We start from the raw sequence: 132,506 nt of genomic DNA, 5'->3' as shown, positions 1-132,506 counted from the left end.
ATCTGAATACAAGTCTTCCTGACTCTAGGCCTAGAACTCTATGCACTCTACTAGACAACTCCATATGAGAAGATATTTAAAATTAGAGGAGAAATAAACTGAAGACAAGAACCCTATGGAAATGATAAATAAAATTAAAAACTACTACCTTGAAAAGATTAACAAAATCAATAAAACTTCAGTCAATCTGATTAAAAATAAGAGGACAGAAAATCAAATCAGCAAAATATCAAATGAACAAGGTGAAATAATAAAACCAGAAGAAAAATTTTTTTAAAAATCAGAACTTATTATACACAATAATATACTAATAAAACCAAGAACACAAAAGAAAGGAATACCTTAAAAATACCCAAACAAAAAAAAAACCCCAAAAGAAGACCAAATAGAGATTGTAAATAACCCAATCTCAGAAATAGAAATAGAACTAGCTGCAAAGTTACAACCAAGGGAGAAAAAAAATTAGGTCCTGATGTATTTATTAGGAGAATTCTAACAAACTTTTATAGAACCATTAGTACCCACACTACACAAATTATCACAAAAATTGAGAAAGAAAACACCTTTTCAGAATCCTCTTATTTAAAAAAAAACAACCCTCTATAGACCTAATATCTAAACCAGGAAAGGAAAAAACAGAACTATCAACCAACAACATTAACGAAAATCAACTAAAAGTTTTTGAATAAAAAAATTCTGTCAAACTATAGCACTTTATCCAATAAATAATTCATTATGATCAAGTGGGATTTATATCAGGGATTCAAGAAAGGTTCAACATTAGAAAAATAATCAATATCATTAATCATATTAAAAGCAAAAACATCACAAAGCACATGATTATCTTAGTAGATGAGGAAAAAGCCTTTGAAAGAGTATAATACTCATTTATATTAAAAGCCTTTTCAAAGAATAGGCATAGAAAGACATTTTTATTATCATAAGCAGTATCTATACAAAAAGTAAGCATCATATGCAATGGAGATACACTAGAATGTTTTCCAATAATACAGGAGTAAAGCAATGATAGACATTCTCCCCACTATTATTAGTTCTGGAAATGCTAGTGACAGAAATAAGACAAGAAAAAAAATTAAGGGCATAAAAGATAAAGACAAGATAAAGCCACCCCATTTGCTAATGGTTTACTTGGAAAATCCTGGGGAATCAGCACAGTTATTAATTGAGATAATAAATAGTTTCAGCAAAATTACAGGCTACAAAACGAACTCTCAAAAATAAATATCATATATAATAATATCAAAGTCCAAAAGGCAATAATAGAAAGGGATATCCTTTTTCAAATAAGTACAAAATGCATAAAGTATTTGGGAATCAATCAATACCTGTAACATAGTAAATGCTATGTAAATAATAACTATTATTATTATCATGTAAGGGGTTAAAATTCTAGCTATTGTGAGATTTAAAATTGGATACTAGAGCATTAACCTCCTCTTTAAACTGTTTCCTTTATTTATCTCCCAGACTAGTAAATGGAAGAAGCTTCTGATCTCTAGTTAGAGCTTTTATTGTTTGGAAATTACAAGGTGATGTTGATTAGAGGGATAGGAAAGTAGAAATACAAAACAAATAGTCTTAAGTCTAAGCTTAGTCTATATTCCGTATAAAACTCACCAAAAACCCAAGGCCACCTTTGAGGGGGAGAACCACGTCAAGCACATGCTGTTACGGCAAGCCGGGCTGAGTCCAACCTCCGTCAGCCTCTGTGTGTGCAGCGCAGCCAGAGGACCAGGAGAGCAGGAAAGAGATCCCACTTCTGTTCTCTCCTTGCCTTTTAAGCTCGCACCCCAGAAGTGGAGTGCTTAGCAGCCGGACTGGCATGCGTAGCCCATGCACAGCTGTCGGTTTCCTCCCTGAAAGGGTGGTCCTTCAAAAACTGGCATACTTTTTACCACATTCCCCCCTTTGATTCCTCAAGAAACGGAATGTTTCCTTGATGGAACAGTAAAAAGAATATAATAACTATTGCTAACTAATAATATGTGAACAACAATAGAGAAAAGGAAGAGAGGAAAGTTTTGTCCAGAGGGGCAGTTTTTTTTGTCCTCATGAACCGACGCTTTGACATTAGTCTTGCAAAGGGAGGACCTTTGCAGAAAGTACATGTTACAGATGGTGTATATTATAACAAAAAGGAGATAGTAAAAACTAACAAAACAAAAAAGTTCATATAAAGTCTCTGAGTTCTCTTGTCTTCTTGAAGGGGTAAGATGTCATCAGGAGGAAACCGGATTCTGGTCTGGAAAACTGGATTCTGGTCTGGAAAAACTGGATTCTGGACTCTGGTCTGGAAAGCTGGATTCTCTTCTTTAACTGTTTGAATTGCTGCATTTTTACTAAACCTTAGCATAGCATTGTCAATGATCAAATTAATAAATTCCATTACACTATAGTATCTAAAATCTAATGAGTAGTCGCCAATAAATTATAAGCTTTAGCAAGAGTATTTAAGTATTTATTAAAGAGCATTAGGATCAGAGAGAAAGGGGAAAATCTAACTATTTCTAAGAGACCCCATCATCTGACCAGCCATGGCAAGGTCAGGAACCAAAAGAGGAAAAAGCCCTCTGCCAGCATCCACCTCCTACTTCGTGTCATCCTCCCAGAAATGGGAGGCTCCTCAAGTTGATTGGCTGGTAGTCTTGATAGATAGTACCCACGAGCAAACATCACTTCCTGACACCAAGGACCTTGACCACATGGCTTGCCCTCAGATGCCTTCTCCTCATGGTGGAGCTTTCCTACAGTAGCTCTCCAGCAGGTGGCATCATTCCAATTGTTCCAATCATCATCAATCTATGAAATCACACAAAATATAGATTCGATTACAAAATGCTTTATTTCTTTGAGATATAAAGAATAGCTTAAATAATAAGGAATATTCAGTATTCATGGCTGGGCCCTGACAATATAATAAAAATTATAATATTGTTGTGTAAAAGGTTTATTTTTTTCTGGTCCCACTGACCACACCCCTCTCCTTTTAGTTGGAATAGTAAGTTCATAAGCATCCAGAATAAAGTAATGATAGCAGGAAGTAAGATTGCAAAGGGGAACCTAGAAGCCACTTACAGACTATCCTAAGGATCAAAGGAGCATAATTTACAAAGTGAATCATATATTACCTAAAAACCTCATCCGAAGACTATGTGTTATCAGGGCCTTTCGGTCCTATGATATGTAAATCTCAAATAAACTTCAGACATCTGAAATAAGACTAGCAGAATACCAAATGTTGCTGTTAAGCTTGAGATGATGTAAACTAACCCCAAGGTGATGTAGGTAAGAATTATATATACCTCACCAAAATCCTATGAGACCCCAAACTCCTTCCCCGTGAACACTCTTCCATTGTCATCTGAGTCTGAACTGCCTAGTACTCCCAATTCTAATCTGTAATTATGTAAGTTACTCTCTGTGCCTCTACCACTTTCCATTCTCTTTCTCATCCTGCATCCCTTACTTCACCACCTTATCCCTGTCTCCATGCCCTCTGCCTCTGTATTTTCCTCTTTTTGCACTGTTTGCCTCTGTACTTTCTGTGCCATTTGTCCCTGTGCCCTATGTGCCTTATTTTTTTCAGGACAATGAGGGTTAAGTGACTTGCCCAGTGTCACACAGCTAGTAAGTGTCAAGTGTCTGAGGTCAGATTTGAACTCAGGTCCTCCTGAATCCAGGGCCGGGTCTTTATCCACTACACCACCTAGTTGCCCCCAACCTCTGTACTTTATTAAAGTGTTATTGAGGCTGAAGAAATTAAATTGATTCTATTCTTTAATTGATCTTATTCTGTATTACTACCCCATTTTGTATTGCTCAAACCACATTTCTTTGTTTCTTTGCCTATGAACTAAGTTTAGAAGTTCAGTTCTCCTGCTAATTGCCCTTCTGTTCTTGCCTCAAGGAAAACCTGTTATCCTTGAAGGATGCAGGTGGAAACCAGGGAGTCTGGTCCACTATCTATAACTTTGCAGGTGGACTCAAACAACGAACATTTCTTAGTCACAGGAGTTTAGCTTAGAGGGAACTCTGAGTTAGTTAAAAAAAAAACCCACAACTTGGGGCAGCTAGGTGGCACAGTGGATGGAGCACCGGCCCTGGAGTCAGGAGGACCTGAGTTCAAATTTGACCTCAGACACTTGACACTTACCAGCTGTGTGACCCTGGGCAAGTCACTTAACCCCCATTGTCCTGAAAAAAAAATAAGGCACATAGGGCACAGAGGCAAATAGCACAGAAAGTGCAAATGGTGCAAAAAGAAGAAAATACAGAGGCAGAAGGCATGGAGACAGGGATAAGGTAGTGAAGTAAGGGATGCAGGATGAGGAAGAGAATGGAAAGTGGTAGAGGCACAGAGAGTAACTTACATAATTACAGATTGGAATTGGGAGTACTAGGCAGCACAGTTTCCTCATGTATAAAATGAACTGGAAAAGGAAATGGCAAACCACTCCAGTATTTTTGCCAAGAAAACCCCAAATGGGGTCACAAAGAATTGGACATGATTAAAACAACTGAACAACAACAACAAAATGGGGATAATAATAGCAGCTATTTTGCAGGATTGTTGTGGGGATCAAATGAGATAACACATCTAATGGCTATATCAATGTGAACTGCTATTATCATTGTGATCTCAGGAAGCAGGCAGTATGGTATAGAGCAGTGGTTCTCAATCTTTTTTTTAATTTCATTTTTTTAATATAATTTTATTTTCCAAAATATGTGTAAAAACAAAATTTTAACATCAATTTTTAAAAAACTTTGTGTTCCAACTTCTCTTCCCCCCTCCATTCCCACTCCCCACCCACAAGAACTCAAGCAATTCAAAATAAGTTATACATGAGTAGTCATGGAAAAATTCCCATATTAGCTTGTTGTGAGAGTACCCCCAAACTTCACATAAAAACTGAGCAATTATTGCCCATTAAGAGCCAGAGGAAGAAAAGATGAATTGTAGTGATTGGTGACTCCATGTTAAGGAGTAACAAATGTTGACCTCATAATGGTAGAGATGTCACTTGTTTTCTGATGGCTTGTGTCCAAGATATGATAGAGAATCTCCTAAGAGAATTTCAAACCAAATGACTGCTATCCAATTCTGGTGATTCAGACAAAGCTGGCTCCAGCATATCCCTCTAAATATCCTTTTATAAAAACCCCAAAACTGATTTAATTATCTCCTTTAAACATGTTCCTTCCCTCTAACCCCCTTTTCTTTTTCTTTTTTTTTTTTTAGTGAGGCAATTGGGGTTAAGTGACTTGCCCAGGGTCACACAGCTAGTAAGTGTTAAGTGTCTGATGCTGGATTTGAACTCAGGTACTCTTGTCTCCAGGGCTGATGCTCTATCCACTGCACCGCCTAGCTGCCCCACCACATTACAATATTGCTGTTGTCATATAAATTTTTCTCCTAGTTCTGATCACTTCACTTTGAATCAGTTCATATAACTCTTCCCAGGCTTTTCTGAAGCTATCCCCATCATCATTTCATATAATATGGTAGTTTTCCATTATATAGATATACCATAAATTGTTCAGATGTTCCCCAATTTATGGCACCCCTTCAGTTTCCAGTTCTTTGCTACTACTTAAAGAATGGCTATGAATATTTTTCTATATATTTATCCTCTTCATTTTTTCTTTGATCTCTTTGGAGTAAAGACCTAGTAGCAGTATCACTGGGTCAAAGGCACACTTAATAGCTTTTGGGGCATAGTTCCAACCTACATAAATGGTGAATGTGGATGAGACTTTTTAATATAATAAATGTCACGACACAGTGCAAATATACTGACATTCAAATTTATTTAACATTTATTAAATGTCTTCTATATGCTAAATTCTGGGGGAACAAAAATAGATTTGACACTGACTCTTCCCAAGGAGTTTAAGTAAGGAGGAAGGAGAACAAATATGCAAATAAATGATAATACAAGAGAGAAGGAAATGTATGTGTGTGCAAAGGAGATGTCCAAGTACAAGAAATTTGAGGAAAAGCTCACTTTCACCTGGGAGGCGGTCCAAGAAAGCTTCATAATAGAGGCAGCATTTTAGTAGCATTGTAAAGGATGGAGAGGAGAGGTATCAACATAGAGAGGACAAAAGATCAAGTTCATTCCAGACATAGGGAATGATGTGAACAAAGGTTTAAAGAAGAGAGCCCAGGGAAACATAGGGGATGGAGAGTAGTTCAGTTTGGGTAGAACATAGCATACATGAAAGGGAATAGTATTTGATGAGTTTAGCAGTCCAGTGGGTCTAGCATAGGGGGCAAAGGCCTAAGAGGTTTGTCTGTAACTCTGTTTTGTGACATTGAGTTTTTTGTATGACTAGTTGTATTTTGTGTCTTTCTATGTTTAATATTTTGTAGCTACTCAGTGCAGGAGCTCTATTACCTGATTCTCCTATGGTCAATCCTTAAAGTTTCCCTATACTGTAGTGCTTGGGCTCCATCATAGGATTTCCTGGTGGTATGAACTGACTGGTATATTTGTAGGCCTTGGTGTTAGGATAATCCCCAATGCTAGTTCTGTGCTAGGATAGGAAATAAAAAAATATTTTGCTAAACAATTGATAAAGGATCAATTACATCTGCATAAACAGCCCCCAAAACTCTGCCTAATTCAGGATCTTATTCACAGAAGCAATTCAGTGTTGGCTTCTCTGAGCTAGTGTTACCTTAGAAACAAGCTGCTTGGTACTAATGATTTGAAAGATTAACTGCTTTTTATTAGACCTGATTTAATGAGAAAACAAATAACGTAAAAATCAGACATTCAAACTCAGAGGGTACTTAGCTGATTTATTCTGATGAGTGTTTCAATTATTTAGTTATTTTGAATTTATATCATTTTAATTATTTATGACAATATCATGTAGTGCATTAGTAAATGTCTTGGAGCATATTTTGTAAATGTAGAAGCATCTGAGTAATAAGATCAGTATAACCATACCATTTAATTTTTGCTGACAAGTGGGATGAGATGGGAGGGGTTGGGGGAGGAGGGTATTTGTGAGAATCATTAAGAAACAGTTTTCATGCAATAAGCTTAAATTGATACAGGTCGGTTCTGTATTTGCATTTTTTACACTTTGCTCTATTATGGTTTTTCAATACTTTTCAAAGCTGTCAGCAGTTTTATGATATTACTGGGCTAAAATATCATTTCTATGTGCACTCAATTCTGCATGCCCAAAATTCTCAAGTGCTTATCTCTTTACTTTTTGATAAGAGCACTTTTTAAAGATGCTTCTTTACATGTCCAAACCTCTTTCCTTTGTATTTCAACTTGGCGAAGTTTCAAAAGTACTCCAATGTTCCAGCATTAACGTTATATACTTGCTATGCCTATAAAATAATAAGACTGATTTCCTTAGATCATACAGGAAAATTAATATCATGATTTATTACTTCCACTTTTCATATATTATTGAATTTGCTCTCTTCCCTTTATTTCATTTTTTTTCCTTTGACATTAACAGCAGGACACTTTATTATTCCTCAGTGAGGTGATGTGCTATTATTAGAATCCTACTCTGGCCTCCTACATTTATTAGCTGGGTAACCCTGGACAAGTCATTTAACCTCTGTATGCCTCAGTTTCCTCAACTGTAAAATGGTATTAATAATAGCACCTACCTCCCAGGGTTGTGATGAAGATCAAATGAGATATTTTTAAAGCATTCAGTACAGTGACTGGCACAAAGTAGCTATTTAATTAATGCTTGTTTCCTTCCTCCCTCCTTTCTTTTCTTCCTTTTATCTCCTCTTCTTCCTTCCTTCCCTCCCTCCTTCTTCCCTTTCCTCCTTCTGATCTTTTATTGTAGCATGGAAATGAATCTTTGTTCTCAAATATTAAAACAAAATTAAAAAAAACTAGAAAAGAAAAAAATGTAAGCTATCTGATATTAAAAATAGCTCATCTGGAAAACATATCAAGAAATAAGAATTGTTTCCTGAACTTCCTGAAAACCATGAAAGTATGATGATACAAAGCTGAAATCTGTAGATGTCCCTGCTTCTAACGGCCACAGTTGCCCTGCTGATTTTTGTGTATGTATGAAGAACCCCACCATTTCCCTTTTCTGTTCTTCTTGCCTTCTCCTCCTTCTCAAGAAATCCATAAAACTGCTGCTATTTGGGGGGAAAACCCCATCTTCCTTTTCTTGTCTCTTATGAGCTTCCTCTCTTGCCAAGCTGAAAAGAAATACAAATCTCCTGCTCTTTGTGGTCAGCACAAGCCTTAATAAAGGTTGTTACAAAAGCACAGATGGGGGCAGCTACGTGGCACAGTGGATAAAGCAGCAGCCCTAGAGTCAGGAGTACCTGAGTTCAAATCCGGTCTCAGATACTTGACACTCATTAGCTGTGTGACCCTGGGCAAGTCACTTAACCCCAATTGCTTCACCCCCCCCCCCAAAAAAGCACAGACAAACAGGTCAGTTTTTAAAATAACATGTGAAATTTATTACATACCTTTTTTAAAAAGCAAATCATATAGGGGGCAACTAGGTGGCACAGTAGATAAAGCATCAGCCCTGGATTCAGGAGGACCTGAATTCAAATTTAGCCTCAGACACTTGACACTTACTAGCTGTGTGATCCTGGGCATCATTTAACCCTCATTGCCCAGCCACCCCCCCCCAAAAAAAAAGAGATAAAACATCAGATCTTTAAAAGCAAATGATATGAAATGATTCATTCATTTAATATACATGTGCTGGAATAGTGTGTTCTGCTCTGTATATAGAAATACTCTCTTTTTGGTATTTAAATTTATAATGAGAAAAAAAAAACCCAAAGGAAAAAAATTAAAAGAATTAACAGCTGTTAGATATATTGGGGAAGTAAGAGAAAGGAATCAAGCATGAAACTGAGGTGGTAACTGGAAGTATGGTGGCCTCCTCAACAGCATTAGGGAAGTTCAGGAGAGGGGAAAGGTTTTTTGGGAAAAAAATAATGACTCATCTATGTCACCAGACTGGAGTTCAATGGAGAATTTAGGATTTGATATATAGATCTAGGAATCAATTGCATAGAGATGATAGTTCAATTGAACAAGTTGATGAGTTCTCAGAGAGTCTAAGAAGGAGAGTCAAAGGAAGAGCTTTGAGGGCACTGACAGGGGGCAGGCTATGGGTGATGATCTAGCAAAGGAAACTGAAAAGGAGCAGTGAGACATGGAGAAAACTGAGAGAAAGCAGTGTGTCATGAAATTTTTGTTTTGTTAGTTTAGTTTAGTTTTTTGTTTGTTTGTTTGTTTTTGTGGGGCAATGAGGGTTAAGTGACTTGCCCACGGTCACACAGCTAGTAAGTGTCAAGTGTCTGAGGCTGGATTTGAACTCAGGTCCTTCTGAATCCAGGGCTAATGCGCTATCCACTGTGCCACTTAGCTGCCCCCTGTGTCATGAAAAATCAAAGAGGAGAGAGTACTCAGGAAGAGAGGGTGGTCAATAGTGTCAAATGCTATAGAGAGGTCAAAAACGATGAAGATTTGAGAAAAGGTTATTAGATTGGGCAAGTAAGTGATCATTGGTAAGTTAAACAGTTAACTAACACAGACATATAACAACAATATCCATTCCCCAAAGTATAAGGAATCAATGAACTACTGTAATGATTGGAATGACGCTACCTGCTGGAGACTTACTGTAGAAAAGCTCTGCCATGAGGTGAAGGTCTCTGACCAAGACGATGTGTCTTTTCTTTGGCGTCAGGAAGTGACATTTGCTTGTGGGAGGAAGAAGGGGGAGCCTGGCACTCTGACTCGCTCTCTTTTTATGTGGACTCTGGCGGAGAGCAGAGCTAGAAACATACTCTCCCTTTGATAGATAGAGGAATCTAGGCCTTTCCTTCTCTCTTTACCAAATTCTTATTCTCCTTAATAAATGCTTAAAAGTCTAACTCTTGCTAAAGCTTATAATTTTTTGGCAACCATTCATGAGATATTTTAGACAGTATAGCTAGAATTTTAGTCCTCACACATACATTTTCAAGAGAATTGTAAACTATTAAAAATCACATTAAAGATTCCTCTAAATTATTAATAATGAGAAAAATATAAATCAAAATAACTTGGAGTTTTGTTTCAAACCTCCCAGGCCATCTTCCCTGCACTACCTACTCTCTCCTCTTCTCCCCATCTTGACCAATTCAACTCTACACTGTCCTCTGTTGAATCCTTCCGCCTTAGATCACTCCCACCATTTGTCACCTTCACTCCAACATACGTGCTGCTTAGTGAAGGTGAAGAAAATCATGCAACCATTTTGACTGGGTCCACTATAAATTTATGTTACATAATCTCAATTGGGCCCTCACTTAATGCTAGGTAATCCTACTATACCTCCCATTTTGATTCACTCTCCCACTCTCCACCATGTCTCTTCCAAGCCTTTTTATCCCTCTTCAAACTTTTCATGGTTCCCCCTCCTCTTATTCTCTCAATCAAGAAACTTGCCTCATATTTTACAGAAAAAAAGAAGCCATTTTCTATGAACTCCCTCTTTTCCCTTCTTCCTCATCTCCTATAACTCAGATGCTTTTTGCCACTTTTCCCTCCTTCACCCATGCCTCACATGATAAAATGGCCTTACTCCTTACCAAGGCTAGCTTAACCCTCCACTTTTCCAAGTAATCCTATTCAATCTCCCTTCATCCTTGCTTTTACTTGTTTTCAAGTTCTTGCTTTCTACTGACTCATTTCCTATGGTTTACAAACATGTCTGTGTCTCTCTCCCCTATCTGGGAAAAAAACCTCCTCACTTTATCCTTCCATCACTGACTGTCACTCATCCCTGAAATGTTGTCCAATCTCATCTCTGTCTCCTGGATTCCCTGGCTTCTTTCATGACATTTAAAATCTTATCTTCTTCAAGATGCTTTTCCTGGTCCCTTTCACTTTCCTCTGAAATTACTTTTAATTTATACTTTATATATTTTATATAGTTGTTAGCATTTTTGTCTCCTCCATTAGAATGACAGCTTCTTGAGGGTAAGGACCGTTAAACAATCTTTCTTGATATCCCTAGCATTTAGTACAGAGTATGGCATGTAGAAAGTGTTTAATACATTCATGTTGATTGACTAATTTACATGAAATGATGCAGAATGACATAAGCAGAACCAGGAAAAACAATATACAAAATGACTACAATAATGTATAATAAAGAACAATAACAATAATAAAGAAAACCCTAATTTAATGTTGTATTAAATGACAGAACTTAGCCTCAGAAAAGAGATGATAATTTTTTCCCTTTGAAGAGGTGGGTAACTTTGGTTCTGGAATGTGTATTGTCAGACTTGGTCAATATTTTGGCTAGTTTTACTTGATCTGTCTTTTTTTCTCCATTTCATGTTTATTTTTTAAAAAGGATTAGCTCATTGGGTGGGGGAGGAATATATTCAGAAATGATGAGCTAAAAACAAAATATATGTTTTAAAAATTGATAACCAGAGAGTTAAATTCTGAGTCTTGAAGCCAAATTTACAAGGGGTCAAGAATTGACTGGGGAGAAGTAGAAGCTATGAGTGTAGACAGCTTTTTCTAAGATAGCTTTTGCTATAATGAACAGGAGGAAAGTTATAGGCCTCAGACACTTACTAGTTGTGTGACTCTGGATAAGTCACTTAACCCTGTTTGCCTCAGTTCCTCATCTGTAAATTGAGCCAGAGAAGGAAATAGCAAACCATTCCTTTATTTTTGCCAAGATAAGCTCAAAATGTGTAAATGATTTAGACATAAAAGGTGATATCTTAAGCAAATGAGTAGAGCAGAGAAGAAACTATCTGTTAGATCTGTGGATAGGGGAAAAGTTCTTGACCTCTTTGTTTACTTCTCTATTAGGAGACAGCCTGTTTTCCAGAGCTAAGGCCTAGCAAGCAAGCTGTGCCCTGAGCTTGGCATAACAACAATCCTTTGTGCTCACCCTCTGGATAAACTCAGCCACAGCAAAATCCTAGAATTGTTTCACACCAGCACCAGGTGTACTCTAAGCTCACACAAGCATCTGCAGTACCTATGTTCTGGTCATGAAGCCCTGCTATGAATCAAACTTTTCTGTTTTTTGTTACCCCTCATTGTCAAGGCTACAGTTCACTGCATAGCCACAAGTATATGTATTGAAATTTGCCCACCCTGAAGCAAGTCCTTCACTGGGGGCCCTTGGGACACGTTCCTAGTTTTTCTCTTTTCTTAGGAAGGAGGACTCCACTTGCAAGCTGTTTCCCTCACAAAAACAAACAAACAAACAAAAAATTGAACTTCTGTTTTATTTCTGATTCTCCTGTCTCTTGCCTGCTCTGCTCTGTTCAGCTCTGGCCATCCACAGGTTAGAGATCAGTTTGGTCTGGCTGACACCCTGATCACAACAATGGCCTACCACAGTTCCAAAGAACTCATGGTAAAACATGCTATCAACCTCCAGATGGAGAACTGATGTAGAATGAAGCATATTTTCTCCATTTCATTTCATTTCATTTCTTTTTTTTCTTTCCATGCCCATCCCTTCCCCTCCCCTCCCTTCCCTTCCCCTCCTCTCCTCTCCTCCTCTCATATCTCTTCTTCCCTTTCCTCTCCTCTCCTCCCCTCCCCTCTGCTCTTCTCTTCTCTCTTTCTCTTGTTCTTTCTTTCTTTTTGGAACTTGCCATCAAACTTGTATCATTTTACTTCTATTTGTCATCCTCATTCCAGTTTCATTTTACTATTGCAAATCCTTGTTTTAAATGACCCTGATTTTATCTTTAGGATTTGGTTTAAATGTTTCTTTCTAAGACATCCTACATCCTCTCTTGAATCTCAAGGCTATTATATTGCTCCAGGAATTGAAGCATCAAGGCATCAAAATCTTTGCAACTTCTCTTTAATGTAGTGTAATGATACTTTGTGCCAAATTTAGGCACAAGTGAAATATCTGAGTGTTTCACATTAGGAGGATTCTTTCCACATGACAGAGATAAGTAGCAAGATTTATAATGAAAGAAATAACTCTTGCCCTAAATGTTGATGATCTGCCTAATGGTCATGTGTTCCTATGCAATCAAAACCTTTAATTTTATGGATGTATATTTGGTTTTGTTCAGTCCTTTCAGTCATGCCCAACTCTTTGTAATCCCATTTGGGGTTTTCTTGGCAGAGATAGCATAGTGGTTTGCCATTTTCTTCTCTAGCTCATTTTATAGATGAGGAACATGAGGCAAACAGGGTTATGTAACTTACCTAGAGTCACACAGTTAATAAATATCTGAGGCCAGATTTGAACTCATAAAAATGAATCTTCAGACTCCAAGCTGGTGCTCTATCCACTGTGCCACCTAACTGCCTTAATGTATGTTAATTAATAAATAACAATTATGCAAACAGGCATTTTTTGGGAAAAGATAAATGTTTTATTTAAATGATTAATTGGATTCTTACATATATATAATTTCAATTCAATAAAAATGTATCAAGTGCCTACTGTGTGCCAGGTACTGTGCTAAATTCTGGGGATACAAATAAGAAAAAAAAAAAGCTAATCCCTGCTTTCAAGGAATTTACAATCTAATGAGAGAAGACAATACATAAAAGGAAAATGGAAAGTGGGGTGGGAGGGTTGGAAAAAAGGTGGTGGTGGGGGACCCTGTGTGTGTTCCTTGGAGTTCAAACCAGGCAGAGCAGCAGATGGAAAGTCCTTTATAGATAAAGGAAATCTTTGGGAGGAATTTAGTGTTCCACCCTTCAGCCTTGCAATTAGAGGGGAGAGAAGGCTGAGGAAGTCCTGAAGGTATTGAGTTATCTTGTTTTTTGGAGTTCAAACCAAATAAAACCACAGAAAGCTATCCTTTCTGTTAGAATGTGATATACTTTGTTCTTTTTCATACTATAAGTCTCTAAATCTTGATGTAGCTAAGGGCAGTAACATTTATTTTTTAATCAAATAGAATATCTGGTATAATGTCTTTTACATGAGGCACCCAGGTGGCACCGAGTCAGGAAGACCTGAGTTCAAATGTGGCCTCAGACACTTATTAGCAGTGTTTTCTTGGGCAAGTCACTTAACCTCTGTTTGCCTCAATCCACTGGAGAAGGAAATGGCAAACCACTCTAATATCTTTGCCAGGATGCATGGTCCATGGGGTTATGCAGAAATGGTAACTGACAACTGACAGCAGAAGTCTTTTCTCTTAGAAGGGACTTTTTTTTTTTGCACGAATGTGTTATTTTTTCCTTCATTTTTGAAGAAGACTAATGATGTCATGTAATGGTCAATGTCTCGATTCATGTATGAACTGGATTTAAGTGAGGCAGAGTTGCAAAAAGTCATCAGCCTCACTATCTCTTCCAGAGTCATTGAAGTCCAGTGGAAGGATAATAGTCAGGACAATTGGTGATGGTCCAGGATGCAGTGGATGACCTTGGCATCTTCAGTGTCTAACCAAGCTCTGAGCTCTCCAAAATGCCTGCATCAGTTGTCTTCATGGCTGTTCTCATCTGCCCATTTTGCCAGGAGAAGTTTTCATATGTGCTTGGGGTTGACACTTCACCCCCCCCTCCCCCTCCCCCAACTCACCAACAGGTTTGAGGTCTGTTGGTTACCCTCAACCAGGTTTAGTCTGTTTACCAAGATGGTTTATTGGGGGCATTGCTGCTGGGCATGCTACAGCTTTTTGGAGCCACAGGTTAGAGTTGAGTGCCAGGTAGACACCTAAGGAAGATAAGCAGCCCTTAAAAAGGCTTAGCAAGCCCTCCTACCCAAGGTGCTAGACCTCCTTGAACACTCCATAAATGTATATCTGGTATACTTTACAGCATTTAGTACTATACTTTTATGGCACATATTTATGCTCAATAAATGGTTGGTTGATTGATTAGCTTATGTTATAACTTACCTTTCCCATAGTGAGAAATTTTTAAGGATCTGATTTTATCATTGTGAGGTTTGTTCCTCTAGTTGGTACAGATTACAATCTCTTCATTGCATTCTTATCTTGTTTGATTTTCGTCCATGTTTTTCCTCCACCAAAGCCCTGGAAGACTTCTACTAATCTAAAGGATTTGTAATATCATCCTTGTTCCTTCAATGATCCAATTTATTCATGCCCTCTCAGCCTGTGAAGATTTTGTCTATGTCTTTCTATAAATTATTCCACAGGGGTCCACCCAAAGTGCTGGGGGACTTTCTCTATATCTCTTTACAATGGATGTTGGTTGTGGTTGTAAGCTGTTTACTAGTTATGCCTGATTCTTACTGCATGACCAGCCCACCTTCTTTTTTGATGGTTCATTTCTATGATGTAACGATTGGAGTGACACCACCTGCTGGAGAGTTACTGTAGGAAAGCTCCACCATGAGGAGAAGGTGTCTGAGAGCAAGCCATGTGGTTTTTCCTTGGCGTCAGGAAGTGATGTTTGCTCATGGGTACTATCAAAGCTACCAGCCAATTAGCTTGGAGCTGTGAGTGCCTGTGGATGGGATGTTCCCAGTTTCACAGGAAGCTTGTGGGAGGAAGAAGGGGGCGAGGCTGGCTCTTTCTCTCTCTTTCATCAGGACTCTTGTGGAGAGCAGAGCAGGAGATGCTAGCTCCCCGAGATAGACAGCTGAATTTAGGCTGTTCTCTCTTCACCAAATTCTTATTCTCCTTAATAAATGTTTAAAAGTCTAAACTCTTGCTAAAGCTTCTAATTTAATGGTGACCACTCATTAGATATTTTATACAGTATAGCTAGAATTTTAGCCCCTTACAATGATGACACCCTTTATGCCAATTTTCATACACAATTCTTGGCAATAGGATGCAGCTTAGATGTGTCCACCACATGCCTCTCATTACCCTTTCAGTGACCCTCAACTTTAATGCTTTAGAGATTGTGACATGACTTGCAGCCATGTAGCATCATCAGAAAGATTTTTTTTTTTCAGGAAGAATTGTAAGGGTCATTAAAATGTCAATAGTCATTATGTGAATTTTGTCTGTAGAGGGTTCCCATAACCATCAATATTTCATACCACTTATTATTTAGTAGATGAATACAAGCTAGCTGCAGGTAGCTCAGAGGACTTAAGTGACTTTCCTTGGCTAACACAGCTAATAAATGTCAGAGGAAGAATTTGAACCCAGATCTTCCTAGTTTCACTTAATTAGATTATACATTTTTATTTCTCTTCAGTCAACAAAAGGGAAGCAGCTTTCCAAAGACAATCTAACTCACTCTCCAATTCAATTCTAGGAGCAGTTTGTCATGGGGAAATTGGGGTAGGGGGTTCGGGGTTTGGGATAGGGATAGGGGTAGGGGTTTGGGGTCCTTAGGAATTCCTCTTTAAAGAATTACACCCTCTTGCACACAAAAGCAATTAGACTAAGATGGTAGTTTATTTAGAGGAAGGGGAAGGGAAACCATGAAAGTCCTTGGACTGCTCATGGGGAGAAGGCATGGCACAGAGAGAGTGGCTCTGAGATACCAATTTCCTTGAGCAGGAGATAGGCAGATACTTTTGTTTTTAATTTTTAATTTTTTTTTTGTGGGGCAATGGGGGTTAAGTGACTTGCCCAGGGTCACACAGCCAGTAGGTGTCAATTGTCTGAGGCCGCATTCGAACTCAGGTACTCCTGACTCCAGGACTGGTGCTCTATCCACTGCGCCATCTAGCCGCCCCCTAGGCAGATACTTTTATAGAGGACTGATGGGGGTGACCATCTGACTGTGGAAAGTTCCTTTAGTGAGGGAGGGCCATCCCCCACTGGTGGTGGCTGGAGGAATTGGGTGAGAGGTGGCTGCAGATCTCTCAAACCATCTCCTCAGGACACAAAGGAAGCAGCCACACCTAATCTTGTCGCCCCAGGGATGAGGGGTGGAGGTCCCAGAGCTAGCTCACCCAATCTGGTTCCACTTATCTCTTTAGGTGTGTCTGTCCTTTGGATTAGTTTCTCAGAAGGTTCTTTGATGTACCCCAGAGAACTTCTGGGGTGCTCTAGGCCCATAACAAGTTCATTGTCCACTTGCTGTGTCTATCCAAGATATATTTATTGATGGGCAAGCTCTATGGTGTATCCATCCAATAATATAGCATGACTTGGAAAATAGGCATTCCCCTAATGAAAGAACTAATCAAATGAATTTTTCCAAGCAAAAATGCTACACAAGCACATAATAATATCGATTTGTTCTGCTTTTTGGTCATTTGCTTCACGTTCCTGAAAGCCTTAAATAATCCTGTCTTTTTTATTTTTATTTTTTGGGTCTTTTTGTTTGATTGGTACCTTATACACTTAAGGCAGTTGAGATGAAAAAAACCACAACACCACCACCACACAACAGGTTGATTCTGAGTAGGATTCTTCGAACACTTTTGTAAAAAGCAAGTACTGAAAACACAGCTGTAATGAGACATCTATGAATCATGGTGAGCCTCTAGTGGTAACAGGTATTTTTACCAGAATGATAGCAACAGAAAATTTTTTTAACATAGACTTTAAGTAGTCACTTAAAGAAAATCAACCAAAGTATACATTACACTTTAATAGTTCAAATACAAAATGTCTATCATGATAGCTATAGTTTAATTAGCTTAAACAGTAATCACTGGATAAAGAAGTTAAGAATACTTATACCTATAGCTTCTCTTATTCCCCCCATATCAGTTTTCTCCCTTTTCCACATTTAATTTCTTTTAAATTAAAAAGGATACAATTTAGTTAATGTATTCTTATCATGGTGTTCAGATATGACTCACATAGCAATCATAAAACTTCCAACTTATCAAAATTATACATTGTTAAAATTATAACCTTGAATTTCTCAATTAGTGCCTTGAAAAAGCATAATGTATCCTTAATGTATGCATGTACCTTTTATCATTCCATGTTATATCAGAGATAGAGATTTATGCTTCTTATTAATAGCTGTAATTCTAGCTCTTTCTTACCCTCTTTTAAAAATCTGTTACAATGAATATGAACATAACACACACAAAGCCTTGTTATATCAGTTGACTCTGATAAAGCTTTTCTTTTTATACTATTAAAGCCTAAATTATTTTTGCAGCATCTTTTCTTTCGATTAAAGATCATGGATAGATGCCCAGAAACCCACTTAAAGTATTTTAATCCTGATACTAAAATAATGCAAGCCAATCAATATTCATCTGTAGGGGATGACCTCATTTTGGAGTAATGCTGGGGCAGTGTTAAAGTTACTTCCAGGGGCAGCTAGATGGTGCAGTGGATAGAGCATCAGCCCTGGAGTCAGGAGTACCTGCGATCAAATCCGGCCTCAGACACCTAAGATTTATTAGCTGTGTGACCCCGGGCAAGTCACTTAACCCCAACTGCCTCACTAAAAAAACCAAAACAAAAACTTGATGGGTTGATCATGTCTGCCCATTGCACACCTGTGCTCTACCACAGAAGAGGGAAACATATTTCATTATCGATAAGGAGTGTTTCTTTTCAAGGCTTCGTTAAAATATAATTTCTTACTGGAAGTCTCTTTGGAGTTGCCAACCCCTTTATTTCTTGGCAAACTTCTTTGAATTCATCAAAGCTTGGGTCATGGGCAGGAGATGGAGGGGGTTGGGGAAGAGAAATAGTAAAGAAAAAATAAACAAACAAACACCAGGTCAGGTTTTTGTCTTCCAAGTGCTTTTCCTATCAGAGAAGCAGGAAGCAGAGGGAGGTCATGCTTCCTTCTCAGGGTTACACAATGCTTTGAAACAGTAACATGAAAGAAATGGGTTGATCCAGAAGCTCCAGGCACTAGTTCCAAGAGGTCTGATAATGCTTTCAATTTCTCCTCAGCACATGGGTTCAGCTAATGGAGTGGCACAGGGACAGGGCATCCCAGAATTAGTGCCAACCAGCAGAGCTGGCAAACTTTGTTTTTATGCTGTCACAGCTCTGAATAATAAAGGGCCAGCTAGAACAGGTCCAAGAAGGAAGGAAATACACCATGCTTCACACAACAGAGATATGTTCTCGCTTTCCTTTCATACTATCAACAGCATTTTGAAAGGAAAATAAACACAGTACCAAAGGTAGTTTAGTTCTTTACTGAGAAAAATGCCTTCTGCAAATAAGTCAGAGGGAAAGAGCTTGGGCGATACTGGGGAGGGGCAGAATCTTTTAAAAAATGTTTAGGTATCTGCTGGTTCTTTTCCTATAATCTGCTGAAAAGAACCTGGGAATAAAAAAAATCATATCATCTCATTTATTGACATCAAATAGGAGTCATAAAAACATGAAATGCACATAAGTTCTCAGAACCGACAGCCCACGAAAGCAAGTTCCCCTCTCCCGCCTTCTGTGTTCTTTGCACCCCATCGATGCTAGTGTTATAATTTGCAAATGGATTGTCTGGCTCTCCTCTCTCGACTGTTAATGATTTGCTGCAGAAGGAGCAAGGCAGAGTAGAGAGCCAGAAAGAGGAGGATTCCGCGGGTGGAGAAAAGTCTGATCTAGCTGCACACAAGCACCGCCTCCTCCCTTCTCGGGCCAGCAGGCACATTTTGGTGGAAATCCCACAGTGCTAGACAAGACCGAGGCAGACGCAGATCCTGCACATGGAGGCGGCTAGTCCTCAAGCTCCGTGCTCCTCGGAAGCACCGGGACTTCTTAGTAATTTCATGAACGTCCTGCTCAGGGTTAAAGAAAAACTCTTCACCTGGTGAGTACAAAGAGCGGAGGGTGCAGCTGTTCCGGGAGGAGGCGGGGAGGGACGAAGAAGGCGAAATGCCTTGGTAGGCAAGCTGTTCAGCTACTAGAGGAGTCACCCACGTGTCCCCAAAGCTATCACCTCGGCCGAGCTGAATTTCTGGTAGGGGGGAAGGGGATGCAAAAGCTAGAGCTTCGAGGGACCCGAAACCTATTTTTGGCGGTCCAGCCCAAAATGGATGTTACACGTCACCAGGCTTTTTGAGATGAGTGGTGTGTGTGTGTGTGTGTGTGTGTGTGTGTGTGTGTGTGTGTGTGTGTGTGTGTGTGTGTGTGTGTGTGAGAGTTGGGGGAGACATTTTGGAAATCTCCTCCACCTCCCCCCCCCCCACTCTCCATCCCTCCACTCCGTGTCTGTCCGTGTCTTTTTCTGTCTTTTTATTTTTTTTCTCTCTTTATATTTTCTCTGTCTCCCACACGGACGCACACCTTAAAAAGTGTATATATGTACTGGGGATGATCCATCCTGTTGAAGCTCATTAGACTGGTCCCTCTGTGATTTCTTGTGGAGGAGAAAGACTGTAAGTTCTTTGAGAGCAGGGACTAACATATAATACTTTGTAATTTTGACACACTGAAGTGGAAGTAACAGGTCTTGAACCTAGGTCCCCTGACCTCTAGTTTAGGCTTCTTTCCACTACAGCGGGCAGTCTCTCAAATGTGAAATTTACTCTACTAGGCGCTTAATAACTACTTGTTGATGGTTTGCTTAATTGGAGGCCGGGGCTGCAGAAAGAAGAGGGAACTTGAGTCAAGCCGAAGGAGGGCTGATGGGGTTAAGGGAGGTGAGCTTGGTAGGTGGGACAGATTCCTGCTTGCGGCTGAATGCTACTGAATACTACTGAATACTGAATACTGCTTGCTTCCTTGACTGTCAGGTAGGAAGACAATTGGCGAGTTCACGAGAGAAATCTGCCTTTAGCTAGCTCACCGGGAGCGGAAACCATCTTTGAGAATGTGAGTGGGCACGAAGGGAAGGGCGGTCCCCTAAATCAACTCAGGCAAGAACAGGACTCCAGTCTTCTTTCTTTTGTGTCTCCTAGCACAGTGCCCTGATTCAGTGAATGGGTTGACTGGCGGGGCGGGCTTGTGGACTTTAGAAAGTAGAAGGTGTTTTCCGTGGCTTCTGATATTTGAAAGAGGTACGGACAGGGACCTCGGGCAGGACAAGCAACCGATGTGACAATATGTTGTATTGATTAGCCTAATAAAATGCACTTAAAAGGGGAAAAACAGGCAAAATGGTTGCTAGGTCTTATAGGTGTGAATGTCCTGAATTATTTAGCCCCTGGTTATCAAATCTTGATTTGGTCACTGAGGATAGTTGGCATTTCACCAGGAGGATTTTAAAGCTCCTGAGCAAAAGGGTAGAGTACTTTTCGAAGACAGACCATGATTTTGAAATGAAAAAAAAAATTCTAAATTTCAAAATGTCCGAGTTTTAGAGTATGAGGTATTACCTCCCTCCATCCCTATTTCTGGACAAATCATTTTACTGGGCCTCAGTTTCTTTATCTGTAAAATGAGTTTGAATTGGATGGCCTCTGATAGCCCTTCCATCTCTAGCACTATGATCCTAATATCATGTGGTATAAGGAACATAAGCAACTCAACTGTAATTTATATTCTCAGTTATCTAGAGTACTAAAGAGATTAATTAGACTTGCTTCTGATTATACCACCAGTATGTGGCAGAGGCAGTACCTGAACTCCGGTTCTCAACCCAAGGCTGAATCCAAGTCTGGAGCTATGTAACTCATAATGCCACTCCATGCTTCCTCTGATCATACATATTTTTTTTGTACAGTTGTGTCAGATTTATTGTGACCCCATTTGTAGTTTTCATGGCAAAGATAGTGGAGTGGGTTGCCATATCCTTCTCCAAATAATTTTACAACTGAGGGACTAAGATAAACAGGGATAAGTGACTTGCCCAGGGTCACACAGCCAGTAAGTGTCTGAGACTGGATTTGAGGTAAGAAAGATGTCTTTCGGGGCAGCTAGAAGGCGCAGTGGATAGAGCACCAGCCCTGGAGTCAGGAGGACCTGAGTTCAAATCTGTACTCAGACACTTAACACTTACTAGCTGTGTGACCTTGGGCAAGTCACTTAACCTCAATTGCCTTACCAAAAAAAAAAAGAAAGAAAGAAAGAAAAAAAAATGATGCCTCACTAAACTATTAAAAAAGAAAAAGAAAAAAAGAAAGATGTCTTTCTGACTCCAGGCTCAGCACTCTCTACTCACTGTGTCACCTAGCCACTGCCATCATATGTATATAATGACATAAATTGATATGGGAAAATACAGGGGATGAAACTGGGGCTCGAGCTGAGACCCCCAAAATGAAAGTAGAACATACTGTTTGTTCCTCTGAAGTCTGTGGTTTAGTACCAACTTCCTGACATATGCCTCTGTTTACTGAAATATGCCTTCCTGTCTGCCAAGTAAGCTTACCACAATGTACCTGTGAAAACCTGCATGCATTTTCGCACTTAAGAGATATAAAAACTGCAGCTTGGGGGGCGGCTAGGTGGCGCAGTGGATAAAGCACGGGCCCTGGATTCAGGAGTACCTGAGTTCAAATCCGGCCTCAGACACTTGACACTTACCAGCTGTGTGACCCTAGGCAAGTCACTTAACCCCCATTGCCCCGCAACCCCCCCCCAAAAAAAAACCCCAAAAAACTGCAGCTTGGACACTTGGGGGCTGCCCAGAGTATCAGACGCTACTCTGCTTTGGGCTGGTGCTTCAATAAACTGCTCTTCCTTATTCCTGAGTGCCGTTTGGGTTTCTCCGTCAGAATTTCCCACAACAAAATGAGTTCCCTTTCCCCTAGCTGAAAGTGATTCCTTCCTCCCTGGGCACTCATAGTACTTTGCCCCTACAACTCTTATAGAACTTATCACATACTGCCCTGTATTACAGTAATTTGTATTTCCATCTTATCGTTTCCACTAGATTGTAAATTCCTTGAGGGAAAGAATGATTCATCTTAGATTTTCCAATAGCACCTGGTCTGAATTTCTCCTTTGCCTCATACTTATTTGGATATTCTGGCACTCTCCTTCCTTTACCCCCATGTTGTATAATACTTGAAGGTAGGAACTATAATTTTTCATCTTTGTGTCTCCAATACCTAGAGCAGTGCTCAATAAATAAATAAATGTTGAATGAATAAAGGGTTGAGACTATTGAGAATGATCTGTAAGGTCAACTAGGGCTAGAACTGTTTCTCAACTCTTCATCTTCCTCCATAAATTGCTGGGTATTATGAATTCCATCTTTGCATCTACCTTCAATTTACATGACTATTCTCTTAATTCAGGTCCTAACCACTTCATGGAACTATTTCAATTGGCTCCTTTTTTTTAGGTTATATATGTTCAATCATGTTAAGCATATTTTCACATAAGTCATGTTATGAAAGAAGAATTAGAACAAAAGAGAAAAACAGAAAAAAAAAACAACAAAAGTGAAAATAGTATGCCTTGATGCATTCAGACTCCATAGTTCTTTCTCTCAATGTGGATTCAATTGATTCTTAATTGGATTTCCCTCTTCTAATCTCTTAAATTCTTTAAAACCCCTGTCCCAAATTTGTCACTCCCCTACTTAAGAAACTTCTATGGTTCCCCTTTGCCTCCAGGATAAAACAGTAAAACCTTTCACAGTTTAGGTCTGGCCTACCTGTCCAGGTTTATTTACCCATGACTACTTTTCATGCCCTACTTTCCAGCCATGCTTGGCATGTATTCTCATAGAATCATAGAGAACTGCAAGGGCTCTGCTTCTTCAAATCCTTATATTCTTGTAGTGTTAAGCCCATCTCCTGCCTCTCTGCTGTTGTTCTAGCATTAGTTCATGCCTGGAAAGCACAACCTGTTCACCGCCACTTTACAGAATCCTTCACTTTTTTTTTTTTTTGTGGGGCAATGGGGGTTAAGTGACTTGCCCAGGGTCACACAGCTAGTAAGTATTAAGTGTCTGAGGCCGGATTTGAACTCAGGTTTTCCTGAATCCAGGGCCAGTGCTCTATCCACTGCTCCATCTAGCTGCCCCGGTATATTTTATTCTTAAGGCAGTAGGGAGTCATAGGAGTTTCTTGAGCCGGGCAATGACCTGGTAGATCTGTGCTTTAGGAATATTTTGGTATCTGTGTGGAGGATGGGTTGGAGAAGGGAAAAACTGAAGGCAGGGAGTTCAATTAGGAGGCTCTGGCAATAGTCCAGGAGAATGGTAATGAAGACTTGAACTAAGGGGGTGGTTGGGTAAGCAGAGAAGGGGACAAATGGTGACTTATTGGGATGTAAGAGATACTGAGGGAGTAGAACTAATAAGATTTGGTGGCCGATTGGATATAGGCAGTGAAGAGTAAAATGTCAAGGATGACTCCTAGGTTGTAAACCTCAGTGTTTAGAGAGATGGTTAGTGCTTTTGAAACAGAGAAGGTAGGAAGAAGCAGGATTTAGGGGAAAAGATGACAAGTTTGGATGTGTTGAATTTGAAATGCTTATGGAAGATCCACTTGGAAGTGTTCAAGACAGTTGATAAAGAGCTGGAGTGGTGATACACAATTGGCACTTAATCAAAGTTGGAATTGAAGTAAATTGAAATTGAATGATACCTTGTTTCTCCCCCTCCTTCTTAGATTCCTGTTAGGGGAAATGAGCCACCCAATGGTGCTATAAAGGACCGATAACGAGTAGAGTGTAGTGTAGCCCAAATCAGAGTAAAGAATCAGTGACCTGTATTTCCAGGGGGGTAGTCAAGACATGCCAAAGGTGGTTGCTGTCTAGCTATGTCTGATCTGTTCTTTTCAGTGATTTACAAACTGAGAATCCTGGCTTTTGTGCACTTGCTTTCCCTGAATTGATTTGACCTTTTTCTTCAATGTGATTTGGGCACACAATAAATAGCCATTGATGGACCATTGGTGTAGTCTTCGGTTGCAGGTTTGTTTATAATTTTTCCCCATTACCTCCTTCCTCCAGTCCTCCCCAACACTGCTCTCTGATAATCATATTTTTCATAGTTTCAGGACTTGTATTTAAATTCCTTACTTTTGATGTAGTCTTCTACCAGACCAACTCAGGGAACACCACGAAGTGTGTTTGAGCACACCATTATTTATACAGATATGGAAGGGAAATGGTTGTAACCATTATGAGGTTTTCCTGCCATTTTAAATCAGGAACATCATGTTTAATAGCTAAGAACTGGAGACAGAGAACCAGTTTGTTATCCACTATGATCTGGGGGAGATAGGATATGTGGTAAGTTAATTACCAAGCTTCAACAAGCTTTTATTAACCGTAGCTGTGTGCTATATTAAGCAAAGGGGATACAAAGAAAGGCAAAAGGGGGCAGCTAGGTGGTGCAATGGATGAAGCACCAGCCCTGGATTCAGGAGGACCTGAGTTCAAATCCAGCCGCAGATACTTGACACTTATTAGCTGTGTGACCCTGGACAAGTCACTTAACCCTCATTTGCCTTCACCTCTCTCCCCCTACCCCCCAAAAAAAGAGAGAGACAAAGAAAGGCAAAAATGGGCCCTGTTCTCAAGGAATTTACATTCTGATGGTGGGAATACATACATACATACACACACACACACACACATATATATATATGTTGGTACATTAACAAAGGAGATAGAAAGTAATTTCTGAGGGAAGGATAAGGGAAACAAGAAAGGTCTTCTGTAGAAGGTGGGATTTGAGCTGTGTCTTGAAAGAACTCAAGGTAGTTGGGAATCAGGCAAGGAGGAACATTCCAGGCATGAGAGACATCTAGGTCAAAGGTGGAGAGTCAGGAGATGGCAAATATGCCAGTGTAGCTGGATTATAGCTCCAGTGTATGGAAGGAAGTATAAGAGGACTAGAAACGTAGACACCCACACATTTTGCTGTGCATGTAATCTTCAGGCCATTTCCTTCTTTGATCTTAGAAATAGAGTTGAAGGTTTCTGTTATAATCATGACTTCAGCCATTTTGTCCGATCATGACATTAAATGACCAAATGCCATATTAGGAAGTCACAAACTTTCAGAAGGTAGAAGGTAAATAACAACAGGTCTGGGCATACTTTTTTCCCCAATAAAAGGTACCAAAACATCTATTTTCAAGATATTTCAAAGAGGGGAGGATTCTAAAAGAATCACAGATGGTCTTTATTACCAGTAAAAGGCAACCACAAAGACATCAGCAGTCACCAATCCTACTTTTATATTTCTAGCTCAAATCTTTGAGAATGATGTTGAAGGATATTCTTTATTAAAACATAATAAGGAGGGGGTGGCTAGGTGGCGCAGTGGATAAAAGCACTGGCCCTGGATTCAGGAGTACCTGAGTTCAAATCCGGCCTCAGACACTTGACACTTATTAGCTGTGTGACCCTAGGCAAGTCACTTAACCCTCCCATTGCCCCGCAAAAAAAACCCAAAAAACAAAAAACATAATAAGGAAACAAATAGGCTTTCATGGACAATTTTTTCTACAAAAGATCACACCTTGACCCATGATTGAGAGAGGTAAAGAATATGAGCTTCCACTTTGGCTATTTATTTATTGATTCTCTTCTTTGACCCTCACCCACCAAAAACATCGACAAAGGAAAATGCAGCTTTAAATGTAAAATCAAATAGTATCTTGCCCAGTTTGTGAAATGCAACTAGATAGTTATTGAGTTAGTTCACCGGCACATCTCTGTTGGTGAGGCAATGTAGATGGACACCAACTGAACTAGGTTCAGGATTGAATTGAAAGAGAGCAGGCTGGGGGGCAACTAAGTGGTGCAGTGGATAAAGCACCTGCCCTGCATTCAGGAGGACCTGAGTTCAAATCTGGCCTCAGACACTTGACACTTACTAGCTGTGTGACCCCAGGCAGATCACTTAACCCTCATTGCCCTGTCAAAAATAAAAAAGAGAACATGCTGGATTTCATTCATTATACTGTGCAGCACTTTCAACAATCCAAGCTGCCTATGGTTATCTTAAATGGACTGAACTGAACTGGTCTCTAATCTGTGAATGACCAGAGCTGAAGAGCAGACAAGAGATAGGTGAGTCAGGAATCAAACAGAAGTTTAATTTTTGTGTGTGAGGGAAACAGCTTGCAAGTGGAGTCCTCCTTCCTAAGAAAGGAGGGGAACTGGACACATGTGCCAGGGCCTCCCAGTGGGGGACCAGCTTTAGTGTGGGCAAATCTCAATATATCTATATCTATAGATCTATAGATATCATTGGCTATGCAGTGAGCGGTAGCTCTGACAATGAGAGGTAACAGCAACAAGTTTGGCTTGTCTGAGCTTGGAGAACGTCTGGTCCTGGCGTGAAACAATTCTGGGATTTTGCTGTGACTGAGTTCATCCAGAGGGTGAGTGCAAATGATTATTGTTATGCCAAGCTCAAGGCTCACCTTGCTTGCTGGGCCTTAGCTCTGGAAAACAAGGTGTCTCCTAATAGTATCCCGACTGTCACAGCTTCCGTGTATATGTAACAACATCACTGTTTTCCTAAGCATTGCTATTTGGCGATTGTGATGATTAAAAAATTCTGAGAGACCAAGTTTCTGGGGAAATTAAAGTCAGTTTTATTGACTACGTCTAGAAAGCAGTCAACAAAAACAGACTCATTGTCCTCTTGGTAGCCAAAGAGATGCATGACCACTTTAGATTTTTATGCCTTTTGGACAAGAGGTGGTTCATCAAACAGCAATCACATGTAATTGGTTAATGTGATAGGAGGTGGGTAATATTAAAATGAAGGTCTTGGAGTATATGACCTGTGTCACTTAAGTCTTGATCAAAGAGGCATCAATTTATATATCACCTGTCTTGATAATAGGGAGAATAAACACTTCCCCAGACCTGTCTGAGAAAACAACAATGAGCAGGAATACATCCATCAGCCAAAATGTTAGAATTTCTTTTACTGTCTTATTAGATCTTGACCTGGGGAAATCTCTAAGAGAAATTTCCCACACTGGTTGGTTTCTGGATGAGGAAAAGGAGAAAAACGTTGGTCCTAATATAATAATTAGGGGGCAGCTAGGTGGCGCAGTGGATAAAGCACTGGCCCTGGATTCAGGAGGACCTGAGTTCAAATTTGGATTCAGACACTTGACACTTACTAGCTGTGTGACCCTGGGCAAGTCACTTAACCCTCATTGCCTCACCCCCCCCCCCAAAAAAAAAGTATAGGCAAGCAAAAAAAAAGTAACTTGCTAATATAATAATTAGTTATTAAATATAAGAGAGTAATATTCATTTCTCACACAGTGAAGCATGGAACACAATGCTGTCAGAAGAATAAAAATTTTTAATGATCCAGAGGGCAAGAGAAAGACATATGGTGGATATGATTGGGCAGCAGCATATCCTTGGCAATAATGTACATAAGGAATAGCAACAAAACCACATCAAAAATATATGAATGGGAAATGAGGCTGGCCAGAGATAGAGGGTAGCTTATAAGGGCAGTTAGGTGGCACAGAAGATACAGCACAGGCCCTGGAGTCAAATTTACCCTAAAGACCCTAGTACAAATTTGGCCTCAGGCACTTACTAGCTATGTGACCTTGGGCAAGTCACTTGATCCTGTTTGCCTCAGTTTCCTCATCTATAAAATGAGTTGGAGAAGGAAATGGCAAACCATTTCAGTATCTCTCCCAAGAAATCCCCTGAATGGAGGTCACAAAGAGTTGGATATGACACTGAATAACAACAAAGAGATAGAATGAGGAGGGACCTCTTTGGTGGCTCTAGTAAACTCATCATTGGGAAATCTCATCATCTTGCAAGATGATCCAGTTAACCTTGTCAGAAGGTACCATCAGAGGGTTCTCTTTGCCCCTCTGCTTGGAGGGTGGAGTCATAAACTTCTCCATTTAAGCAGAGGAACTGGTTTGATATTTACTCAGGCATCTCATTTCCCACCTGGCTGCCCTCCTTTTTAAGTTCTTCAGCTTTTTCACCATCCCCCTGAACTGCATACTTTCCCATCCCCATCCCCTTTTCAACTTTCTTTTGTGTGTTGTGTTCCCCCATTACATTTTTTTTTTGCGGGGCAATGGGGATTAAGTGACTTGCCCAGGGTCACATAGCTAGTAAGTGTCAAGTGTCTGAGGCCAGATTTGAACTCAGGTACTCCTGAATCCAGGGCCGGTGCTTTGTCCACTGCACCACCTAGCCACCCCCCTCCCCCATTACATTTTGAGCTTGTTGAGGTCAGGGTCTGTTTTTCTTTTTTTATATTTGTATCCCTAGCACTTTCACAGTGCCTGGCACATAAAAGATGCTTAATAAATGTTTATTGACAAAGCTTTTCATACGTATTATTTCATTTGATCATTTGGGTTCAAGTATTGCTTCAGACCTAAGCTATGTGAATGACCCTGGGCTTAGTCATAGACTTTCCTTCATCATGGTTTTCAGGTAGACCAATAATTTTCAAATTATCTCTCCTGGACCTATTTTCCAGGTCAGCAGTTTTTCCCAGAAGATATTTCACATTGCCCTCTATTTTTTTATTCATTTGGATTTGCTTTATTGTGTCTTGGTTTCTCATAAAGTCACTAGCTTCCATTTGTTCAATCCTAATTCTTAGGCAATTATTTTCATCAGAGAGCTTTTGTACCTCCTTTTCCATTTGGCCAATTTGGCTTTTCAAGCTGTTGACTTTTTTCTCATGTCTTTCCTGCATCACCCTCATTTCTCTTTCCATTTTTTCCTCTACCTCTCTAACTTTATCTTCAAAGTCCTTTTTGAGCACCTCTATGGCCTGAGACCAATTTGTATTTTTCTTGGAAGCTTTAGATATAGGAGCCCTGATGTTGACATCTTCCTCTGAGGGTGCCCCTTGGTCTTCCTTGTTACTGAAGAAACTTTCTATGGTCCTCACCTTTCTCTGTCAGCTCATCTTGCCTTTCTTTTACTAGACTTTTAGCTCCTTAAAGTGGGGCACTGTTTCCAGGCTGCAGTATCCCAAGCTAAAGAAGTCCCAGGTGGTATGATTTAAGGAGAATCAGGTTCTTCCCTTACCTGGCCTGTTTCCTGGTCCTAGATGACCCCAGACCAACTTGCCATTCAACCAGCTTTGTGTGTTGTGGTTGTTAGCTCTGACGAGCCTGTGCCCCTCCCCCACCTGGGCCACTGCTACTGGAGCCTACCACCTGGTTCTCAGCAGGGGTGTAAAATCCAAGTTCTGCCTTAGCACCAGCATAGACCCCTGTAGTCTCTCCCCTGTCCAGGGCTCAGCCCACTCACCAGACTGTGAGCTTAGTTCCAGGCAACACTGGTGCTTCAGCTGATTCAGAGGCTCTGGGAGTCTGCTTCTCTGGTGAGGCCTTCCTGGGACTGGATCTGTGTCAGGGTGACTGTGGGGGTGGGCTCAACTCCTGTATCAGCACAGCAGCTCCCTCCTTCTGACCTTCCAAGCTGTTCTTGGTTAGAAGATGATTTCAGCACATTCTTCTGTGAGTTTTGCTGCTCCGGGCAGTTTCCTATGACCTTATTTGGATGTTTTTTGGAGCAATTGTGTCATGAGTTCCTGAACCTTTTTAAAAATAATTTTTAATTTTTCTCCAGTTACATGCAAAACCAATTTTTAACATTCATTTTTTGGGACAAGTTTTGAATTCCAAATCTATGAGTCCTTTGGGGTTGAGGGTTTTGTTTTTTTTTTTTTGTCCTGGATCATTGTATTGCTGAGAATAGTTAAGTCATTCACAATTTTTTATTGCACAACATTGCTGTTACTGTGTACAATGTTCTCCTGGTTCTGCTCACTTCATTCTGCATCAGTTCATGTAAGTCTTTCATTTCTTAGAGCATAGTCATATTCTATTACAATGATATATCCCATCTTGTTCATCCATTCCTCAATTGATGGGCATCTCTTCAATTTCCAATTCTTAGCCATCATAAAAATAACAGTCTGTCCACAGAATTGTTAGTTCATTGATAGGAGGGATTGTATCTTATTTATCTTTGTTTCTTGTTGACTTCGTTATGATAATAATAACAGTAATAACTAGCAGTGATAGAGAGATTGGAGTTTGCAAAGCACTTTAAATATATTATCTTATTTGATCCTCACAGCACACTTGGGAGGTAGGTGGTATTATTTAGACTGCTTTTTTAAGATGAGGAAAGAGGCTTTGGAGTCAGAGTACCTGAATTCAAATCTGCACTACCAACTATTACTGTGTGACCCTGAGCAAGTCACTTAAATTGTGAAGATGTGAGTTAAAATCCATCCCCAGATAGTTACTAGTTGTGTGACCTTGGATGAGTCTTTTAATCTGTGTTTGCCACAGTTTCTTCATCTGTAAAACAGACAGTTATAGCATCAACCTCCCAGAGATGTTGTTGAGGATTAAATGAGACAGTAGTTGTAAAGCATTTAGTACAGTGCCTGGAACATAGTTAGCACTATATACATATTAACTATTATTATTGTTGTAATATTAATATTATTATATTAATTACTTATGTTATTTTATTAATACAACATTAATATAGTAAAATAATACCATAGATCTTATTATATTACATCAATAATATTAATAAGACCTCTCTGGGCCTGTTTCTCATCTCTAAAATGAAGGGTTTAGATTTGATGGCTTCTTAGGCCCCTTTCCAGCTCTAAATCTATGGTCCTATAATTTTACTTCTCTATTGGCCCAAAGAAAGGGAACAGAAAGGAGGAAGGAATGAAGCAAAGATCCTAGGTAATCTGTAGACTAGATGATCAATTCTCTGATTCTTTTGAGAGTTGATTCTATTATGAGGATGAACAATTCAGGCTAATGAAGACTAGCAACTTGAAAGTTGCTTTTTGGCTTTTCTGGTTTGAAAGTTTAGGCCTGCTTCATGAAAAGCTGGAGGGTGTAGGATGACTCATGGGGAAATGCCAATTATGTTTCTTCATCTCACTGACATGTGCAGAATCACTTGTGAATGCTTTAGAAATGTTGTTGACTAGGGGCAGCTAGGTGGCGCAGTGGATAGAGCACTGGCCCTGGAGTCAGGAGGACCTGAGTTCAAATCTGGCCTCAAACTCTTAACACTTACTAGCTGTGTGATCCTGGGCAAGTCACTTAACCCCAACTGCCTCAAAAAACAAAAAAAAGAAATGTTGTTGACTCATTTTTCAGGCATGTTCATCTCTTTGTGATCCCATTTGGGGTTTTGGTTTTCTTGCCCCTAGAAACATAATGAGTACATTAAGTGGATGCATGACAGAAAGTCTAGTTTAGAGGATGGGAGAGGAAAGAAGTGTAAATAGTTGGTAAGAGCAAGAGTTTTTGTTGACTTTGGTACCCCAAGGGCAGGTAGATGACCTACTGGATAGAGCCATGGGCCTGGAGTCAGGAATATTCCTTTTCCTGACTTCCTCAGACACTTACAAGCTGTGTGACTCTGGGCAAGTCAACTTAATCCTGTTTACCTCAGTTTCCTCATTAGTAAAATGAGCTAGAGAAGGAAATGACAAACCACTCTAGTATCTGCCAAGAAAATAGGATCACAAAGGGTCAGTCATGACTAAAAAATGACTGAACAATATTGGTATCCCCAAAAGATTCAAGACAGTTTCAAAATCTCAGGCTCTTGTTTTGATAATCTACACAGAAAATAGTTTAGGTTTTGACAAAAAAGTTAGTTTCACAGAATTTTAACACAGTTTACTGGCTGTGCTAGAGCTGCTTCAGATTTAATGGGATGTGGCAACTTGCCTGGCCTTGAGGGATGAAAGGGGCCTGACCTGTTCTCCTACCCTCTTGAAATGCCTTTGTGAGGTCTGGGTTGATGGATAGTTCTTTTGGGAAGTAGCTTGGGGATGGTGGCCCATTCCAGGAACTTGGTTTCAATTCAGTTTCCAGTGAGGTATCTCATCACAGCAGCAGTTGTCATTGCTGTTGCTATAGGAATTCAGGAGTGTAACACACAGATTGTCAGAAGTTCCCTAAATGGAGTAAGCTGAAGAGAGGCTGGGAGGGAGAAAGGTGTTGAGTACATAGAGTCTGCCTTCATTCTTGTGAAGGGAGGGGGCAGCCCACCCCCATGGTTGGTGGGAATGGTTGAGGGTGTGGATGATACAGAGAACAATTCAACTCTTCTTTGGTCTAGGGTTTGGGGAGAAAGGCAGGGCCTGTAAGAAGATCAGGAAGACAATGAGACAAGGTGCCAGATGAAGAAGAAATGTCGGGGGATGACCACCAGGAGAAAAAAAAGGTCCTTCCTATCCCCAGGAAGAATCACTTCACAGCTATCAATGCCAGGGGATAAAGCTCTATTCTTCCCATGATAGAAATCAACCATGGACTTTGCTATGACTCTATCATGATGCCCCTTGGCAGGCAATGAATAAACACTGATTAAACACTATGCACCAGGCACTATGCTAAGTGTTGGGGATACAAAAATGGCCAATATGTGGTTCCTTGTCCTCAGGGAACTTACAGTCTAATGAGGGGGAGGGGAGAGACAACATATATACACATATTTACAAAGAAAGCAAGGTAGAAGATGAATAGACTTGAGGCAGGCAGATCCACCAGTAGGCTACAGTAATAGTCCAAGTGTGAAGTGATAAGGACTTTCACTGGGGTGGTAGCAGTGGCAGAGGAGAGAAGGCATGTATCCAAGAGATATTGCAAAGGTGAAATCAATAGACTTGGCAACAGATTGGATATGGAAGGTGAGATATGATGAGTTGAAGAGGAGCCTAAGAGACTGGGAGGATAGTGTTGTCCTCCACAGTAACATCCCTCATAGTACTTATCACCTCTTCTATGTTCCTCCAATCACCAACCAACAAAGCATTTACGAAGTTACTACTGTGTGCCAGGCACTATGCTAAGCACTGGAAAGGAAAAGACAAACCTGAAACAGTTCCTTCCTCTCAAAGAGCTTCCATTGCATCCAAATGATTGGAAGGGAGCTGCTTCCTCCTTCTGGGAAGTCTACTGCCCTTCCTCCCTACAGCAATGCCCTCCTACACCTTGCCTCATTCATTGTCTTCTTGCCCCCTCACAGGTACTGCTTTATTACCCAAACCCTAAAGGAGGCCAGAGAAGTCGGATTGCATGTATCCCACCCTGGTCCCTCCAGTTTAAATACACTTACATGGCTCTAGAAGAAGGGTTCTTTTTTTGGGTAAATTATCTTTAATAACTTCTTTCTTATTAGTAATACTTGTATGGGATAATTATGGATTTGAGTCAGATTAAACTCTGAGGATGGAGCCTGAAAGATACCTCCCCCCCCCCTCCGCCCTGTATAGTTAGTTTCTCGCTTTGCCTAAAAGTTAATTGCTTGTTAAATTCTCACTGTCTCCTTTAAGTTTTATTGATGAGATAATGGACTTGGGTCAGTTCTGTAAACTCTGGGGATGGGGTCTGGAAGATATCCCATCCCCCAGTAATTTTATTACTTGTCAGCTCTACCAATTAGTATCATTTACTTTACTTCTGCTTAGTTCCCACATGCCAGGTACACCTTAGTTTATGGCCTGTAATAAAAATCGTGTCATGATGAGTCTGCTTACTCCCCTCTCACATGTCAGAATCCCAGTCCCTGTCATGGATTAAATGTAGTCAGATAAGGGAGTGATTTCTGCCTCCCTCTTTCTTTGACATTCCTCAGACTTGTTACCCCCTTCCCTTTTCCCCTTTGTTCTTGGACATGTCTCCATACATGGATCATGAGCTAAGCATGCACCCTGGGTGAGATAGGATTGGATGTTAGATTGTGAGCTCATCACCCTAGTGCACGTGGGGACTTTCCTCCTCAAAATTACTATAAAAACTCAAGGTGTGTATTAATTATTGCAGCTTGATCTTAGGATTGAGTTTGCCCATCCTTGCAAGGATGTAATAAACCTGTCTCTGCTTGACTTGGTGGTCTCCTCGAGTTATTTGGGTAAATTGAGGCAGTTTGTCCCAAACATACTTTTATCCAAAGCTTGCCTGAATTAGTTTTTTTTAACGTTTTTATTTAAAGTTTTGACTTCCAAATTCTATCCTCCTTCCCTCCCTTCCCTCCCCCCTTCCCTCTCCTAAGGCAATAAGCAATTAGATAGAGTTTATACATGTGCAATCATGTAAAACATTGCCACATTATTTGTTTTGCACATGAAAACTTGAATAAAAGAAAAAAAATGAAAGAAAGCCAAAATAACATACTTCAATCTGTATTCAATCAATATTGGTTCGTTTAGAAGAGGGGTTCTTAACATTTGTTATGGAACCCTCTTTCTGTCTGGTGAAGCCTGTGGACCCTTTCTCCAAATACTGTTTTTAAATGCATAAAATAAAGCACACAGGATTAAAAAGGAAACCAAGTTATTAAAATCACAAAAAAATAAAAAGCTCACAGAGCCAAGGTTAAGAAATTCTGCTCTAGAGCACTGGTTTTCCAATATTATCATTCTACAATAATCTCCAAATCTTCCTCTCCCTCACTTCTCTCTGTAGTATTCCTCGACCCTTTCTTTCAATGTTCTCTAGGACTCTTCATTTCTTATGTTCACCCCTCCTTGTACCACATCAAAGATGTATTCTACACTTCACAGTTCTTTCTGTCCCTCTTGATATTGTAGAAAGTCTTGTAGAACAATCCTTTCTTTTGCAGTTACCAGTTTGTTATTGGTTTGGAGCATTGATTTTTGTTCTCCTCTTAAGAAGGCTTCATTTAGGGGCAGCTAGGTGGTGCAGTGGATAGAGCACTGGCCCTGGAGTCAGGAGTACCTGAATTCAAATCCGGCCTCAGACACTTAATACTGTGTGTGACCCTGGGGCAAGTCACTTAACACCAATTGCCTCACTAAAAAAAAAAAAAAAAAGAAGGCTTCATTTATTATTGCACATGTACAATTGTTTTTATCATTAAATTTGTGTTTATTAAAGTAAACAATTTAATTTTATACTCTTTATTTCTGATAAATCTTACATTTTTATGCTTTTTTCTTTCCCAAATCTAATATCACACCAATCCAAGTGTACACACTTCTTTCTCTATTGATATCTTATGTAGATATGATTTAGAAAAAAAAAGTCAGCTGTTATTTGCCTTTCCAACTATTGAAGTGAAAAAGAATTGAAGTTCATCACAGGATTGATGCCTTGTTCCACTGCTCCTGGGGACATACAATTGTTTTGTAACTTGTAGTCTTAGAAAATTGTCTGAGAAATTGAGGAGAGAGGACAGTTGACTTGCCTGTGGTTACACAACCAGGCTGTGTCAAAGGCTGGACTCAGCCAGATCTGTCTTAATTCTGAGGTCGGTTACTCAACCACTAAACTATACTACCTCTCAGTTTGCCACTACATCACCAAAAAGCTTCAAATTCTGTAAATGAACATAAAAGAATTTATTAACACCTATTATGTGCTAAGTACTTTTGTTAAGTGTTGAGGAAAGAGAAACAAAAGTGGAATACCCCTCCCCCCCATAAGCTATGTGGGAGGAAGCAGCAGGAAGGAGCAAGGTAGGGGGAGATTGGCAATATCCTGTGGTTCTTAGAGTAGGCAGCATCAAAGTTCATAGCCAATCCCAGAAATTCAGAGTGTGCCCTGACAAGATGGATGGCAAGACCCAGAGAACACAGTACAGGATCAAGAGAGTGAACATCATGAACGAGTCACTGCAATTGGTGATTCACTTCTCAGTGCAGTGGTTCACCATAAGCATGGACCCATTTCATTCATTGTTGTGAACAGCCACAATGGAGAGTCCCATGTTTCCTTTGGACTTAATGACTCTCATTTGGGGAAAATCTTGCTTTGTACTATGAACCTAGCCCTTTCTAAATATATATCACAAATGTATTTTATGAACACAAGTTTTTATTCCAACCAAATAAAAAATGAGAAAGGTAGTCCCCTGACATTTATTTTATGCTTACTCTGTGATTTTTCATTATACCTTTCCTAAACATTTTTTTTTAAGTGAGGCAATTGGGGTTAAGTGACTTGCCCAGGGTCTCACAGCTAATAAATGTTAAGTGTCTGAGGCTGGATTTGAACTCAGGTCTTCCTGACTTCAGGGCTGGTGCTCTATCCACTGCGCCACCTAGCTGCCCTGCTAAACATTTTTTAAAATTATGCTATGATACATCAAGAAAGTGCTCGTTTTGGGCAGCAGGATTAATTATTACACATTGTCAGATGGTCAAGCTATCTAATACCCTTATTTTGCACCTGTTTGGTCTTGTCTACAATGATATAATAGCATTACTTAAACTGATAGAATATTGGTACTAGAAGGAGGACTGGAGACCATAGTTCAAATTTACACTTGTTCTTGTTGTTGTTGAGTTGTTTCAATCTTGCTCAACTCTCTGGGACCCCGTTTGGGGTTTTCTTGGCAAAGACACTGCAGTGGTTTGCCATGTCCTTCTCCAGCTCATTTTGTAGATGAGGAAACTGAGGCAAACAGGGTGAAATAAGTTGCCCAGAGTTATACAGCTAGTAAGTATCTGAGGCTGGGTTTGAACTCAGGTCTTCCTGACTTCAAGCCCAGTGCTCTATCTACTGTGCCACCCAGCTGCCTACCTCCCAGTTTTATTGATAAGGAAACTGAGGCCCCAAAATGTTAAAGTCACACAGCAAGCTAGTAACAGAACTAGCACTAGAACTCAGGTCTACTGATTTCTAGTCCAGTTTGATCATGCCTCTTTCTTCTAACTTGGATGCCATCGCCAATCCCATTACCTTGCCCCCTTTTCATTTAATTTTAATATATTTTCTCTTCTGTTAAGGGCTAAAATTCTAGCTAAACTGTCTAAAATATCTAATGAATGGTCAACAATAAATTATAAGCTTTAGCAAGAGTTAGACTTTTAAGCATTTATTAAGGAGCATAAGAATTTGGTAAAGAGAGAGAAAGGCCTAGATTCCTATCTATTAAAGGGAGAGCACATTTCTAGCTCCGCTCTCCGCCAGAGTCCAGAGGAAAGAGAGTGAGAGCGAGCGCCAGTCTCTTCCTTCCTCCTCCCACTAGCCCGTGTCACTTCCTGACACCAAAGAAAAGACTCCTGGTCTTGCCCTCAAAGACCTTCACTTCATGGGTAGAACTCTTCTACAGTAAGTCTCCAGCAGGTGGCGTCATTCCAATCGTTACACTTCTATCTCATTATCCATGTTGAGTGAGAAAGCCTGTAAACAGCCTAAAAAATTTTGCCACATATTTTTATGTGACTAATCTCATTGTACAGGATATATTGTATATGGAAATACTCCAAAGAATTTCTGATCTCATCTCATCCCTTCTAATGATGCAGGATGCATAACTTCCCATCCTGTGCAATTCTTTTTGATATACAGGGTTTCATTGACCTGGAGAGGACATCATAAGTCATCTAGTCCAACTCCTTTATTTTAGAGATGAGGAAATTCGGGCCAAAATGATTAAGTGACTCATCTCAGTTTCCATAGGTGGGAGAGCTAGGATTTGAACCTTGGTCCTCTTGACTCCAAACCCAGCCAATTTTTCTGCGGTACTGCTTCTCCTCCTTACATGAGGCAAAAGGGAATGACTGGGAGCAAATCGTTTTCATTTTTCTTTCAATCAGTGTAACATACAACATTGACATTTTCTGCCTTGAGCTTCACCGCTTTTTTTTTCTTTGCAGCTATTGAAAAGAGTTTGATATTGTGAGTGAGATTTTCCCCATCCCTTAGTTATAAGAGATTCACCATAGTTATAAGTGATTTGATTAAGATAATAATATATTAACTAAAATTGTGATTTATTATATTTAGATATTATTATATATAGATTACATAAGGTCAAAAGGTTAAGTCTTTCCTATATTTCCTAATTTTCCAATGTCAAGCATTAGGTAATATCACAAGATCTAGTAGTCAGCAATGTTATATTTTAATAATCACAAGTGACACACTTTCCTATAAGAGTTCACGCTATTGACCAGTGGCCTAACAATGATCCACCCTATTGTTATCATAATGCTGTCATTTATAGTCATTTAGATAGTTCCTCATATTTCCTAAGAATATGATTTAATTTTAGAAGCACAACTAATGGTAAAATACTGTACAAGTTTAATGGTTTGGAAGGGTATATAAACCCATGGATTTTGTAATTCTGGGTCTTTCAGGTGCAATGCCTGGTTGACCGGCTTTATTGGGAGGCTAAAAACTCTCTCAATAAACCTATTTGCTTCAGCCTGGAAACTTCGTTGTTTTTGTTCTTCCGTCGGACTTAAAAAAATTTTCCCGACAATATAAGGTGGCATCAGCTCAGCTGAATTTACTATTGTTTCAAACTTTGTTCCCTTAATGTAGCTACCTTACTGCCAAGGTAGGTACTTCATTGAATTCAATATAAATACTGTCTAGACATTGCTGTATGAGTGAGACAACCATTATCTTAAGGTATCACTGACATTGTTGGTTCAGTAGTAGGGTTTTAAAAAAAAAAAGACTCAAAAGGAACTTATTTGAAAAACTGAGAATATTCTAAATGAGATATTAGTAATGATGTGATTTGAATAAAAATGTGAAAGCCCTGGAAATTAACTAATTGTGCACTGCCTTGCAGAATTTCTTATATGGTTATTTCCTAGTTTAGTAGTGTGTGTGTGTGTGTGTGTGTGTGTGTGTGTGTGTGTGTGTGTGAGAGAGAGAGACAGACAGACAGACAGACAGACAGAGACAGAGACGAGAGAGATCAGAGATCACAGAGAGAGTAAGACAAATAGATGCACACAGACATAGAGATAGAGCAGAGAGAGACAGAGACCAGAGAGAGAGAGACAGGGAGAGAGACAGAGACAGAGACACAGAGAAAGACAGAGACCAGAAAGACAGAGAGATAGAGACAGAGGGACCAGAGAGAGACAGAGAAACAAACAGGGAAATAGAGAAATTCAGAGAGTATTTGAATTAGAATGTGTATGGGATGATGGATTTGAGTCAGTTTAGACTCTGAGGATGGGGTCTGGAAAGTACCCAGCCCCTGCAGTATAGTCAGTTCCTTCTCTCTCTGCCTAAGTTTTATTGCTTGTCAGTTCTTTGCTCGTTAGTTCCATTTTGCCCCTGCTTAGCGTTATGGCTAGTCAGCTATGTCTTAGTTTTACTGCCTGTAATAAAAATTGTGTCTCCGGCTAGCCTGCCTGGTACCCATCTTCCCTCCTCTTACATGTCAGACCCCCAGTCCTTGTCATGGATTAATTGTGACCAGATAAAGCTATGCTTCCTGCCTCTCCCTTTTTTTGACATTCCTAAGCCTTATCAACACCTGGTTGGTACTCATTATCCCTCTCCCCCTTCCCTCGGTTTGACCTTGTTCCCCCTCCCCTTTTCCCCCTTGTTCCTGGAACATGTACACATGTCTCTATACCTTGATCACAAGCTAAGCATGAATCCTGGGTGAGAAAGGATTGGATGTTAGATTGTGAACTCACCCAGTGCACGTGGGGACTTCCTCCCGCCCCCCCCCCCCCCCAAATTCCTATAAAAATCCAAAGCATGAGCCTCCTATTGTGGACTCAATCTCAGTATTGAGGTCACCAGTTCTCATGAGAATGTAATAAATCTGTCTCTGCTTGACTGGGGGGGGGGTGTCTCCTCGAGTTATTTGGGTAAACTGAGGCAGTTTGTCCGAAACAGAATGTAAGCTCCTTGAGAACAGGGACTATGTCTAACACTTCTGTATATCCTACTCCAGGGTCTAGCATAAAACATGCTCAATAAAAGTTTGTTCATTTGATTTTTGAAGTCAAAAGAGATGATGTGGCATAGTATATAAAGAGTTGGCTTTGGACTTAAGAAGACCTAGGTTCATGACTTGAGATAACACAATTACCTAGTAGGTGACATTCAGGTGAAGCATATCTAGCAAAATATATTATTTGCTTCAACTTGTCTTTTTCTACCTATTTTATCATGTTTATCTCTAAGAGAATAGCTAATTCATGCATGGCACCAAAAAATAAATATTTGATCTGGGATCTGGTTCACTGCAATTTCCAACAAGAAGTGGGACATGGCTAAACACTAATTCTTTCACTTCCTTCCTTCTAGAAGTATATTGGGCTGGAATTATATCTAAATACCAAACATCAAATATTGTTAGTCTAGGATAATTATACTCTTTTAGGGATTCAGAATAAAAGTCCTAGGGGGAGGGTAACAATTAGCTTACTATGGACTAACTTATCTCTTTCCCAACAGTAGCTTATTACACAAAAGACAATCATGAAAAATGAGCAACATATTTATCAAAATGAATAATAAAACAGATATTAGGGGAGTTATGCAGATTAGTATAGATAATAGTATACACAAGAATAAATGATCTCTTCAACTTGGTAGCAAGATAAACTCTCAGTTTGACCAAGGAGAGAAGGATTTCACAATGGAAGTTAGCTCTTAGAGCTCCTTGAGTTGTAGGAAGTAAAAGTCAAGGGATATGTTGAGGGGAGTGGGCATTTCCCACATGTCCATGGATTCCATTAAGTGTTCAGATGTTTGTGCCTTCTCTCTCACCCTCATATCTCTCAAACTTCATTTCTCTCTCTGCTCACTGTCTACACATATGTAATGTCACAGGTGCAGAGGTCTCTCAGCCAATCAGTAGTCATGTTTCCTTCTGAATACATAGTATCCAACATCCCTTCTGGGGTGGAACTGGGATATTATAATGAAATTACAACATCCAATACTTACTGATGACACTGAATATCCCAGTGTTTCAGATAAGTGTGTTAGAATATGTCTAACACCAACCTGCATTGGTAGAGGTATTTTCCACACTGGGAATCCTGTACAATCATAATTTTTTTTTAATCAAGTTCTGATAAATGAAGAAGTTGAAAGGCCAGGTAGTGGAGATTATTATCTTCTTTTCTAAAGCTCCTTTCACTTTTTATCAAGCATTTTTTTTTTGCAGGGCAGTGTGGGTTAAGTGACTTGCCCAGGGTCACATAGCTAGTAAGTGTCAAGTGTCTGAGGCCACATTTGAACTCGGGTCCTCCTGATTCCAGGGCCGGTGCTCCATCCACTGCGCCACCTAGCTGCCCCCTCTTTCACTTTTTAATAATTAGGAAGTTTTACCAGATGTGAACCTTAAATTTGTTTCTTCGCAACTTCTACTGTTTCTACTAATGCTGAGTAGAACAAACTAATTCCTCTACCAAAAGGATGGCTCTTCACGTATTTGAACATGTACACTACCATCTTTAAGTCTTCTCTCCCAAATCCTTCAGTCAGTCCTTGTGGAGGACAGCCTCAAGACTATTCTCCCCAGCCAGATACTCTCCAGCTTATCAATGACCTTCGTAAATGGTGATGCCCAGAACTAAGCATCATGCTACAAATATGGTCTGACCAGGGCAGAGTACATCTTCCTTATCACTTTTTTATTCATGGAAGTGGTTTCTCTCATTTTAACATTTTTGTTTGTTTGTTTGTTTGTGGATTTTTGTGTTTGTTTTTTTTGGGGGGGAGGGGCTGGGCAATGAGGGTTAATAGGCCAAATGGTAAAAGAGGCACAAAATCCACTGAAGAGAAGAACTCCTTAAAAAAGTAGAATTGGCCAAATGGAAAAAGATGTACAGAAATTCACTAAAGAGAACAACTCTTTTTTTTTTTTTTTTTGTGGGGCAATGAGGGTTAAGTGATTTGTCCAGGTTCACACAGCTAGTAAGTGTCAAGTATCTGAGGTCGGATTTGAACTCAGGTCCTCCTGAATCCAGGGCTGGTGCTTTATCCACTGCGCCACCTAGCTGTCCCCAATGCTAAGTATTTTTACAAATATTATTTCTTTTGACCCTCATAACCACCCTGGAAAGGAGGTACTACTATTTTCCTCATTTTAAAGATGAGGCAGAGGTTCAATAACTTGCCCAGAGTCACACAGTCCATAAATAAGTGTCTGAGAACAGATTTGAACACAGTTCTTCCTGACTCCAGGTCTGGCTTTCTATCCACCCACCTAAAGAAAGGGGGTGGGGAACCAGGTAGATAGTAGATAAGGGGATCCCTTCTTTTAGGTCTGGGAACTCATCTGTCACTCTCTCTTTTTCACATACTGATTCTTGGTCCTTTGGAGCTTATGTAAATATTACCTCCAAATAACTAAGTGAGTCTGTGTCTCTGTTTGGTTTCTCTCCTCTGTGTACAAATTCTCCATCTCTAAGGCCTCCACTCCCACCTCTAGTGCCTGCCTTTTAAAGGGCATAATAAGACAATCATATAATGACTACTGTGAGACATCAATCATCTCTTATTTAAATGGGATCAGGATAAGTAAAGGGCAGAGGTGTGGGGGGCTTAATAGTACAACATATTAAGAAGTTTGGCAAAGGATTTGAAATTGAGGGGATGCTCATCAATTGAGGAAAGCCTGAACAAGTTGTAGTATATGATTGTGATGGAATACTATTATGCTATAAGAAACGGCAAGCAACATTGTTTCAGAAAAGTCTGGGAAAACTTATATGAACTGACGCACAGTGAAGCCAGCAAAACCAGGAGATCATCATACACAATAACAACAATATTACAAAGATAATCAACTGTTAAAGACTTAGCAACTCTGATCAAGATAATGATCCAAGATGATTCCAAAGGATCCATGATGAACAATGCTATTGATCTCCAGAGGGAGAATTGATGAGCTCTGAGTGCAGATTGGAAGTATACTTTTAAATTTTTTTCTTTATTTTTCTTGCTTTTTTTCATGTGTTTTACAACATGGCTAATGTGGAAATATGTTTCACATTACTTCGCATGTATAATCAATATCATATATCAATATCAAAATGCCTTTTCAAGGGGCAGGGGAGAGATAGGAAGAGGGAGAGAATTTGGAACTCAATATAAGAATGAATAATAAAAATTTTTTACATGTAATTGGGAAATATTTAATGAAATAAATAAAAATATTTTAAAAAAGCTATACTCATGGGGCAGCTAGGTGGCGCAGTGGATAGAGCACCGACCCTGGAATCAGGAGGACCTGAGTTCAAATCTGACCTCAGACACTTAACACTTCCTAGCTGTGTGACCCTGGGCAAGTCACTTAACCCCAATTGCCTTACTTAAAAAAAAAAAAAGCTATACTCATGTGAGAAAAATCAGTGAATCAGAATGGTGGAGCATGGTAGAGAACATTTGGATAATGATCAATAGGGGCAGGAACAAAAGCTATATTTTTTTCAGAGTATACTAAAGACCAATTGGACAGGAAGAAGATATAAACAAGAAACCTGAGAAACAAATCATAAGCCTGGCACGGTGAAATTAAAGAGGGGACTTCAATTATCCAGATACCTGTTGGAGAAGAGGAAGAGGAAAAGAAGAGAAAGAAGAAGAGGAATAAGACATAATTTTATTGTGGAAAGAAAAATTTTCATCTAGGTCAAGAATATTCAACATGACATGTTGGTAAAATATGTAGAGAGGAAAACACTATGTTAATGTAGTGATTTCATTTTCAAGGGAAATGTGAGAAACATTCAGTGTGCCTTGTAATATATATTAATAATTATTGGGAGAAAATGCTTCATCGGTTCAGCTATTAAATAAAACTGGGCTATCCTTTTGTGAGATTTAAAATTGGATATTAGATCATAAATCTCCCCTACTTAACCCTTCCCTTAATTTATCTCCCAGACTAGTAAATGGAAGAAGCTTCTGGTTTTCTAGATAGAGCCTTTATTGTATATAAGGTGTTGTTGATTAGAAGGATAGGAAAATAGAAATACAGTACAAATCGTCTTAAATCTAGGCTTAGTCTATATTCCTTATAAAAACTCACCAAACCGATTTAGGCCACCTTTGGAGTGAGTCAGACCGTCTGTCCCGCGCCGCCAGGAGTCCCGCCAAGCCGGCAAAAAAGGCTACTCCCCTTCTCTCCACCCCGGAAGTCAAAAAAAACCCCGGCAGGCAGTCTGACATGCGCAGCAGGCGGACTGTTCATCTCCTCCCCAAAAGGGTGGTCCTTGAAAAACTGGCGTCTTTCAGTTATCCTAACCGACTGTTAAAAACTTTCATATTTTACCACATTTCCCCCCTTTGCTTCCTCAAGAAATGGAATGTTTCCTTGATGGAACAGTAAAAAGAATATAATAACTTCTGCTGACTAATAATATGCGAACAACAATACAGAAAAGGAAGAGAGGAAAGTTTTGTCCAGAGGGGCGATTTTTTTTTTTTCCTCATGAACCAACGCTTTGACATTAGTCTTGCAAAGGGAGAACCTCTGCAGAGAGTACATGTTACAGATAGTATATAACAGAAAGGAGATAGTAAAAGCTAATAAAGCAAAACAGTTCATATAAAGTCTCTGAGTTCTCTTGTCTTCTTGAAGTGGTAAGATGTCATCAGGAGGAAACTGGATTCTGGTCTGGAAAACTGGATTCTGGACTCTGGACTCTGGTCTGGAAAGCTGGATTTCTTCTTTAACTGTTTGAATTGCTGTATTTTTTTTTTTTTACTAAACCTTAGCATAGCATTTTGCAATCAGTAACACTTTTTACCACCATGTGTCTGGATCAAAGTCAAATTTAGTATGTGTTCATGACACCTGAAAATGTTATGGAAAGGTTATCATACCATATCTCATGGTTCCGAGACAGCCAGTGATTGTGCTAGGCCACAGGTGAATTCAACTGAGTGAGATAAAAAGATAAGTAAGTTCAGTTAAATTAGGTTAAATTAGGAGGGAGAGAGGATGAATACTGGACTGTGCCTAGTAATTGTGCTCTACATAGTCACCATCATAAGCAAACCATGGACTTATGTATACCTGTCTCTCCTTTTGTTGCACATATATTCTCTCCAGGGCCTGCATCAGAGTTCACAGCAAGTTAGTCTCTGAAATGATAAGTTTCCATATTTCTGAAATCTCATTAATTTCACCAAAGACAATATGATGGTAAAAATGTGTGCTATGCTGCATAACTGAGAATATATTAGTGATATATACAATAATTCCAAACCATACCCAGAGTATAATGACATATAAATAATAAACGAATGTAAATAGCTGATTATATTAGACATTGTTACATAATCTTCTTTTAGACATTATTACATAATCTTCTTTTAGCAAGTAGACCACATCATCTTATACATGAATTCTCTAGTATAACAGTAGCAGATACTTAAAGTGGTGATTAATTCATCAAAAAGAAATAAGACTTCAATAAGCAAGATTCAATATTCAATAGCATATACTTAAAATGCCTTTGAAAAGTCACTTAGTTCACAAAATCGGGTTTTTAAAGAAAAGCAAAAGAAACAAAAGTAAAAAAAAAAAAACAAAGCAAAACCAAAAACCAAAAATAAAAGGCAAAAGATTCGCTAAGCACCCTTTTGTGCTCTTAAAGAATTTAAAGGTGTGGTGAATTCCAGGTCTTTTCAGTGCCTTTCAAAAGTCAAAACAAAACAAAAAGCAAAAAGGATTAAAAAAAAAATAGGTATAGGGTAGGGAAAAGGGTGGGAGAAATTGAGGTGGGCCAGAAAACTAGGCCATGTGCTTCAGTGCTTTTGCCTGTGGAAGGAAATGCTTGTTAAATTTTAAGTATTTAAGCTGCTAGAGTTTGGGGTATGCCACATTGTTTTAACTGGTTCCCCAATTCTCTGCATGCCAAAGTGGCAGGGGTTTCTGAATTGTCATTGATCTTTCTAATGCTGTCATAATGTTCTTTATGGTAGAAAATGTGGAGTTCTCTAGCATCAGTTTTGTCTGTGCCACTGATTTTCAATAAAGGCTGATTTAATTGATGAACCACAACATTCAGCTGATGCTGCTTAGCAAATGCTACAATTGTATCATTTCCTCCCCACTTTCCAAATTTCTTTAATTCATCAACATATTCTTCAAAAGGGGAGTCATTTACTATAAAAGACTCAAACTCTTGTCTATGGTTAATCATATAAGAAGCAGCTTCTTGTCTGTGTCTGAGATGATTTCTACAGTGACCTTCTAGCTGGTCTGCTAAAGCCCTAAAAAGGCAATTTCCGTCTCCTGATACTTTACGAAGACTGAGTCCCAAAGCATTTAACTGATCAGTGGGATTATTAAATGGGAACTGCCTTTTTCCTCTGAACTCTCTTTGCTCTTTAACAGTTGCTATCTTTAGGGTTTTTACCTCTTTAGCGTCTACCTCAGGTCTATCTGAAATCTCTTCACCTATGAATGGTGCAGGCTTTATATGAGAGCAATGAATCCATGAGTCTTTTTCACCAATTTTAATGGCAGTAGGAGTTGTCAATAATACCTGAAAAGGTCCTTCCCAGGCAGGTTGAGTTCCACTGGTTTTCTGAAAATTCTTTACATATATTTTATCTCCTGGGTTGAACTTATGCAATGAAAAGTCTAATGGTCCTGCCTGGACCACAGCTCCTGCCTCATGGAGTTCACGTAGCCTGGTCTGTAATTCCTGTATATAGGAAGCAACAGAAGTATCACCTCCCACCAGTGATGTATAAACTGGGGAAAAAGTTTTAGCTTGGATAGGAGGGTGACCAAAAAGCATTTCATAAGGAGATATATGAAGTTCTCCTCTTGGTCTACTTCGTAGATAGAATAATGCCAATGGTAGAACATCAGGCCATTTCAAATGGGTTTCAGTACATAATTTGCCAATCATACTCTTAAGCTCTTTATTCATACGTTCGACTTGGCCTGAACTTTGTGGATGGTAGGGCGTGTGGAATTTTGGAGTCACTCCCAAGAAAGAGTAGATTTGGGATAAAATCGAATCAGTGAAATGTGTGCCTTTGTCAGAATCGATGCGGGCTGGTGGGCCAAAACGAGGTACTATCTCTTTAAGAAGAATTTTGGCAACAAAGGCAGCTGTGGCTCGGGGGCTGGGAAAGGCCTCCACCCACCGAGTAAGCTGATCAACTATAACAAGGCAAAATTTATAATGTCCTGCTTTTGGCATAGTAATATAATCAATTTGTAAGTGCTCAAAAGGTGTATATGCTAGAGGACGCCCTCCATAAGCTTTGGCCTTAAAAGCATACTGATTATAAGACTGACATGTGGAGCAGCCCGAGCAGATTCGAGATGCTGTATTAGTCACACCTGGTGCTATCCAGGTTCTCTTAATAGAGTCTACAATGCCTTGTGTACCAAAATGGCCTTTTCTGTGAACAGAGAGGCATACCTGGTGGTAGAATTTCCGGGGAAGAAATGGCTTACCTTCCGGAGACACCCAGATGCCATTGATCTGTTTCGCCTTAAATTTCTTTTTCCACTTTTCTACTTCAGAATCGTCATAGGTTAGGTTGGAAGGAATATCCTCAGAAGGTGAAAGGTTAAATACATGTTCAGGAGCTTCTAATGCAGCAAGCTTGGCTGCAGAATCGGCTCGTGCATTTCCCTTTGAAACAGGATCACTATTCCCTGTGTGGGCAGGGCAATGTACAACGGCTAGGGAAGAAGGCAGTTTTAGGGCATCTAAGAGGTCCTTGATAAGGTCCCCATTGGCAATAGCCTTGCCGAGGATGTTAGAAAGCCTCGTTGACGCCAAATCATACCAATAAAGTGGCATATGCCAAAGCCATATTTCGAGTCAGTAAAAATGGTGGCACTCTTATCTTTAGCTATATTACAGGCCTGTGTAAGAGCCACAAGTTCAGCAGCCTGTGCACTAAAATGGGAAGGCAGAGAAGCTGCCCAGAGGGTGTCATAATCAGAAACTACAGCAGCTCCAGTAAAACGGGTTCCCTCTCTCATAAATGAGGAACCATCTGTATAGAGGACAAGATCAGGATTTCTAAAGGTGTATCAAAAAGATCGTCACGGGGTTTTTCAGCCATATCAACTAAAGAAGCACAGTCATGCAATGGTTCCCCCGAGAATGGTAAGTTAGGGAGTAGTGTTGCTGGATTAAGAACTGTGCAGCGTTTTAAAGTGATATTCTCATTACCTAACAGGGTTATTTCATACTTAGCCAGCCTTTGATCTGAAAAGGCTTGTGTCCTGTGACGTAGTAAGAGAGCCTCCACTTCGTGAGGGCATTGCACAGTAGAGGGTTACCTAGGACCAAATCAGAGGCTTTTTCTACCAAAAGCGCTGTGGCCGCCACTGCTCTAAGGCAAGGTGGCGCTCCAGCCGCTACAGGGTCCAGCTGAATTGAATAGTAGGCTATAGGACGTTGGTTAGGCCCCAGTGACTGAGTCAGGACTCCAGAAGCCACCCCCCTTTGTTCATGCACAAAGAGAGTGAAAGGCTTACTATAATCTGGCAGTCCTAGGGCAGGTGCTGATAACAAGGCCCGTTTTAATTCTTTTATGGCTGAGAGATGCTGGGGATCCAACTGTAAACTGTCTGGAACAGAACTTTTTGTAAGAGCTATGAGGGGTTTAGTAATTTCACCAAAAGAGGGTATCCATTGTCTACAGTACCCAGCTGCTCCCAGAATGGCTCTCAACTGCCTCTTAGTAGTGGGGGCAGAGAGTTGTTGAATGGCCTGGACTCTCTTAGAAGAGACAGAGCGAGTTCCAGCAGCCAAAATAAATCCTAAATATTCTACCTGGGGCAAACACCATTGTACCTTTGTCTTGGAAACCTTGTGTCCTCTCTTGTGCAGCTCCAGCAGTAAGTGACGGCTATCTTCCTGACAAATTTCAGCATTAGGAGAGGCCAAAAGTAAGTCATCTACATATTGTACTAGTATGGAGCCCTTAAAGGTAATAGAGGCCAGATCCTGCTGTAAAATTTGGGAAAATAATGTGGGACTGTCTACAAATCCCTGTGGGAGTCTAGTCCAGGTCCACTGTCTATTTTTCCAGGTAAAAGCAAATAAATATTGGAAGTCCTCATGTACTGGTATGGAGAAAAAGGCAGAGCAAAGGTCTACCACTGTGAAACATGTAGATTCATAGGGAATCGAGGAAATTATCGTAGCCGGGTTTGGAACTATGGAATGTCTAGGAATAACATAATTATTAATCGCTCTAAGATCTTGCACAAAACGATAAACAGGTTTACCATCTGGCCCAGGCTTGGGTTTTTTAACTGGCAAAATGGGAGTATTGCATGGAGAGTGATGACATGGAATAATAATACCCTGGCTTTTCAAAGCCTCAATTATAGGGGTGATCCCTTCTATTGCTTCCCTAGACAATGGATACTGTGGAATGGAGGGGGGTGGTCCCCCCTTAACTTTAAAGGTAACAGGCATGGCAGACTTAAGGAGCCCCACCTCATTAGGGGATGAGGCCCATAAAGACTCAGGAATGTCAGAGGGGATTTTGGATACCTCCCCTGCTGTTCCTTGAGCTTCTGTAAGTAAAATTGGTAATAAATGAACAGTATCCTCTGGCAATTGTAAGGAGACAGCCCCATCTGGAGCACAAGATATGGTTGCTCTAAGCTTGCAAAGGAGATCACGACCTAATAAATTTACAGGGGCATCAGGCATGAGTAAAAATGAATGTTCCACTGTTAAGGGCCCCATAGATACCATGCGAGGATTCAATTTTGCCACTCTCTGGCTCTTTCCTGAGACTCCCACTACATTCAAAAATCCTACAGGTCTACACCCAGCATCTGGTTTGCTTACTAATACTGATTTAGAGGCTCCTGTGTCTAGCAGACAATCATAATAAGTCTCCCCCACTTTTAAGGTGACATGTGGTTCATTACTCTGGGGAGGTGAATGGACTGGCACAAGTGCATTCAAAAAATCCGGATCTGGGAATATATGGCTTTCATTATCTATGTTCCATTCCTCCCCAAGACACCATCATTCCTGTGTCCTCTTCTGAGGGGGGTCTTGGTTACCATTATTCTGGTACTGCCTTTCTGTATTCCTCCAAAAAGATCTATTTCTATTTTGATTTCGCCTGTAATTAGAATTAGAATTTCTTCTCCAAGTCCTACATTCTTTCAATTCATGCCCCTCCTTACGACAGTAACAACACACCTTAGTGTCCTTGTTCCAGTGTCCACATGGCTGACTAGGAATCGCTGGTGCCAGAATGCTCTGTTTAGGGTGATCTGGATCTTCCTCACGTGAGTCAAAGACATAATTTGCAAGTTCCTTAATTCTATCTACTGAGAGATTTCTCCAGTCTGGACATTGTTTCAGAAAGTATCTGCGTATTTCTGGCAGTGAATTATAAACAAATGTGTTGAGAATGATACAGGAATCTCTTAAATCTACTGGATCCAATCTGGTGTACTGTCTAGCGGCCTCACAAAGTCTATCATAAAATCTGTTTGGTCTTTCATTAGCCTCCTGAGGTAGGCTTAAAAATTTCTGCCAGTTTTCCGGTTTTCTAGAGCAAGATTCCATTCCCTTCAGAAGTGTTTCTCTAGCATCTTTTAATCTTTGGAAATCCCTATCATCATTATAATTCCACTCTGGATCCTTTAGAGGCCATTCCACATCGGCCTTACCTTTTGCAACAAGGGCATTTCCTGCTGAGATAATATCTGTAATCTCAGTTGGGGACAGTAAAGTTTCCAAAAGGCAAGTAACATCAGCCCAACTGGGTTGATATGCATTAAATATAGTCCTTAACTGTGAAATTACAGTGTTTGGATTTTTCTCAAAACTAGGGATGATTGATTTCCATGCGCTCAAGTCACTTGGTCTAAAGGGGCTATATTTTCTGACTTGAATTGGCACTCCCTTCTTACTATATTCTATAGCTTCCTGCAGAGGGAGTAGTTTCTGCTGATCTGATTCTGAACTTGGATCATCTCTAGTAGAAACAGCCATTTTGAGGTCTCTCTCCATATGTGAGAGTTTCCCCCCACATCATAACAATGATAATAACAAAAACAATGATAATAACAAAAACAAAAAAAAAACAACAAAAAAAAATAAAATCCTTAGTCGTATGAACTATGGATGTGGTATTAAAAGGTATTTCAATTGCAGGCATAAAATTTCTACTTATATTAAACGTATTTTCCCAAAGATTCTCACGTATACTATTATACAAAAAACTTTTTGCTGCCTGAATGAGGAAAAAACCAATAATGTTATGAAGGACCATTGAGTAAACTATTCCTCTAAGTCGGGATGTTATGCTGTCCCAATACATTCCGATGAGAAAAATCAAAGGGATGGTAGAATATTCAAGCATCTTGCCCTTTAAACTGGGCTGGCTTTTCTGTTTAAAGCGAGACTTTTAGAGGCTTAAAGTCTTTAAGGGAGATTAGACAAAGGGAAAGTCCGAGGGGGGGGGGGTATTTGGAAAATCCACCGAATTAGCCGGTTTATGGCCAAACTAGGGAGGGTGGGAGGGTCCTTAAGGTCCCTTCGGGGTCGCCAAACTGTGAGATTTAAAATTGGATATTAGATCATAAATCTCCCCTACTTAACCCTTCCCTTAATTTATCTCCCAGACTAGTAAATGGAAGAAGCTTCTGGTTTTCTAGATAGAGCCTTTATTGTATATAAGGTGTTGTTGATTAGAAGGATAGGAAAATAGAAATACAGTACAAATCGTCTTAAATCTAGGCTTAGTCTATATTCCTTATAAAAACTCACCAAACCGATTTAGGCCACCTTTGGAGTGAGTCAGACCGTCTGTCCCGCGCCGCCAGGAGTCCCGCCAAGCCGGCAAAAAAGGCTACTCCCCTTCTCTCCACCCCGGAAGTCAAAAAAACCCCGGCAGGCAGTCTGACATGCGCAGCAGGCGGACTGTACCCGGCAGGCAGTCTGACATGCGCAGCAGGCGGACTGTTCATCTCCTCCCCAAAAGGGTGGTCCTTGAAAAACTGGCGCCTTTCAGTTATCCTAACCGACTGTTAAAAACTTTCATATTTTACCACACTTTGTGCATCTGAAGTAACTTTTTTATATTTGCTGCTTTTTCTTTTTTATTGCCATGAACTTGGCAAACATGAATATGTACAATTATTTCTATACACAAAGAACAGAAAAAGATGAAATTATGGAGACTTATGTTTCAATCATATTTTAAAATGCTTTCATCACAACAACCTTGTATGGTCAATTGTTCAAATATGGTAATTGCTGTGACACAGATGAGGAAAGTGTGACTTAAAGAGGCAAATTGCTATTATGTATAGCTTGTTTTTTTTTAAATGTACAATACATTTAATATTCCAGTTCTAAAACTGCCCCATCTGCTGAATATTATTATTATTATGTGGGGCAATGAGGGTTAAGTGACTTGTCCAGGATCACATAGCTAGTAAGAGTAGGTTTGTACTCAGGTTCAACTAAATCCAGGGCCAGTGCTTTATCTACTCCTTCATCTAGCTGCCCCTTTAAAAATGTTTTGTTGGTATTTTTTCTTCTCTTTTTGGGAATACCTATCACTATGTCCTTTTCCCACCATATACTGTTCTCCAAAAAGAATAAAAAGCCTACCTTACAATAAGTGTAGTTTTGCAAAACAAATTCACAAAGTCATTCTGTAGCTCTAATCAATCATATCTTTGTCGAAAAGTGCAAACCATGATTCTTCATGGATCTTTTACAGTCCTGGCTGGTCACTGTATTGATCAGAATTTTAAAGTCTTTCCTAGTTGATTTCCTTTACAGAGCTGTAGGCATTGTGTAAATTGTTCTCTTGGTTTTGCTCACTTTACCTTGTATTAGTTTGTACAAGTCTTCCTAGGATTATAAGAGTCCATCCCTTTTGTCATTTCTTACAGCTCAATAATATTCCATTGCATTCATATGCTATAATTTGTTTAGCCATTCCCTAGTTCATGGGCAGCCAATCAGTCAAAAAAAAAAAACCCACTATGTGCCAGGGATACAAATACAGATAAAAACAAAGTCCCTGCCCTCAAGAAGCTTATAATCAAAAGAGGGAAGATGACACACACACAAAGCTTAAAAGGGGTGGGGAGAATGTATCTTATTTTGGGTCATGATGGAGAATTTCAAAGATGTCCAGAAGCAGTATAGCTGGTGGGAAATGGGGAGAAAAACTGGCATGGCCCACCTCTTTAAACAGAGGCCCTGGAGCCCATGGTTCTGCACTCCAGTTAAAGGGTTCATTCAGAGGGCAGTGGGTACTGATGAGATGTGAGTACAAGGTGGATTTAATTTTGCAGCATAATAAGATTTCCCAGTGATAAATTTCCTGGGGAAGGAAGGTATAATGGGAGAGATGCAAAGAAGTCCAAGAGCAGTGTAGCTGGTGTGAAATGGGGAGAACACCCCTTTACTTCCAGGTTTTCATCTTCAGTAATCTTGATAGGAGGGCTGGCAAGGCTGGCAAGTTAGGTTTCTTGGATTCCTGTATCTTGGCTGTATCTCTTGGCTCTGAAAGTCTAGAATACCAGTGGTCAACTCTGTGATGAAAAACTGGTCCATGTAACGCAAATTCCTCCTCTTCATTTACATTATAATTGCAAGAATAATGCGCCTTAAATCTCACTGGCTGGGGCCGCCTGTATCTATGCACTGCCTTTTTGCTCACCTTCACACTCCTTAGGTTTGCCTGAGGAAGCTGCATATTGTCTGAGGAGCCACATTTGACCAACCCATACCCATTGATCTGTATGCTGATTCCTAGTTCTACTCCCTGCACATACTCATATTAACTAACAAATCACCTTCTGTTTCCACAGGCCCCTGTTTTTCACACTCAAAATTTCAGTATGCACCTTGCTATGTCACAAATACTTTCCATGTAGGGGCTAGCTTTCACATCATCTGCCATAGACTACCAGCCTCAAATTAATACCTGATGTTCATTTATAGTCTTGGGTAACATAATTCTCTATTGCAGGTAGCTCCAAGATCCCTTTTCTTTTTTAGCCCTAAGGTTGTGAGGGCTAAGTGACACTATGGTGACTGAATTTTTGTATTTTAAAATTTTAGAGATAAAAGAATATAATCAATCACATTCTTATTCATGACCTTTCTCAATAGGACAGAACTATTTTATTGTCTAGCATTTTCTGCAGCCTAATATAACATGTTTTAGGCAAGCCAGATTATTCATTTTGTGTTTTTTAAAATTTTATTTTATTTGTTATATATAATTAAATTTTATACATATATCAAACATAGATATAATATACACAATATGCCATATATAATATATATTATCCACATTATTACATTTAGATATACTTAGATATGTTTTAGTACATATAAGTTAGTATTTTAAATCCTTCCTCTTCCTTCAGATTATTCATTTTGTGCTGCTAAATGTAGACATTTTGACTAAATGAGTTTGGTTTCCATATTTCTTTCTGGTGAGGCAATTGGGATTAAGTGACTTGCCCAGGGTCACACAGCTACTAAGTGTCAAGTGTCCGAGGTCAGATTTGAACTCAGGTCCTCCTGACTCCAGGGCCAGTTCTCTATCCACTTCGCCACCTAGCTGCCCCTCCATATTTCTAAAATGGGCTAAAATGACTAATTTATCTCCAAATCACTCAATGACCTAGCAGGTGTGGTGGATTTTTAAGATCCCCTCCAAGAAATCACATTCTGTGGAAGACCATTAACAGCAGCGTTGTAATTTCCTATCATTGAACTGCAGGGGAAACCTAATAGGATAGTTTTATTGCTATATTAATTAACTTTGTGTATGTGCTTTGCACTCAAAGAATATATATTCCCAGTTAATTTGAATCTCACTTCCTAATCATATGGAAAAGATGGCCTAAATTGGGAATTCTTATGAATCAGGAATATACAAATTAGCAAGAGTCAAGGGCTCTAGAAATGAAATCTATTTCTTCATAATTGACCTTTTTTTTTAACCTTTAGCTGAAATTAGAGTTTAAAATGAAACAGAAAGTCAAGTCAACAAGCATTTATGTGCTAGGCACTCTGCTAAGTGCTGGAGATAGTTAAGCCCAAACAATATAAAACCAGTCCCTGATCTCCAATAGGAGGAGAGAACAGCAAACAAATGTGTGCTAACAAGATCTATACAAGATAAATCAGAGAGAATCTTAGAAGGAAGGCACTCAGATTAAGCAGGACTAGGAAAGGCTTCTTGCTGAAGGCAGGAGTTTCACTGAATTTTGAAGGAAGCCAACAAGGCAGCCAGGAAGCAGAGCGGAGCGAGAGACTTCAAGGAGTGGCAAATGGCCAGTGAAAATTTTAACTAGAGTTGGGAGATACAGTGTATTGTGGGAGGAAGAGCAACAAGGTTTGCATCACTGAATTACAGAGTATATGAAGGGCAGTAAGGTATAAGAAGATTGGAAAGATTGGAAAGATTGGAAGGGCTTTAAAAGTCAAACAGGATTTTGTACTTGACGTTGGAGCTAATAGGAAGCCACTGGAATTTATTGAATGAGGATTAGATCTGCATTTTAAAAAGCTCAAAGAAACTCACTGGATCACTGAGTTTGTGTTTTCCAGTCCAAACAATTTCTTTGTGGGTGTGGAATATAAGGCTAGGAAACATCTTTAGGTTGGCTTGGAAGGAAGGATAAAATAAAGTAACTTAAAAAAAATTAAAGTGTTTTCAGAATATTGGATTGATGTTCTTATGTAATAATGACAATCATAATTTCTATATGTATATGATATAAACAGTAATGCAATTAGGATTGCTTCATTTCTACCCTCCACCCAAATTCTTGGTTTCCTGACTCTTGATCTGTATGCAGGATAAAACTGACTTGCCATACCAGTTTGAGACCATATCCTGCCATTGACATTTGTCTTCAATGCAAGTTCCTTTTGAAAACCATGACAGGATATATACCCCCCAGGCAGTCCCATATTACTTATGCCAGCAACCCTGTAAGAAGAAAAGGCTGTTTATCTGATCCATACCGGTGTTTATTGAATCAAGGGGTTAAACAAACATCATGAGCTATGCTGAAATACAGGTTACCTAGGGCCCTGGCCCAAATATACTTGTAAGAAAAACTGTTTGCAACCCCTTGGTGTTTTGGTAAATCAGTCTGTCTCTTTTCCCTTTGTCCTCAGTTGCCTCCCAGTTCACAGCTTCTATATCTCTCTCTTCCATTATCAATGAGGTCATTATGACTTGAAGCCAAGAAGTATTCCTATACCTCTTCATCTAAATGCTACATTTGTGACTGTCCATACAAAAAGAGCTCAAGATTGTTACAATTAATGGCTGTTAAACAGCTTCCCCCATTGTGTTCAGAAGGACAAAATTCTGTTTTTACTGTAGGAATTTTGTGAGATTTCAGTGAGGAACAAACATTTACCCACTTGCCTTTCTCACTTATTTGGCACTTAAAATTAAAAATCCATTACTGAAAGTGATAGAATGGATTTAATAACATTACCAAACATTTTAGAAGTAGATTTGCATTTTTGAGCATCAGAATGTGACCATCCTCTTGTTGTTTATGAGAGGAAGAGGAACTAATGAGACCTTTAGTTGTAAGAATGGGACAGAAATAACGCTAAACCCATCTTCTCTCTACTACCAGGTGTTGGGAGCACTCTTGCTTAAGAGGAGGCTACCCTAATGTGGACCAAAATCTTCTCCTAAAGCAAATTTAGTCTTAGACTGTTCATGGATTTGATTCATTTTCTAAATAACTTTCTGGATTGGACTGTTCTATTAATCTCTAGGCCTGGACTCATAGCCAGGATTCATAACTCAGATCCAGCACTTTGCTTGATCAAATGGCCTGATGTATGTTAGTGTCTTTAATTTTCTGCTTCTCTGAGCTTGAAAGGGGTAACTTATCCCCATACTTGGAATGCTGTCCAACCTTACTTCCAACTCTTAGAATTCTTAGCTTCCTTCAGACCTTTCTCAGGTGCCATCTCCTTAAATTAACTAATTCACCTTTTAAAACATTTTTTAATTTCATCAAATATTTCCCAGTTACATGTAAAGAAATTTTTAACACTCATTTAAAAAAATTTTGAGTTCCAAATTCTTTGACTCCCCTGATTCCTTGAGAAAGCAAGCAATTTGCTATCAATAATACACACAAAGCTATTCAAAACTTATTAGCCATGTTGCGAAAAAACTCCCCAACAAAACAACAACATAAGCAAAATAAAACAAAAATAAAGAAAGTCTAAAAAAGTGTGCTTCAATATATATTCAGAGTTCACCAGCTCTCTCTCTCTCTCTGGAGGTCAATAGCAATTTTCATCATGAATCCTTTGAAATTGTCTTGGACCATTGTATAAATCAGACTTTCACAGTTGACCATTCTTACAATATTTCTATTACTATGTACAATGTACTCCTTGTTCTGCTCACTTCACTTGCATCAGTTCATATAAGTCTTCCCAGGCTTTTCTGAAATCATCTTGCTTGTCATTTCTTATAGCACAGTAGTATTCCATCACAATCATAGACTACAACTTGTTCAGGCATTCCTTAGTTGATAGCTATCCCCTCAATTTCTAATTATTTGCCACCACAAAAAGAGCTGCTATAAATATTTTTGTACATATATGTCCTTTTTGCCTTGATCTCTTTGGGATGCATATCTAGTAATGGTATTGCTGAGTCAAAAGGTGCACATAGTTTGATAGACCTTTGGGCTTCCAAATTGTTCATCAGAATGGTTGGATTCAGTTCACAACTTTACTAAGAGTTCTAAAAACTGCACGTTCATATCCTTTTATCATTTATCAACTGGGATATGTCTCTCATTTTTATAAATTTGGCTCAGTTCCCTATATATTTAAGAAATGAGGCCTGTATCAGAGAAACTTCCTGTAAAATTACCCCCCCCCCCAGTTTCCTGATTTCTTTCTAATTTTGGCTGCATTCATTTTGTTTGTGCAAAAGCTTTTTAATTTTATGTAATCAAAATTATCCATTTTACTTCCTGTAATCCTCTCTATTTTCTCGTTTGGTCATAAACTCTTCTTTTATCCATAGATCTGACAGATACATTTTTTTCATTCTCCCCTAACTTATGATACCACTCTTTATGTCTAACACATTTATCCATTTTGACCTTATAGGGTATGAGATGTTGGTCTATGCCTAGTTTCTCCCAGACTCTTTTCCAGTTTTCCCAGCAATTTTTGTCAAATATTGCATTCTAACTCCAAAAACTTGGATCTTTGGATTTATCAAATACTAGAGTAATTACCATGGTCATTGACTAGTGTGTATTGTATACCTGCCTAATCTCCAGTACCATCTTGTTTTGATGATTATAGCTTTGTAATATGGTTTGAAATCTGGAACTGCTAGGCCATCTTCCTTCATCAATTCACTTGATATTCTTGACCTTTTGTTCTTCCAGATTAATTTTGTTACTATTTTTCTAGCTATGTAAAATAATTCTTTGGTAGCTTGATTAGTATGGCACTCAAAAAGTAAATTAACTTAGGTGGAATTGTCATTTTTATTATATTGGCTTGGCCTATCCACGAGCAGCAAATATTTCTCCAATTATTTAGATTTGTCTTTATTTGTGTGAAAAATGTTTTGTAATTGTGTTCATATAATACCTGAGTTTATCTTGGCAGGAAGACACCCAAGTAGTTTTTATTGTCTGCAGCTATTTTAAAAAAGAATTCCTCTTTCTATCTCTTCCTGCTTCATTGGTAGTATATAGAAATACTGATAATTTCTGTAGGTTTATTTTACATCCTGCAACTTTACTGAAGTTGTTAATCATTTCAATTAGTTTTTTTAGTTGATTCTCTAGGGTTCTCTAAATATACCATCATATCATCTGCAAAGTTATAGTTTTGTCCCCTTATTGCCTATTTTTATTCATTCAATTTCGTTTTCTTGTCTTATTGCTATACCTAACATTTCTTATATAATACTGAATGAAAGTGATGATAATGGACATCCTTGCTTCACTACCATCTTATTGGGAAGGCTTCAAGTTTATCCCTGTTACAGATAATACCTGCTCTTGGTTTTAGATAGATAAATACTACATATTATTTTGGGGGTAGCTAGGTGGCACAATGGATAGAGTGCTGGGCCTGAAGTCAGGAAGACTCATCTTCCTGAGTTCAAATCTGGCCTCAAGATGCTTACTAGTTATGTGACCCAAGGTAAGTCACTTAGCCTCTTTGTCTTAATTCCTTATCTATAAAATGAGCCGGAAAAGGAAATGGCGAATCACTTCAGTATCTTTGCCAAGAAAACCTCAAATGAGGTCACAAAGAGTTGGTATTGAATGAAAAACAACAACTTATTTTAAGAAAGTCTCCATTGATTTCTATGCTTTCTAGTGTTTTTAATAGGAACGGATATTGCATTTTGTCAAAAGCTTTTTCTGCATCTATTGTTGCAATTATATAATTTTTGTTGTTATTGTTATTTATATAGTCAATTATACTGATAGTTTTCCTAATATTGAACCAGCCCTGAATTTTTGGTATAAATCCCACCTGGTCATAGTATCTTTGTGATATATTGCTATAAATTTCCTTGCTTGTATTTTATTTAAAATTTTTGCATCAATATTCCATAAGGAAATAGGTCTATGTATAGTTTTCTTTCTCTGCTTTTGCTCTCCCTTGTTTATATATCAAAACAATATTTGTGCCATAAAAGGAATTTGGTAGGATTCCATCTATTTTTTCCAAATAATTTATATAATAATGAGATTAATTGTTCCTTAAGTGTTTGGTAGAATTCACTTGTAAATCCATATGGTCCTGGGGCTTTTTTCTTTGAGAGTTCACTGATAGCTTGTTTGATTTCTTTTTCTAAAATAGGCTGCTTAAGTATTCTATTTCTTCTTCTGTTAATCTGGGCAGTTTATCTTTTTGTCATTTATTTCGTACTAATTCACATTTTATTTGCATTCACAGTATATATCCCAGAGCCTGGCATATAGTAGGTGCTTAATAAATGCTTGCTGATTGATTCATTGATAGAGAACTGGAGTTCTATGACTTATAGTGTAGAGAAATGGGGGAGGGAGAAACCAAGCATTTATTAAGTGAAGGGAAGAGGTAATGAGGAATCTTAAATATTCAATGCAAATTAGCTCAAATTCTAACTTCAAAGGGGAGTGAACAGATCAATAAAATGCATTCTGCTTCCATAGTATCTTTCTTTTCTATTTTCTCCTTTCCATTGACAATCATTACCTTAGTTCAAGTCTTCAGGATTTATAGATTAGATTGTTATAATAGTGATATGGGTGTCCATCTCTTGAACCTCCCCAATCCCTTCTACATACTGCTCATCACATTAATTCTTTTTTTTTCTTTTTTCTTTTTTTTTTAGTGAGGCAATTGGGGTTAAGTGACTTGCCTAGGGGCACACAGCTAGTAAGTATTAAGTGTCTGAGGCCAGATTTGAACTCAGGTACTCCTGACTCCAGGGCCGGTGCTCTATCCACTGCACCACCTAGCTGCCCCAATTCTATTTTTTTTTAATTTATTTTTTTGAACTTAAGTAAAATAAGCATTTCCATAGCATAGTAGAATAGAAAAAAAGATGATTGCACATGAAAGTGCAAATCTGTTATGTACAACTTGCTATTCCTTTTAAATACATAATAAAGTTATCGTGTAAATTTTTTCCCTTTTTTTCTTCTCTCTCCACCGTCCCCTGCCCTAGAAATGTCTACTATTAGACACAAATATGTATATGTGTGTATATACACAGTGTGTGTGTCAAACCATCTTAGACATACTTCTGTTTACCACTTCTTTCTCTAGATGAAGATGGCATCTTTTTTCATTGATCCTGTTTTAGTTAATTTGTGTATTTGAAACATGCCTCTGATCATATCTTTCTCCTGCTGGAGAAGCCTGGCATCAAAGTCATCATCATAACCATCACCACCACCAACATCCTCATGATGACTAGCATTTATATGGTGCTTTAGGATTTGCAAAGCATTTTATGAATATTATGTCATTTGGTCCTCATCATAACCTTGGAAAGTTGTTACTATTTTTTGTCCCCACTTTACAGGTGAGGAAACTGAGGCAAACAGCAATTAAGTGACTTCTTCAACACCTCAAGATTTATACAAAAGATTGTAATAAAGATGAGGAAGTGATAAATCCAAAGGAGTGATACCAACATTGTCCTACAAGAAATCCAAGGAGGGAAAGGTCACCTTGAACTTTGGGGGTGGAGATGTTCATGGAAAGTTTCATTGAGAAGGTAGCACTTAAGATGGGCCTTGAAGGAAATAAAGAATTTCCTCAGGTAGAGGGGACTTGTTCTAGGCATGGGGGAAATTGCAAGCAAAGGAACAGAGAAAAAAATAAGGCAGGATGAAAATGATCGAGTGAATTTTCCTGTTTGGCTAAAGTAGATTGTGTACAAAGGAAAATTATATAAGATAGCCAGAAGGGTAGGTTATGGCCAGCCCATTTAGGGTCTTAAATGCCAGACTCCCATCTCCCCATCCCTTCAACAGCTCCTCACAAGAAACTTTTTCATTTAGCCATGACCTATAGAAATTACCTTTCCAGAGCACTAAGTGTATTAAGACACAGAAAACACCTTGAATGTGTAGGACAAAGAAAATAGTGATATTGTTTTAAAATCAGGAACACCTGGGTTTGAATTTTGAAATTGGACATTTGCCAGCTCTGTGATCCCACTGGTATAATGAGAAAGGCAATGGCTTTAGAGTAAAAGTAGTCAAGTGGCAATCCAGTCTCTGTCATTTTCTACCTGTGTAACCTTCAGCAAATCATATAATCTCTTTGATCCTGCTTCCTCACATGTTACAGGATGAAACTGGACTAGGCGATGTCTAAGGTCCTTTCTAACTCTAAATCTATGATCCTTTAAAACCCTCCATAAAGTTTAGTTTTGTCATTTGTAAAATGGGGAGAATAAAAGCTCACATTGTTGTGATGAGGCTGAAATGAAATGAAATATTGGACTCTGCAGACCTTTTAAAGTGCTGTATAAGCATATCTCTGTGTGTATACATATATAAATATATAAGTGTGTATATTCAAATATGTGGCGAACCCAGAAGGCTGTTGCTTCTCTGACTGAGTTCCCCCTCCCCAGGCTTGGGCTATGGTCACTGAGGCAGCAAGTCTCCTAGGAAACTTTGTGGTCAAGGCCTGAATTCCTGAGACAATGCTTGGCTGGCCTCCCAGGGGTCCGAAGACCCAGCTGTACAAACTTCGCTTTGTTAAAGCCTAGAACAGGTTCTGACAGGTCAAGGCTGAAAGGTTGAAAAATTATTCTTGGAGGCAGCTAGGTGGTGCAGTGGATAAAGCACTGGCCCTGGATTCAGGAGGACCTGAGTTCAAATCCAGCCTCAGACACTTGACACTTACTAGCTGTGTGACCCTGGGCAAGTCACTTAACCCCCATTGCCCCACCAAAAAAAAAAAAAAGAGAAAAATTACCCTTATTCTCTTAGAATTATTCTAGCAGAGATTCTATGTGATCTCTTTGTGGTTTTCTGCTATAAATACTGAGTCATCCTGGATAATGACGTACACACAGTCAATCACACATAATATAGTGCTGATGTGTCAATGATTAATTGTCTCCGATCCTTAACCCCTGTCAAGGGAATTAAGCCTTCTATCCCAACACAAATATGCTATACGTACACATAAACTATAAGCTACATATACCTACATATATGTAACATACATGCTATATACAGGTTGGGCCAAAAGTCATGATGTTTTAATAACTTTTTGAAATTTATTTTTTCTGTAAATTTCACCATTTATGAGATTTGATTTTTTACATGTAATGTAAATTCATTTCCTATATATACTATATATGATTCTATGGTATTGTAAATTAAAAACAAAAAATAAAGTCAGTATTAAATATTGAAACCCCTTTGTGACTTTTGGCCCATTCTGTATAATACATATGTTGACCACATAGGCTATATATGTTCACATGGGTTGTCTAAAAGAAGTTCATGGGAAGGCATAAGTAGCTATCTCTGTAGTTTTGTCTTTCCCTTTCCAAGGGATACTTATATTTCTTCCTGGATGGGAGTAGGAGAAAAGGCCAGAGCTTAGTCAATGTATTCTCTAAGAGAGGTATATTACACTAGAATTATTTCTGTCTGCTTTCCTACATATTTCTAGTCTAGGGAAAGGTTTTAGTTTTTTTTTTGTGTTTGTTTATTTTATTTTATTTTATTACCTTAAAACCTCTTTCCTTGTTACTAGCCCATGAAGGGTGAGAGGTACCCTGTAACGATTGGAATGACACCACCTGCTGGAGACTTACTGTAGAAAAGCTCCGCCATGAAAGAAAGGTCTTTGAGGGCAAGACCATGCGTCTTTTCTTTGGCGTCAGGAAGTGACGTTTGCTGGTGGGAGGAGGAAGGGGGAGCCGGGAGCTCTGTCTCGCTCTCTTTCCTTTGGACTCTGGTGGAGAGCGGAGCTAGAAATGTGCTCTCCCTTTAATAGATAGATGAATGTAGGACTTTCTCTCTCTCTTTACCAAATTCTTATTCTCCTTAATAAATGCTTAAAAGCCTAACTCTTGCTAAAGCTTATAATTTATTGGTGACCACTCATTAGATATTTTAGACAGACTAGCTAGAATTTTAGCCCTTAACAACCCTAAGCTTATATCTGCAGGCTTGATCCCTTTCTACCAAATGCAAATGACACATATGGCCATCCCAAATAGTGATTATGAAGTAAACCCATTTATCTAAGCAGATAGCAAACAGAAAATAGAGAAGTTATATTGATTAGAATATAATAATAATAATAATAATAATAATAATAATAAAAACCAACCCAATAACCACAGAGTGAATGAAAGTGGGAGAATGGGAGTGAGATATCTCAGCTCAACCAAGAGGTTAAAGTTCCAATTTTCCCTAGGGAGAAGTTCTCCACAATCTCTAGGAAGGCAAGCTGGAAAAGAAGGACATGCTGAGGAGCTGACTTTGACCTATATTTTTATGTTCCAATGCTGTTCTCTTTCTCCATATGTCTTTGCCTAAAGATAGGTAGATGGGTGGGTGGATGGATGGACAGATAGAAAGATAGATAGATAGATAGATACATACATACATAAATGCATAGATACATACATATATACATACATAAATGCATAGATGGGTGGGTGGGTGGATAGATAGAAGGATAGATGGATGGATGGGTAGATAGAGATAGAAAGATAAATAGATGATAGAGCATTTATTAATTACTTACTACTTGGAGGCACTAAGCTAAATGCTGGGAATACAAATACAGGCAAGAGAAAGACATTTCCTGCCCTTGACAACTTTGTATGATAGTAGGGGACGACAACAGATAAAAGGGAGCTGAAAAGCTGGGGTAATAGGGAAGAAGGTGCTCACATGGGGCCAAAGTGGAAAATGAATCCTGAGAGTCAGGGGCTGAGCAGGGTTAGAGGTGGGCATGGATGACCTGTATACTTCCTCAAGTGGAGGGTCTCACCAATAGGAGGAAGAGGTGGCAGGGATGGAGGCATTTCCACTGTGAGAAAGTCACTGGGGCAGAGGTAGAAAAGTAGTCTAGGGAATCAGAGGCTGACTTGAAGAGACTCTAGAACTACACATGTCTTCTATCAAAGCAGGAAGGAAGAATATCCCTCTTCTTTAAAGCTCTGGCTCTAACTTGGTCTCTGAGTCATCATTCTCTCTACTGTGGTCAAACTGTCATTTTTGCTGAAAAATGAATGGGCCATGCACTTAGATTTGGAAAGAGATCAAGCTATGGCCAAACTCAAATGGGAATGTACAGCATTATGCTTTACTTACTAAAAGCCTTTTATTATCATAAAATTTGCACCACAAATAATGACTTCAGCAGAATTCAATTTAATTAAACTTTAAAAAAAATCATTAATCACCTTCAAACACTTGCTAGATGCAAGGCAATGAATTTTCAAAGATCAATAATTGGTGGCCTCTACCTTCCAGGAGCTCATTTTCTACTTAAAATACCTAAACAAATAATGAAAATATGAGAGGGAATATGTATAAAGGACTGATATAAAGTACTTTAAAATATCTTAAGAGATTATCTCCAATTGCTCTGTGTGTGTGTATGTGTATGTGTGTTGGTAGTGGAGGAGAAGCTGAGTGGGAAATGGACAGATTGCTGAGGGAGGTGGCATTTGATTTGGGTCTTTAATGAAAGGATTTGAACAGGCAGAGACTGGGGGTGAGGTTTGGGAGAACACATTTTAGGAATAGGGGATGATATGAGTTTAGACAGGAAGGAATATAGGAAGAGCAGGATGAGTTCAAGGAATAGTGAGTAGTTCTGTTCATCAGATGCATAGGGTAGGTGAAAGGGAGCTATATGAGATAAATCTGGAAAGCAAAGTTGAAGAGTTCTGGACTTAGAATGAGGACAACTTATATTTCAAGTCCTACTACTGGCACTTGTTCACCTGACTGTGTACAAATCACTTAATCTGAGTTTCATTTTTATCATCTATACAAGTCATTTCTCAATTGATAAATGGTCAAAGGATAAGAACAGTTTTCAGAGAAAGAAATCAAAGCTACCCATAATCATATTGTAATGATTGGAATGACGCCACCTGCTGGAGACTTACTGTAGAAGAGTTCCACCCATGAAGTGAAGGTCTTTGAGGGCAAGACCAGGAGTCTTTTCTTTGGTGTCAGGAAGTGACGCGGGCTAGTGGGAGGAGGAAGGAAGAGACGGGCGCTCGGTCTCACTCTTTTTTCCTGGGGGATATTGGTGGAGAAGGCAGCTAGAAATGCACTCTCCCTTTAATAGATAGAGGAATCTAGGCCTTTCTTCTCTCTTTACCAAATTCTTATTCTCCTTAATAAATGCTTAAAAGTCTAACTCTTGCTAAAGCTTATAATTTATTGGCGACCGCTCATTAGATATTTTAGACAGTTTAGCTAGAATTTTAGCCCTTAACAACATGAAAAAATGCTCTAGATCACTATCGATCAGAGAAAGGCAAATTAAAACAACTCTGAGGTATCACCTCACACCTATCAGAGTGGCAAATATAACAAAACCAGAAAATATTGGATGTTGGAGGGGATGTGGGAAAGCTGGGACATTAATCCACTGTTGGTGGACTTATGAAAAGAAAGATCCAGCCATTCTGGAGAGCAATTTGGAACTATTCCCAAAGAGCTATACCACTGCTAGGTTTATATCTCAAAGACATCCCCAAAAAGAAAAAAAATATCTATTTGTACAAAAATATTTATAGCAGCTCTTTTTGTGGTGGCTAAGAATTGGAAATCAAAGGAATGCCCATCAACTGGGGAATGGCTAAACAAGCTGTGGTATATGATGGCGATGGAATATTATTGTGCTATAAGAAATGACAAGCAGGATGACTTCAGAAAGGTCTGGAAAGACATGTATGAAATGATGTATTGTGAAGTGAGCAGGACCAAGAGAACATTGTGCACAGAGACAGCAATATTGTTTGATGAAGAACTGTGAATGATTTGACTGTTACTCAATAATACAACAATCCAAGACAATCCCAAAGGACTATTGATGAAACACACTATCCACCTCCAAAGAAAGAACTGATATTCATGGAACAGACTGAAGCATGCTGTTTTTCACTTTCTTTTCTTTTTTTTCTTTTAATCAAGTTTTCTTGTATGAAATGACATGTATGGTAATGTTTTGCATAATCATACATGTATAACCCATATCTGATTGCTGCCTCAGGGAGGGATCAGAGGAGGGAGGGAAAGAGGGATAAAAATTGGAACCCCAAACTATAAGTAGAAATGTTCATTATAAAAAAAGTGGGGGGAACCAATCTTGGAAGTAGTATTCATAGTGACTCTTATAGAGTCACTGAGAAAATCAAAGGAACTAATGAATATATGCAGCATGTTCACCATTTGCATGTAAGGTGCTTTGTATACTTGAATATTCTACATAAATGCCAATTATCATTTTTAGGAATTCTATGCATTATTTTATGCAAATTCTATCTTATTTTTAAAAATTGCAATGTGCCATAGAAAACCATTAAAAATGGACAAAGTGTTTGGGAGGTGTTTGTCTTGGAAATGGGGAAAGGAGACAAAAAAAGCAGAATTCTGAGAAATAAGAGAATCAGTGACTCAAGAATAACTGGCTATTATCTATTATCTGTCTATGTGTGTGCGCATGTGTGCACACTTAGAAATATTAGACTTTTTGGTTCTTAGAATGTTATTTTTCTTAAGGTACTAGCTTATTGCAGATTAATAACATTTTACTTTTTCATTTCCAGGAACATCTTGAAAACAATTGCTCTAGGTCAGATGCTATCCTTGTGTATCTGTGGGACGGCTATTACCAGCCAGTATTTGGCAGACAAATACAAAGTGAACACTCCGATGCTTCAGAGTTTTATCAACTATTGTTTACTGTTTTTTATTTATACAACGATGTTGGCATTTCGACCAGGTATGTAAAACAGGTACTATCTTTTTGATACTAATGTCCTCGACTACATTACTGTTGCCCCTTTTTCCTTGCCCTATCAAATCCTTTTAGTGACTCCCTGTCACCTAAAGTCGAAACTCCTTTAATTGACATTCAAGGCCATTTATAATCTAGTCACAACTTGATTCTTCTCAGTAATACAATGGTCCAAGGTAGTTCCAAAGGATTCATGATGGAAAATGCTCTCCAAATTCAGAAGAAAAAAAAAAGAACTGTGGAATATGGATACAGATTGAACCATACTATTTCTTTTGTTTTTCTTTTTTTGAGGTTTTTTCTTTTTGCTTTGATTCTTCCCTTATAACATGACTAATGCAGAAATATGTTTAATGTTATCGTACATATATAACCTATATCAGATTACTTGCTGTCTTGGGGAGGAGGGGAGGGAGGGAGAAAAATTTGAAACTAGAAATCTTATAAAAACAAATGTTGAAAACTATCTCTACATGTAACTGGAAAATAAAATACTTTTATAATTAAAACGAAACAAAAACAAACAAAAATAATCTAATCACAACTACTTTTCCAACCATAGCTGCTACTATTCCCTTTCAAATACTATATGCCTAAATCAAACTGTACTTTTCTCCATTTCTTGAACATGTCTTGAGTTTTCCAGTTATTACAAAAATATGGAGGAGAAAAGAATTCTTTCTGTGAGATGAGAGAAACTTCCATGGGAAGATTTGACGTTTGATATGCATATTGAATAATAGGTAGTATTGCAAATGATATTCAGAGATGAGAGGGAAGGGAATTTTTAGGACAAATGGAACAGTATAAAGAAAAGCCCAAAGTTGGAAATAGCACTGAGTCTAGTTTGGCTGGTGTAAGAAAATAATTATTAATAATGAATTTCTTGGGGAGACCCTAAGATCAGTTTCTCAGTGCTCTGCCCCCCCCAGTCCCACCCCCACTCCAGAAAGTTCAATCTTATTTGAGACAAACCCAAAGGAACAAAAGAAATAGAGATAGATTTTTTTATCTAGTTCAGTAAAGGACCAATGGGATTAAACCACACCTAGATATTGGATTTTGCCTTTGCCCTTCAGTGAGGGTCTTTTACATTCTTGTCCCTGATGTCATCTATAGAGTTCATTTTAATGAAGAGCACTCTCAAATAATGGCAACTAATGGAATTGAGTGATGCTAACCAATTAGCTTTGTTCAATGTATAGTGACCCACCTCTATCAAAAGAGGATTAAAAACTCTTGAAAGAGGCCAGGAGTTATAATATTAATAATTAAAATATTTTTACTCCAAAACTGATACATACCTATATCTGTATATCTATCTATATTTATATATCAATAATAATCAATTAAAAACCACACTGGGGTGGGGGATGGATGAAAGTGTAGGGGCCGTTAATTGGTTGGCTTGTCATAATATTGGGGTTCAGAAAATAATGAGGGACCTCTAGGTCCAAAGCTTCTTCCCCTCTGAACTGCCTTTTTTAGTTATTTCTCCCAGGCCAATAAGAAAGGAGCTTAACAGCTTCTTTTCCACAAACAAATCAGGTTTTTATTAAAAGTCAAGGACAGGGGCAGCTAGATGGCGCAGTGGATAGAGCATCGGCCCTGGAGTCAGGAGTACCTGAGTTCAAATCCGGCCTCAGACACTTAACACTTTCTAGCTGTGTGACCCTGGGCAAGTTACTTAACCCCAATTGCCTCACTAAAACAAAAACAAAAACAAAAACAAAAAGTCAAGGACAAGAGAATAGAGAAAGAAGAAAATGGATAATCTCCCTGGCTCTAGCAAAGGCTGTCTCAAAATCCAAATTTGCTTTCAGCTCAGCTCACCACCAGGGGTCCATAATTTCTTTGGTAGCCAGTCTCCAGGCTGCTCTGAAGGCTCCTCCAAGACCAGAGAGACAGCTACTTCCTGTTGGGGTCCCTTTTTCTACTTTTTTCTCCCTCCCCCAAAAGGGGAGGTCCTTCAAGTTGTGTGGCTGAGATTGGTTCTCTGTTGATGACTCAGTCCACAGCCTCTGAGGACACTCCTTCTCAGGGTTGGCCAAGTTAGACTAGGTTTAACAGGGCAGGCCAGGTATGGCTCAAGATCTAATCATCTTAAGTGGGTACTTAGTAGTTTCTCATTCACACCCAATTCAAACACTACTAAATCAATCAAGTCAGACCCCTGCCAAATTCCATTATCTTACCACAAAAGAGAAAAAGGCTAGAAAGCAAGGCTGGGATAAATTGTGTATGACCTTAAATGTAATGCTAAGGAGTTTCTGCACAGTTGGGAACCATTAAGATTTTTGATTTGGGAAATAGCATGAACTAAATGTGCTCTACAAAGATTACCATGGTAGTGGTATGTAGGATGAGTTTCAGGGAAAAGGCACAAGAAGTGTGGAGAGTAAGTTAGGAAGCTATTTAAGTAAATAGATGAAAAGTTATGAGGTTCAGGATTTGAACTAAGGCAGGTGTTCTCAACATTTTTTTTATGTCATCAACCCCTTTGGCAATCTGGTGATGCCTGATGACCTTTTCTCTCAGAATAAAGTTTTTATTTTTATTTTTAAAAATTATTATTTTAATTTTTAATAATAAACTTTTATTTATAGTTTTGGGTTCCAATTTTTATTCCTCTTTCCCTCCCTCCCCTGATCCCTCCCTGAGGCAGCAATCAGATATGGGTTAAACATGAATGATTATGCAAAACATTTCCATGTTTGTCATTTTGTACAAGAAAACTTGATTAAAAGAAAAAAAAGGAAAGAAAGTGAAAAATAGCATGCTTCAGTCTGTTCCATCAATATCAGTTCTTTCTTTGGAGGTGGATAGTATGTTTCATCAATAGTCCTTTGGGATTGTTTTAGATTGTTGTATTATTGAGAATAGTCAAGTCATTCACAGTTCTTCATCAAACAATATTGCTGTCTCTGTGCACAATGTTCTCTTGGTTCTGTTCACTTCACAATACACCATTTCATACATGTCTTTCCAGGCCTTTCTGAAGTCATCCTTCTTGTCATTTCTTATAGCACAATAATCCATCACCATCATATACCACAGTTTGTTTAGCCATTCTTCAATTGATGGGCAGAATAAAGTTTTTAAATGCATGAAATAAATAGTTGGGATTCCAAAGGAAACGAATCATATTGAAATACAGTTATCAAAATGGTATCAAAACAAGTTCATAGACAAACATTAAGAGCCCCTAATAGCCTAGATATATAGAGAGAAGGTAGGAGGCTGTTGCAGTAGCCTAGCAGAGAGGTAAGACAGTAATCAGGATTTGAACTAGAGTAGAAACGGAAAAGGGATGCGTTCAAGAACTATAGCAGGGGAAAAATAGATAGTATTTGATTTGACACTATTAGCTAGAGAGGCAACATTTCATTTACAATTAATATGTATTTGTCACATTTTTCTCCAATGAGGCAATGAGAACCTTTTGCACATCCTGAAAGGAAAATGGTGGAAGTACATCTTTTTGGGCCTGGCTGATGTGGAGGCTAATTACATAATTGTCAAAGCTTACCAGTACACTACCCTCACGAGTGTCCAGGTAAGATGAAACTCCGTTTCCATTTTAGATTTCACAACTTCAAGCGAATCATTACAGTTAGTGTCAGTGATTAGATTGGGTTGGAGCTTGCTCGTTGGGGGAAAAACCCACCAACAACTAAAAAACTCAACAAACCCTATATATAGGTGAATGCTGTCAGTTTTTCATGGAGCATATGCTATCATGAGTAATGTTTCCAGGAATTAGTGAAAACGTGTACAAGCTAATCAGTGACAAAACTGTTAACACTAGAGCTCATTACTGTACCTACAACCCAAACAATCATAAACATTTGACTAGTGAGAAATGCTGTGGTGATGAGAACAGCTGTTTGACTGAATGCTCAAACACATCATATAGGAGGCAAAAAGATTTTATACATCCTATACATTTGGAAATAAAGGAAATATATTTGAGAACAAGAATGAGAGAACCTGCAGTGGATAAAGCACTGGCTCTGGATTCAGGAGGACCTGAGTTCAAATTCAGCCTCAAACACTTGACACTTACTAGCTGTGTGACCCTGGGCAACTCACTTAACCCCCATTGCAAGAATGAGAGAACTTGGCTGGAAGAAGATAGTCTGATTTTATTGTATTCAAAGATTAATCCTTCACCATGAGCCAAATAGGCTTCAGTGGGCCGGTCTGGAAAGCTACCCATCATTCATTCATTCATTCATTCATTCATTTATTTATTTATTTTTTGCGGGGCAATGGGGGTTAAGTGACTTGCCCAGGGTCACACAGCTAGTATGTGTCAAGTGTCTGAGGCCAGATTTGAACTCAGGTACTCCTGAATCCAGGGCTAGTGCTTTATCCACTGCGCCACCTAGGTGCCCCTTACTCATCATTTATAATATTGCTTCTATGGGCAAATGCATTCCTGGTTTCAAAAAACTAATTTAGAAATGACATTTTGGAAAAGGAACTATTTTGGAATTTGAGTGTTTCTTGTATCTGACATTTCCACATAGTGAAAGTTTATGACTAAATATACCAGAGAGTGAAGCAGACACAAATGAGATAGTATTTGTAAAATGTTTAGCTCAGGGTATGGCACATAGTAGGCACTTAAATGCTTATTCCTTTGCAACTTACCCCCATGAGAAGTCAGTGAGGGAGGTTATCAATAGGTACTGGAGTGACTAGAGAAAGGCAATTTAAAAGAAGAGTTAAGGGGTGGCTAGGTGGCGCAGTGGATAAAGCACTGGCTCTGGATTCAGGAGTACCTGAGTTCAAATCCGGCCTCAGACACTTGACACTTACTAGCTGTGTAACCCTGGGCAAGTCACCTAACCCCCATTGCCCCGCCCCCCCCCCCAAAAGTTAGCTGGATTCCACCATAACAACAATAATTATAGTTAACCTTTATATGTTGCTTTAAGATTTACATAGTATTTTACATATATTATCTCATTTTGAAGTGACAGCTAGGATAGAGCAATGGATAGGTGCAATGAATAGAGGACTGGACCTGGATTCAGGGAGACTTCTCTTCCTGAGTTCAAATCTGTTCAAACCCTAACATTAAAACTAAACCTAACCCTAAGCCTCAGACACATATAGGCTGTGTGACCCTGGTTAAGTGACTTCACTCTGTTTGCCTCAGTTTCCTCATCTTTAAATTGAGCTAGAGAAGGAAATGACAAACCACTCCAGTATCACTGCCAAGAAAACCCCAAGTGGCTTTTCTGGGGTTACATAGGCAGTAAGAGTCAGAGAAAAGCTTTGAACTGAGACCTTCTTGATTCCCAAGTCCAGCAGTATGGAAACAGTAGGAAAAAAATTAGGAGTAGAGAGTTAGCATAGCCTATTAGGGAACAGTGAAGAGATTGGTCTATCTAGAATCATAGAATCACAGAGTTAGAACCCACTTCAGAGTTTACCTATGTAGTGTAACCACTATGTAGACCTTGAAATCTTATCCACAGCATATCTTATAGGCGGTTGTTCAGCCTCTCCTTGAAGTCCATTTTTTAATAGTGCCCTCATTGGGCATCTCCATACATATGGAGATACATACAAACATATAGGCAATGCACACCTGAAAGAAGTCCCTGTTAGAATGCACCCAATAAGTGATCACAAATTCTTTGCTTGGAAATCTGCAGTGAAGAGAAACCCAATACTCCCTGAGGCAGTCCCTTTTATTTTTCACAGTTGTTATTGGTAGGACATTTTCTTCCTGATGCTGAACCAAGATATATCTTCCCTCTAATTTCTACCCATTCATCCTAGTTGTCCTCTAGTCCAATCCCTTTTTTATGTAAGCCTTTCACATTAAGAAAAAGGTTTTATTTATTTCACCAAATATTTCTCAATTGCATGTAAAAATTTTTAACAACTAAAGAAAAAATTTAAGTTCCAAATTTTCTCCCTCCCTCCTACTCCACCTTGTGGGGACCAATTTTTAACTGGGGAGTGTTAGCTAAGTGGCTTGCCGCAATATTGGGGCAAGGAAGGAGACCAGCAGCCTCCCTCAAAACAGAACAGGATTTATTTTAACAAGAAAGAACTTAAAAAAAATAACACAAACAGGATCAGTAGGATCAAGGGAAAGGAAATAAAATGGGGAAGGGAAATTATACAACCTGAAAAATACCACTGCCCAGGAATCAGCTGAGAATACACAGCAAAGCTCCTGTCGCCTTCCAGCTTCCAGCTAGAGTGCTGGGGGGGGGGGGGGAACCAACTTCCTTCCTTCCCACACACTCCACACAGCCCCCAGCCAATTGGATGGCCACTCTGACAGTCACATGACTGCCCTCACTAGGCTTCCAATCATTATAATTTTGCCAGGCCCATGTAGGTGTTGGCGAGTGATGATGACATGAGGTGCCAGCACCATGGCAACGGCTATAACCAGTGGGTGGAGCACCATGTGATTTGTGGAGCCTGAGGCTGGTGTGCGCAAGGCATAAAAACCTCAAATAACAATTAATTCTTTACAACCTCCATCCTTGAGAAGGCAAGCAATCTGGTATCTGTTATATATGTGAGCCTTTCATAATAAAGTTTGGTCATTTCCTCTGGACACCTTTGAGCTTTTCAATAACCCTCCTAAAATAGAGTGCTTAAAACTAAAAGAAAACAAAGCAAAAAAAAACCCCTCCAAATTTAGTTTAGGGCAAAGCTTCTTAAACTGTGGGCCTTGACTCCATATGGGGTCGAGTAACAATGTGGGAGGGTCACAAAAAATTTGGCAATAAATGTTTGATTTGTATACTTATTTTATATACCTATTTACCTGTAGTTGTGTAAAAATTTCTCCAGCCAAAAGGGGTTGTAAGTGGAAAAACTTTTAAGAAGTCCTGGTCTAGGGAAGGACAGGTATCTTCATTCTTCTGGAACTTATGCTGATCAGAATACTACACTCTGGGAGTAAAGAGAGGAGGGTTCATGTTGGGGAATAGTGGGAGCAAAGGTTGATGGATGGGGTGGCACTGCATTATGAAGACTGTGCCCCTTCACTGCATTATTTAACTTCCTCCCTAAAGCTCTGTTGCCAAGACTTTTCTTGTTTCATTTAGATTTTTTAAATGGAGAAAGACAAGATGACTAGGTAGGAGAGTATTCATGAACTATGCCAAAACAGTAGCTGTCACCACCACTTTCAGTAACTTGCTGAGCTGAGTATGTCCATAGCTTAGTGCAACAGTTCTTAAAGTGTGGGCTGAGTACCTAGGAAGGTCCCTGAAACCCTTTGTCATGGGAAGAATGGGGTAGGGGGTTTTGGGTAGGGGTTAGGGGGAGGGGTTTGGGGTCCTTAGGAATTCTTCTTTAAAGAATTACACGCTCTTGCACACAAAACCAGTTAGAATAAGATGGTAGTTTATTTAGAGGAAGGGGAAGGGAAGGGAAACCATGAAAGTCCTTGGACTTCTCATGGGGAGAAAGGCATGGCACAGAGAGAGTGGCTCTGAGATACCAATCAATCTCCTCAAACAGGAGACTGGCAGGTACTTTTATAGAGGACAGATGGGGGTGACCATCTGACTGTGAAAAGTTCCTTTAGTGAGGGAGGACCATCCCCCACTGGTGGTAGCTGGAGGAACTGGGTGAGGGGTGACTGCAGATTTCCTCAGGACACAAAGGAAGCAACCACACCTAATCTTATCCCTCCAGGGTTGAGGGAGACTAGAATGAAGGGTGGGGGTACCAGAGCTAGCTCAGTCCAATCTGGTTCCACTTATCTCTCTAGGCGTGTCTGTCCTCTAGTTTAGTTTCTCAAGAGAAGGTTCTTTGATGTGCCCCATAGAACTTCTGGGGTGCTCTGGGCCCATAACAACTTGAAAGGGGCCTCAAGGTCAAAAGTGTTTTCATAATAACACTTAGACAGGGGGCAGCTAGGTGGCACAGTGGATAGAGCACCAGCCCTGTATTCAGGAGGACCTGAGTTCAAATTTGGCCTCAGACCCTTGACACTTACTGGCTGTGTGACCCTGGGCAAGTCACTTAACCCCAATTGCCTCACCAAAAAAAAGAGTATAACAGAGCAGAGACCAAAAAGTTTGAGAACTGTTGTTCTAGTGGAACTTTTCAAATGTTTCTGAAGGAAATAAATGAGCTAAAGAGTGTCCAGAGGAGGGCAGCCAGAGTGATGTCATCTGAAGATTACTAAAAGGAACTGGGGATGGTTGTCCTGGAGAAGAGAAGAGTAAGGGGAGACATGATAGCTGCCTTCAAGGATCTGAAAGGTTGTCATATGGGAGGAGAGTTTGATTTGTTCTGTTCAGTCCCAGGGGCTTGAACTTAGGAGCAGTGGGTAGAAATTGTAAAGACAAAGAAGGGGCTTGATGTTAGGAAGAACTTCCTAACAATTATTGCTGCCCCAAAGTGTAATGGCCACATTGTTGGGTTCTTCCTCACTGGAGATGTACAAGTAAAGGCTGGATCGACTATGTGATTACAAGGAAGCCCACTGAAGTCCCTTGTGACACTAAAGCTTTGTGGATCTGTAATAGTGCAGAAACTCTAAGGAAAGAATGAGGACCACAATCATTGAGTGTCTTCCTCATAATCCATAACTATTCTTGATTTTTTCAGAGTGAGGGTAATCCTTAATACCTTTAATATCTCTATCACAGGGTTGTTTTCAAGCTCAAATGAGATAATAAGCACTTTGTAACTGTGAGGGAAAAATCCATGCTCTTCTTAATAATTCTCAGGAACTCAGCAGCGAAGTGACAAAGGCTCTTTATTTCCTTCTCATGAGGAGGCACCCTAGTGTGCAGCTAGTGGGTGCCCAGAAAGGGGGCTCAAAGGCCCTGTTTTATACCCTAGTCCCTAACTCGAATGGACCTTCCCCTTTTTCATCACTGGTGGGGTTACAATCTACGGGCAAAAACTAGCTAATCAGAACACAGTATTCCCACACCTCTTCCTTGTATGGGCATAACTCAGGAGTGGACCTTATACTTCCTTATATGGACACAACTCAGGAGCGGACCTTACTGAGACCAGGGCTCCTTGAACCATGTGACCTTGCTAACCTGAGGGGGAGGAGGGGATCTGAGACCTTTGTCCTACAAATAGGTCTGGGGAGTATGACTGACTGTTATATCCACATTGAGAGGAGACAACTACCCATTTCTCACAGTAACCTTTAAAGCCCTGTAAAAATATTAGATACCAGAAGGATCTATAAATGCCAGATGACTGTAAAGTCAGAATTTGGGGAACGACTTGAATGGAGACTTCTTTTACCACTAGCAGATTCCAGCCTATCTTCTGTGGTGTTTCCAGACAAAGATCTAAATGATCTGTCCAGGCTCATGCAGATGTTAAGTGTCAGAGACCAGATCTGAGCCCACATCTTCCTGATTTCAGGCCCAGCACTATAATAGCCTTTCTCTCCCTCCCTCCCTCCCTTCCTTCTTTCCTTCCTTCTGTTAACCTGGAAATTAAGGAAACAATCAATAAAGGAGAAATAAGGTCTTTAATCAGGGCAGAGGAAGTATAGCTCCTGGTATCACAAAGCTTGGAAGCTAGGAATACCCGAAGATGGGAACAGAGGACAGGGTTTTTATGGGGTAACAGAAAAAAAGAAACCAAAAGATTTCTCCAGAGTGACATGAAGTATAGCTACTTAATGTAAATGAACCTTTAACAAAAGAAATAATAGAACTGTTCCTAAGTTAAGAAGTTACTGAAACTACTTAATGTAGATGGACCCTTTTTACATAATAACATAAAGTGCAGGGAGTAAGGTGGGGAACATTGGGAGGGGATAAGTTGCTTGGGAGAAGGTCCATAAGTCCATCAAGAGTATGGAAATGATAAAGACAGTCAGCCCCAGGCAATTCATTTGTCTGGGAAAGAGGGGACTGGGTAGGGAATCAGTTCTCAGTAAATTTTGTAGTCCCTTCCTTCCTTCCTTCCTTCCTTCCTTCCTTCCTTCCTTCCTTCCTTCCTTCCTTCCTTCCTTCCTTTTTCCTCTTCCTCTTTCTAATCCTCCTCCACCTGCTCCACCTCCACCTCTGACCCATTTTGGCAGTGTGACACTGAACAGGTCATTTAAACTTTCGTTGCTCTAAAGAGCTCTCTAAGTCTCTATGGTGCTGCCTGACTTCCATTGGTAAAGGAAATTTCCTCGCTTGGGAGCCCCCAATACTAATCACAGGTCCAGTCCCTATCTCAATGTCTATTATTTTTGGAGAGATTGTTGAAAACCAGCATTCCCAGTTGGATTGTATGGTTAGAAGTGAAATGATGAATTCAGAGCAAAATATCACCATTTTCCACAACTAAGAGGAAAAAGGTCAATATTTCAGAAATCCCATTTGCTATGGTTCTATATAGCATCGTTGTTTCCTTTGGGTAACAGTACAATTTCACATTTGAGGTTCTTTCCCACATCTTTTTTTTTTTTTTAAAGTGAGGCAATTGGGGTTAAGTGACTTGCCCAGGGTCACACAGCTAGTAAGTGTTAAGTGTCTGAGGCCGGATTTGAACTCAGGTACTCCTGACTCCAGGGCCGGTGCTCTATCCACTGCGCCATCTAGCTGCCCCCTTTCCCACATCTTAATATCTTTCATTGGTACCTATTTAATATTGCTTCACATCAAATGTAGTATTTAATTTAAAAAAAGAGAAGTTATGTCTTCAATACTAAAACAAAATATCATGTGAACTTTATTATGCAACTTGCACATTTACCTTTGTATTATTTTTCTTTTTTCCCTGAGTCAGATTCATTGTATGGTATCCCAAGCCTTTAGGAATCAGTACATTTCATAACTGAATGTTTTTGGATGTAAGGATTGTGGCAAGATGAGAGTGGAAAGAAATTAGGTGTGAAATTTAGAAAACTGGTAGATCTGGGTATGTCTTCTATAATAAATATTTGGAAATATTAATGTATTATTATATTAATTATATTATTAATGTATTTTCTTTGGGAGCAAAAAAAAAGTACATGTTTGCATATTCTGGCCAGATATAAAAATATGCCTTTAGTTATCATTTCTAGCTTTGTTTTTGTTTTTTTGGTTTTTTGCGGGGCAATGGGGGTTAAGTGACTTGCCCAGGGTCACACAGCTGGTAAGTGTCAAGTGTCTGAGGCCAGATTTGAACTCAGGTACTCCTGAATCCAGGGCCGGTGCTTTATCCACTGCGCCACCTAGCCACCCCCTAGCAAATGGCTTGGTAACCCCTAGGTGTACCTATCTGAAAGCTTCATAAGTTTAAAAAATCATATATAAGTCATAAGCTTTGGTCATTGCATAGGGAAACTATCAATTGATTTAGCATTAATGGCTGTATCGCTAAATCTGGGAAGAAATTTTTCACATAAGAATAGGTTGGGGTGGGAAATGGCAAAGCAAATTGTGGTACATAGATGTAAAGGAATATTATTGTGGTCTAAGAAATGATGAGCACAATGAATATAGAGAAGCATGATAAGACTTATAAGAACTGATCTCAAATGAGACAGGCAGACACAAGAAAATAATACACATAATGACTACAAAAGTGGAATGAAAAACCACTGCAAAAAAAAAAAAATCTAAAATAAATGTCACAGATATTAGCAACAAGCTTGGCCCTGAAGAAAAAATATGAGACAACTTTCCTGACTTCCTTGAAGAGTTTGGGATCCATGGGTGTGTAACATTATATATAATGTCATTTTTTAATATACTGATTGGTTTTGCTGAATTTATCTCCCTTTCTTTTTAAAAATAATTTTTTTGTTATAAGGGATGGCTCTCTGGGAAGGAGGACACAGGGAAATCTAGGCAATATAAAAAAATTAATAAAATCTATTTGAAAAGAATAAGCTTGGGTGATTTCTGTTTGTAGGACTTCATCCAGGGCTTACACTAGAATAGATCCAAGGATCTCAACAACCAACCAAGAAATATTTATTGAGCTTAATACTGTTGATTTCTTAGGTAAAGTTGCTCTGGATACAGAGAGTTTAGAACTTATTGGAGTATTAATTCTGTAAGGCAGGGAACAATGCCTTAGGAAAACTTTGTATCTTCCCCAGGGACTAACATTACACTACATAGGAGGTGCTGAATGAATTATTGAATATAGAAGAAATATGAAGCATAGCCCCTGCCCTTAAGGTGCTTAGAATTAATTGAATTCAATATCTTTTCATAGTGTAGTTGGAGAATAGGATGGAGAAAGGCAACCACCAGTTGGTTTGAAGGAAGAAAGGAAATTGCCTATGCCTGGAAAATTCTGATTTTGTCATTAACAGTTTTTCTAGTAACACTGTTAGCATGCCAGAGTCTCTGTATTTACAGACAGAAGAATATAATATAAGCATAGATTGACATATAGCTAGAAATAAAAGTAAATCATAAATAACTGCATGTCTAAAACCCAGGAATGAAAGTGTCATGGGGAAAATGGGGTAGAGGTAGGGGTAGGGGTTTGGGGTCCTTAGGAATTTCTCTTTAAAGAATTATACCCTCTTGCACACAAAAGCAATTAGAATAAGATGGTAGTTTATTTAGGGGCAAGGGAAGGGAAGGGAAACCATGAAAGAAGTCCTTGGACTTCTCATGGGGAGAAGGCATGGCACAGAGCATGGCTCTGAGATACCAATCTCCTCAAGCAGGAGACTGGCAGGTACTTTTATAGAGGACTGATGGGGGTGATCATCTGACTGTGGAAAGTTCCTTTAGTGAGGAAGGACCATCCCCCACTGGTGGTGGCTGGAGGAACTGGGTGAGGGGTGGCTGTGGATCTCTCAAGCCATCTCTTCAGAACACAAAGGAAGCAGCCACACCTAATCTTATCACCTTAGGGTTGAGGGAGACTAGAATGAAGGGTAGGGGTCAAGGAGCTAGCTCAGTCCGATCTGGTTCCACTTATCTCTCTAGGTGTGTCTGTCCTCTGATTTAGTTTCTCAAGGAGAAGGTTCTTTGATGTGCCCCAGAGAACTTCTGGGGTGCTATGGGCCCATAACAAAAGTAAAAGTACACATAAAATATGCCTCTTGTAAGTCAGTGCTAGGCTACATTGCACACATTATTATTGCTGAGCTATATTGACCTTTCTACTGGGTCAGTTCAAAAGTGTTTAACTGGGGGCAGTGAAAGAGATAACTCCTTTCAATATTAGACAAAGGATTATTATGCCTGAACTATTTAATTATTACTGAGGGATGGGAGAGAGGGAGATTCCTTGTCAGTGAAAGAATGCTCCAAATCACTAATAATTAGAAAAATGCAAATTAAAATAACTCTGAGGTTCTACTTCACAACCACCAGAGTGGCAAAGATTACCCAAAAAAGGAAATGACATGTTGTTGGAGGGGCTGTTGGAAAATAGGCACATTAATGCATTATTGGTCAGGTCAATTTGGCCTAGCTATTCTGGAATGCAATTTGAAACTATGATACCACTCCCAGGCCTATACCCTAAAGAGATCAAAGAAAATAGAAAAAGACCCTATGTACAACCATATTCACAGCAGCTTCCTCTGTTACAGCAAAGAACTGGAAACAATAAAGGGGTGCCCTTCAATTAGGGAATTACTGAACAAATTATGGTATATTAACATAGTAGAATGTTATCATACTATAATAGAGAATAAAGGGGACAGTTTCAGAGTAACCTAGAAAGATATGTATGAACTGGTATAGAATGAATTGAACAGGAGAATAATTTATAAAATAATACCAGTGTTGTAAAAGCAACAATTTTGGAAGATTTAAATGCTTTGATTATTGCAATGCTCAACCATGGTTCCAGAGGACTGATGATGAAGCTACCTACTTCCTTTTTTTCTTTTTTTGTGGGGCAATGAGGGTTAAGTGACTTGCCCAGGGTCACACAGCTAGTAAGTGTCAAGTGTCTGAGGCCACATTTGAACTCAGGTCCTCCTGAATCCAAGGGCCAGTGCTCTATCCACTGTGCCACCTAGCTGCCCCTCATTTGATCTTTATAACAACCCTGTGTGGTAGGTACTGTTCTTATCCTCATTTTAAAGTTGAGTAAACTGAGGCAAACAGGTTAAATGACTTGATCAAGATCACACAGACTGTTAATAACAGGTGAAATGCTTTATAAATATTTTCTAATTTGATCTTCACAACAATCCTGGAAGGTAAGTCTTATCCTCATTTTACATTGAGGAAACTGAGGCAAACAGAGGTTAAATGAATTGCCCAGGGTCATGCAGCTAGTAAGCACCTGAGGCTGGGTTTGAACCAAAGTCTTCCTGACTTTAGGTACAGAGCTTTATCTACTATACTACCTAGTTGCCTCTCACTATCCCTGTTAAAGTAGGGTATCTGGAAATAATTACGCTTTAAAAACAAAGGGCATCATCAAAACTTGAAAAAGAAAAGCCCAACAGGTTATCAAAATGTGAGTTGTTCTGATCATCAACCTGCCATAGTGTCTGTATATAATAGGAGAGAGTCGATGGGACCAATCCATTGCATGGATTGGTGTTGGCCAGCCTTGTATCAGATTCATTTCATCACTTCGCTAGCACTGATCCAGGCTCGTTTAACAGAAAATTATTCCTCTCCATATAAACAGCTCTTGGACTGCTTTGGGATTCCTGTTCTGATGGCCCTTTCATGGTTTGTTCTTCATGCAAGATATAGAGTGATCCATTTTATTGCTGTGGCCATCTGTCTTTTGGGAGTAGGAACAATGGTTGGGGCAGACATACTAGCTGGCAGAGATAACAATTCAGGTAAGATTTTCTTTCTCAGTCTAAGGCATTTTTTGGAGACTTTTTGGAGTCATTTTCTGGAGACGTTTTAACTTACAATAATGATAATTAAGGCACACTAAGACACCAGATAGACTTACTAAGTAACTGTTTAAAATTGGGTTTTCAAGTTTTCTCCTAGTGTATATTGTAAATCGGTTTTCTGAAGTTGTTGAGAAAAGTGTAGAATTTCTTTAATTTAATAACAAAGGAATATGGTCAATAGGGTGGTGTTGTGGAAAAAGCCTTGGGCTGGGAATCATGAGATCTGAATGCCAGTCATGGCATTAACCATCTTGGACAGGTCTCTTCATCCCTCTGTGCCTCAGTTTTGTTCATCTCTATAATACAGAGGTAGGACTAGATGATTTCTACAGTTTCTCCTAGCTCTATACAAATTCTAAATGCTTAGATGCCCATAGATAGTCCCTCAGTCTCTTTTTTAACATTACATTTCTTCCTTACCAAGTATTTCCTGCTTTGGGAAAGAACAATCTTCATTAGTTCCCTTCAGTTATTTGTATTAACCCTCCTCTTCTTGGGGCTCCACAATTTGAATTAATTTCCTGAATATCTGTGGCAGACTCTCAATTTGCTATGAATTTTTCTTTTTACTTTAAATAGTTATATGTATTCACTAGGTGACTTCCCTTTAGATCTGACTGCGGATAAAAGGCTACCCATTGTCTCAGAATTCAGGTGAAAAATAAACTGTCAGAGTGTGCATTTTACTTATATAAAATCCCCTGTAACATCCTTTTGGGATTAAAACTGAGAAAACTATTGAGAAAATTCTCTCTGATTTTTGAAGTTGATGCATTCCATCTATCATTGGTGATTATTTTTTGAAAACTTGACCTTCTTGGGCCTTCTAGGTAGAGCCTAATCTTCCTAGTGAATAAAGAAAGTCTGAGGCAGAAAGAAATATTAAAAAAAAAACAATCATAGCCAGATCTCCTCAGATTGCATCATCCTTCAAGTTGCAGCCTTACATTCCATAGACTTTTTTTTTGGGGGGGGGGTCAGGGCAATGAGGGTTAAATGACTCACCCAGGGTCACACAGCTAGTAAGTGTCAAGTGTCTGAGACTGGATTTGAACTCAGGTCCTCCTGAATCCAGGGCTGGTGCTTTATCCACTGCACTACCTAGCTGCCCCCATAAACTTTCGACTTTTAAAAACTTGAGATACATGTTCCAAAGTGTCTAATGGTATTTATAGCAACAGTGGAGAGGCAGCATGGCATAGGGTTTAGAGAATGGTCTTAGAATTAAGACGACTTGGATTTAAGGCCTACCTCTGATACTTACTGTTTTTTTTACCTTAAGTAAGTAAGTTAACCTCTTGGTGGTCCCAGAAACTCTCTAAGACTCTAAATTGCAGAGAAGGTACTGACCTTCACTGACATAAGGAACTCTCATCTGGGAGTTCCACCAATAAAATCACAAGTCCATTTTTTATCCCTAGTCATGGCCATGAGCAACAAGTGGCTAGCCCATCCTTATTCCCTTGCCATACCACACTCTCATTATGCCCCAGGATTTATCCAAGGGAGGTAGAAATATTAATAGTGGGGTCCTTTTATTGTGAATTAATTTTTTCCTCCTTCTCATACAGGAAGTGATGTGTTGATCGGAGATGTCTTAGTTCTTCTTGGAGCTTCTCTCTATGCTATTTCTAATGTGTGTGAGGAGTACATTGTGAAGAAGCTGAGCCGAGTAGAGTTTCTAGGAATGGTGGGCTTGTTTGGAACATTTATCAGCGGTCTCCAGCTGTAAGGTTCTATAGGTTTTTTTTAATACTGTGATAAGAAAATGCAGCACACATGATGACTCTCCTACTATTAAGAAAATGAATTAATTTGACTCATAATCCTGTAGAGCTTTGAGAAAATAATTTCATTTTTGGTCTCAAAAACTTTATCTTAGGAGATTAATTGATTAATCATTAGTATACACTCAACATTTATAGGAAACACCAATTAATTGAATGAAATATGGAATAAATCTTTAGCCAAAATCCCAATTTTAAGCCATTCACAGCTTAAAAGAAGCAGATAGAGAGTATAATAGAGTCAAAAAGACCTGAGTTCAAATCCTACCTCAGATACTTCCTAGTTGGATGATCCTGGGCAAGGATCCCTTAACTTTTCTTAGCCACAGTTTCCTTGTCCGTAAAATGGGGATAATAATAGGACCTACCTCACAGGGTTGGGTTTTTGGGTTTTTTTTGAGGAATAAATGTGATAATATATGTAAAGTGCTTTATGAACCTGAAAGTTCTACATAAATATTTTTGTTGTTGTTCAGTTGTTTCAGTCATGATCGACTCTTTATGGTTTTCTTGGCAAAGATACTGGAATGATTTGCCATTTTGTTCTTCAGCTCATTTTACAGATGAGGAAACTGAGGCAAGTAGGGTGAAGTCACTTGCCCAGGATCCCCCACAGCTAGTAAGTGTCTGAGGCCATATTTGAACTCAGGAAGATGAGTCTTTATGACTCAAGGCCTGGCTCTAAATCCACTGTGCCACGTAGCTGCCCACATAAATATTGGCAATTATGATTAACAATAATAATCAGATGAAGAAAAATGACCAATATTATGCTACATATCTTAACAAATTGAGATAAAAGATGACTTGCTCTGTGTCTGCTTTTGAACCCATCTGAATCCATTGAAGCTCTATTTCCTTTTTTTTTCCTTTTTGTAATCTAATTATAGCTCATGTTCATGTTGTTTGGATACTGCTAAGCTTACTTGGTATCGCTGCCCATGTTTTTCTCTTATGGCAGTATTGAAACATAGTTTGTACTTCCCTTCATTCGTTGAAATATATGTGGTCTTTAGGACTCCTGTCCCTAATTCCATACTCTCCATATAATGGAACTTTGCTTCTATTAATCATTTCTAGAATATCAACATTTTGTAAACAGACTTTGAGAGGGAAGACAAAGTGTGACTTATCTGGCCCTTTAGAATTAAATCTCCTACTATAAAGTGTAGGAGAGTGAAAGTCAGTTCTTTAGGAACCCATTTTAATTTCCTCTGCTATCTTTGTAATATCTAATTATTGCTTAGGCTTAAGAAATTGCTTGATAATAGGAGTAAAATACATGAGATATACATACTCCTGATATAAGATGATAATCTCTCACCTAAAATATATACAAAGTAAGTATTACAAGTAATCTATGAGATTTACATCCTAACTTTTTATTTTCTAATTTTTATTCAGGGTACTTATAGAATATCAAGATATAGTTGCCATTCATTGGAACTGGAAAATAGGTATGTTTATGAATGATGGTCCCTTTCAATTAAGATTCTTTAATTTATCTCATTAAGATCTATGTTTCCAACCCTAGTCTCTGCCCTGAACTATAGTTCTTTTTTAAAAATAGTATTTTTTCCAGTTACATGTAAAGATAGTTTTCAATATTTACTTTTTATAAGATATTGAGTTGCAATTTTTTCTTCCTACCTACCTTCCCTCCCCCTTCCCCAAGATGGCAAGCAATGTGACATAGGTTATACATGTGCCATCACGTTAAACATATTTTCACATTAATCATGTTGTAAAAAAAAGAAACAGAAAAAAAGGGAAAAGCCACAAAAAAACCCAACCCAAAACCAAAAGAAAAATTGAAAATAGTATGCTTTGATTTGCATTCAGACTGCATAGTTCTTTCTTTGGGTGTGGATAGTATTTTCTATCATGAATCTTTTGGAATTGTCTTGTATCATTATATTGCTGAGAAGAGCTAAGTCTATCATAGTTGATCTGTAGTTCTGAATCACTAGTTGCATACTGGATTTTCCAGTGGGATGTCCTGTAGGTATCTCGAGTGGAACTTGTACAAAGCAGAACCTTTACCCCAATCCCACCCCTCTTCAGAACTTCCCTATTTCTTTCCAGTATACTATCATTCTTCCAATCATGCAGGTTGACCCCATTATCATCTAAAACTCATTCTTAATTTCTCCATATGTCCAAATCAGTCAGTTAATAGCGATGTATAGTATACAATTACTACATGTCAGGTATTGTACTAAGTGCTGGGAATATAAAGAAAGGCAAAAACATTGTCCCTGCCCTCACAAAACACACATTATATGGGGGGGGGGGGGAGACAACATGCAAATAACTAGGTACATACAAAATAGATACAGCTTAAATGGAAGGTTATCTCAGAGTGAAGGGACTAGTATTGGGATGAGGGAACCTGGAAAAAATCCTCCAGAAGATGGGATTTGAGCTGTCTTGAAGGAAGGCAGGGAATATAGGTAAGGAGGGAGGGCAGTTCCAGGCAGCGGGCCTGGAAGTGTATGGGGTCAGAGGATGGAGAGTCATGTGTGAGGAACAGTCAGCCAGGAGGCCAGTGTGCCTGGATTGTAGAGTATGTGGAAAGGAGTGAAGTGTAAGAAGACTAGAAAGGTAGGAAGGGGTCACGTTTAAAGGCCTCTAAATGCCAAGGAAAGGATTTTTTATTTGATCCTGGCGGTAATAGGGAGCCACTGGAGGTTATTGAATGTGTGTGGATCGGATTAGAAGGTGGTGATCAGCACATAGTAGGTATTCAACAAATGTTTGTTGATCAATTGATTAAATGCATTCAAGAAAAAAAAGATACATTTGAAAACTTTTCACCAGTCTATAAAATCATGGGGTGTTCAATAGACAATGCTATGGTAGTTAATCCTGAGGTTTCTTTGGACCATTGCTGATTAACACCTATAAAAGCTAATTCCAATTTTTTAAACCAGGTGGGATGTTCTAGCATTTATTCAGGGCTGGAAAAGGTTACCCTTCGGTCACATTCAGCCACATTTGTCAGGGTAATGCCAGGGTCACCAAGACCTTCGTAAAGTTTTCAGTCTCCTTATCCCTGTCTTTGTTAAGTACTGAATTGAGAAACCTGATAATGTTTAATCAGGAAAATTGTAATGTTTCCTCCTCTCTCTCCACTTCCTTAAGTACTGATATATGTGATGACACTGAGAAAACTGGCAAAGAAAATTTAAGGCAAGAATCAAAACTTATATCACTGTTAGGGAAAGCTTAGAGACTTCTTAGGGTTGAAAGGAACCTTAGAGAGATTCTCATTTAGCTCCTATTCAGACCATGAATTCCCTCCACAATGTCTCTAACAAGTAGTTATTCAGTGTTCACTTAAAGATGATGTATGATGGGAAACTCACTATTTCATGAGGTAGCCCATCTTGAATTTCAAACAACCCTAATTGTTGAGAAGTTTTCTAACAAATATGCCTTCCTGTAAATTTTACCCTTGGAGGTCAAGTAGCATAAATTTAATTTCTCTTCTATATGAAAGCTCTTCAAAAGTAGCTGTCATATCTCATCCAAGTATTGTTTTTCTAGTCTAAATGTGTCTCATTTGTTCCCAATGCCTGGAATGCATTCCCCCTTAAATTCCATCTCTTAGAATCCCTAGCTTCCTTTAAGGTTTAGCTTATGTGCCATCTCCAATGAGAAGTCTTCTTCAATCCTGACATCACCCTGACATAAATGTGACTGAGTGTGATAAAAGGTTAATTTTGTCTGGCCCTGAATAAAAGCCAGAACATCACACCTGGTTAAAAGAAATGGAATTGGCTTCTATGGGTATTGATTGGCAATGGGCCAGGGAAATGTCAAGATTGATTACCATGGCATTGTCTATTGGACACCCCATGATTTTGTAAAGACTGGTGAAAAGTTTTCAAATGCTTCTCCTTCTTTAATCCTAATTCTTGCTCCTTCTTCCTAAATTATAGTATATATTATCTGTTTACATGCTGGCTTCCCAAATGTAAGCTTTTTTGATTTTGTCTTTGTATCCATGCCTTGTTCATGGTAGGTACTGAATAAATGTTTGTTGGATTGGATTGAATCCAACTAATTCTCTTGTGATAATAACTGAAATTTACATACTACTTTATTTCAAGCTACTTTTTTTTTTTTGGTGAGACAATGAGGGTTGGGTGACTTGCCCAGGGTCATACAGCTAGTGACTGTCAAGTGTCTGAGGCCAGATTTGAGCTCAGGTCCTCCTGAGTCTAGGGCAGGTGCTTTATCCACTGTGCCACCTAGCTGCCCCATACCACTTTAAAGTTTGCAAAGTACTTTAAATATAGGCTCTGATTTGAGCCTCACAATCATCTTATGAGATGGGTATTATAGTTCTATTTTCTTCAATTTACAGATAATAAAGATGAACTGGCTTGTCTATAGCCACACAAGTTGTCTTAGAAGCAGTATTTGAACTCCGATCTTATTGGACTCTGTCCTGGCTTCCTTCTACTACCACACTATGTGGTCTCACTTAGAGAAATGCCTTTGTCAAGAAAGGCCCTAGCACTAATTCACATTTAGTCCTATTTTAAGATGTTACCATGCCATGTGGTTGGACGATTCTTTTCTGAAAATCTAAATTCCTATTGAGAAATTATCTGTAGTGATGAGTTTCAAAGCAACACACCTGCAGAATCCATAGAATTCAGTTTTTTAAAAAAAGAATTCTTGCAGAGAGTTGTTATCACTTATGTCCTTGATTAAGACTAGTGCAGATCACTGCCAATCGGGAACTCCCACACCCCAAACCCAAACAGTTTATAATAATTACAATAGCCTGCATAGCATGGTTGATAGAGAACTGTCCTCAAAGTCAGGATGATGTGGATTCAGATGCTGCCTCAGATACATATTGGCTGGGTGACCCTGGATAAGTCACTTGCCCTCAATACTTCAGGCAATCCTTGAAAACTATAAGTTACAAAAGGGTTGCCAGCTTGTCTTGGTAGAAGTTTTCTTACATGCATCTTCTTATCCCAATGAAATTGCAGGTCTGTAACAAAGTGACAACTCACCTTTATCTAGTACTTTAAGATTCACAATATGCTTTCCTCATTCATTTGAAAAGTGGTTATTAAAGATTAACTATATCAGGCATTGGGCAGCTAGCTGGTGAAGTGAATAGAGTGATGGGACTGGAGTCAGGAAGACATCTTTCTGAGTTCAAATCTGGTCTCAGACACTTACTAGCTGTGTGACATCTAACCCTGTTTACCTCAGTTTCCTCACCTGTAAAATGAACTGGAGAAGGAGCTGGCAAACCACTCCAGTATCTCTGCCAAGAAAGCTCCAAATGGGGTCACAGAGTCAGACACAGTTGAACAGCAACAACATCAGGCATTGGGAATACAAAAACAGAAATGAAACTGTGCCTGGCTTCAAGTAGCTCATATTTTATCATGGGGATGGGAACAGCACATGCAAAAGAAAAGTAAATATCACATCCTATTTAGTCATAGAATTCTAGGCTTTGATTGGGAAAGGTCCTCACTGGTCATCTAGTTCAATCCCTTTTCTAGAATCCGAAGGTCTTCCAGAGCATCAGTATTCGTAGATGGGCAGACCTTAATGTTGGAGACCCATTCAGGAATATTCATCAGCACCTTTGAAAAAGAGTGACTGCGGCAGACTAGGCTCTCTCTCATTCAGTATTTAGTAACTTTCAGGGTAATGAAAATGTTAAGTGACCTCTGACTTTCCAGCAAAATAATGAGCTAAATAATTAGAAAGCTATGCTTTGCTGACTTGGAAACACAGAGAAAGGCAGCAGATTTCTTCTCATTTGCGCTGGGGAGAATAAACAACCCCCTGCTTGAGTCTGAGCTAATCATTCTAGAAGTGAATTTTAAGGCTCAAGGGCACCTTAGAGATCATCTATTCCAATCCCCTCATTTGGCTCCTTCCCAGAAATTTCCAGCTACTGAACTAGAAATATGTTCATCTTTTTTCTCCCCTTAGAAAGCTTGGTTTCTCTCTCTTTACTGACGAGATGTTACTGGGGAAGAATGTTGATATGTGCTATCATTGAACATGACTGCCAGACACTAGACCTCCTCTCACCCCACCCTGTCTCACACAACCCTCCCTTCACCTCTGTTAGGCACTGATTTTAGATTACTTTTTAGTCCAGTGTTTGTGTTATGTGCCCTATTCCCTACCAGACTATGCACTGTGGTTTATCTAAATTTTTTTTTTTTAATCTCACTCGTCTTCCAGGCCAGTGGCCTGTACATAGTCCGCACCTAACAAGTACTTGCCAGGTTTTGCTAAATGGAATTATTTCCTGCCTGTGATGTCATGTGTGATTTTTATTTTGCAGCACTGCTTTTTGTGGCTTTTGCCCTCTGTATGTTCTGTCTGTATAGCTTCATGCCAATGGTCATCAAAGCCACAAGTGCCACCTCAGTCAACCTGGGCATCCTGACTGCTGATCTCTACAGCCTTTTCTTTGGACTCTTTCTTTTTGGATATAAGGTAAGCAGCTAGGTGATGTAGTAGGATAGAGCACTGGGCCTGGATTTCGGAAGACTCATTTTCCTGAATTCAAATCTGTCCTCAGACACTTAATAGCTGTGGGACCCTAGGCAAGTCACTTAAACCTCTTTGCCTCAGTTTCCTCATTTGTAAAATGAGCTGGAGAAGGGAATGGCAAGCCATTCCAGTATCTCTGTCAAGAAAACCCCAAATGGGGTCACAAAGAGTTAGACATGACACAAAATGACTGAAGAACAGTAACAAGCAAATAGACCTGTTATGTTTGAATATATACTTGGCATGCTTCCCCAGAAAATTTCTTTCTTGGCACAAATGTAGAATAAGGGTATTTTTTTTTTTATTTTGAAGAAGTCAGACTTGAAATAAAATCTCATCACCTGCCAGGAATGAGCTTTGGGTAATGGCCCTTGGCAGGTCAGGAGTTCCCCCACTTTGCTCCCCTTATTGCCATTTTCTAATTAGAGAACTACAGAGAACTTGAAAGTTCTCCAGTGAAGCACTTTCAAATTAATGAAGCATGGCCAATTTGCTTGGCAGAGGAGGCCATGGCTACAGGGCAATGACTTCAGGAGAGGCTAAATTTGTGTAAGCAGGAGTGGAGCCAAGATACTAAGAGCTGCGCATGGTAAAATAGTTGGGCCTATGCAAGTCTTAGATCCTATTATTCTATTCCCTTCCAATTAACCTTCCATGCCCTCTGCTCACAAACCAGAGCATGAAAAGTATAGGATGGGAAAAGTGGGGAGACGGGCATATTTCTGTTTTTGTACACTGACAGCAGTTAGAATAATTCCATTTCTGATGTTCATTCTCCTATTAACATGGTCAAAGAATTTTTGAGCAGTGAGGAATTTTAGATGTTATCTAGCTGACTTTCCTCATTTTTGAGATAATGAAACAGAGGTAAAAGTGACTTGCCTAAGATCACTCATTTGAGTTGGAACCAGAACCCAAATCTTCTATCTCCCAGTTCCATTGTTTTTTGTTATATCAGATAATAAAGACAAGAGTTTTATATTGGTCATTTTAAAGTATCACATTTGAGTGGAAAAACCTTCCAAGACTTATGACTTTTGCCTTTGCCAAGTTGGTCAACTAGATTGCAAAATCCTTAGAAGCCATCTTCTGTTTCTTTTGTATCCCCTTATGGTGCTGAGTGAGAGGCTGGGTATTGTAATGGATAGAGTCAGCCATTGGAGTTGGGAAGACTTAGTTTCAAGTCCTGCCTCTGACACATATTAGCTGTGTGACCATGGGCAAATTCCTTAACCTCTCAGTGCCCCCATTGAAACTCTAATACTAGACAGTGACAGCTGTAATGAATGAATGAATGAATGAATGAATGAATGAATAAATGTGTGTGTATGTGTCTCAGAGAAGAGTGTCCACACTGGTAGTTTCCCATATTGATCAATCAACAAATATTTTTTAACACCTATTATGGCACTATGCTAGTAACTAGGGATGTAAAGACAAAAAGGAAGAAATCATACTTTACCCCCTTCATCCCTACCTCCTCCCATGATGCCTTGCTCGGTATGCTACACACACAAAGGTAATAAAAAAAGTTCTTTGGCTGACAGACTTTACAACCATATTCATTTGAGCTGGTCCTCAGATGATGGGCACATAGTCTGTTGCTGAGCTTGGTGGGGTCTGCCAAGACTAGTGCTCCAGTGATGTGGACTTTAAGAACATTTGTGTCATGATGTAGGATCAGAGCAGGTCTTCGATGGATATCAATGCTGTGGATCCATACAAGAAAACTTACTTATAGTTCAGCGGTTGCTCTTCCTTGGAGCTAGTCATGACTCCTTTGTTCCTAGTTGAAGGACCTACCCCTGAGATGAGTAGATTATTAGTAAAGCCTGGCTTAAAGCCTGGCTGCTTAGCAAGGGATATATTTGACTGTAACTGGCTATTATCTCATACCTGAAAACAAATGTTTTAAAGGCAAAAGCATGTTTATTGCTGCTCTGTACCATAATAACCTATCAGAGTTTCTTATGTTTACAAGAAATTCCATGTGACGTAATGAATCAGACCAATGGTCCACACAGTTCAGTATTTGTTCTCTGACAGTGGTGCTGTAAAGGTTTCTGTTGCCAAAATTGGATAATGAGGATGCAAAATGAATCCCATGGAGGTGTTTTAATTCCCTTAAGGAGTTGTGTCTGCATTTTGGGTGGCTGAGACTTACCGACTGAAAAAGTGAAGTTCTAGTTTTTATAAGGACAGTTATGTAAGAGATCATTTAGTTCAGGATAACCCAGGTTCAGTAGAACAGGCATTCTGAAGTTTTTCATATTCTAGGATCTGGTGAACAAGTCTAATCATTTTATATTGTCATGATTTACTTAATTTCAATTATATTCCCCTTCAGCCTTCATTTCTCCCTGTTCATTTCATCTTATTCAGTTTGGCTCAGTGCTCTAGCCTGCCAAGGTCTTTCTGAATTCTGACTTCCTTAGCCAATGTGGCAGCTATTTCTCCCAGCTTGGTGGTCCAGAAATGTGTTCAATGTTCGATCTATGCTCTTACCTAAACCATTGATATAAATGTTAAGTAACACAAGACCAATCAAAGATTCCCGTGGCTCTGCACTAGAGACTTCTTCCAAGTTGATATCAAGCCAGTGATGATGACTCCTCGAGTGAACATTTAATTATCTATCAGTATTGTTCATAAGAAAAGTGCAAGAAGGTTATGCTTAATGTGGTGCTGAAAGCTAGGTAAGCCATCGCTGTAGAATTACACTGATAAACATGTCTTGTAAATCTGTTTTTTTTTTTTAGATTTGTCTGGTACATAGACATTTAATAAATGTTTATAGATTGATGAAACTATGTAGGCTTTTTATGATTATTGTTTTCTTTCTATGTGTTTTTATTAGCCATCATTATAGGATTTTGCCAGGAGTCAATATTAAGCTTCCTGGCCTGTGGTTGGAAGACTTAATTCTCTTACCTTTTTTTAAAAAAAAAAAAAGGACAAATATCTTCAGTCCTGCTATACCCCTCCTGCCCCTCATTCTGCATGGTCTTTTGAAGATCCAGGCAGCAATCACATCAGGAATTTCTTTCAGGACCTGACTTTTTAGTTCTTTTGGGCCAGGTGGCTTGAACTTACTCAGAACACATAGGCACTTTCTTACTATCTCCCTACTTACCTTGTGTATCAACTCCCTATTAGCCATTTTCCCTCCTGTTATTTCCAATCTGAAAATCATTCTCCTTGGCAGGAAAGAAAAAGAAGCAAAATAGGAAATAAGAATCCCCTTTTTGGTGGTCATTATCCAGACTCTCTTTTATCCCAAACAGTATTTCTTTTTTTTTTTTTTTACTCTCTTCATTTCCCTTATATAAAAACAAAACAAAAACAACAACCCCAAACCTTTTTCTTATCTTTAGCTTATCTATCTACCCTCAGCACATTCTGAAGTTTACCTACTATTCTTATAGGATATTATACCCAGCCTTTTTTTTTTTTTTTTGGTGAGGCAATTGGGGTTGAGTGACAGCTAGTAAGTGTTGTGTCTGAGGCCAGATTTGAACTCAGGTCCTCCTGACTCCAGGGCCAGTGCTCTATCCACTGTACCATCCAACTGCCCCTGTACCCAGCCTTGAAACTAGGAAGACCTGACTTCAAGTCCCATCTTTAACACATACTGGCAAATCTCCAATAAGTAAGACCATACTGGACCCTGCAGAAAAGGTGTAAATTTCCATTTATAGAAGTTTCTTCATCTATAAATTCCCTAAACCAGTGAATCAAAGATCTAATACTCATATCTATTCCCTGTCCTTGCTTCCATTTTTCTGAAAATTCTTTTAAAAAATCTAAGTTGGTTGATGAGATTCCTGTACACTCATGTTGACATCTTTGGGTAACTCCCTCTATTCTTCTTCATTTTAATTGTTTCACTTTTTGTCTTCATAATTTTTTAAAGAGTTTCTTTCTTATCTCTCCTCAGCTAACTTTATTGCATTTTAGTCCATGGAATCCTACCCTCCTTCCTCTGAACACTTTGGAATTCTCTTTCTAAAATTCTAAGTTTGTTTCTGGCTTTCCTTTCCTTGTATCACATACGGGAAGCTGGAATGATCACTTCCCTGCAGAGTTCTCACCATTTCCAACTCAGCGACAAGTGCCTACCTGGTGGTGAGAATCAGATGCAGAATATAATTTTTCCTTGTTGAAATTATCATTAAGGCAAGTCAGGAATGTCTTAGCAGTTCTAGAACCATCAGAGAGAGTTCTTCCAGGTGTCCAGATGATTGAAGACCCCTCTTATAACTCCATCATGCCTTCATGTTGGGCTTGGGATCAGTTTCCTGAATAGATTATAATGTTTCCCCACATGAGTAGGAGAGTACTTTCTCTTTTCTTTCTAAACAGAGATGAAACAGAGCAAAATTTTGTCTTTCCCATACTGATATTTTAAAACAGGTATTGTCAAACTACTGCCTGTTTTTGTATAGCTTATGAACTAGGAGAGCAGCTAGATGGAACAGTGGATGGAGTGCCAGTCCTGGAGTCTGGAAGACTCATCTTCCTGAGTTCATGTACTAGCTGTGTGACTGTGGTCAAGTCACTTAACCCTGTTTGCCTCTGTTTCCTCATCTGTAAAAAAAAAAGCTGAAATAGGAAATGGCAAACCACACCACTGTCTTTGCCAGGAAAACCCCAAATGGTTTCACAAAGAGTTAGACATGACTGAAACGACTGAACAACAACATAAACTGAGGGTTTAAAATTTTCAAATAAAGTTTTATTGTGTTCAAAGCTATAAAATACATTCTTAGGTCTCTGGCTGAGCAAAAATAGGTGCTGGGCCAGATTTGGCCCATGAGTATTACTTTGTCAACCCCAGTTTGAAAACATTCTCAAGGGAAACACATGCTTCCAGACCTGAGCAGCAATTTAAAAATTGTTCTTTAATTAGTGCATTTGTAATCTCATCCATGTGGGTATTTCCTTCAGTGATGAAGAACGTAACCTATCTACACCTATCTATATATACTGTGAATTCTCTCCAGGTTTCTTTTTCTATATAAATTTTTATTATCTTTTGCTTTTATTTCACCTATATTTCTCAGTGTATCCTTTTCCTTCCTGATCCCTCAGAATCATCCCTTATAACAAAGAATAATAAAGAGGAAAAAAATAATTTGGTGAACCTAGCCAAGACATTGAAAAAGCCTGTCTGTGCAATGTTCTACACCCATAGTCTTCACCTCTGCATTGAATGGGGGAAACTGCCTTCTTATAACTACCTTTTTGTTTTAATGATAGAGAAGAAATAGTTGGGTAAAAAAAGCTGGGAATATCTACACTTTCATCAAAAGAAGAAAGACACTTCAGTGTTCATAGAATCAAAAAAACAAGATGGTAACTTTAATAGTGTAGAAAGGCCTTTAATTATTCTGATTCTGTTTCTCATTTGGAAATCCATTGTGAGAGACCTATTATGAAGACAGTCACTAGGTGGAGTAAATTGTAACATTTGGTGAGTCTGTAAATCCCTAACATTGCTCAGAGAACTAGAGCCAGGGAAAGTGAAGGAAAAAGGAAGAAAAAGAGCTTTGGAAAAAAATTCCCAAAATGGACTTATATGTGGGCACAGACTTGAAATAATTATGCTCTTATATTCATTGAAAACCTAGTAGAGAAAGACATAGGGGAATGTATACAAAATAAAAATAAAGAAATAGGAGAAGGATTACTTAGGGCAGTGAGGTGGTGCTGGCTCTGTAGTCAGGAAGTCCTGAGTTCAAATTTGATCTCAGACACTTACTAGCTATGGGCAAGTCACTCAACTCTATTTCTTCAGTTTCCTCATCTGTAAAATGAGCTGGGGAAGGAAATGGCAAATATTCTAGTATCTTTGCCAAGAAAACCCCAAATGGGGTCATGAAGAGTTGGACAGTGTTCAATAATTTTTTTGGGGGGTGTAGGGCAATGAGGATTAAGTGACTTGCCCAGGGTCACACAGCTAGTAAGTGTCAAGTGTCTGAGGCCGGATTTGAACTCAGGTCCTCCTGAATCCAGGGCTGGTGCTTTATCCACTGTGCCACCTCACTGCCCCAGTGTTCAATAATTATTAATACTGATAATTTTCCTCATTGCTAGGTATTTTCATACATCTACTTTTTGTTTTGTTCTGTTAAAGAGAAGTGATAAAAACAAAAAAGAAATACCAGACCATTTAAAGAGACCAAATAAGGTTCAGAATCACAAAATCTCAAATGGCACTATATTCTGTCCACCCCCAGCCATTTTAGGAACCTAGAGTTGAATTTGGCTAGATTTCTAGAGGTTTATTTTGATATTGCATTTGTGCTGTTCTAGAAGGTCATCTCTTTACAGACACGATTGTTTCTGGATTGGGGTGGACTGTTTCTGCTTCATTAGTTCAATGTAGGCATTGGGGTGCAGAGGAAAGAGTGCTGGATCTGAAGTCAGAGGACCCTAGTTTAAATCCCAGCTTTGCCATTTACCATCTACTTGACCTTCAGCGGTTCATTTGACCTTTCTTGGCCTTAAATTCCTTGTCTGTAAATTGAAGGGAGGCCTTTCAAGTTTAAATCTCTGAGGCATTAAAAATGGATAGTAAATTTGCCACACAGTGTTTCTGCAGCTTATGGGTTCATCAGTGAACGCTAGGATGTTCTGCATCATGTTAGGCAGGTCAGGATAGTGAGAAAAATGCTAGATTCAGAGCCAGGAGAGATCTGGGTTAAAATCCTGTCTCTGCTATTTATGAACTGTGTGAGCATGGGCAAGTCACTTCATCAGTCTGAGCTTCAGTTTTCTAATCTGTAAAATGGAGATATTCATACCTGCAGTAGCCATTTGGTAGAGTATTGTGAAGCTCATATGAGATCATGGAACTAAATAAAAGTGCTAAAAGAAAAGTTTGGGTGAAATGATACTTTGGTAAAAAGCCACATGGGAAAGCATGTTTAATAATAATGTCACAATTATATATGTTTAAGTTTTACAAAGCATTTTTCACATATGTCATCTTATTTTCATCTCCATAACCACCCCAGGGGATGGTGCTCTTATTATCTCCTTTGTTCAGATTAGGAACCTGACACAAAAAAGGGTCTTAACCTAACTTGCCCAGCGTCACCCAGCTAGTGTTTGGGGTAAAATTTGAACCTGGATCTTTTGCCTCTATGCCCAGTGCTTTATCTTCAGTGTTACAGTGCCTTCTTGTGACTCTTGACAATGAGCATGGTTAGAAGCCTAATGCCTCGTTCTTCCTCTCAGTTTTCAGGACTCTATATTCTGTCCTTCAGTGTCATCATGGTGGGCTTCATCTTATATTGTTCTACCCCTACACGAAATGCAGAGCCACCTGAAAGCAACGTGCCACAGCTGACCAGCTTTGGGTTTGATAATCCAGGACTAAAGATCGAGGAGAACATGCAGGAAATGAACTCTGCTGCCATGTAGCCAAAGAAGTCATGGTGTGAATGGACACTGGATAACCACCAGATAAACTGGATGTCACCATCCGGTATAAACTGGAACTCACTGTCTCAAGCAACACTAAAATATCAATGAACTTGTCAGAATGTGAACATTGTGTCAATGTCTGATTGTATATGTTGTATAGAATTGTATAAGAAATAGAAAACATTTTCTAAAAAAAAAGAAATGACTACTAATATATAGCAGAATTGAGTGTTCAGAACATGACAGAACACATGTGAAGATCAAAAGCCATCCATGTCAGATTTTAGATGGCAAGGAATTGGGTCTGAGAGAGCTGGCATGAGACGAGAAATGAAGAATAGAGGATGTTTATTGGGAGTGACTAAGGAACAAGCTGTAAATTAGAGGTCAAGATTAGAGTTGAGGTCAGGGCCAGCTGTGGAGTCCAGACCGGACCAGTGTCTCACTCATCCAGCAGCTGCTTATATATTTCTTGCAAGGAAAGTATCTACTCCTAAGATGCGGTGATCTAGCACTCAGAAGTAAGGACAAGTAAGTGAATGCACTTGGTTGGAAGGGTAGTAAATGGGGTGTAGTTGACAGATCCTGACCATACCATTTACTGAACTAGATACTTCATTGAAGCCAGGAAAGCCTGGCTCTCTTTTACTGCTGTAAAAAAAAAGGTGAAGACTTGTTACCAAATATTTATAATGTGCTATAATTTTTTTTTAATTTATGAAAAGTTTATTGTACTACCAGTTATAATTAACCTAAAACCAACTACTGATGTGTGTTCCACTTTAAGCAAACCCAATATGCAAAAACTCTAATGTTTGAAATCAATAAATTGAGGGTAAAGTATTTACATTAAAGGAGGCAGCTAGATGGTTCAGTGGATAGAGTACTGGGCCTGAAATAAGGAAGATCTGAGTTCAAATCCAACCTCATACACTTACTAGCTGTGTGACTGGGCAAGTCACTTACCTTCTCTTGCCTGATATGGAAATGGCAAACCACTTGAGTATGTTTGCCAAGAAAAGTCCCATGGTTCAAGGGGTCATGAAAAGAAGACATGACTGAACAATTATAAACTACATTGTAAAAAAAGTTCTTTGTTCCACAAAATAATTAATTGTTGTATTCCTTTAGGATAGCATGATTCCCTAATTAATTTAAAATATAATTCCTAAAATTTTATTTTTGTGCTCCCTCCTCTGCCCTCCCAAGAATACATCTACTTTATAAAATGAGGTATATTTAAATAGAATTACTATTCATGTAACAAGAGAAATCAGAATTGGTTTGGAGATTATTTGGGATAAGTAAAAAGATTTTTAATATTCTGAGTTATGGAAATTGGTTTTTCACTTAAAAAATGTAATAGTGTCTCAATTCCAATATTTCATTAAAAGTTCTTGGTAACCAATGCAAATTGCCATTTTAATTTACAATATATGGTTTACATGATTTCTCCTAAGGATGTGGTCATTAACTCAGGTTTTTTTTCCCCCCACTTTGATTGATGTGGGATCTCTTCCATATAAATATATCCTCCCCTGGTACAGATTGCTTCCTGTCTATTCCTTATCATCCCATACTATTCTTGTGCATATTTTTTACCCAATATGCTAGAGGCCTTCCTTGGTTGCTTTTGATATTGTGTGGATACTAATCCAATATACAATTTATCGCATCTTTTTCTCCTTAACTCTGTTTACATGCCTGGCTCACATTTTTCTGGCTATGATAAAGATTTTTATGCCACTTTTCACATAGAATTCATCTTTGTTAATATGATACACACTGCACACTTTGGGTCATCTGCAGTTTTGATTGATCTGACATGTTAGTATTCCTTGAGGCATATCAGATAGAATCATTGCAGGATAATTCTTGGATGGGAAAAAATCCATATAAAAGCAAGCCATTTATTTTGAAAAATAGCCAATTTGTAGGAAGGCAGCTGTGAGAAATGGGTAGTTGTCTCCTCTCAATGTGGATATAACAGTCAGTCATCCTCCCCCTGACCTGTTTGTAGGACAAAGGTCCCCTCCTCCCCATCAGGTTAGCAAGGTCACATGGCTCAAGGAGCCCTGGTCTCAATAAGGTCCGCTCCTGAGTTGTGTCCATATAAGGAAGTATAAGGTCCACTCCTGAGTTATGCCCAAACGAGGAAGAGGGGTGGGAATACTGCGTTCTGATTAGCTAGTATTTGCAAGTAGATTGTAACCCCACCAGTGATGAAAAAGGGGAAGGTCCATTTGAGTTAGGGACTAGGGTATAAAACAGGGCCTTTGAGCCCCCTTTCTGGGCACCCACTAGCTGCACACTAGGGTGCCTCCTCATGAGAAGGAAATAAAGAGCCTTTGTCACTTCGCTGCTGAGTTCCTGAGAATTATTAAGAAGAGGATGGATTTTTCCCTCACAGCAGCAATTATGGAAAAAAAAGTCAAATCAGCAAGCATTTATTAAGTACCTACTGTGTTCTGGGACCTCTGCTAAGTGCTGGGAATACAAAGAAAGACAATCTCTCTCTCTCTCTCTCACACACACACACACACACAGACATAAAGAGATAGAGAGAGACAAAGAAAGAAGTAGGTCCCAACTTAAGAGAACATGCAGTCTAAATGATTCAGATAGAAATGGGCAGCCTTTGAGTCCAAGACTGGAGATTTAAGAGAGACTGCAGGAAACCCCTCCAAGGAGGCAATCTTTCTTTGTTTCCCAATTCAGAATACCTGGGGAATGTGTGAGATACAAAGGTGACTTCTCTTTTGCAGATTGAAATCAATGTTTGTTCTTTCTCATGCCAACAGAGAGTATTCATGTTATTGACACCCAGGAATTTCCTCCCTTCACTCTTTCTTTCCTTCCCCAACATTACATCTGAAACAGCCAACACAGAGGAGGAAGATGTATTTCTGTCAGCTTAAGTCAGAATTTAAAATACATTTTGCAATAGCAAAACTACTTTAGAAATGCTATTTGGGTATAACTGTAACAATAATTTCAGTACTAGTCTCCAACTATAGTACTTGATTTCAAGCTAAGTCAAATCAACAAGCATTTACTACTCTCCAGTCACTGTGCTAAGCTCTAAGGATTCAAAGTAAGGCAAAAAATAACCCCCTTCCCCCCCCAAAAAAAACCCCCAAAACAACAGGCCCAATTCTCTTTGTTTGCTTGCTCATTTTCTTTTTAATTAATTAATTTTTTGGGTAATTCCTAAGGACCCTTAACTCCTACCCCATACCCCTATCCCCTTCCCAAACCCCCTACCCCATTTTCCCCATGACAGAAGGAAGGCACTAGGACTGGGAAAGGCTTCTTGCCCTTTTGGTACAAGGTGAGGTTTTAGCTGGAACTTGAAGGAAACCAGAGAAACCAGGAGGCAAGAGTATGGGGACAGGTGGGGAATAATCTTTGAGCTCGTTTGGGAAACTGCTCCATCATTAACATTATTTCTTTGGAAAACTGCATCCTGAATTCAGAGACTTTTACCTTAACTGTTGAGAGAGAGAGAGAGATTGTAAATCGAGTAGTGCTTATATTTTTGTTTTAACTGAATCTGAGCGAAAAATCCCATTAATGTGCAAGGCCAGTTTCATTTAAAAGGTATTTTTATGGGGCAGCTAGGTGGCACAATGGATAAAGCACCGGCCCTGGATTCAGGAGGACCTGAGTTCAAATGTGACCTCAGACACTTGACACTGACTAGCTATGTGACCCTGGGCAAATCACTTAACCCCAATTGTCTCACCAAAAAAACCAAAACAAAACAAAAAAAACATAGAGTCTAAACAAAAACATAGAATCTGCCTCTGTAGAAAAGGGCTACACCTTTAAGACACCTTGCTGTATTCTCAAGGAACTTAAGAGTTGGAAGAGACATTAGAAGTCATATCATTTCACTCATACTTGAGCCAGAATCCCCTCTGGGGCATCCCTTTATAAGTGGCCACCTAGCCTTTGCTTGCAGAATCCTCTACCTCCCCAGGCAGCCCATTGCATCTTTGGAGATCTCTCATGTAAGCCTCTCAGATATTTGATGCATACACACTGACTCTGCTCTTTTCTGTCATCATTACATTAATTCGTGCTATCTACATCAGTACTAAAACCATTTATTCATTTGGTGTCTGGCTCAGGATCCAAACGATATCAATAAATCAGGGATGTTCTGAGGACAGCCACTTAGCTGATTAAAAGGGTGAGGGATTTATGAGGAAATTGTGTAAATGCTGAAACATGCAGTTTTCCAACAAACCATTTCAAGTTTTCTCAGAGGGTGGGGAGGAAGTATATAAATAGCATAGCATGGGGGTTGCAAGCCTTCAGGCATGTAAAAATTTACCTGTCCACGTGAGATTGCTCAAGCAGAATAGGCTATTTCCTCCCTTGTATAATTTGAGGGTCACTGGGAAGGCCATCTGTCTTCAAATTTCTCTTACTGATGCCTGACATTCAACCATTAGCAGATTAATTCTTTTGCCCTCTCTTTATTACATATTTGTAGTTTGAAATACATATTAAGCTATGAGAAATAATTTATTTGGACTCTAACTCTATTCCAATCAGCATTAATCAATTTGATCTCATCAAATAGGGGTAGTGATTATAAGTTCTGTATATTAGGCCCCAGAGCTGTGAGCTACAGACTGTAAGTTTACTTGCTTAAAGCATAGGAAGCTAACTAGAGGCCCTCCACCCTTGTTTTCCTTGTCATGATGAACAAGCCCAGTGTAGTGGAGGTGACTCAATTACATGGAAAGTCCTCCAACTTATTTTTGTACCTATAGACCACTCTTTTTTTTTTGTTCAGCATGAGTAAGTGACCATTTTATGACCACTTAGTCAGTGGAGATGCCCCATGCTTCACCCAAACTGTGACCTACCTGCTGATATGTCATTTTTAGCCCATGAAGCAAGATCTATCAGCCAATGGGATTCTGTACTTTGTATAGCCTCTTTAGAATCAAATCTGGTATCAAACCTTATAAAGATTTGGCCATAGAAGAAGGGGGCATCTCAGATTGTGAGGAAGATCTGAGGTCCACTTCATTAGAGGGGACCACAGACCCTTTAATAAAGTGCCATTGGGTCAGAGCTCTGCCTCGGTCTCTTTTATTGTAGGTTGGATAAATCTGATCCCCCTAAAGCCCCTAACATTGTTTTTATCTCCATTCAAAAATCTTTATGGGTTACTCATTACATGTATGGTAAAATACACCTTATTTTACTTAGATTCACAAGTTAGCATACTTAGAGCTGGAAAGAACCATAGAGGTCATCTAGTCTAAACTTCTCATTTTACAGAGGTGGAAACTGAGGAAAAGAGAGGTTATGTGAGTTGCCCAAGGTCACAGAGATGGTCATAGGAAGAGCTGGGATTTGGATTCCTTGGATGTAGGTTCTTTGGATGCAGATTCTGTGCTCTTTTTATACCCATGGTGACTCAAGACTTTTTGAAACTTTTCTGCAACCTATCTAGCTCCTCCCATTACTCTGTATGTTCATAAGTTCTAGAGGAAGGAACTTTCAACATTTGTTTTTTTTTTTTTTTAATAAGATTTGTAGTTCCAAATTTTTCTCCCTCTCTCCCCTCCTTCCCCCCTCCCCAAGACAGCAAGTGATCTGATATAGGCTATATATGTACAATCACATTAAACATATTTCAGCATTAGTCATATTGTAAAAGAAGAATCAGAGCAAAAAGGAAAAACCTCAAAAAAGAAAAACAACAACAACAAAAAACAATAGAAATAGTATGGTTTGATCTGTATCCAGATTCCACAGTTCTTTTTTTTCTGGATTTGGAGAGTATTTTCCATCATGCGTCCCCTGGAACCATCTTGGACCATTGTATTGCTGAGAAGAATCAAGTCTATCACAGTTGACCAACACACAATGTTGGTGATACTGTGTACAATGTTCTCCTGGCTCTGCTCATCTTATTCATCATCAGTTCATGTAAGTCCTCCCAGGTTTCTCTGAAATCTGCCTGCTCGTTGTTTCTTACAGCACAATAGTATTCCATTACATTCATATACCACAACTTGTTCAGCCATTACCCAATTGATGGGCAACCCCTCAATTTCCAATTCCTTGCCACCACAAAAAGAGCAGCTATAAATATTTTTGTACATGTGGGTCCTTTTCCCTTTTTTATGATCTCTTTGGGAAAAAGACCTAATAGGGGTATTGCTGGGTCAAAGGGTATGCAAAGCTTTATAGCCCTTTGGGCATAGTTCCAAACTGCTCTCCAGAATGGTTAGATCAGTTCACAGCTCCACCAACAATGCATTAGTGTTTCAATTTTTCCACAACTTCTCCAACATTTATTATTTTCATTTTTTTTTGTCATATTAGCCAATCTGATAGGTGTTAGGTGGTGCCTCAGAGTTGTTTTAATTTGCATTTCTCTAATCAATAGTGATTTAGAGGATTTTTTCATATGGCAATATATAGCTTTGATTTCTTCATCAGAAAACTGCCTCTTCATATCCTTTGACCATTTCTCAATTGGGTAGAGGAAGGAACTTGAGAGATCATCTATACTAATCCCTGAATTTTACGTATGAGGATGTCTAGTGAGATGAAATAATTGGACTGCATCAGACTATAGTAAGTAGCAGGGCCTTCTAGTTGGGTGGAGAGTGTCCAGACAAAGACAAGTGGGATGGTAAAAGGCCTTCAATATATGTCATATGAGAATCAGATAAAGGAACTAAGCATGTTTAGCCTGAAGAAGAGAAGACTCAAGGATGACTGTCTTTAAATATTTCAAAGGATGTGTGATGTTTAAAATATAGTGTGTGGTCTCCTGACCTGACCCCAGTGTGGGGGAGAAATTAGCTAAGATTTACTGATAAATTCAGCAAGAGTTTAGGCTTTTAAGCATTTATTAAGGAGTAAAGATAGGGGACGGCTAGGTGGCGCAGTGGATAAAGCACCAGCCCTGGATTCAGGAGTACCTGAGTTCAAATCTGGCCTCAGACACTTGATACTTACTAGCTGTGTGACCCTGGGCAAGTCACTTAACCCCCACTGCCCTGCAAAAACAAAAAACAAAAACAAAACAAAAAAAGAGTAAAGATAACACATGGAGAATAGCCTATCTCCTTTCTTCTCTCTCTCTCTCTCTCTCTCTCTCTCTCTCTCTCTCTCTCTCTCTCTCTCTCTCTCTCTCCCCACCACCAACCCAAAGTCCCAGAACGAAAAGCGTGATCCTCAGTGGCTTCTGCCAGAAGCCCCCTGTGGAACAAGAAGCAGGGCAGTCCCCACACACAGTTTCAAGCTTGTTCATTGATTGACATGACTTACAGGTGGTCTATGAATAGAAGTAACTTCCGGACACCAGACAGTCACATGCTTTCTCCTCAGGGCAGAGCTGCCCTGGTTCTCACAATGTCTTTCTCAGCAGGGCGGGGCACTCTGATTCTCACAGCTGTCATTTGGGGAAGGTTAAGTTTGTTCTGTTTGGTCCCAGAGCCATAGCCAAGAGTGACAGGTAGAAGTTGCAGAGAGACAAATTTGGGTTTGGTGCCAGGAAAAATCTGACAATTCGAACTTTCCCAAAATGGAATGAGGTTCCTAGAGACATGGTGGTTTCTCCTTCTTGGAGATCTTCAATTAGAGTCGGGGTTGTAACTTGTCAGGTGAGTTATTGTGGAAATTCCTTTCATGAGTTGTAACAGTCCTACCTGTACCTGAACAAGAAGTCTCTGTACCTGTAAAACCTGTCAAGGTGGGAACTGGCCTTTGATTGAAGACCTTCAGTAAGTAGCAATCCTCCCACTTCTGAGGCAGTTGATTCCCGTTTTGCACAGCTCTAAGTATTAGGAAGTTTTTCCTGTTATCCTGCTTAAATTTGCTTCTTTGCAATTTCCAATTTTTGTTCCTAGCTCTGCCCTTTGAGGCCCCGTAGGACAAATCTAATCTCTTTTCCACATGGCAGCCCTATGAAATGAAATGGAAATAATGGTATTCAGTTAATTATATCCTTCTAAATCTTCTATTTTCTAAGCTAGACCCCTCCCAGGCCTTCTGACTCCATATTCAGGGCTCCTTCCTCTCCAACTCATTGTCTCCATTTTCTTTTACTTCACAGCATTCTACCTTCTTTATAACTTAGCTCTGTATATATCTTGTCTCTCCTACTATTGTTAAACTCCCTGAGGTCAGTGACCATATTCCTTCCATCTTTTGGGGGGTGGGGGAGGTAAACTTTATTTATTTATTTATTTTCCCTTAATGGTATTTTTTCCAATTACATATAAAGATAGTTTTCAACATTCATTTTTATAAGATTTTGAGTTCCAACTTTGTTTTTTGTTTTTTGGGATTTTTTTTGCAGGGCAATGAGGGTTAAGTGACTTGCCCAGGGTTACACAGCTAGTAAGTGTCAAGTGTCTGAGGCCAGATTTAAACTCAAGTCCTCCTGACTCCAGGGCCAGTGCTTTATCCACTGCACCACCTAGCTGCCCCCCAACTTTTTCTTTCTCCCTCCCTTCCCTCCCCCTTCCCTAAGAGAGCAAGCAATCTCATATAGGTTGTACATTACAATCATGTTAAACATATTTCCACATTAATCATGTTGTAAAAGAATCAGAACAAAAGGAAAAAAAACCTGAAAAAGAAAAAAAAAACCCAAAGTGGAAATAGTATGATTTGGTTTGCATTCAGACTCTACAGTTCTTTTTTTTTGGGGGGGGGGCAATGAGGTAAAGTGACTTGCCCAAGGTCACACAGCTAGTGTCAAGTGTCTGAGGCCAGACTTGAACTCAGGTCCTTCTGAATCCAGGGCCAGTGCTTTATCCACTGCACCACCTAGCTGCCCCCCTATAGTTCTTTTTATATTCCTTCTATCTTACCCAGCACAGCATCATATACATTGCAGGTATTTAATAGGGGTTTTTTTTGGGGGGGAATAAGACAAGGACATTTATTTGCGGGGAAAGGGGAAAACAGATGGAAGATTCACAGATTCAACCACTGGAGGGAAGGACCCTGAGGATCCTGAGGGTAGCAGGGGATGTCAGGCATGTTGCCATCATCTCAAACAGGAACAGGGTAGTTGTAAGGTATAGCTTGGTTGATCATGCCTGCATACTTGGTATAGGGGCTTAACAGAGGTAAGAGCAGAGCCATGGTTCCAATGATGAAGGACACTGTCAGCAATGGCTCCTTGGCCCAAGCCTCCTTCAAGGACCGGCCTACTCTGCCCGCCATGTTGACCACTTTCCCTGTCCTATTTAATAGGTTTTTTTGTTTTTTGTTTTTTTGGTGAGGCAATTGGGGTTAAGTGACTTGCCCAGGGTCACACAGCTGGTGTTAAGTGTCTGAGGTCAGATTTGAACTCAGGTCCTCCTGAATCCAAGACCAGTGCTCTTTCCATTGCTCCACCTAGCTGCCCCTTTAATAGGTTTTTTATTTGAGTTGAATTAAATGGGAAGAGGTAGCAATTCCTTGAAGTGGGCCTTGAAATAAAGAAAGGATATCCTCAAGGGTAGGAGCCATTTCCCTTTTGTCTTTCTCATTTGCTGTTATCATGCAGGCCCCACCAGAAGCAGAAGTATCTCATTTGGGCCAAATGGAAGGGGAGTACAACTCTGACTTGGATAATTAATACCTCAGGAAGATTATTTTGGTATCTATATAGAGGAAGGACTAGAGAGAGCAGAGAGTAGAAACAGGGAAGCTAGTTAATGTTAATAATAGCTAACATTCATATAGTGCTTTAAGGTTTGCAAAGCACTTTGTGCATCTTATTTTAGTTAATCCTCATGGAGAGGTAGATGCTATTACTAATCCCATTTTATAGATATATAAAGCAGAGAGAGATTAAGTGATCTGTCCAAGGACACAGCCACTAAGTGTCTGAGGACAACATTGAATTTAGGTCTTCCTGACTCCTGGTCCCACAGTATCTGCTGCTTTGAGTTGCCAACCTAGTGTGAGTCTTGTAAGCTGTTGCAATAGTCCAGGAAAGAAGTGGTGTGTTTGAACTAGGGCGACTGCTGTGTGTATGGAAAGAAGAGGATAGATGTGATTCCCTGTCCATATTGGAGGGTGATTTCTCACCCTCCTTATACTAGACAAAGCATCCCAGGTCCAGAGAGAATCATTTTGTCCTTCTAGGTCCCCCTAGAGAGTAGATATTTACCTCTGTTCCTTTTTCTCTAGCCATCACTCCCCTCTAGGTGTCATCTTCCCCACTTAAGAATGTCTGCTCAAGGAAGGACAGGGACTGTCTTTCCTTTTGTATCCTCACAACTTAGCATTGTGCCTGGCATACAGTAAATGCTTAATAAATACTTTTTCATTTATTTAATCAATTAATTCATATGGACTAAGGGAATCAGGGAAAGCTTCCTGGAGGAAATGGAATTTGAGTTACTTATTGAAGGATGGGTAAGAACTCAGCAGGTGAATAGAGTGAAAATATAGGAACAGCATAAACCAAGGCATGAAGGTTTGCAAGAACATATATAGGGAGCAGAGAAGAGTCCAGTTTGACTGGAGAATAGCAAGTATAGAAGGAAAAAATAATAATATGAGAAATCTGGAAAGGAAAGGTGGTCCTGATGGAGGAGGCAAAAAGGGGTTAACAGATAAATCGAGGCTTGAGTCCTTGTCAATAATACCTAAAAGAGTTAACAGAGAAACTAAGATTTGTGTTCTTACAGTAACCAAGAGGGTTTGTCCCCATCAATCCTCACCATCAACAGAGACAGTAATTAGGGACCATTAACCATTAATAGCCATTAATATTCCTAGATGATAGGACACCTAGAAACCAGATCTTAAGTAAAGAGATATCATAAACACAGAGACCCTCTGGGTCTGACAAGTTTAAGCATATCTTTAGGAACATGTGCAGAAAAGGCCAAATATGTCCTTAGGATCACCTTATGACATATAAACCCCCAAAACACACCTCCAAGGAAAAAGGTACCCCCCTCAGAGGTTGTCTTAGGACCCTAGGAAGTCCAAATTAGGATAAGACCTCCCATGAACTTCCCACAAGGAGGAGATTAAGATACTGAAGAGATAATCTACTTTTTCTCACTATGAATATAAGTATTCTTCTTCCCCCTATTCGAGACACCTTTGGGTGATTCTCCCTGTGGTCAGCACAGTATTTCAATAAAACTTGTGAAACTGAGTCACTGAGTCTTGTAATTCTTTGGCATGCCTCATGATCAATTTGATTAATTAAATCCACCCCCCTCCATCAGTACCAGTAAATGTAAGATGCTTTCAGAGGCAAAGGAAAATTTTCAGCATGCCCCAATGTGGTGTCCTTTATGTGAACAGGTGGCTTGATGAACATACCATAGAAGACCATGATATACTTTGAGTTGTTTTTCCAGTAGATGTGATGGAAGCAAGTGATCATACATTGGAAAGAGCAAAGAAGTCAGAGGACTTGGATTCAAATCCTGATTCAAATAGCTATTCCCATTATTTATTCCTTATGTGGCCTAGTCACATTCCTTAACTTCCTTGGCCCGGATGAGGGGCAGTGGCTGAACTAGCTGTCTTTTGAGCTCCCTTCCATCTCTAGATTATGATCCTATACTTTGTGGTTTTTGACCCCAAGCTCTTGTCCCCAGTTTGTTTTCTTGGGTTTATATGACAGCTGGCCAGGGTTAGGTATAGGGTAATGAAATACAGTAAAACTAGCTCAGGAAGGGTTGAGCCAAGGGGCCATAGGTTTCTTAGTCCTAAAATATAACCAACTAAGGTTTTTTTTTTTCTTTAGTGAGGCAATTGGGGTTAAGTGACTTGCCCAGGGTCACACAGCTAGTAAGTGTTAAGTTAAGTCTGAGGCCGGATTTGAACCCAGGTACTCCTGACTCCAGGGACGGTGCTCTATCCACTGTGCCACCTAGCTGCTCCCGTAACCAACTAAGTTAACCAGTAACATTATATACAAATATAGTGATTGTTCTGGCCTCACAGCACATACCCAGGCTAGCTACATTTCCTAGGATTCTAGGGGTACCCATGAGGGGTTAGAAATAGCATTCTCTAATACTATTAAACCCCCATTTTGGTGTGATTTCCTCTTCTCCTTTCCTTTGTTGAGTAATTCCCAATGAACAGGAATTAGCTTTTACACAGGGTTCTTCACCTCAGAAGAGGATAGCAATGTCAGGGCTCCTACATCTAAAGCTTCCAAGAAAAATATAAATTGGTCTCAGGCCATAGAGGTGCTCAAAAAGGACTTTGAAGATAAAGTTAGAGAGGTAGAGGAAAAAATGGAAAGGGAAATGAGAATGATGCAGGAGGGTCATGGAAAAAAAAGTCAACAGCTTGAAAAGCCAAATTGGCAAAATAGAAAAGGAGGTACAAAAGCTCTTCACTTTATAAACATAGCAAGAACAGAAGTACAGGCATTTCCCCCAAATAACTCAGAAGCACACTCTTTCTATACAACCTAGGTCTCTGAGGACCTCCTAATAATAGGAGAGACCTAGACTGAATGAAGTTTCTGCAAGGTATTGGTCCTCCCAAGTTCATATACAAAGGCAATGTCCCTGCTACATGGGCCCTTGTCTCAGCTTCCACTAGGCCAGGTTCCAAGGCTCCTCCTTGCTCCTCAGGACATCAAGGCTAAATTGGCCACAAATGCTAGCATAGACTCCACTCCCAGACTTCCTGGTGGTTTCCTTGCCTGATCCTTTAAAACTGCCAGGTTTATAACCTTTAATCTCCTTAACCTAAAATAAAACAACAAATTCTGAAGGAAGAATTTAGGCCTGTATTCAAGGGTCATATGTCAGCCTCAGATGAGTAGGGCCCAAGGCTCCTCCCCTCATCTTTCTTCTCTCATTGGAATACCATCTGACAGGAAGAAAAACAAATCAACAGAAGGGTAAGGTTCCCCAGTTCCCCAATTCCAGTTACACAGCCAATGTAAAGGTTCTTCTCTACTTTAGCCTAGAACAACTTACAGACACTATCCCCACATGCTCCAAAGTCTATATGGGGATGGAAGCAGGTGAGCATTCTGTTCATACTCATAAGGGCTGGCTGGACTCCTTAGCTAGTTCCCCATTACATATAATTTAAACAATTTAGTAAATGAGTGCTCCAACAGACTAAAATATCATCTATGCATTTTAGAAAGTCAATGTTCTACAAAATACCTTTTGTTTTGCTTTCCAACATAAACAATAATATGAGAAATAAAAAGAAGTATAAGGGAGCTAAAGTAGAAAACATCAGTGTCTTAAACTGTGCTATGGTGGAAGAGCAATCATTTCATCAAATAAACATTTCTTAAGCACCTACTAAGTATAAGGCATTGAGCTAAGTTCTGGGGATACAAAAAGAGGCAAAAGACAGTCCCTGTTCTCAAGGAGCTTACAATGTAATGGGGAAACAACATGTAAACAGATACATATATATATATATATATATATATATATATATATATATATATATAAAGCAAATTATATACAGGATAAATATGAAGTAACTAACAAAGAGAAGGCACTAGAATTAAGAGGGGTTGGGGATAGGGACAGCTAGATGGTGCAGTGGATAGAACACCGGCCCTGGAGTCAGGAGTACCTGAGTTCAAATCTGGCCTCAGACATTTAACACTTACTAGCTGTGTGACCCTAGGCAAGTCACAACCCCAATTGCCTAACTTAAAATTAAAAAAAAAAAAAAGAGGGGTTGGGGAAGTTGGAATTTTAGTTGGGACTTAAAAGAAGCCAGGGAGGTTGGTAGTCAGTGGCAGAGGGAGAGCATTTCAGGTATGGAGAAGAGTCAGAATAAATGACTGGAGCAGAGAGATGGAGCGTTTTGTTCTTTTAATTTATTTTTTTTTGTTTTTTGGCAGGGCAATGAGGGTTAAGTGACTTGCCTAGGGTTACACAGCTAGTAAGTGTCAAGTGTCTGAGGTCGGATTTGAACTCAGGTACTCCTGAATCCAGGGCCGGTGCTTTACCACTGCGCCATCTAGCTGCCCCGCGTTTTGTTCTTAGAAAAGCCTGGAGGCCAGTGTCACTGGATTAAAGAGTACATGGTAGGGAGCAAAGTATAAGAACACAGGAAAAGTAGGAGGGGGGCTAGATGATAAAGGCCTTTGAATGCTAAACAGAACATTCTGTATTTGCTCCTGGAGGCAATAGGAGCCACTGGAGTTCATTGAGTAAGGGGGCAACATGATTGGCCCCGTGCTTTAGGAAAATCACCTTAGTGACTGAATGGAGGATGAATTGGAGTGAGAGAGGCTTGAGGCAGGCTGACTCACCAACAGGCTATTGCAGTAATCCATGCATGAGACCATAAGGGCCTGCACCAGAGTGGTGGCAGTGTCAGAGGAGGGAAGGGGGTTTATTGGAGAGATATTGTAAAAATGAAATTGACAGGCCGTGGCCAAAGCTTGGATATGGGGGGTTGGGAGGGGGCCGTGAGAGACAGTGAGGATAGTGAATCTAAGGGATTGGGAGAATGTAGTTGCCCTTGACAATAAGAGGGAAGAGCATAATCAGAAGGTGTGGGTAGGAGTCTGCATGTGCCTAAAAAATGTTAATTTTATGTTAAAGGACCAGGAGTCAGGACACTTGGCTCTGCCACTAACAAGTTAATTGATTTTTGTCAGTTGTTGCTCAAATTGCCACTTCTATAAAATGGGAATAGTATCTATTCTACCTATCTCAGATCCTGGTCACAAGAAGGAAATAGAAAAAAAAAAAAGAAAAATGTTCTATTGAAAGGTTGCTTTAAAAAATCCTTAGTCATCTGAAAATCCACATTTCTCAGAGAAAATTTTATTCTCTCTTTTTCTTCTGAAATTTTTAGAGGATTTTGTGTGGATATCTTTTTTTGCCCTCGTTACACTCTATCTTACTTTTTGGTATACACATACTTCCCCAATTGACTGCCCCCCTCCTCCAGTCAAAAAAAAAAAAAAAAAAAGAGTGCAAGCTCCTTGAGAGTATAGAAAGTGTTATTCCTTTTCTTTCCAGAGATTATCACAATGCCTTATAGACCACACCAGGGGCTTAAGAAGTGATTGTTGAATTTGAATTAGGGACCAGGGAGGTTGCAAACTTTGACTTAGGTTCCTAGTACATTTCCAAAGAAGACATTTGTGTTTAGCTATGCTCTCTCAGCAAACCAAGTATGGTGAGATAGTATTCTGTCTGTACACATGGGTTTTTAGGGTCAAGTTCTGGCCATTGTTCAAAACATTCTACCATTCAGGCCATGATTAGAAATGTCATTAAGTATAACTAATGTAGTTCTGTGTTAAGCCTCATAAGCAATGCATTCCTTACAATAAACATGGTGGTTTTTTTCCTTTCTCAAAAAATCTGGGTGAACTAGAGTTCATAAATGAATTGGAGTTGATTGGACCTGACAGGCCATCTCTTCTAATGGAAACAAGAAAATGTGAGCCTGATGAGGCCTGGCTGTGGCAGCAGCAGACACTGTTGTGACAAGGGGATGATGATAGCTAGTCCTGCTGTGCTCTGCCTGGGACAGGGCACACCTGGAATATTGCCTTCAGTTCTAAGTGTGACGGTTTAGAAAGGACATTGATCAGCTGGAAAGAAACCAGAAGAAGTCACTAAGAATGATCATGGGTCTAGAATCCATACCATGTGAGGGTCAGTTGTAAGAAGTAGGGACGTTTAAGTTGGAGAAGAGAAGACTCAGGGGGTGTGGAACCACCATTTTCAAATACTTGAAGGGCTGCCATGATTAGATTTACTCTATTTGGCCCACAGGGACAGGACCAGAATGAATAGGGAGACATTGCAAAAAGGCCAGTCTGGATTTGATGTCAGGGAAAACTTCTCATCAATTATAGCTGTATTAAGAGGGCAGGCTCATGCCTGTGATCCCTACTGCCACTGCTGGATAGGCTGAGGTTGGCAGATCCCTTAAATGCAGAAGTTCTGAGCTTTGGTGAGTTGTACCCATTGATCCTGTATCTGCATTAAGTACAACATCAGTGTGCTAAGTCCCTGGGAGAAATTGCCTAGAGAGGGGAGAGCAGACCCAGGAGGAAATGGAGGTCAAAGTTCTCATACTGAGCAGTGGTGGGATTGGGCCTATGAGTAGCTCCTGCATTTGTAGCCTCATGGAGATGGGGAGGCTCAGTCTTAAAGCCATCACCAACACCACCAAGTAAACACTACCAAAAAATAAAAACAAAAACAAACAATAGTTCTAGCTGCATAGAAGTAGAAAAGAGGTGATGTTCTTCCTTTCCTGGAGGCCTTCAAGCAGAGCCTAAATGACCACTTGTCATATACGCTGAGGAAGGATTCTATTTTCGGCAGGAGTTGGACTAGATGGTTCCTGAGTTCCCTTCTAATTTTCAAATTCTGTAATTAGTTGATTTATTAGCCACTCAATATGTGCAGAGAAGACTGTGGTAGGTTATTGGGGAATATACAAAGTTCTTGCCCTCAGGAATATTTACAATCCAGTAGAGAGGAAAGACAGTAATTAAGATTGCTATAATATCCAGCACAGCTTGATAGGAGTCCTTTGTTTTATAACTCTCTGATATAATTTTACACATAAAGAGGAAGAAAATCAGGGATGGTAAAATAAGGGATTTGGATTGATTGATCTCTAAGGCCCCTCCAGCTCTGACACCATAATTCTCATGTTTCTTTGCCCTTTTGTTTGGACTAACTACAGGTTAGTCCAAAATAAAGAATGTGGGTTCATGATGAAAGTTAATGCCTTGTTATAGTTTTAATCATAATCTATGTCAGCATCCCTCAGTCAGCAGCTGCTTCTCTCTAAGCCCTCTGATCAACTGCTATCCCAGGACAATCCCAGCTTGGAGATGTGACAATAAGATTTGCTAATTTTAAAGCAGGTGTTTATCACTGGTGGGAGCCCAGCTGTTGGAGATACCAGGCACACTGTGTAACAGGGAGCCCTGGGGGTTTACTGTTTAGATTTAGAATCTATCATTAGGGAAGGTGAATTAAGATCATAAGTGTGAATTATTTGCTAAAGCTCTCAGAAAACTCATATGAATACACCAGGAACCTGGGATGTGTGCTTTTAGATAATCTCAAGGTTTAGAAGGCCTCTGTGGGCTCTGACAGCTGCTACGATTGTATATTTTAACAGATTAAAGTAATAATGCCATCTCTCAACTCTTTCTCCTGTCCAAATACTAACAAACTGGAGTGCTGCAGATATAGCCAGAGGTATTAAGGGTGTGTGTGATGGGTGTGTTTTATGCGTACTCTATGAGAATCTCTGGTTGTAGCATCATCTTATAGCAGCTGGGGTACTGCCCATGACATTTTTGCTTTTTTGAGCACTGGGAGGCAGCAGGGTGTAGTGACTAGAGAGCTAGATTTAAGATACAGTACTTTGTTTAAGTCCTGCCTGTGAGATACATATTAGTTGTGTGAGCGTGACCAGGCTGCTAGCAATTGGGAGAATCAGGAAAGGCTTCATGTAGAAGGTAGCATTTGAATTGAACCTTGAGGAGGTGGAGTTCAAGGAGCACATTCAGTCATGGGGCACAGATGTGGAGACAGGAGATGGAGCGGGGAGTATGAGAAACGAGACAGGGCCAGTTTGGCTGAACTGCAGTGTGTCTGGAGGGGAGTAAATATGTTATTAAGCTGGGAAGATAGGAACAAAGAGGCATTATTTATATTTGATCCTCAACACAATTTATTGAGTAGGGAAGGGATATAGGGATATGGTTCAATATATTTTGATCTCTGCTTTAGGAAAATCACTTTGGCAGTTTTATAGAAGATGGACTGAGTGTGGAGAGTGGGAGGGAGGAAGATCAGTTAGTTTTAGATCATTCAAAAAGCTACTGCAATAGTTTAGCCAAGAGGTGATGAGGGCTTGAACTTATATGAGGGGAAAAGGAGGACAAATGCAAGAGACATTTTGAAATGACAAAATTTGGCAACTGGTTGGATACATAAAGTAAACTGGTCAGTCAACAAACACCTATTAAGTGCTTACTGTGTTCCAGGTACTCTGATAAGAAAATACAAAGAAAGGCAAAAATATGGTCTTTACTTCAAAGGAGCTACCATTTTTCTGGGGGAGACAAAATTCAATCATTTACACATACAAATGAGAGTGAGGTGTCAAAGATGACCCTGGAGTTGTAAACCTGGGTGACAAAAATGTGGACATTTAGAAAAGGAATAAGAGGAATTTGGGGGAAAGGATAATGGAATATGTTTTAGACATGATTAGAGCTCAGAATTAGAGCTCTGTATTCCCAAACTCCCCCAAACTAACTTGAGTACAAATATGACTCATCTTTGACTAGCTATCACATAGGTATTTAGATTTCAACTTCTTTTTTTGGATGCAAAGATTAAAAAAATAATTTAAAAAAACCAGTATTATTTAAATTAATTGAATAAGCTCATTTATATTTCATTGTGAACTGTAAGGCATTCAGTACTTGAACTGATTCTCCTATCTCTAGAATTCTGGGGGGAAATGCAAGGTATCCTCATTTATTCATTCATTTGTTCATTCATATATTAAATAATTGTTGAGTATAATACATCTTCTGAGTGTAAGATACTATGCCATTCATTATGGTGGAATACAAAGATGAATAATACAGTGTGTTTAAGGAAAGTAACTAGGATATAAAGTTTAATGTTTTGACATAAACAAGGCATCATGTGAGTTTGGGTTGAGGGTGATTAGGGTTGGTTTTATGGAACTTTTTTTTTTTTTTGTATAGGGTAATGAGGGTTAAGTGATTTGTCCAGGGTCACACAGCTAGTAAATGTCAAGTGTCTGAGGTCAGATTTGAACTCAGGTCCTCCTGAATCCAGGGCTGGTGCTTTATCCACTGCACCACCTAACTGCTTCAGCTTCATGGAACTTTTGAACAGGCCTTGAAAAATCATATTTTGACAAATGAAGATGGGGAAGAGCATGATGGAAAGATCATGATAAAAGACATGGAGTGGAAGACTGGATGGTGTGCTGCAAGTCATCAGGTATGAATAGAGAAAGAGATGCACAGAGATTGAGATTGGGGCATATTGGCCTGGAAAGAAAGGTTATGTAGGACTTTAAATGTCTTTCTAAGGGGTTTGATTGTTGTTCTGTAGGGAGTCGTTGAAATTTTAAGGCAAGGAATGACATGATCCAAATTTATTTAGGAAAATTAATCAGCCAGTGGTGTGTCTGGTAAATTAGAGAAAGGAAAGATTGAAAACAGAATAACCAGTTATGACCCTGTTGCAATAGTGAGAGTGAGAAGGAATGACAGTGTATGATTACAGTAGAAATAGACAATTGGATGGACTTTGTAGATGTAAAACTTACAGGTCTTAAGTATTGTATGATATGATTATGGATTTGAGTCAGATTAAACTCTGAGGATGGGGTCTGGAAGGTACCCAGCCCTGCCCCAGTATAGTTAGTTTAGAAGTTTGTCTTGTTTAGCTTGTCAAATTCTCACTGTCTCCTTTAAGTTTTATTGCCAATTAACAGTATTTTTACTTCTGCTCAGTCTCCCCACTTGTCAGCTACATATTAGTTTTGTCTGCAATCCATCATGTGTCAGAACCCCAGTCAGTGGGTCAGGGAGTTTGCCCACCAATTCAATACTTGGGACTCAAGAAGAAAGGACAGGGCTCGGCACAGGATGCAGCAATTAAGTTGAGACCAGATGTTAAGTGACATGTCTCTTTTTCTCAGAGCAGAATCCCCTTGGCCCTGGGGTCCCAACAATGGATTATTCTTTTCTTCCCAACATAGCCGAAGATAAATTTTAACCCTGTCATCCTTCTAAAATTAACATGACTACAGAACAATGCTGAAGCACCTGAGTGACTCTTCCTGTTATTCAGGTTGAATATCTTTAGAGACAGGGGCTGGGAGAGGGGAGTCAGTGGGAACTGTGAGATCTGAAACATCTGACTGTCACTCCCCTGTTTCCTCTTCCTTTGGTTTGACCTTGTTCCCCCTCCCCTTTTCCTCCTTGTTCCTGGAACACGTATGCATGTCTCCATACATTGATCACAAGCTGAACACGCACCCTGGGTGAGACAGGATTGGATGTTAGATTGTGAGCTCGACCTAGTGTGCGTGGGGACTTCCCCTCTGACCAACATTCCTATAAAAGGTCAAGGCATGTATTAGCTGGCGCGGCTCAGGTATTGAGCTTGCCCATTCCTATGGGAATGTAATAAATCTGTCTCTGCTTGACTTGGTGGTCTTCTCGAGTTATTTGGGTAAACTGAGGCAGTTTGCTCCATACAGTATGGAGGACAAAGACCAAGGGAGGAGTTGGAGGTGATTCTAAGGTTACAGGCATAGGCAACTGGGACATATGCAAATAGGGAAATCAGGAATAAGAGGCACTTTTTTTGTGTGTATGTTTGGGGAGGCAAAGATATTTGCCTTTGGGCTCTAAGGAAAGGTCTTATCTTCTGTGAACTTGGGGTGACTTGAGTTATTCTGATTTTTCAAGGTGGTAGAAGCACAATACATGTTTTATATTTCCTTCCTTCTCCCTTGGATTGTGGGGGGTAGAACATCAAGAACTCATTTTATTCCTCCTAATTGAGTGTGAGCTGGGGACCCATGAAGGAGCCCTATCTAGTGCTCCCCAGTTTACAAATTCCAAAGGCAACTTGGAGTTGTTCTGATGTTCTAGAAGATCCCATTCTGATTACATAAAAAAACCCAGATGATTCAGTTGAGAAAGAATTATGATGGACCAAGGCTGGCCTGGTAAAATGGAACTAGATGAAATAATTCAGGAAGTTTAAAGACTGCTTAACATGAGACTATGTGTGTATCTTGTTACCTTACCCTGGTGGATTATTTCAGAATGTTTACAACCTCTTTCTCTCTTATAAACAAACCTTAGAAAAATCCTCACTTGTAGCCTGGAACATGTGGAACCAGGAAATAGAAGAGAAAGAGGGAAATAAGATGCCAGAAGTGAGGACTACCACATAGTGTCCCAAAAGTCAAGCTGCACTAAGACTTTTGGGACACTGCATGGCAGTGTCACCAACAAAAGAAGGGAAAATATGATTAACATTCAAATGTGGTGTATTAATGAACTCAAATAAACAAAGCAATTCAGGGTCTAGAAAAGTTAGGGTTTACTAGGCTGGTTTTTGTTTGTTTGTTTTTACTATTTTTTTTTTAACTTAAAGGAAGCTAAAAGATATGTAGATGAATGCAAAGGTTCCCTAGAGAAGTGGTGCCACACTCAAATAGAAACCTGGGCCATTAAACTGTATGTAAGCAGGGCAGCTAGGTGGAGCAGTGGATAAAGCACTGGCCCTGGATTCAGGAGTACCTCAGTTCAAATCCGGCCTCAAACACTTGACACTTACTAGCTGTGTGACCCTGGGCAAGTCACTTAACCCTCATTGCCCCACCAAAACAAAACAAAACTGTATATAAGCATCTCTGAAGGCAGCATATTGACTTAGAAAACCACAAATTAACATCATTCATGCTTTATTATATTTTAATTTTGTTAAATATTTCCCAATTACATTTTAATCTGCTTCTCTTTCATTAAAGAGTGTTTCTGGCAGAATGACCTTGAGTGTTTGACATTTTCTTCCAAGAAAGAGTTGGAGTCCAAGGAAGTTACCTAAGCAAGGCCTGAGGCCCAGGGTTGGAACCTTTACATAGAAATGTTTGAAATGTGGGTGTTTAAAAAGGCATGTCTAGAATTTAGAAGAGAAATAGGGGTAGAAATATAGATTTGGGAATCATCTGAGAAGAATAGTTGAAACCTTCAGAATGGATTGAAATGATCAAAAGGGAGAGTGGTGTACAGAGAAAAGAGAAGGGAGGTTAGAGGTTTAAATTTTTTAATATTTTTATTGATATCTTTTGGTTTTTATCACCCATATTTCCCATGTATCCTTTTCTCTCCTTCACAGGACCATCCCTTATAGAAAATAATTTTTTAAAGAGACAGAAGAGAAAAAAAAAATTCAGCAAAACCAATCAACACATTGAAAAAAACTTTCACTACATTTAAATAGTACATGTTTCCCACCCTGAGAACCCCTACCTTTGCCAAGAAGGCAAGGAAGGTATCTTCTAACATCTCTTCTCTGAGACCACAACATGTTATTTATAGTTTTTAAATATTCAGTTTTAATTGTTTTATGATTGTTGGTTTCTTCATTTACATTATTGTAGTCATTATGTATATTGTTTTCCTGGCTCTGATTATTTTACTTTTGCATCTGTTGATATATCCTCTACGCTTCTCTGTATTCATCACATTGAAGACAGAGCTTTGGGGAATGTTAACTTTAAGGAGGTGGAGGGAAGAAAAGAGACTAGTAAGAAGGAGAAAGGAGCACTGGCCCTGGATTCAGGAGGACCTGAGTTCAAATCCAGCCTCAGACACTTAACAATTACTAGGTGTATGACCCTAGGCAAGTCACTTAACCCCAATTGCCTCACAAAACAAAACAAAACAAAACAAACAAAAAAAAGGAGAAAGGAGCAATTGTAGATGTGATCAGAAATACATAATAGTGCAATGTAATAGCCCAAAGAGGAGAGAATTTCAAAAAGGGGAGGATCTTCTAACAGTGTCCAGTGCTTCAGAAAGGTCAAAGGGAATGAAGACTGGTTGAAAGATTTTTAAAAATTTCTTTTCTTCGCTGTTCTTAATTTACCTCAAAATTTACTAGATACAAACAAAATGTTTCCTTTTGAAATCTGGCCAATTTTTGTCTATTTAAAGGCATCTAGGTGGTGCAGTGGATAGAGAACTGAGCCTGGATTCAGGAAGACCTGAGTTCAAATGTGATATCAGATATACTTAGCTGTGTGACTCTGGGTAAATCACTTAACCTTGGCCTGCTTCAGTTTCCTCACTTGTAAAATGGGGATAATAATAGCATTTGCCTCCCAGGGTTGTTGTTAGCATCTGATGAGATAATATTTGTGAAGTGCTTAGCCCAGCACTTGTCCCATAGTAGATGCTATGCACCGCCCCCCCCCCCCATTTTAAGTCCTAGGGTTAGGAACAGACAGGTCTTATAACTTTATAGTCTTTGAGGGAAAAATGTATGTTTTGGGTATCATAACTGCAGAACTGGAAAGGACCTTAGAAGTTATCTAGGCAAATACTTTCATTTTACAGATGTAGAAAGTGATTCCCAGAGAGATTAAGCTGCTTAAATAAATGAATTAATTCTCCCCCTCCCACTCCCCAGACCTTTATTAAGCACTTACGATGTGCCAGGCATTGGGCTAAACTCTGGGGATACAAATTAAAAAACAAGACAATTACTCCCTTGAGAAGTTTATATTCTGAAAGGGGAGGCTGATATACATGGCGGTGGGGGTGGGTAATGGTCATGAAAGGATGTTTTAATATGGTGAACAGAGGCATAGAAAGATTGATGCATCCTTTGTTGTTTGTTGTTCAGTTGTTTCAGTCATGTCCAACTCTTTATGACCCCATTTGGGGTTTTCTTGGTAAAGATATTGGAGTGGTTTATCCTTTCCTTTTCCAGCTCATTTGACAGATGAAGAAACTGAGGCAAACAGGGTTAAGTGACTTGCCCAGGGTCACAGAGCTAATAAGCATCTGAATCCAAATTTTATATCACAAAGATGAGTCTTCCTAACTCAAGGCCCAGTAGTCTATCCACCTGAGTTCAAAGCTTTTCTCTGATCCTTACGTAACCCTGGACAAACTACTTGGGGTTTTCTTGGCAAAGATACTGGAATGGTTTGCCATTTCCTTCTCCAGTTCATTTTACAGATGAGGAAACTGAGGCAAACAGGGTGAAGTCACTTGCCCAGGGTCACACAGCTTATAAGTGTCTGAGGTAAGAGTTGAACTCAGGTCTTCCTGACTTCAGATCCAGCACTCTATCCACTGTGCCACTTAACTGTCCTTGCCTTCACAGGAATGTTAGATTTTTTTTTGGAATTTTTATTTTTTTATTTTTTAAAAAATCTTAATATTATTTTATTTTTTCTCAGTTACATGTAAAAATAGTTTTCAACATTTGTGTTTCATCAGATTTTGAGTTCCAGATTTTTCTCTCTCCTTCCCTTCCCTTTCCCCTCCCCAAGACAGAAAGCAATTTCATATAGGTTATCACATTAAACGTATTTCCACATTAGTCATGCTGTGAAAGAAAAATCAGAACAAAAGGGAAACAAAAGGGAAAACCCTCAAAAAACAACAAAAAAAACTCCCACAAGAAAAGTTCAATCCACATTCAGATTCCACAGTTCTTTTTTCTGGATTTGGAGAACATTTTCCATCATGAGTCCTTTTGAACTGTCTTGGGTCATTGTATTGCTGAGAAGAGCTAAGTCTATCACAGCTGATCACAGAAATGGTAGTTTTGATTTGACTATTGTTCCCAAAGAAAGAAGTGGAAAGGGGGAAGGGACTCAGAAATGGGAGAAATATAGCTATATGTTGTGGTGGGCTCAATATGCTGAACTCTCATTAATCAGGAGAACAGGGGTACAAGGTGGGAAGTGGGATTATGAGGGAGGAGCTAGAGAGGGGAGTACAGCAGCGTGGAAGGAACATGGCCAGAAGATTTGAACTCAGATTCTCTTATTCCAGGACTCTTTCCCCTGCATCCTACTGCTCCATGTGAAGCTTCACTGGGGCAGATTTCATCTCTCCCTCAGCCTCTCTCCTCTCTCTCATTCCTCACCTCCATCTTCATCACTGCAGCCTCTAATAGCCTCATCCTGCAGTTTCAATCCTACCAGCTCAGAAGCCACCTATAATCCCACTAAATCCCACAAGCAGACATGGAGGGGCACAAAGCATAAAGGCAGATTGCGCAGAAAGCTGCTGGAACGCTTTAGGATGCTTTGTGTAATCGAGGTTTAGAGTTCTGTCAAATTTTTTGGAGAACTGCCTCTGGCCCTGAAGCCTTGTGAAAAATTTTCACATCACAAAGCACAAGGTAAATTCTTAGTTGAATATATTAGCTATTTGTTTGTTTTTCTGTTCTGAAGACAAATCCATGGTAAACACAGAAGAAAAGTCAGAGTAGGCCAGAACCTGTCTGGGCTGAGTCATTGCTTTTTGAAGGATTGCTGTGCTTAGAGTCCAACAATCTTCTTTTTTTTTTTTTTTTTTGTGAGGCAATTGGGGTTAAGTGACTTGTCTAGGGTCACACAGCTAGTAAGTGTTAAGTGTCTGAGGCTGGATTTGAACTCTGGTCCTTCTGACTCCAGGGCCGGTGTTCTATCCACTGTGCCACCTAGCTGCCCCTAACAATCTTCTTGTAATTTAATTATAGGTATTTCAGAAAGGATTCTGAGTAATGTGAAAGAAAAGTAAAAATAGTTTCAATGGGATGTATTCTCACTTTGGGAATAGAATTTGATTCTCTGTCTTATATTTGTTTGGTTTTTTGCAGGGCAATGAGGGTTAAGTGACTTGCCCAGGGTCATACAGCTAGTTAAGTGTCAAAGTGTCTGAGGCTGAATTTGAACTCAGGTACTCCTGAATCCAAGGACGGTGCTTTATCCACTGCACCACCTAGCTGCCCCTCTGTCTTATATAAAGCCAGACTTTAAACTTGTCAGGGATTTTCAGCATAGGCTTTATCTTCCAGATAACAATTGAAAACGAGTCTTCATTTTGGTTATTGGGTAGTCGGCAGTATTCTGCACTTATTTCTAGATATCACTTGCCCCAGAAAGGGTGTGTGTGAAATGAGGGATCCTCCCAGAACAAATATTTTTGGGGATGGTAGGCTAGAGAAAGTTCTTAAGAAAAGGTCATGATGTGAGTCTAAAATCGAAACTAATATTACCAAACCCTATGACCTTGGACAAGTCACTTAGTTTCCCTGGTTCTTGCAAAATGAGGCTGTTGGGGGAGGGGGTCCCTTCCAGTTCTTATTCTTTGATTCTATTTATATGTTATCTTCCCCACTAGAATGTGATCTCCTTAAAAGCAGGACTGGTGTTTTTTGTCTTCTTTATATCCTTATTGCTAAGTATGGTACCTGGCTTGTAGTAAATGATTAATAAATGCTTGTTGAAGTGACTCACTCACATGGTGATTACAATCCCTATAATAGAAGTCTGAGCCCTGATTGGGAGTTTCACATGATAGAAGGAAACTTAATTTTTTTCCCCTATGAAGAGATTGTAGAATTCTATAATTTCAGGGTTGGGAAGGACTCTCATCAACCATTTCATCCTGTCCTTACTAGAAAAGGAATGCACTCTACAAAATATTTGAAAAATAAATGGTCAACTTTTGCTGGAAGACCTCTGGAGAGGGAACCTACTACCTCCCCAGACAGCCCATTCTGCTTTTGAGTAGTTGTAGGTGAGAGGCTTTAATTTAGACCAGGAAGGAAATGCATTATCACAAAAGGTGTCAGCCTTCTGTTTTTCAGTGTGCCTGAGCACTCCCAAGTCTGCTATTATCAGCAACCTTAACTTTAGATAGCACTCTTGGGATCTGAGCCAAATAAAGCAAATATGCAAATGAAGATTCCAGAAGAGATTCTTGGGAATTCATTCAATCATATCTAGTTATTGATGACTTACGAAATTAATGATCAGTGAGTCAATGTTCCTCTGACTGGGATTGTATTGCTTTAAGGGCTCTGGGAAGGTTGAGTAGCATGTGCTGGGAAATTCATGAGAAAATGTATAGAATATATCGGTTATTCTGTTCAGATGGGAGTCTGGAAGAAAGGAGGAGATGAAGTCACCTGAGGCTTTTAAGATTTGGAATCATAGCTCTCCTGTATTGGAACTTGGGGAGGATTGGAAGCCTGGCCTTCTTTTTTCAAGGATTTCAGTTTTCCCACCATGCTTGTAGTGACCTCCCAGATTCTCTCCACCTCTACCCCCTATATATACTCTGTGTTCCACATCTGAAGCTTTAATATTTTTGCCCAAAGACCCTGGACCTGTGACCATTTCTTGTGACGCTCTCCAGCACTACAGAAGAAGTCAGGCCATGCCAAAGTTTTCTGATCTCCCTGTGTCCATGGGAAACCGATTGAGTGGGCACAGTTTTGACCTGGCACTAGAAGGGTGTCTTGTTCCATGGGGTAATAAGTCAGTAAGTGCTTCACTCCTGGCCTGAGATAGTGCAGCTCCCAAAGCTACATAGAGAGGAGAATTTCCTGCTTGGGCTTCTTCTAGTCCAAAGGTTCTTAATCTTTTTTTGTGGCATGGAGCCCTTTGGAACCCATGGACCCCTTCTCAGAATGATGTCTCAAAATGCATAAAATAAAATCCACAGGATTATAAAAGAAACTAATAGTATTTAGATAATTATAAAAATGTTAACAGAACAAGTTCATAGACCCCAGGTTAAGAACCTCAGCTTTAGAAAATCACAACATTGGGGCAGCTAGGTGGCGCAGTGGATAAAGCATTGGCTCTAGATTCAGGAGGACCTGAGTTCAAAGCTAGCCTCAGACACTTGACACTTACTAGCTGTGTGACCCTGGGCAAGTCACTTAACCCCAATTGCCTTGCCAAAAAAAAAGAAAATCACAACATTGATGATTTGTCAGTCACTACTTAAATCCAAATCTTTTCTTTTCAGACTAAATTACCATGGGCCTCGATTATTTTAAATACATGTTTTTGTATTTCTTAGTTTGTGCATTGCTCTCTAGCGAAAAGAGTACAGGAGATTGGCACCTCAGAGCCACGTGCTTTGTGCCTTTCTCACCAAGAAAAGTCCAAGGATTTCTCTTGATTTCCCTTCCCTTCCCTTGCCCCTAAATAAACTACCATCTTATTCTAACTGCTTTTGTGTGCAAAAGGGTGTAATTCTTTAAAGAGGAATTCCTAAGAACCCCAAACCCGTATCCCATTCTCCCCATAACATTTTGGTGGATGGGGAAAAAGGAAATTCCCTCTTTCCTCTTGGCACACAAAACTGGGGGGTGGGAACCTCCCTTCTGGGTTTCCTTTCTCCCTCTCCCACCTGACTCAACCTCCCGTTCGAGTCACAGAGAGGTAGAGAGAGGGTCAGCTTCCACACGACAGCAGAGGGCAGCCTGGGTATCCCTCGCTGAAGGCTCAGCCAGACGTCTGGACCACACTTGGCACACAACCTGGAGGTAGGACCCTCCCTTCTTGGTTTCTTTTCTCCCTCTCCCACCCGACTCAACCTCCCATTGGAGTCACAGAGAGGGAGAGGCGATTGGCTTTTGCACGTGACAGCCTGGGTTTCCCTCCCTCGCCAAAAGCTCAGCTAGATGTCCTAACCAAAGTCGGTTGGACCCTCGTCCACGTTTCCCTCGTCGTCACACACATCCACACGTGCGCGTGCCTGTGCATGTGTCCTGTGTTAGAACTGAGACTCCCCTTTGTCCACCGACTGATCTCAGAACCAATCCCCTGTGGCCTCCACAGCCGAGCTCCAGCTACACTGGCAGTGGATTTCAATCTGTCCTACTCTCTGGTTCAGGTCCTAGCATTCAATCAAGGCACAAAGTGGGGATGGGGTAAAAGGACTCTAAAATGTAGACAGACACTGCCTCTCACAGAACTAGGCTTTGATCTGATTACTTAACTCAGTAAAGCAGGCCACACCTTGTTTTGCACTCAGCCTTTCCAGCTTCCACTGGGAAAAAAAGCGGTCACACTTTACTCCTGATCTGATAAAGTCCCTTTTTGTTTTTGCTCTGGTCAATTTTAATTTTTTCTTTAAGTCTGTACCATCTAGGCTCAAGGATTCATGGCACTGTGCCTATGTGTTGCCTCTGGGCCTCACAACTCCTCACCTGGGACCAGGCCTTCTCCACTTCTCTCCCCTCCCCGTCCCTTGCACCATGATTTCTTCGACCCCCCTGGTCAGCATGAAACAGTTTCAGAAGAATCTTCGTCCCCTTTCCTTATATATAGAAGTGGGGAATGTTGAGGGTGCAGAGCACCCCAGAAGTTCTCTGGGGCACACCAAGGAATCTTCTCCTTGAGAAACTAAACCAGAGGACAGATATGCCTAGAGAGATAAGTAGCACCAGATTGGACTGAGCTAGCTTTGGGACCTCCACCCTTCATTTTGATCTCCCTTACCCCTGGGGAGATAACTTTTGGTGTGACTGCGGCCTTTGTGTCCTGAAGAGAGAGATGGCTTGAGAGATCCATAGCCACCTCTCACCCAATTCCTCCTGTCACCACCAGTGGGGGATGGTCCTCCCTCACTAAAGGAACTTTCCACAGGCAGATGGTCACACCCCCATCAGTACTCTATAAAAGTACCTGCCCGAGGGGTAGCTAGATGGCAAAGTGGATAGAGCACGGGCCCTGGAGTCAGGAGTACCTGAGTTCAAATCCGGCCTCAGACACTTAACACTTACTGGCTGTGTGACTCTGGGCAAGTCACTTAACCCCAATTGCCTAACCAAAAAAAAAAAAAAAGTACCTGCCCGTCTCCTGCTGGAGGAGATTGGTACCTCAGAGCCACGTGCTTTGCGCCTTTCTCCCCAAGAGAAGTCCAAGGATTTCTCTTGGTTACCCTTCCCTTCCCTTGTCCCTAAATAAACTACCATCTTATTCTAAAAATAAATAAATAAATTAATTAATTAATTAAAAAAAGAAAGAAAAGAGTACAGAACTTGATGCTGGAAGATCAGGTCTTTAATCCTTACTCAGTTATATCACCTTGAGTAGGTCGATGAAGTGATAGTTATATGATTTCTCTGAGATTCCGTTTCCTTACTTGTAAAATAATTATATTATTTGGCCTCCTTATTTCATTCCTAGTGTCATTATCAGTATAAAATGAAAAATGTATCAGTGCTTGGAAAAATAATAAAATGTACTGGCAGATATAAGGCCAGCTTCTCCCCATGCCCAAGGTTGTTCTTCGGTAGGAGGTCTTAGGACTACTGTAGGCTCCTGCCTTCCAAGCAGAATCTGGTGTGGGTTGGATGAGAGATAGCAGCCCTTGTGAGATATTACAAATCAAAGCAGTCTGATACAATAAGCCTTTATCAAGTACCTACCACGTGAATGGCAGGAGGTATCATGCCATCATGGATAGAGGTCCAGCTTTGTAGTGAGGAAGACCTGGGTTCAAGTATATATTTGTATGGCTGCAGTACCCTGGACAAAATCATTTCACCTCTCAGTGTCCTAGGCAACTCTAAGACTAGAAATGGTAGATGAGTTGCCCAATTGCATCAGTGGATGGAGTTTTCTTACCAGGAGTTACCCTATTTATATTGATGAAAGAGAAGACCCAGACTCTCCTCTACCCTTTAAAAAGAAAAAGTTATGTAAGGCACTGGGGATATGAAGATGAAACAAAAAAACGGTGCTTCCATGGAGAAGACATTCTACTGGGAAATAAGCAAGTGTTTTATTTCACTGTTCTCTCATGGCCCAGGCTTTTGCTGAGATTTTAAATTATGAAGAATCAAAGCAAATTTTTCCTTTAGTTTCCTTCTGGGTCACAAATACAATTTTAACTTTGATCTTTCCCAAATAGTACACATACCAAACATTCCTTCTAATTGCCCTGTCTCTCTCACAGATACACAACCTGACCTTACTTGAAACCATTTTTTTGGGTAAAGAAACTGAAACCTATTTTATAGAGGCAGAAGTGGGTCATCTTGTTATTTTATAGGACTAGATACATGTCTCTGTGGTCCTTTTTGAGGCTCTTCTGAACATTTTGCTGATGGAATGTGCATGATGGTGCTGTGTTATCTGGGCCCCCAAATCACATGGCTACCATATGAGGTCAGAGTAAAGGTAAAGTTGGGGAGTCACAAAAAGTCAGGGTAGCAATGATGAGACTAATTGCTACCTACTAGGGTTTCTCTGGGTAGAAGGCTCTGTTTGACTGTCTGGGGCAGTGCAGTGGTGATGTGCCATTTAGTTACTCAGTCAACTAACATCTATCTATCTATCTATCTATCTATCTATCTATCTATCTATCTATCTATCTATCTATCTATCTATCTACCTGTCTGTCTGTCTATCTATCCATCCATTTATTTTTTGACCTGAAACAGATTCTTTTTAGTAATTTGCTTTCCCCCAATTACATATAAAAACAATTTTTGACATTTGTTTTTTAAAATTTTGAGTTCCAGATTCTCTCCCTCCCCTGCCTCTCCCCCCTCCTCTCCACCACCATTGAGAAGGCAAGCAGTTTGACATAGATTATAATTGTAGTCATGCAAAATATATTTCCATATTAGTCATGCTGTAACAGAAATCATAGACCAAAAAAACCCCTGAACAACAAAACCCAAGAAAAATAAAGTTTAAAAAGTATGCTTCAGGGGCAGCTAGGTGGCGCAGTGAATGAAGCACTGGCCCTGGATTCAGGAGTACCTGAATTCAAATCTGGCCTCAGACACTTGACACTTGCTAGCTGTGTGACCCTGGGCAAGTCACTTAACCCCTATTGCCCCACAAAAACAACAACAACAACAACAAAAAGTATGCTTCAATCTGTATTCAGACTCCATCAGTTTTTTTCCCTCTGGATATGGATAGTATTTTTCATAATCATAAATTCTTCAGAGTTCTCTTGGATCATTGTATTGCTGAGAATAGCTGTCTGTCATAGCTGATCATCACACAATGCTGTTGTTACTGTGTACAGTGTTCTCTTGGCTCTACACATTTTATTTTGCATCAGTTCATGTAAGTCCAGGTTTTTCTGAGAATATCTGGCTCATCATTTCTCATAGCACAATAGTATTCCATTTCAACTAGTATTTATTAAGCACGTATGATGTTCCAGGCGCTGTGCTGAACACAGGAGACATAAAGGCCAAAAAAGAGTCTCTACAAACATCTATGTACAAATAAGATATATACAGGATAAATTAAGGACAGTCTCAGTGAGAAGGCACTAAGGAAGAAGAGGACTAGAAAGGTTTCTTGTAGAAACTAGTTCTTTGGTTGAGACTTGAGGAAAGCCATGACATTTAGGAGGCAGAGAGGGGTGGAGGTGGGGGTGGGGAAAATTCCAAGAATGGGAACAGCCAGTGAAAATGCTTGGATTCAGAAGACAGAGTATTGTATTTGTGAAACAGCAAGGCGATCAGTCACTGTCACTATAGCACAGAGTATTTGGAGGGGAGTAAGGTATAATAAGGCATAGTGAAGTGGATAGAGTACTGGGCTTAGAATCATGATGAGCTGAGTTAAAATCCAGCCTTAGACACTTGCTAGCTATATGTCCCTGGGCAAGTCACTTAACTCCCATTTGCTTCAGTTCCTCATCTGTAACATGGGGACACACTGGAAAAGAAAATGGCAAACCATTCCAGTATCTTTGGCAAGAAAATCCCAAGGACAAAGTCCTTGGGGTTACATAGAGTTGGACACAACCAAAAAACAATAACAAGTAAGCATATAGGGAGAGGGAGGAGGCAGACTAAAGGTGAAAAAGGGCTGGGTTTGGAGTCAGAGGCTCTGGATTTGAATGTTGACTCTTTTACTCGTTACCTTCATGACCTTGGACAAGTCAATTAACATCTTTGGCCACCAGTCTTCTCATCTGTAAAGTGTATATAAGCGTGGGAAGTGTTAGACTATGATAGCCTTTGAGGTCCCTTCTAACTACATAGAAGATCCCAAGGAAGAAAGGAATTCAAGCTAAACATGAATATGTAAATCTATTGAAAACAATTTCTACAAATTCAGAATATTATTTCTAGGGGCAGCTAGGTGGTGCAGTGGATAGAGCACAGGCCCTGGAGTCAGGAGGACCTGAGTTCAAATCCGGCCTCAGACACTTAACACTTAGTAGCTGTGTGACCCTAGGCAAGTCACTTAACCCCAATTGCCTCACCAAACAAAACACAATAAAAAAAAGGAATATTATTTCTAACAATGACCTAAATGATCATGTATAAATGTGCATTTTTGCAGGAAGATGGGACTACAAATGATACCTCTCCTAGGCCTCCTTGCATTTCCTCAGCACAAGGTTTTTCTAACTCCAGACTCCAAGACATGAAAAGAATTAGAAAAATTGAGTCATAGGCAGGCCTAAGGAGAAGACTGAAACACAAGTTATGCTCCAGTTGCTAATCTGGCAGAAAAGGTGAGGGCAGGAAGTGGCTGGGATAAAGAGGGAGGAAATCCTATGGGCATCATCTGCCTTAAGTTCTCACTGCCTCCAGTTTTGTCAGGTCACCTATAAATAGTGGTGTTCTAGGAAATGTTTAACAACTGAGTCTCCCCCAATTGGTTCTCCAGAAAAACAAACATGAAAAACAAAACAAACAAAAAATTGGTTCTCTAGAGCTGGTCTATGCTGGCTCCAGTTCATCCCTGCCTATAAGAAAGTCTGACAAAAGTGACCTTCATTCCTTATACCCATCTGGTCCACTTCCTGGAGAGCTATTGATATAACTTTTGTAGTCTAAACTCAGTTCTTGGTCTCATGGGTACTATCTTTTTTTTTCCTGGGCATTGGGGGTTAAGTGATTTGCCCAGGGTCACACAGCTAGTAAGTGTCAAGTGGCTGAGGCTGGGTTTGAACTCAGGTCCTCCTGAATCCAGGGTCGGTGCTTTATCCCCTGTGCCACCTAGCCGTCCCCCATTTTTTGTTTTGTTTTGTTTTTTGGTTACTATTTTTATGAAAGGGTAAAGTACTGGATAGTTTTAAATAAAGAAGGCCCTTCAAAGTTAACCCCAGACAACAATTCCGTCACTATCTGTTCTCCAAAACCCATTGTTCTGGCTGGTGCTGGGAGGTGTGGGGGGGAAGGTGGTCATGGAAGCACAATATTACCCCTCCACTCCACAGGACTGAAAGGGATGAACATGTTAATTAATTGTGATATTAGCAGGGTCCTAACACCTCCTCCTTTTTGGTTGGTGTCACTGTAGCAAAGGCTATCGTTTTATTGTCTCTGTACCAGACTAGGTTGTCCTCCTTTATTTCTACACAGATGGCCATAGGAATCAGATCTGCAGATTTATTGTTTTTATTGGCATGGTCATATCTCTGTAGGGAGGAGTCGGGTCAGAATAAGCACA

The 132,506-nt window shown here is 39.5% G+C and overlaps 1 protein-coding gene and 1 pseudogene across 1 annotated transcript; one reads left to right on the top strand and one right to left on the bottom strand.

The window, feature by feature from the left end:
* The first annotated feature begins 19,425 nt into the window (after positions 1 to 19,425).
* Positions 19,426 to 99,924, top strand: SLC35F2 (solute carrier family 35 member F2). Its single transcript, XM_043995217.1, has 8 exons — positions 19,426 to 19,670; positions 67,783 to 67,958; positions 71,402 to 71,529; positions 82,542 to 82,701; positions 84,336 to 84,492; positions 85,956 to 86,008; positions 90,892 to 91,046; positions 98,346 to 99,924. The coding sequence occupies exons 1-8, from the start codon at positions 19,567 to 19,569 to the stop codon at positions 98,529 to 98,531; spliced, it is 1,119 nt and encodes a 372-aa protein (XP_043851152.1). The 5' UTR covers positions 19,426 to 19,566; the 3' UTR covers positions 98,532 to 99,924.
* A 7,574-nt stretch (positions 99,925 to 107,498) lies between these two features.
* On the bottom strand, positions 107,499 to 107,750 carry LOC122745847 (annotated as a pseudogene).
* Between the last annotated feature and the right edge of the window lie 24,756 nt (positions 107,751 to 132,506).

The sequence above is a fragment of the Dromiciops gliroides genome, chromosome 3 (genome assembly GCF_019393635.1).
Source record: "Dromiciops gliroides isolate mDroGli1 chromosome 3, mDroGli1.pri, whole genome shotgun sequence".
Taxonomy (NCBI): Eukaryota; Metazoa; Chordata; class Mammalia; order Microbiotheria; family Microbiotheriidae; genus Dromiciops; species Dromiciops gliroides.
The sequence above is the reverse complement of the archived record's forward strand: the minus strand, read 5'-3'. Positions and strand labels throughout refer to the sequence as shown.

What these genes read in the sequence shown, in the direction of transcription:
- SLC35F2 (XM_043995217.1), top strand. Translation starts at nt 19,567, where the DNA reads ATGGAGGCGGCTAGTCCTCAAGCTCCGTGCTCCTCGGAAGCACCGGGA. An exon ending in CTACCCTCACGAGTGTCCAG is followed by an intron (nt 71,530 to 82,541) that starts GTAAGATGAAAC and finishes CCATATAAACAG; the next exon opens with CTCTTGGACTGCTTTGGGAT. An exon ending in TTTATCAGCGGTCTCCAGCT is followed by an intron (nt 84,493 to 85,955) that starts GTAAGGTTCTAT and finishes ATTTTTATTCAG; the next exon opens with GGTACTTATAGAATATCAAG.